We start from the raw sequence: 120,982 nt of genomic DNA, 5'->3' as shown, positions 1-120,982 counted from the left end.
GCTCCGGCTGGCGCTGTAGGCTCGGGGCTGGTCCGGGGATCCCCCCGTGCTGGGTGACGCGCCCTTTGGTCATCCCGCTCCACGCCCTTGACGAGTGGCTTGAGTAGGAGCCGCCAGGCAGAGACTTCGTTCCCCGCGTGCCCCGCTCTAGTCTTCAGCGCCTCGCGACGAACGCTCCCTCCAGGAAACAGCACAACACAGGTCGGCGGTGATCTGGGCTCCCATAAAGCTTCCCCCTCCAGGAAGAGATCCGGGAACAATCCCCTATGTTCTAAACACAAGGGCTTCATGTAGGAGGAGACGCCTCAAACCCGCCTCCTCATCTGGGAAGGGGGGGCAGAACAGCCACTTCCTCACAGTATTGTAAAGATTAAATGAAGCGTTCAGACCCGCGTATGGGACGCGGAGAACTATCAGATTCCGTCAAGGTCGCGTTGCTCAGGGCAGCCACCGCGAGCCCCCATTTCACAGACGGGCAAACTGAGGCTCACGGGGTCGCGACCTACCCAGGCCTTCCGGAGTTCGGCAGCGGCGGCAGGGAGGGTGGTCCAGGCCCAGGACAGCACCGTCCGGTTCGCCGGGGGCTAGAACACTAGTCGCCCAGGTAAGTCCCTGACGCCGCGGAGGCGGGACTCCAGGCGGAGCGGCTCCCTGTACCTGCCATGGCGACGCTTCCGGACCAACCGGAAGCATACCGCCCGGAACTACAACTCCCAGGAGCCCGCGCGGCACGTCCTGGTCGACGCCGGGGGAGCGGCCGCCATTGTCCGCCGCCGAGGTGAGGCGGTTGCCGAGGCGGTGAGGCCGTCGCTGCCGCCGACGCCGCGGACGGGGAGGGTCGGGAGAGCGAGCGGCAGGACGCGTCGCCTGCCATCGGGGCCAGCGCGGCGCCAGGGCGGGTCCCGCACCCGCCCTTTCCGCCCTGGCTTCGCGCCCCCGTTTCCCTTGGTTCTGCCACCCTCCCGCCTGCCGCCTCCGGGCTCGCGGCAGCGCTGGGCCGGCTGGGCGGGCCCGGGGGAAACCCTGCACGTCCGGCCTGGCGCCGGGTCGCGGCCGCTGGCCCGGCACGCCTTTGTCTCCCCCGCCGCGCGCGAGGATCCCAGGTGCACCGCCGGGCCGAACCTTGGAGCGGAACAAAAGCCGGACGCCCCCGGCCGAGCGGTCCCGAGTTTGCTAAGTCGCTTGCCGAGAGCGGCGGGGACCGGCTCGCAGGGGTGGGAGGCCGGGAGCCGCGGACCAGGTAAGGCGGGCCGCTCGCCGGCCCGGGCCCCTGAGCGTCGCATGCGCCCCGGGGGTAGTAGAGGAGGTCGGGCGGGAGGCCAGGCAGCAGGTGATGAGGACGCCTCTGAGGCCCTTACGGGGAATGAACACCTTTCTTTCCCCAGCGGGCGTTTCTCGTCCCCGCGGGTTCACCGGAGGCGCTGAAGGACGACGTCGAACGTGGGAGGGGAACAGGCCTCGGTTCCTTTAAGCTTGCGGTGGCCGCGGACTTCGTTAAGTTGCAAACAACGGTGCAGAATAGTTTGCCTACTTTGAATTTTGGCACAGGTCCCGGTGTTCCCGGGGCCCAGTAGGCGTCCTGGTGCTTTAAACACACTCTCAGGAATCCGCAGGGCTCTGCCAGTTGGCCTTGAAACCCTCAGAGAGGTCTCGGGACTTGCACAAAGACTTGGAACCTAGGCAGTTGGTGGTCTGGGCGCCACACCAGGAAACAGACAGGCTTGGGCCTGGTAGGTTTTGCAGGTTGATTTCTTGCTTGTCTCCCCTCCTTCCTTCTAGGTAAAATTTGCATAACATAAAATTAACCATTGTAGACTACAAGTCAGTGGTTTTTGCTGTATATTTAGAGAGTTGTGAAATAAAAAACTATCTAATTCCGGAACATTTTCATCACCTCCCAAAAGAAACCCCTGCACCCATTAAGCGGTCAGTCCGCATTCCTCCCTCCCCGCCAGCTCTAGGCAGCCACTGATTTTTTGGGCGGTGCAGGTAGATTTTACAGTAATTTTTGTAAGTCACCGAAAAGTTACCTGGAAGTTGTCACTGGCTGTCTCTTGGGAGCCATTGACAAATTTCCACCCTCTCATCCTGGATTGTGCTCTTTTTTTCAGCTTATTCAACTCACTCTTCATTCTGTTGTTTTTGACATGTAAATTGTTTTTTCATTTTTTTTTTTTTTTAAGATTTTATTTGTCAGAGAGAGAGAGCGCACATAAGCAGGGGGGAACAGCAGGCAGGAGAAGCAGGCTCCCCACTGAGCAAGGAGCCCCACGTGGGACTCAGTCCCAGGACGCTGGGATCATGACCTGAGCCGAAGGCAGATGCTTAACTGACTGAGCCATCCTAGCATCCCTAAATTCTGTTTTCTTATAATGCTCCCCAGAAGTCTTCTGTTGCTTCTGTGGATGGGCTGTCTTTGTTCCCTCTGGATCTTCTCCAGAGAAAGGACCACTTTTGTGTTTTCCATTTGTCATTAGGTTGGTACTGCATTTGCATTCCGTGAATCACCCGAATCCTGTGCACCTGGGCAGGCACCTGGTCACTTGATCTTGTGAGATGGCAGCCATCAACCCGTGGGCCTCGTGGGGTGAGTCCAAATTCTGTTTCTTCTGGGCCGCCTCAGCAGCAACCTGCTGCAGCCAGGGGTCAACCTGGGCAGGAGCTGAGGGTTTTGGGAGATGGAGGGGGTCTCTTGGTCTTGGTATAGAATTAGAACTGAGTGACATTTAAAAAAGAAAAAACGGGCACCTGGGTGGCTCAGTCGTTAAGCGTCTGCCTTCGGCTCAGGTCATGATCCCAGGGTCCTGAGGTCAGGCTCCAAATCGGGCTCCGTGCTCAGCGGAGAGCCTGCTTCTCCCTCTCCCTCTCCCGCTCCCCCTTCTTGGGTTCCCTTTCTCGCTGTGTCAAATAAATAAATAAAATCTTAAAGATTAAAAAGAAAAACAACTTGGTTGTTGGTGAAAAGGGAAACTTGTTGGTGTAAAACACCATGTGATTTTTGTATATTTTATAGTCCTAAGATGTCTTATTAGTTCTAAGAGATTTTCTAGTGATTTGTGGGATTTCTTAGACAGTCATACATCCAATCAGAATTTCTCTATCACTGCTATATTTTACCTTTATTTTTGTTTTTCGTTTTTATAGCATTGGCATATAATTTAAGAATAGTGTTAAATAGTGTGATGTCAGTGGTATACTATCTTTAAGTTAGGTTTCATATATCTGTCAGTGAGGACATCGAGGGGGAGTGTCTTACTACTTAGATTTTCTTTAAAAATTAGGTAATGTTAAACATTTTATTAGATATCTCCTTAGCTGTTTAAGGGATTCTGTTCTTAATTGTTCTGTGGCTACATCACATCAGATTTTCTAGTAGTGACTTACCTATGCATTTCTGGTATAAATCTAGCTTATTATGTTGGATTTTGTCACATGCCCTTGGGTTCTGTTTATGGAACTTTGTTACACCCGTTAGTGAGGCAGATCTCCTTTTCCATTTTGTTGCCTTTAGTCACTAGGATTGTTGTCACAGTGCCTTTCCTTTACTTGTCCTTACCTGATCTGGTGCAGGTGTCCTTACAGACCAGTCCTGGGGAATGGCGGCTGTTGACCCATGGGCCTCCTGGGGTGAGTTAAGAGCCTGTGTCCCCATTGGCCATGTTGGCTGCTTGTCCTGGCTTCTCCCAGAACTGACCTTCCTTGGCCAGGAATCAGAGCTGGGGGATTTAGGGCTTGGGAGAGTGGGGGCCTCTGGTCCAGATCTGTCTCTGTGCAGAGCTGGAACAGGAAAGGATCAGAACATGGCACTGGGAGATAAAGTGATGGTGACACCTCCAGGACAGGGTGCATGAGAATAAATGTGTGGCCATTTGTGGCTCAGGCCCAGAAAGGATGTGAATGGCACTGCTCCTCCTAGACAGTGCCTCAGAGCAAAGGGGGGCAGTGCAGGGTTCATGTTTAGGCACATCCCTTATCTTCTCTGAGCCCCATTTCCTTCATCTATAAAATGAGGAGATGAGTCTTTTCCTTTGCCCAGCAGAGAGGGCCAGGAACTGGCTCTCCCTGAGCCCTCTCCCCAGGATAAAGGACTTATGTGGGCATAGTTCTGGCAGGGAGAGCTGCCTCTGTGACTTTGTTTTCCTCCCCAGCTCTATGTCCTCAGGACTCCACCTGGCATGTGGAAGAGAACCCCGAGGAGGAGAGGAGGGCCACTGGGCTTCCAACAGCCCAGATCCAGGTGAGGGGGCTTCTACTTTTTCCTGAAGGGCTGTCCTGTTCCCTAAGGTGTCCAGGTGGTCCCCCGCCACCCTAGTCTATGTGTTCCTCACTGTATAACAGCTAGAGTTTGGGTAGAGAAGGAGTTGGCCAGAAGTTTATTGCTTTCTGAGCATTCAGGAAGAATTTAAACATTTTTCTATGACTTGGAGCCACATTATCAACCAGCCTCTTCACATTCCTGAGCCCTAGCTGTGCTGTGTGTTATTTTGGGGGATCAGGGGCAACCCTTTTAGCTGGCAGCCCCCCTTTCCTCCTCCCACCTTACCTCATGTATTCAGTGCCTGATTCAGTTTGATGCTGTCCTGTGAGCTCTGTGCTTGCTGAGAGGGGAACATGGACGAGTTCAAGCCCTGGTTCTGAGGAATTCTCAGTCCCTTTTCCAAGATGGTTCACTCAGCTACCGAGACCTCATGGCCTGCTGGTGGTGTATATGTGGTTCAGGACATGAGCTTGAGACGCTTAGGGAGGCCCCAAGCCTTGGAGGAGCCGAGCCCAACTAATGTCTTGGGAAGTGGGTCAGTCTGCATAGAGTCATCGGGGCGCAGAGCAGCCGGAATCCCTCCACTGTGGGGAGAGAGACTGCCGGGAGACATGACACACTTGCACCAAGACGTGAAAGGGATTCAGCAGCCTGGTGAGCAGAGGCCTGGCCTTGTATAGCGCCACTGGTGTGTGTTGGGTGCGGGGGCAGGGATACCGCATGACCAGCATCTGGGTGAAGGCTGACCCCAATTAGAATTTAGGATGGAGAGGCTAGGACGAATGCTGCCAGGCCCCGAATGCCTGCTGCAGAGCCAGGGCTCCATCCTGGTGGTAATAAAGAGCCTCATAAGTATTGGGAGCAGGAGGCGCCCGTGTCTAAGATGTGGCTGGAAGGGTGTCCCTGGCAGGAGCGTGGGGAGAAGGGGGCTGTGGGAAGCAGGCTTGCGTTTCAGGCGTCAGTGTGACCAGGGCCTAGGAGAAGACCTGAGAGGTGTAAGGGAGTCAAAGCAGGGGAACTTTGTGACTGTAAGGGCATAAGGGCGGCTCCTGAGAGAAATAGGGCAGCAGAGTTGATGCGGGAAAGGTGGCAGGAAATAGGGTAGCGCGGGGTAGGTGGTATTGGAAAGGTGTCATCTCCCTTTTCTCCTGCCCAGCCTCTTCATGAGAGGCAGCCACTTACAAACAAAAATTTTTTATAACAACTGTATTAAAATATTATTCACATACCATAGGTTCACCCTTTTAAAGTGTATAGTTCTGTGATTTTTCATATATTCACAGAATTGGACAACCATTACCATCCAATATCTACTTCTAGATCATTTTCATCACCCCAAAAAGAAATCGTGAACCCATTAGTAGTCACTCCCTGTTCCCACCGCCCTCAACCCCTGGCAACTACTAATTTATTTATTTGTCTATTCTGGACATTTCACATAAAGGGAATCATACAATATATGGCCTTTCGTGTCTGGTTTCTGTTTTTAAGGATCATTTATGTTGTAGTGCATATCAACATTTTATTTCTTCTTATGATTCAGAGGCAGCCATTTTTAACTTACTGTTTTTGGTTCCTTAGGGTTATCTCCATATTTCTAAATGAGAGATTTTCATCCTGATTCATGAAATTTACATTTACCTTTTTGACTCCCTACTATGAAAGATGAAGAAAAATAGTTTCATTACTATATTTAGGTTTTTCTTTTTTAAGTTAAAATAATGGATAAAGCAAATATGAGATATTGAGATATATAAATATTAATAAAATTTCAACTTTATGCCTCCCCCAAATTAAAAAAAAAATGTAATGGAATCTCCCAGTTTCAAAGCTGACTGGCGAAGTGCATCGCAAGCTCGCTGCTCCCACATGGCAGCACTGCTGTCCTAGGAAGGCAGCCGGGCCCGAACCACGGGACGCAGAGTGGTGGTGGTTTGGCATCAGAACTTGGGTGACTGTGGTGTTCGCTGCTGCTATGATACATAGTCCTTTTTAGATTCTGTAACAGAATCAGCAGTGAGGCTAGGCTGAAAGATGGGCCCCGAATCAGTCGCTTGGGAACAGAAGTTAGCTGTAATAAAATGCTGTGAAGAAACCTTAATAACCACTGGCCTGCACTCTGCTGTTAATTTATGTGAGGGTTTCTGAGAATTACTAGGGTTAATGCTGAGAAAATAAAATGGAGAATTAAAATGACAACACCCTCCAATGTCTGAAGAGTTGTGATTTCTGAGTACATGGTCCTCGCCCCCTCCCCACACTCACTTCGGATTTTTCCCTGTGGAAAACTCAAGACTTGAATCATGGGAGTTTTATATTAAGCGAGGTCTTCAGGAACACTAACAAGAGCTCTGTATGTCCTTCTATTGTTCCCTCCAAATTAAATACTGAAATAAAGCATTCACCTGGTGAAAACTTCAAGTGCTGTCATCCCTTGTTATCTGAGTAGTCCATTTTGGGGAACATTAATGTTAGATAGTGAAGTTTCAACTAGTGGGAGCCCAGATCCAATTATTTTGAAGAATAGGGAAAATAATAATATCCCATCTAAAAAATACTCCAGCCAGCATCCTCAAATGTGGAAACTCTCAAACCCCGGTATAACAATCCACCAATGCTTTCTGCATGATAAACATGCACATAAACAACAGTTATACTCCGCACTCATCTCTTGTTGTCTTGAGGATGTGCACATAGTTAGTTGTTTTCCTTCTCTGCAAAGAACTTGCACTAAAATACTAATGAAATTGTGAAGATGCCAAAGAAGTACATCTGAATTTCCCCAGATTCCATGAATGGGCCAACTGTCCATGATTTCAGATAATGCAGGAGCTGAAACCCATCTCAGCACCCTCTGCATCTTCCCTCAAATCTTCCCAAGGCGGCTGGTTAGCAGATTCCATAAAGTGCTGTAGAGAGCCCTGGTAAGTGCTCATACATATGTACAAGGTGAAATGTCTAAGAATGATTGTAGGAAATTTGGGTGAGACATTTTCCAGTCATCCTGGCAAATGTTTGTAAAGTACAAGTTTAAGTAAGGGTTACCTGGGAATGGAACGGCTCACTCCTTCCTGTCCTAGCTTCTAGGGTCCCTCTTGTACCCACAGCTGGTAAGACTGGTCCCTGACTTCCCCCATCTCTTCTTTCTGTTTAACATCCAGTCTTGGTTTTGCATTTTCTGCATCTTCAAGGCCTCCAATGAACTCTGGGCCCCAACATAGAGCTATTCAGCGGGGGGTGTTTTTTTTCTTCCTGTTTGGCAGTCCACGATTCCTTCCACTTTGATAACATCTACTGGAAATCTGGAAATACTTTTTTGTTTTTAAGATAGTATTTATTTATTTGACAGAACACAAGCCAGGGGGAGTGGGAGAGGGAGAAGCAGGCTTCCCCCTGAGCAGGGAGCCCGATGCGGGGCTCAATCCCAGGACTGGGATCATGACCTGAGCCAAAGGCAGACGCTTAACAACTGAGCCACCTGGATGCCCCTGGAAATACTTACTTGTTTAAAGTTTTGTTTGGACAAATCCCATAATTACAGAAAAGTATGAAAAGTAATCAAACACGGGCTCCATTACTCTAAATGAACAGTTAATGTTTTGTCATATTTGCTTAGTTTTCCTTTTACACAGTGTCCAGTCACATTCTTTTCCCATGCTTACGCAGAATGACTGCTTATGGTGTGTACATGGCTAATTTATTTTCACACTCATACATCATCTATTTCTATACGTATCACTTAGTAATATTCTATTTTTAAAGATTTTTTTTTTTTTAAGTCATCTCTATACCCAAAGTGGGGCTCGAACTCACAACCCTGAGATCAGGAGTCTCATGATCTATTGACTTGAGTCAGCCAGGTGCCCCTATTCTATTTTTTTTAAAGCAGTGCTTTTCCTATCTAGCTTTTCTATGCCTTTCTTTGCTTATTCAAGGCCGACTTTAAGGTCCATCCATGTGATAAGTTCATTCCTTTTGCCCTCTGTTCATCCTTTTCATGGATGGGCTTAGAAGTTCCCTGCCCCCACCATTTTTGCTATTCCAGGAAAAGCTGTGTGAACATTCTTGTAATTTCACTTTGTGCACACATATATATGTTAATGTAGACATACCCCTAGAAGCAGAATTATGCTTAGTTTTAGGGTGCATGTGTGTTTTCAATATGACCAGTGCTGCCATGTGGCCCTTTGAAGGTACAAAGCCTCTTGTCACCACTCTGGAATAGTGCCTGTTTCCCTGCATCTTTGCTGCCACTTGGCAGTGTCAGGTCTTTTAATTTTTGCTTATCTCAAGACCAAAAAGGTTTATTGTATTACTTTGCACTTCCTTGATTGCTAGTGAGATTGAGTCTGTTTTCATATCATTACTAATCGGTGTTTCTCTCTCATTAGATTTGTGTACTGTCTGACCTGTTGAGATGTAGGCATTCTGGATCCTGATTCTTTGCCTTATACGCATTGTCTTTTCCCAGTCTGTAGCTTGTCTTAACTTTGTGGTGTCTTACCAGTCAGATGTTTTCCAGGATATTTTTGTCAAACACACCTGGCTTTATTTAGGGCTAGTGTTTTTGTGTCTTGTTTTAAGAACCCTTGTATTAAAAAAAAAAAAAAATCTGTCCTGTTCCTTTATATTTGTTATGTTTCTGAGGCCTTCTGTTACGTTGGTGGGCCTCCTGAAGCAAGTGCTGTGTCTTCGTGTTCAAGGAATTCTTATTCTTTCAGAGCCCATCTGGTATGGCCCTGTCTTGTTTTATACTGAAATCTCCAATCGGGGAAATGGAATTGCAGTTCACCGAAAGTTGGATGTATCTGCTGCCCATATTCTATTTTCCTTTTGGCCCCTGATTTTGGTGGTCGCCGCCTGTGCTGCACATGTTCCTCGTGTGTCCAGGGCTCCTCCGGTCTGTGTTTGCCAGGAAAGAGCAGTGAGGCTGTCTTTGAGCATCCTGCTTTGCTGTGGCTGAACCAGTCTGGTTCCTGATTGGCCTCCCTTTGTATTTATGTGTCTGTGTATCTGCCTCCCAACAAGTCTCACTCTAAGCTCCGTGGACCTGGTTGGGCCAGGACCATCAAGTTGGTTGTGCTTCCGGTTTCCCGGGTATGCAGTTGACTGTCAGGCCACAGACCTCCCAACCCCGTGTCCTGTGGAAGAGGTTTCAACTCCAGGGTTGCTGGTCACCTGAGCAGCCTTAGAACCTCACACATTCTTGTGTGTGAGAAGGGTCTGGGCAGTGTTGCCCAAGTGTAAGTGCAGGGCAGTTGGTGGTCATGCTGCCCACAAGGTGGAGTGGCCAGTTGGGAGGTGGGACAACCGGCAAGGCTCTCCTGAGTACAGACTCACCTGTTTTCAGCCTGGTTCTCACTCCTGCCTTCACTGTATCATTTAAGATCAGGGCCCAGAGTCTCCCCTGGGAACTTCTTGCACTGTAGCCCCTTCTAACCTGTGGGGCTGGGATCTCCTCTGCTGTTTCCTTGGTCTGGCACACTTTCTCTGTTCCCCATCTTGCAACAGTGTGTGGGACACCACCTGCCAATGGCCTCTTCTGGGTATTTCCCATTCTTACAAAACTTTGGGGGATTTTTAAACCATAAGGTGGAATCTGAACCTTGTGTTAGTTCCTATTACCATTGTAACAAATCACTGCAAACCTAACGGCTTAGAACAATATAAATTTACTCTCTTGTTCTAGAGCTCAGGAGTCTAAAATGGGTCTGTAGGCTCTTGGCAATCGGCCAGCTCTATCTTCCCATTGATGCCTCTTGTTTGGCATATATTGTTATGTCTTCTCCCCCTCAGAAGTCAATAAATGATAATATTTCTCAAAGACAAAAGAAAGGGGGGGGCTCTCTGTAGGGCTGTGTTCCCTTTGGAAGCTCCAGGGGAGAATCTGTTTCTTTGCTTTTTCCAGCTTCTGGAGGTTACCTGTATTTCTTGGCTCACAGTCCCCACCTCCATCTTCAACGTGCATCACTCCAACCTCTGCTTCCAATGTCCCATCTCCTGCTTTGACTCAGACCCTCCTCCTCCACTTAAAGGGACCTTTGTGATTATACTGAGCCCACCTGGATGATACAAGATAATCTTCCCAAATCAATATCCTTAACGTAATCACACCTGTGCAAAGTCCCTTTGTCATATTAAGATAACAGTCATAGGTTCTGGGGTTTAGGATGTGAACGTCTCAGTGGGGGGCATTATTACAAACACCCGTGTTCAGTAACAACAACCATCAGCTATCAGCTTTCTGCCTTTCTTTTCATCTATCCTGGCACTTTTTGAAAACTGGAATATCTTAAAGCAGATCTCAGCTGTTCTGTCATTTTGCTTATAAACACTTAAGTGTGTATTTCTAAAAGGTACATAATTTTTAGGAAATACCTTTATCACTACCTTTATCACATCCAATAAAATTAACAGTAATTCCTTATTAGCTAATACCCAGGCAATGTTCAGCTTTTTCCACTTGTCCCCAAAATACCTTTTATGGTTGGTTTGTTCAAATGAGGATCCAAAAAAGGACCACACGTTATGTGTGCTTCATATACTGAAGAAATTAGGTCACTTGTCTTGTTGATTTGCCTGATTTTGCTCTCTTGATGTCATTGGGTGAGTTCCTCTTCCCTTTGTCTCCTGTAAACTGATCATTGGACTGGAGGGCTGAGTAGATTCAGGTCCCATATTTTGGGCAAGATTACATCATTGGTGGTGGTGCTGAGTCCTTCCTACTGTGTTGCATTAGTGGGCACAGGATGTCTGGTGATCCCATTTTCGGATGATGTGATGTATTAGGCTAACAATAGCTGCCTCTCCATTAGTCTTCATGTTATTTAGACATGTTCGTTCCCTGTCTGCCTTTCATGTGTGATTCAGCAGTTGATGATCATTGCCAATGTCCACTATTTGATTAAAGGTTGCAGAATCACTTTCAGTCCTTCAGTGTCTACTAGATGTAGTTCTTCTATACCTTTTTAAATTTGTGCACGGGGATTCCATTATGGTCTTGGGAGGGGTGGTTAGCCTGGTGGTTGACTTGTGGCTCAGTTCACCAGGTTGATAGCTGCCAGGGTGTGGGTTTGAACCCTGTTAAGTATAGGTGAGCTTGTAAGCCATCAAGTAGATACCACCTTCTGGGGAAATTAGGTGGTATGAAGTGAGCACAGCAGGAGAATCCTGGTTAGAAAATATGGCCTCCCACCTGTTCCCCCTGGTGTGATGGCTCCGTGAAAGGACACTGAGCTTATGATTTCAGCTCATTTAGGCTTTGTGCACTTCTCTGTCCAAATGTTCATTTAAATTAAAAAGTTTATGTTATGTAAAACATAGAAGCATCACCCATTAAGGAAACTGAGGCCTAGGCAGGTCTAAAAAAGAAAACCAAGGTATTGGCCTTGATGAGTCCAAGGTTAGGCATAGTTTCACTGAGAGGTTGTGCTGAGCAGTTTTAAGTGCGTTTTGGAGTAATGGAATCACTGCAGCAGAATCAGTTCTGTGTTTTAAGCCAAGCATGTGTGAAGGTGGAAGGGGAGCAATTGAGACTGACAGAGTAAAAGTTGGCACACAAGACCCAGTCATGACAGTTGACCCTGATCAGAGATTACAAGCTCAGTTTGCCTTGACTAGCAGGGGCAGAAAGGATGGCCATGGGAAAGGCAGTGACATAGCAGGCTGTGAAGGCATATGGGTAGAGGCTCACAGGACTCTTAGAGTGGAAATTCACGGACACAGACAGAGGTAAACCAGAAAGCCAGTTTCCCAATGGAGGGGAGAACCTAGAAGCTGTCAGGGCCTGTGGGGATTCTAACATACTACCCATGTGACAGCTCACTCCCACTGCCACCACAAGGGAGGGCATACTCCACTCCACCCTGGACTTGCTGAGATAACTGAGTGCTTAAGAGCACTGTGAGAGGGGCGCCTGGGTGGCTCACTCGGTAAGCATCTGCCTTCAGTTCAGGTCATGATCCCGGGGTCCTGGGATCAAGTCCTGTGTCGGGCTCCCCACTCAGTGGGGAGTCTGCTTCTCCCTTTCCCCCTCCTCCCCCCCTCGTGCTCCCTCACTTGCACGTGTGCGTGCTCTCTCTTTCTCAAATAAGTAAATCTTGAAAAGAGAGAGCACGGTGAGGGATGCATTTGTTGCCAAAGTCAGACTTATGTTATAATTCATCTTCCTCTCTAGTTTTCTAGTGAGCATTCCTGCTTCTGTTTTTCCTAAAAAGCTCAGTTGGAACATTTTAAAACTTCTTTTTAAGTGCTTTTTTTTAAGTTTTGTTTTGTTTTTTTTATTTGACAGAGAACACAACCAGGGGGAGGGGCAGAGGAAGAGGGAGAAGCAGACTCCCTGCTGAGTGGGGAGCCTGACGTGGGGCTTGATGTGTGGCTGGATCCTAGGACCCTGGGATCATGACCAGAGCCGAAGGCAGAGGCTTAACCCACGGAACCACCCAGGCGCCCCAAAACTCAAGTGCTTTTTGACAACAACTGTAGCTGATTCTCTTTGGCCTGGGCTGCTCTCCTCAAACCTGTCTCACTCTGAGCTCCAGTCCTTGGGACAGAAAAGATCTGGAAATGGAAACCTCCCTATAGTGGCCAGGAAGACAGCCTGTGGATATTTAGATCATCCATCCAGGTGCTAGATCCACATGTTGAGCAGACTCCAACCCAGTGCTTGTAGTCTTAAGTATCTTCATTTCCAGAGAAGAAGGCGGGCATTGCCCTGGTGGGAGTCCCATTCTTACTAGCCAGTATTACTAGAATTGGATAAGAGCCTTAGGAGAGACCTGCTCATCTTCATTGTGGTTATTATGGGGCCACATACCCAATTCCCTAAGAGTACATCCCAAATACAGGGCCCTTGGGTTGCTCCCAGTGGGACCTGACCCAGATCAGTTAGAGAACTGAACGTATCCAGGACAGTTCCTCTATACCCTGTCTCTTTCCCAGTGCAGTCAGCCTCACTCTATCCCCAGAGAATATGGGAGGGTGTGGCAGCAGGCTGAGGAGGAACATCTGTGCTCTTTTAGGAACCAGTGACCTTCAAGGATGTGGCGGTGGACTTCACCCAAGAGGAGTGGGGGCGGCTGGACCCTGTTCAGAGGACCCTGTACCGCGATGTGATGCTGGAGACCTATCGGCATCTGCTCTCTGTGGGTAAGGTGGAGCTGCCTGAGTAAATGAAGCGATTTCCATTGCAATACTTTCTGCTACTCTGTTTAAAAGCTCACAGGCTATAACTGTGGTAATGAATATTAACTAGATTTTTATTACCATTTCACAATGTATACAAATATTGAATCATGTATACCTGAAACTGATATTATCTCAATTTAAAAAGTTACCAATCGGGCGCCTGGGTGGCTCAGTTGGTTGAGCGACTGCCTTCGGCTCAGGTCATGATCCTGGAGTCCCGGGATCGAGTCCCGCATCGGGCTCCCTGCTCGGCGGGGAGTCTGCTTCTCCCTCTGACCCTCTTCCCTCTCGTGCTCTCTATCTCTCATTCTCTCTCTCTCAAATAAATAAATAAAATCTTTAAAAAAAAAAAAGTTACCAATCCTTGGGGCGCCTGAGTGGCTCAGTTGTTAAGCATCTGCCTTCAGCTCAGGTCACTGCTTCTCCCTCTCCCACTCCCCCTGCCTGTGTTCCCTCTCTCGCTGTGTCTCTCTCTGTCAAATAAATAAACTCTTTAAAAAAAAAAGTTATCAATCCTTAACACCACCAACAACAACCAATAACACTCTTTGGTAAATCAAAAAAAGACCTCATGGGCATCTCAGAAGGATTGAGATGATCTTGAGCCCTGATGTTCAAGGACTAATTCCTAATGCTTATAAAGCATGAAGTGGGAGAGACTGTGCTTATTCTGCCTGAGTGAGAACTCAGGGAAGAATAGGCAAAGGCAGTTTACAAAGCTGTGTTTTTCCTCCACACACAGGGAATCAGATTGCCAAGCCGGAGGTCATCTCTCTGTTGGAGCAAGGAGAGGAGCCATGGTCAGTGGAACAAGCATATCCTCAAAGCACTTGTCCAGGTGAGGGCAGGCCCCAGGTGGGAGCAAGGAACTTTCCTCTAAGCCCTCTTTGTTTGAGAACTGGGCTGAGGCCGTGAGGAGTTACCTTCCTCAGACATTCACAATTCCCTCCAAGGAGCTTTATCCCATGTATTGACTTTTTTGCAGCTGTTGATACAGAGCAAAGATGGCCACCTTGTTAACAAGGTAACAGTTTTTGTGAGCTGCAGTTTCCCTTCCTTGCCATCCACTCTCCTGATACCACCTCTCATATTCTCTGCTGCCCCTCTCTCGATGATTTCTCGCTCACTTACCCGCTTTTAATTTGTTCTTATTTCCTTTATTGCCAGACTTGTAGCGAGGGGCCACAGACCCCTCTTCTTCTTCTTCTTCTTTTCTTTTTTAAAGGTTTTTATATAGGTAATGTATTTACATGGCTCAAAAAACCCAGAGCTACATAAAAGGAGTAAGCTGAAAAATCTCATTTACTTTTGCTGCTGTTGTTTACATTATTCTTCCCATACCCCTCCACACACAGGGCACACACAAAGGTAACCACTTTTTTACTATAAAATTTTGAGCTATTTTCTTAGCTCCAGGGTGCCCTGGGGATTATAATTAACATTTGATTTTATGACTCTCTAGTTTGGGGATTATAATTAACATCTGATTTTGTGACTCTCTAGTTTGGATTAATACCACTAATTTTATAGTGTACAAAAATTTTCCTTCTGTATATTTCTGTTCTCCCCCATTTATGCTGTTATTGTCACAAATTACATGTATATATCATATGTCCATCAACATAGACTTACAATTATTGCTTTGTTTTTGTCTTTTAAATAAGATAGGGAAAAAAGTTACAAACAAAAAATGCATTTGTAACATCTTGTTATATTTACCTATGTAGTTATCTTTATTGGTGCCCTATATTTTGACTTACTGTCTAGCGTCCTTACATTGCAACGTAAAGGACTTCATTTCTTTTAGGGCAGATTTACTAGCAGACTCTCAGGTGATGCTTATCTGGGAGTGCTTTCCTTTCCTCTTCAATTTGGAAGGAAGGTTTTGTCAGGTACAGAATTCTTGGTTGACAGTATTTTTCTTTCTAGCCCCCATGGTTTCTGAAGAGGAATAAACTGTTAATCATATGAGGATCCCTTGTATGTGATGAATTTCTTCTCTCTTGCTGCTTTCAGGATCCTCTCTTTGGCTTGTAATAGTTTAATTATGATGGGTGTTCTAGATTCCCAGGAATATACTCTAACTTTTCAAAGCCCTGTGGCCATCTCATCCCTCAGCTTTTTAAAAATCTTTTTGGTTTTGTGTCTTGTTTCCTCAGCTATTTTCCATCATCTCAGGCAGTACGACTTTTTTAATACATTGCCTGTAAATGTTTAACAAATACCTGCTCCGTAGAGGCTTCTAGCCCTTTACAACCTTTCAAGGGAGGTCTTCCAGGGAACCACCAAATAGGTCAAATAATGACTGTTCTTTGGGAATGAGGCTTTGGGAAACCTCCAGCTGTAGTACCTCTAGGACCAGAAATAAGGGCTGTAATTTTCCAAGGCTGCTGCTGAGCTGGGGAGCCAGAGATGGGACTGTTAATTTACAGTGCCACAAAGCTCACTGTTATAAAAATTCAGCTGTTTTACTTGAATAAACTCTTCCCTTGGCTGCTTCAAGACTGATTAATTTATAAAATTCTGAAGAAATTGATTCTGACAGTTTTTGCCAGTGTTATGGTTGCTCTTAGGGAATGGTGAAATTTCCCTTATTTTGCCCCTTTTTTGCCCTTTTTACTGACATCTTGCCGCAGATAATCAGTTTTAATAATTTCTGTTGTATTTTTCCAGTTTCTTTATACAACTACAAACATATAGGGATATGATTATTTTCATCTAAAAGTAGATTATGATATACACTGTTCTGTATCTTGCTGTTTTCAATTTAACAGTGTGCCATAGCCTGCTCTTAAGTCCTGAAGGTGGAGGTCTTCTCATCCATTCTAATGAACTGCTGTTTTTTGGAGTCTCATCAGTTGCCCCCGTTCAGATCTGAAAGCTTCCATTAAGGGCTCATGAATTCCAGTAGCTTTCACTCTGCTACTTGGTGCTGACCATCCTGAGTTACCACCCTGGGCCAGGTGGTTCCACCAGCTCCATCCTCCCGTGTCTGCCATCTTGTAAACCACCTCAGATATCTCCTTGATCTCGATAAATCAGGAATCTCATTGCTTCCTTCTAGATGATGTTCCCCCTCTTCTTGGTGCACATCCCTGGCACCAGCCTTCTGTGAGTCCCCTAAGCTGGAAATTGAGAAGTCATCCTGACCTCCCACTCTTTCCTCTCCAAGAAGCAATCTGTCTTCTACCTCCTGAGATTTTCGGCCTCTGAAATGTCAGCTGTGTCATTCAGCTTCCACCAACATCATTCTCAGTTTCCTTACAAAATTCTAGCTCAAGTTAATGCGTAAATTCTTATTATTAGTTACCTCAAGTGTTATATCTAGATTTATCTTCCTGAAGTCGTCCATTATGAGGTCTCTGTCAGTAAACCTATAGTGGTTAGAGTAGCCTGTTAAATAACTCTGACTAGATTTCAAGACCTTCCAATTTTTTCTGTTATTTTTCTCATTTTCTGACTAGGTCATGCCGTATAAGAGCAGTCTATCTGTACTCAAGCAAGGCTTGAAGGCCGAGCTTATGTCATTTCTCTGTGTGAAACCTTCCTGGGTTGTTTCTGTCAGTGCTGATCTCCTTTTCCAGCCTCCCACCCACCCAGCATCTACATCTCTGCAGTCTCTCAGTGATACACTGTGTGTATTGTCCATAACTGTTTAGTATGTCCTCTCATCACATAGATTCTAACCTCCTGGTTAGCCTGTACTTTGTTGTCTTGTGTCTGGTGCTGGATACTCAGGCCACAAGTATCGAATATAAAGTTGGGCAAGAATGATTCATTTGGTCAGCTCTATTTCCTAAAGTTTCTTTTGGAAGGATTCCAAGCTTTATGGTCATCATTCCCTAACTTCTAGGAGCTAAGCTTGAAATTGGTAATAAATGCCAGTTGTTGAGCGGAGTAGAGCCCCTTTTTTAATGGACTTGGATAGTAAAAGCAAGGAAATGGTGTAGAGGGAATAGAGAAGAAAACCGAGAGGAAGAGGACAAGGGTCTAGGTCCGGTCAGGTGTCTGTGGCTTTACACCCTGGGGTAGGGTGAGCAATGACAGCCCCCACCCCTACCCCCCAAAGATGTCTACGTCTTAAACTGATGAATATGGTACTTCATATGGCAAAGGGGCTTCTCAGATGTGACTACATTTGGAGCTGGAGAGATTATCTCGTATTATCTGAGTGGGCAGTCATAACGTCCTTATAAGAGTGAGGCAGTAGTGTCAGAGACAGAGAAAGGAGATGTGATGATGGAGACGGGATGGAACGATAGGCTTTGAAGATGGAAGAAGGAGCTGTAAGCCAAAGAATGCAGGCAGCTTCTAAAAGCAGGAAAAGGCAAGGATGTGGATTCTCCCCTAGAGCTTCTAGAGGGAGGCTACCCTGATTTTAGCCTAGGAAAAGCCGTTTTGGACTTCTGACTTCCAAAGCTGTAAAGTAATAAGGTTTGTTATCTGAGGCTGCAACACGTGCGGTAATTTGTTACTTCAGAAATAGGAAACTAATACAGACCCTTCAGTTGTTGGAGGACTGACACCTCAGCAATGATGATGGGTGGCTTCCTTATATTGAATTTGCCAAACATTTCACTGGATTCACGATCTTTTTTTTTTTTTTAAAGACTTTATTTATTAGAGAGAGAGAGAATGAGAGAGAGAGAGCACATGAGGGGGGGAGGGTCAAGGGAGAAGCAGACTCCCTGTCGAGCAGGGAGCCCGATGCGGGACTCGATCCAGGGACTCCAGGATCATGACCTGAGCTGAAGGCAGTCGCTTAACCAACTGAGCCACCCAGGCGCCCCTGGATTCACGATCTTATGGAATGATTGGAAACATCCTGTAAGGATAGTGCAGAGTCAGCCTTTAAATACAGATTATATCAGTCTATCCCTCCCTTGTCTTCATCATAATATGTTGCCTTTCAAGTCTGTCTCTGTGTCATTACCCTACAAATGATTCCGTAGTTATTAGAAGAATTGTAACTGTACAAGTATCCTTAAAGTGTGGTGATTTTTGAGCTCTTGAATTTTGTCACTGACTGAACAAATAGGAAATGATGTGATAGTTTATTATCATAGATAACATCCTTGCTTAAAACTTTTGTTGGTGATACTTTCTCTTAACCCCACCCCCTCCTTTTGGCGGGGCAGGTGTCAGAATAGGGGAGGAGTCAGGATATTGTAACACAGAAATGATTTAGAACACTTTAATCATTAGAACATTAGTTAAAGGCCTGGTTACTTATTTACTTTTGTAAGCAAGTTATTTCTTACTTTTTTACCTTAATAGTATTCACTGTGTCCTTTGTCAGGGATCTCCCAGACCACCCTTAGGTTCAGTGATTCACTAGAAGGACTCAGAGGACTCAAAAGTCATTATATTCAGAGTAATGGTTTATGACAGTGAAAGGATACAAAGCAACGTCAGCAAAGGGAAAAGGCACATGAAGCAAGTCCGGAGGAAACCCAAGTGCAAGCTTTTCAGTAGTCATTTTCCAGTGGAGTTGCAAAAGACACGTTTAATTCCTTCAGCAGTGAGTTGTGACAACACGTATGAAGTGTCATCTACTAGGGAAGCTTGCCTGAGCCTGGGAGTCCAACGTGTTTATTGGGGATTGGACATTTGGGTGCACAGTGCCTGCATAACTGACTGCAATCACTGAAGCTCCAGATCCCCAGAAGGAAAGCAGGTGTTCACCATAAATGATATTTGTACGAACTATTTACAGATATCGAGACAGTGTGCTTCAAGACCTCAAGCATGCAAAACACTCTTGTACCATTCTAAGACCTCAATTCCTGGTAGTTGGCCAAAGTCTAGTCATGAAACAGGCCTTTGTGGGAATGTGCAAAGTTTGAACAACTCAGGCATGCAGTTAACTTTTTTTTTTTTTTAAGATTTTATTTATTTGAGAGAGAGAGAGAGAGAGATAACGAGAGAGAGCAGGAGCGGGGATGAGAGGGAGAAGCAGGCTCCCCACTGACCAGGGAGCCTGACGTGGGACTCGATCCCAGGACCCTGAGATCATGACCTGAGCTGAAGGCAGACGCTTAACCAGCCTAGTCGCCCAGGCGCCCCATGCAGTTAACTCTTTACCACACACCCTTATTCTGGTCTTCCTTTCCATGGGAAAATACCCCTAAATGGTTTTTGCTGGTATCCATTACACACTTATTCTGGTTAACATTCTTTTTTTTGTTCACTTTTCACTATTCTCCTTTTCCCTACTACAATCTTTCTCTGTGTTACAGTTTTATTTAAAAATAAGTCCACATTTGCCTTTTCAATAATATGGACAGTAAATCTCACTTTTCCCACTCTGTTCTTAGAAGTTTTTTTCTCTGTGCTCTCATGGCTTTTTTTCCGATTATTTCAGAGTGGATGAGAAATCTTGAAAGCAAAGCATTGATCCCAACACAAAGCATTTTTGAGGAAGAACAATCCCATAGCATGAAGTTGGAAAGATACATATGGGATGATCCTTGGTTCTCCAGGTTAGAAGTCTTGGGATGTAAAGACCAATTAGAAATGTATCACATGAACCAGAGTACAGCTATGAGGCAAATGGTCTTCATGCAAAAGCAAGTGCTGTCTCAAAGAGGTTCTGAATTCTGTGAACTTGGAGCGGAGTATAGCCAGAACTTAAACTTAGTTCCGTCTCAGAGAGTTTCTCAAATAGAACATTTCTATAAGCCTGATACAAATGCTGAAAGCTGGCGGTGTAACTCAGCCATAATGTATGCAGATAAGATTACCTGTGGAAATCATGATTATGACAAAGCCTTGCACCAGTCTGTACAACCTATTCAGCATGAAAGGGTGCAAACTGGAGAGAATCTTCTCAAATGTACTGATGCTGTTAAATCTTTCAATCATATACTACATTTTGGTGATCATAAGGGAATGCATACAGGAGAAAAACTCTATGAATATAAGGAATGCCATCAAATCTTTAACCAGAACCCATCATTTAATGAACATCCACGACTTCATATTGGAGAAAACCAGTATGATTACAAAGAATATGAGAATATCTTTTATTTCTCATCATTTATGGAGCATCAAAAAATTGGTACTGTAGAGAAAGCGTGTAAATACAATGAATGGGAGAAAGTCTTCGGGTATGACTCATTCCTTACTCAACATACAAGCACTTACACCTCAGAGAAACCCTATGAATATAATGAATGTGGGACATCTTTCATTTGGAGTTCTTACCTTATCCAGCATAAGAAAACTCATACTGGAGAGAAACCCTATGAATGTGATAAATGTGGAAAAGTGTTTAGGAATCGTTCAGCCCTTACTAAACATGAACGGACTCACACTGGAATAAAGCCCTACGAATGTAATAAATGTGGAAAAGCCTTCAGCTGGAATTCTCATCTAATTGTACATAAAAGAATTCATACAGGAGAGAAACCTTATGTATGTAACGAATGTGGGAAATCTTTCAACTGGAACTCACATCTTATTGGACATCAGAGAACTCATACTGGAGAGAAACCTTTTGAATGTACTGAATGTGGGAAATCTTTCAGCTGGAGCTCCCATCTTATTGCGCATATGAGAATGCATACTGGAGAGAAGCCCTTTAAATGTGATGAATGTGAAAAAGCTTTCAGGGATTACTCAGCGCTTAGTAAACATGAAAGAACTCACTCTGGAGCAAAACCATATAAATGTACAGAATGTGGAAAATCCTTCAGCTGGAGCTCACATCTCATTGCCCATCAGAGAACTCACACAGGAGAGAAACCGTATAACTGTCAGGAATGTGGCAAAGCATTCAGAGAACGCTCAGCCCTCACTAAACATGAAATAATTCATTCTGGAATCAAGCCTTATGAATGTAATAAATGTGGAAAATCCTGCAGTCAGATGGCTCACCTTGTTAGACATCAAAGGACTCATACTGGAGAAAAGCCCTATGAGTGTAATAAATGTGGAAAATCCTTCAGCCAGAGCTGTCACCTTGTTGCTCATCGGAGAATTCACACTGGTGAAAAACCTTATAAATGTAATCAATGTGAAAGATCCTTTAACTGTAGCTCTCACCTTATTGCACACCGGAGAACTCATACTGGAGAGAAACCATATAGATGTAATGAATGTGGGAAAGCATTTAATGAGAGTTCTTCCCTCATTGTACATCTAAGAAACCATACTGGAGAAAAACCCTACAAATGTAATCATTGTGAGAAAGCTTTCTGTAAGAATTCTTCTCTTATTATTCATCAGAGAATGCACAGTGGAGAGAAACGCTTTATATGCAATGACTGTGGAAAAGCCTTTAGTGGTCACTCAGCCCTACTTCAACATCAGAGAAATCATAGTGAAGAGAAACTGTGAATTGAATTGATAGATTTTTCTTTTATTGTACATTTGGCAACACATTGAAAAAGAAAAAAAAGTATAAATCAAGAGGGGAAATTCTTTAGTAAGAATTCAGGAAGACTTATTATTCAATAGAAAATATCTTCTTAGAAGAAACCTATGAATGAAAAGACTGGAAAAAGCTTTCAGCAGTTATGTAGCCTTTATTTAACATCAGATAATTACAGTGATGAAAACTCCAAAGTCCTCTAATGGTCCACCAGGAATCCTACTTAAGGAACATGAATGGAGGGAATGAGACTTCTTTTCTAGGGAGATCTCAACTATTTGTGGATCAAAGTGCATTGTTAAGGGGAAAACCTTATTCTGGGAAGTTTTTCAACTGAAAATACACTTTTGCATCAGGCTGGAATGCTAGATGGGAAGCTTTATAGTAACATCTTGTTCATAATTGTGGAAATGCAGATTTTGCTGTTATAAAGGGAGGATGTGGGTGCCCTTTAAGGAACAGAATATGAAATACTAAATCTGAATTTAAGAAAAAAATAGTATTGAATGGGATATTTACTGTTGGTCAAGATTAACCTTAGAAAAGATTAGTAAATGAGATTACTAATGGTGGAAAGATTGTTACCTAGAAGTATGAGACTGATCAAGAGGTGACAGTTTATGACCCAGTGTGTCAGTGTCCATGGTTACTCATGATTGCATCGTTGGACAATTCATTTGTAATTTGTTTTAGGCAATCACTGTAAGTTATAATTGTGGACACCGCATCAATATACAAAATGTTACGGAATAAAAAGGACACAAAATTGTACATACATATCTATTATAACATCTAAAAAATGTATACAGATAAAGACTGGAAGGACCCATGGAGAAATTAACCTGGTTAATTTAAGATTTTTTAAAAATTTTACAAACATACAGCACTTATCATGTGCTAGACTTTGTTTTAAATGCTTTTCAAATATTGTTCAGTCTCCTTAATTCTATGAGATAGGTGTCTTTATTATTCCAGTTTTGTAAATGGAGAAACTGGGGCAGAGATGTTGAGAAACCTACCTAAGGACACACAGCTATTAAGAAATGGAACTGAGATTGTTTGGCTCCAGAGTCATGTTTTTAACTACTATGTTATGCTGCCTCTCCAGTGATTTTTTTTCCCTAATTTTTTTCTTTTGTTCAGTTTTCTATAGTAGATATTTAATAATAAAAATCCAGAAAGCCCAAAACAATGAGAAATAAAGTTACCTGGCTCTCTGTCCTGAATGATTTCTGGTAACATGAGAGCTAAATTCCCTTTGGAATATGAAATCTGGATTGGACATTCAGAATCACTGCATTTTCTGGGACCTGGGTTCCCTAGGATTTCACTACCCATAACCTTGAGGATTACAGCACAACAAATGGCTGGAAGACTCACCGGAGGTTTGGGCAATGCTGAGGAAGGCCCCTTGATGGGTTTAGAATGGCCCTCATGGGACAGACAGCAAGAGACACCACTGCACATGGGAGCAATATTTCTCAAGGTCTCCCTCAAATTCAGTGTTTATGTTTTCTTCTCTAGCTGAGAAGATTGCTTGATAGTAGGGGGGCTTCAAAGGGAAGGGAGCTCACCACTTCATCAGAGTGAAGAAGTCTCTCTTTTCCTAGTGGAAAGGAGCGAAGATGGATGAGAGGATTTAGGTGACTTCTCTCCAGTTCACAAATATTTCCTGTATTTCCCTAAAGTAGGGCTATAATTAGAGGCCGACAATTCTTGGATAGGTTTCAAGGGTATGGGTTAGAAATCTAGGATACAAAAGGTTCATCTAGTTCTTGCAGGGCCCATGACTTCCCATTGTCTGAGAAAGCGGCCGACTGGTGTGGGGCGGCTGTGTTCACCATATCCTGTAGCTGGAACTCACGTAGGTATGTGACATCTGATTCCCTACCTTTCAGGGCTTAATGCATAGTGGTCACCCAATAAATGTTGCAGGAGTAAATTACTGAATGGATTTCTCATGTGATTTGTGCAAAGACCTTTAGAGAGAATAGAATTAGCAACATCTCTGTAAGAGAAAGCAGTATGTATCAAGTCATAGTGTCACTATATGGGTATAGTATTCTAATACCCGATGTAATACACTGAGCAAATTCAATTTCTCTGATTTAGGGACCCCAAAGGATCTCATAATTCATATACAATATTATATAAGCATACTGACAAATTATTCTATATTACCCAGCTCAATATCCTTTAAAAAAAATTTCTAAAAGTGCCTCTTGTGGCCCAGCTGACATCACAAGTCAAGAGAAAGTCCCAGACTTCTGCTTCCTCCCGGAAGGATCCCCACATTCCTACTACCTGTCACACAGCCCTTATGTGCCCAGTGTGCCTTGGATGTTCAGGACTCCCGGGCCCCCTCACTTCCCTTATTCTAACCCGTGTATGGCTCAGTTCATTGCCCTTTTGACCCTATCTTCAACTCCTCACCAACTCTGGAACCTTCTGTTGGGCCCAGCTGGAACTCTTATTTGGCCATGAGCTCTCCCTTTTCACCTTCCTGCTGTGATTGAAGCTTGGGTCTCCCCTACACACAGTTTCTCTTACGATGGCTCCAGGGGTGGTTCCTTTCCCTCCCACTTTTCTTATTTGCTGCTTCTAGATTGTTCCTCCCTTCTCTCTAAAACTACCTCTGATTCTTGGGACATGAGACCATCACTCCAGCTTCCCTTCGTTGCAGTCATCTAATGCGCCACTCACCCACATATCAACGATTTCAGCACCTGCCTTACTGCATCTAGAACCGCCTCCATCATAATACTTCTTGGTCCCATCATCCATCTAGATGATCTTCCCATGCGCTGACCTCAGTTCTTTGTCCCCTCTGCTCATGGTTTTGTCAACCACTAGGACTATTCCATTACTAGTGACTGGGACACCTCCACATTCTGTTTCCTAAGCTGGTTGACTATTTAGTATCAAGCTTCCAACAATCCCTTGACCTACCCTTGACTTAACCTTCCCTCGTGCTCACTGCCGGCAGACGACTTTGCTTCCTATTTCCCTGGGAGAACAGAAGCAATCAGCAGAAGCCTGCCGTAACATCTACCTTCCTTCCACAGTGTCCATGCTTTCCCACAGGTACCTATGTATGAACTGACTCGGTTGGCTCCAGAGCCAGTCTCCTCCATACTACTCAAGGTCATTGCTCCAGCAAAGTTTCCCTATCTCATGTATCATCAGGTTTTCCCTGTGTACTGGATTATTCCCACCAACATGCAAACTTGCTTCAAAAAACAAAAACAAAAACAAAAACCTTTCAATACCACATTCCCTTCTAGCTCCTGCATAATCTCTGCTTTGTTGTAGGAAGCAAATTTTTCAAGAGTTGTCTTTTTTTTTAAGATTTTATTCATTTATTTGACAAAGAGAGACAGCAAGAGAGGGAACACAAGCAGGGGGAGTGGGAGAGGGAGAAGCAGGCTCCCTACTGAGCAGGGAGCATGACTTGAGCCGGAGGCAGACGCTTATGGACTGAGCCACCCAGGCGCCCGAATAGTTGTCTTCACTTATCCCTACTTCCATTCTTTCTTGAACCCTCTCCAAAGCTGCCTCACTGCCAGATGTCTTCCACATTGTTAAACCTAGTGGTCAATTCTGTTTTTTCATTCCTTGAAATAGCATTATAGATAATGGATCATTTCCTCCTTAAAACATATTTTTCAGCTGGCTTTCTGGACTTCCCTCCTGAGTCTGGCCTTCATTTCAGACCCCCTTGACTGTTTCCTTCCCACTTCCCTTCATATTGTGAGGATGTGCTGTTTTCTACCTGTTTACACCTCTGATGGTCTTATCCAGTCTTGAGGCTTCAAACACCACTGGTATGCTGAGGACTTTACTTTTAGGGCTACAGTTTGATAAATGTTGAAAATGTGTACACCCTTGTAACCACTACTACAATCAAAACAGAGTATTTTCACTTTTCCAGAAAGTTTCTTCATGTCTCTACAGTTCATCTCCACCCACCTCACTCCCCCAAGCCCTGGGCAACCACCTATCTACTCTGTCACTACATGTTAAACTTTTAGACTTTTGTACAAATGGAATTACACAGTATTCTATTCATACACTTGCCTTTGTGTCTGGATTTTTTTTTGCTCAACATAATAGGGTTTTTTGGAGCCTCAATCATGTTGTAGCATGTTATCAGTAGTTTACTCTTTTTTGCCGAGTAGCATTCCATTATGTGGGTGTGCTACCATTACTTATTCTATTCACCTGTTGATAAACATTAAGTTGTTTCCAGTTCTTGGTTGTTGTAAATATAGCTGCTATAGACATTCTTCTACAAGGCTTTTGTATATTCAAGTTTTCATTTATCTTGGGTAAAAACCTAGGAGTGGAGTAGAGTTTTGTGTTATGTTTAAGTTAATAAGACACTGTCTGTGGGACTTTTATTTTTTTTTAAATATTTTATTTATTTGACAGAGACACAGCGAGAGAGGGAACACAAGCAGGGGGAGTGGGAGAGGGAGAAGCAGGCTTCCCGCCGAGCAGGAAGCCCGATGCGGGGCTTGATCCCAGGACCCTGGATCATGACCTGAGCCGAAGGCAGACGCTTAACAACTGAGCCACCCAGGTGCCCCTGTCTATGGGACTTTTAATCTGATGTCTTTAATGTTTAACATTCTGGGAAATTTATGTCTTTTTTATGATATCCTTTTTTTTTAAAAATAACAAGAACAACAAAACATTTTTGCACGAGGATATAAACATAGGGAGAAGAAAATAGGGATTTCGAAGAGCATCACAAGAGATGAGAGGTCAGTTTTTAAAAGCCTGTGAATGCTTAAATCTGAGACCAATGAATAAAGCCTTACTTTTGTTTCAGTGACAAATGGTAACAGAAATGAAAGAAGCAGAATGATGATAGTGAGGCTTGCACAAGGATTAGTAAATAGAGAAAACAACAAGGAATGAGCTAGGCCAGTCTACAGTATCCAGGCTCTTTCTGCCTGGATTTCTTTTAAACCTCCCTGATTAAGACCCTTCTGGGGCACCTGGGTGGCTCATTTGGTTAAGCATCTGTGTTTGGTTCAGGTCATGATCTCAGGGTCCTGGGATTGAGCCCCATGTCGGGCTCCCCACTCAGCAGGCAGTCTGCTTCTCCCTCTCCCCACTTGTGCTCTCTCTCTCAAATAAATCAAATTTAAAAAGAATCTTATGGGGCGCCTGGGTGGCTGTGTTGGTTAAGCAACTGCCTTCAGCTCAGGTCATGATCCCGGAGTTCTTGGATGGAGCTCCGCATCGGACTCCCTGCTCAACTGAGAGTCTGCTTCTCCCTCTGCCTCTCACCCTGCTCCTATTCTCTCTCTCAAATAAAAAATCTTTTTAAAAAATCTTATAAAAAAAGACTCATACCCCAGAGCACCTAGCGGGCTTTGTTTTTCTGAACTCCCCCTATTCTTTTTTTACGTCTTTTATACATCCTTGACGGTTATATACAGGCACAGTCATTTATACCCACTCATGTCGCTAATCCACCAAGGTGCTCTGCTCTCCAGTTCTAGCCCACTTCTTTGGGAAGCAATCAAGTATTCCAGACAAATCCATCTTCTGATTCTATGCCTCTGTGTTTCCTTTCTAAGCTTTGAACATTTATTTTTCTCTTTTTAATTTTCTTTGTTTACCAGGGAGTAACTGCCTCCCTTCTCATTTTGACTAAAAGAAGAAGAAAGAACTAGGAGGCAGTAAATCATCCCACAGATAGTCAAATTTGACAAATGTTTTAGTTCTTTCCAAAGTCAAATTCCTATGTTTCTGATTTTATCTTGAGTAACCTTGCAGTATAAATGGTGTTATTTCTGTAGTAAAAACAAGGTAAACCATGATTGTAACTATGTAGTTATTATGTAGTTATGATAATAACCATGTAGTTATTATTAGCATAGACCAATATACAAATATTATAAAATTTTATAGTATGTAATAGTATACTAAAAGAATTTTGAGTGACATATTCTGGGATATGTGTTAAACACTTTATGGAAATTTATGTATTTTTTAATATATCATCCTTTTGATTTAAAATGTTTCTCTTTTAGGACTCCTGTTATTCAAATGTTAGCATGCTTATGTCTGTTGTCCAAATTTCTTAACCTTTCTTTTATGTTCTCTAATTCCTTTTCCTTCCTTTTTTCTGGACATTTCCTCAATTTGCTCTTCCAGTTTGCTAATTTCTTTATCAGTTGTCCATTTTGCTATTTATTTCCTCTACTGTGTCTTCAACAATTGTTTTACCTGCCTAATATTTATATTTGGTTCTTTTTTATGTGTTAATATTTTCATTTTCTGTTGCTAATACCATGCCTTATCTCTTTAAATGTATTTAATAGACTAATTTAAAATATTGGCCCATCTGTTTTAATATATCTGCTTCTGATGGAATCTGTAATGCAGTGTGTTTTCTCTTGAAATTGTTATGCTCAGAAAATTGCTTATTACTTTGGCCAGTAAGTGTATTTCCTTTGGGGTCATAGGTTATTCCATCAGTTGTTATGCATACATGTGATGGGATCAGATTCTGGTCCCTATAAATAGTTCAGGCGTGGGGAGAATGGATCCTGGGTGGGGAAGTCGAAATATCAGAAAGCTAGTCAATGACTCCTCACCTCATGAGATAACTCCTTGGAATGTGATTCGCCATCCCCAAGCTTTGAGGAGGCAGGGTGGAGAAGCACTTGCCTGAGGTAATGTGGTCTTTGCCTGTTTCTCAGCTACTCATAAGCACAGGCTACTGCCTTGCCTTGATTCCATTCCTCAGGAAGCCTGGACCAGAAGTTGGGTTACTGCAGCTGTGGGCACAGACACTGTTCCAAGGCAAAAACAGGGAAGAAGCAAGAGCAAACTCCAGAAGTTCCTTTTGTTTATTCTCACAGCTCAGCTGTCTCCTGTTGTAGCCACCCAGCCCAGCATACTAGTTCAAATCAGGATCAATCCAGGTCTTTCTAGCAATTTCTGATATTCCTCATCTTTTGCCTCCTTAAGTCATACCGGGTTTATCTCAGATAGGTGCCTGTAGGGCATATAGGGACCAGAATTGGAATCTCAGTTGTGAATCTTTGAATAGATTGTCTCAACATGAGGTCTGTGGAAAGATACTGGAGACCATGTCCCATTATACCTTCCCTTATTCTCTCAACTTCTCTGTAGGAGCAGCACAGGCAAGTCCAAGGCCAAGACATTCTATTTAAAATGGCAGAGCCCCCCGCTTCTTGATTCCCTTACCCTGCTCTATTCTTCTAGTCTAAATATTTGTAACATCTATCAACTTCAAGCACGCTATATAACCAACTTGTTATGTTTCTTTTTATTGCCTGTATCACTTTTACAAGATACAAGATCCAATAGGGCATGGTTTTTCACTTGTTCAGTGTTCTGTCACCAGGACCTGGAACAGTGTCTGGCAAGTTCTCAACAAATGTCTGTTGAATGAAAGGCCAAACCAGCATTAGGATTATTCCCAAACTCAGTCTCTAACCCCCCTCCCATGTTATTATGACAATAGAAGGGTCCTAAGAGAGTCCAGGGAAGACAACCCAGGCCAAAGGGAAGAACTTGGGGGTGTGGATTTATTAGAGCATATAGAGGAAATAATGGGTGAGATTGATCTGGATTTTGAATAACTGGAAAAACAAACCTCAATGCTTAAGAACTTCCTGGGCGCTATACTTGCCCTCGTCTATTTACTGGATGTTATAATTGTCCAGTGAGTAAACCAGCTGGGTTGGGGGGCTCTGAGCTCATTCTTTTGGAAGTTGGTATAAACTGGGCAGGGACTGCCATATGACTCAATGGATCTTCCAGTGCCTTAACACTGACAGGGGGTGCAGAGACCCCAAACAGAGGGCAGGGAGGAGATCTTTCACATGCATCATGTGTAAATGCATGTAAGCAAGTCTTTTAAGGTCGTGATATAAATAGCCCAGTTACAAACACCCTAACTCTGGACATCTTCATTTCCAATACATTGATACCCAAAACCATGTGTGAAAGCCGTGTTTCTGTATTGGAATGACATTCTAGGGGCTTTGGGAACCCCCAAGCAGCTTTAACCGGTAAGGACAGAATGATTTTGTGTTTACAAAGCCCCCTCTGGCTACTGTATGGGGGTAACAGACTAATGGAGACAATAGTATGAGAGGAAGGCAAGCGTAGGGGCTGCCGGTGGCTCCGACCAACGTGGTGCAGATGTTGTGGAGAGAAGCGATGAAAATACTTCCCCCTGCATAGTCAGACAAGGACCTCAAAGCGAGGGGCGCCTGGGCGGCTCAGTGGTTAAGCGTCTGCCTTCGGCTCAGGTCATGATCGCGGGGTCCTGGGATCGAGCCCCGCATTGGGCTCCCCGCTCTGCGGGAAGCCTGCTTCTCCCTCTGACCCTCCCCCTGCTCATTCTCTCTCTCTCTCTAATAAACAAATAAAATCTTTTTTTTAAAAAAAAAAAAAAAAAGGACCTCAAAGCCAGATAAACACAAAGCAGCCACATCGTAGCGAAAGTACTGAAGGCCGAGAGAAGCTCAAAAGCAGCAAAAGATCGCGGCCACGGCCGAGAAGCTTGGACCCGATTTACATTTTACTGGAATAATAATTTGGAACTTTCAACCTTGAGCAAACCGCCAAGGCAACCAGACGACAACGGGAGCGGGGAGAAGCCGCGGGGGCCCTGCCCTTGCAAGAAGGGCCCTGGTGAGCTTCGCGCGTGCCGGCTGTTTCTCCCCGGCCAGTTAGCCTCCCGGCATATGGCACCAGGCAGGCGGGTGGTGCCGCTGAGCACCGAGGGAGCCGCAGAGGAGACGGTGGGCACGCGCGTTCCCCTCACACCCGGCGCCCGCAAAGCTGAACAGCCCGGCGGGGCCGCTCGGCCGCTGGAGCGGACCCTCGCGGCCTGACCCGCAGCAGCCGCGTCCCGCCCCGGTCGCTGCAGACCCTGCTCCAGCCTCCTCACGGCTCCTGGAACCGCCCCTGCCTTTCCCGCTCCACGGTGCCCTGGCTCGTCCCGCTCTGCCGCGGGAGGGATTCGGGCGCCGATCCCCGACCCGCGTTCACCTCGGGACGGGCCGCCCGGCAACGGGGGTGCGCGGAGGCGTCTCGGGGGCCGCGGTCGACCCGCCTGGCCGCAGAGTGCGCGTGTTATTCGGGCACCTAGGAGACACGGCAGGGCCGCGCGGCCTCCCGGGGCGCGTCCACCAGCTCCGGGGAAGTGCGCGGTGAGGGTGCTCTCTCGTCGCCTTATAGCTGGTGGCCTCGCCCGGCTCCCTCCGCAGGTCGTCCCATTGGCTGGTGGCCTCGCCCGGCTCCCTCCGCAGGTCGTTCGCTCCCAGGGCTGTCGGACTGATCACGGCGGCGGGAAAGGTCTGTGGGTGGTGGCCGCGCTCAAATCCCCCAGATGGACCCCTCGAGGCCCTGCGAGGACTATAGCCTGGGAGCAGTTTGCAAATACTGGAACAACAGGCGGCTTATACGCCAGCCGCAGGTGGGGTAGATAAAGGGGGGGTTCCGTTTTGCAAACACACGGACGTTTTAATGTTGAGGGGAAATTGAGAAGAACTGAAACCTGTGGTGATAAATTTACATACATTTTCACGAGGCATAAATGAAAATGTGAATGATTAAGAGATACAAGTGCTTCTTGCATGAGTAGACCCAGTAATGTAGAAATGTGAGTTTTCACTAAATTAATCTGCAAACTTAAGAACATCCAAACTACTTATCCAAAATAATAGCTTTTAAAAAGAAATGAGCTATCAAGCCATGAAAAGACGTGGAAGAACCTCAAATACATAGTACTAACTGAAAGAAGCCAATCTGAAAAAGCTTCATACTCTATGATTCCAACTATATGAAATTTTGGAAAAGGCAAAATTATGGAAACAGTAAAAAGATTGGTGATTGCCAGGGAGGGGGTGAAGGGAGAGATGAAGAGGTGGAGTACAAAGGATTTTTAGAGTGCAGCTATGCTGTATAATACTAAAAGTTTGGATAAATGTCATGCGTGATACATTTGTCAAAACCCATAGAATTAAAACACCAGGAGTCAACTGTACCCCATGAGGAGCCGCTCAGCGTGGGCACCTAGAGAGTGAGCTCAACCAAGCAGGTGGGGAGCAGAAGGTGAGTATCCGTGGGAAAGTAGTTTTATTGGGGGCCGGGATGGAGTATGCAAGAATACATGAGAGAGGGTGTCATTGATACATTTGAATGGTGATAGGTCACATTCAGGGGAGGGCAAAGGGGAAAACTTGTGGCAGGGACCAGTCTTCTCACTTAGGTAACCTGGTCATTGGGGTGGGGTGCTCACAGCCTATTTGTGTGGCTGTTGAGGCAGCAGAAAAATAGAAAGTTTTAAAATTTACAATACAGCGAAATGGGTGAAGGGGGTAAAAAGGTACAAACTTCCAGTTACAAAATAAGTAAGTCATGGGGATGTAACGTACAGCATAGTGACTAAAGTTAATAATATTATATTGCATATTTAATGCTATAGTTGCTAAGAAAGTGGATCTTAAAAGTTCCCATCACAAGAAAAAAGTTTTGTTAACTGTGTGGTGATAGATGTTAACTAGACTTATTGGGGTGATCATTTAGCAATATCTACAAGTATCAAATCATTGTACACCTGAAACTAATACAATGTTATGTCAATTAGAATTTAAAAAATTACAACACAATCTACTTCATGGTGTCTCAACATCATTAACAATACTAATTGTGATGGGTAACGCTTGGGATTGGCAAACTTTGATATAGGAAGAGTCCTATTAGTCATATGACAAGGGTCTGGGACCCACTTCTCAACCAGGTACCCCACTTTGTGGGAGAAAGCCAAGAGAACAGGTTGGGCACTCTGGATTTAAGGGAATCTGTTGGAAGATTTTGGTAATGTCATGAAAGACTTTTATCTCTTGGCCTAATCTTCACAACTTGACCTGACCTACACGTCCGTCAGTACCATTAAACCATAGTGGTAAACCCTAGTGGTATTCTGATGGATTAGTACAAGTCATCCAGTGGGGCTGGGTGCATGGAATGTATGAGCCAATTCAAGAACCAGTCTTGAAGAGCCAGGTGCCCAGAGACCTAAGGGAAAGGACTGGGTAAAGCAGTAGTAACCATTGGGAAGTTGATATCCTAATACTAACTCCAGAGAAAGCAGTGTCCGTGGGGATCCTGACAGTCCAAAATCAAGTCTAACAGTAGCAGTGCCCATAGGGAAATTGGTAGTCCAAAAACAAGTCCAAAGGGGCACCTGGGTGGCTCAGTCAAGTTAAGCATCCAACTCTTGATCTTGGCCTGGGTCCTGATCTCAGGGTCATGAGTTCAGACCCCGTGTTAGGCTCCACGCTGGGCTTGGAACCTGTTTAACAACAACAACAACAAAAACTCCAAAGAGACACAGCAGATGAACTTGTTCAGATGCGTCTGAATGGCAATTCTGAGATTGCAGGACTTACAGAAAGAGAGTGGGAACCACGTTCTTATATGGATCATCCCCCAGGCAAAGCTGGATGGAAGGAAGACAGGAGTGGGAATTAGGGTGTTGTAAGACTAAAGCAAGAAGGGGCGCCTGGGTGGCTCAGTCATTAAGCATCTGCCTTCGGCTCGCATCATGATCCCAGGGTCCTGGGATCGAGCCCCGCAATCGGGCTCCCTGCTCAGTGGGAAGCCTGCTTCTCCCTCTCACTCCCCCTGCTTGTGTTCCCTTTATCACTGTCTGTCCCTGTCTGTCAAATAAATAAATAAATAAAAATCTTAAAAAAAAAATAAAGCAAGAAGCTGGCAATATCTAGAGGGTCTTAGCTTCATCATCTCACAAACATTCAGAAAGGATAGCTGAGGAGGCATCTGGGTGGCACAGTCAGTTAAGCATCCGATTTGGTTTCCGTTCAGGTTATGATTTCAGAGTCATGAGACTGAGCCCAAGTCGGGCTACGTGCTCAGCATAGTGTCTGCTTAAGGCTCTCTCTCCCTCTTCCTCTGCCCCTCCCCCTCCTCTCTAAAATAAGTAAATAAATATAAAGAAAGAGAAAGAAAAAGAAAGAAAGAAAGAAAGAGAAAAAGAAAAAAAGAAAAGAATGAATGAATAGCTGGCCTTTGGGTGGGTACAGTGCAAGTGGAACCAGTTTCTTTTTTTTTCTTTTTTTATTGTTATGTTAATCACCATACATTACATCATTAGTTTTTGATGCAGTGTTCCATGATTCATTGTTTGTGCATAGCACCCAGTGCTCCATGCAGAACGTGCCCTCTTTAATACCCATCACCAGGCTAACCCATCCCCCCACCCCTCTCCCCTCTAGAACCCTCAGTTTGTTTTTCAGAGTCCATCGTCTCTCATGGTTCGTCTCCCCCTCCGATTTCCCCCCCTTCATTCTTCCCCTCCTGCTATCTTCTTCTTTTTTTTTCCTTAACATATATTGCATTATTTGTTTCAGAAGTACAGATCTGTGATTCAACAGTCTTGCACAATTCACAGCGCTCACCATACCGCATACCCTGTGGAACCAGTTTCTAATCCCAGGGGACTTCACAAGCATCAGGAGATCTGGTCTGCTATTGTTTTTTGTTTTTTTTTTTTTTAAGATTTTATTTATTTGACAGAGACACAGAAGAGGGAACACAAGCAGGGGGAGTGGGAGAGGGAGAAGCAGGCTTCCTGCTGAGCAGGGAGCCCGATGGCAGGGCTCGATCCCAGGACCCTGGGACCATGACCTGAGCCGAAGGCAGACGCTTAACGATTGAGCCACCCAGGCGCCCCTATTGTTACTGGTAGAGGTGAATCAAAACCTGCCTTGAGTATTTTGAGAACTACCGGATGGACAAAGGACAAGTACAAGGAACAACCTTCTATGCTATTTTCAATTCCATTTCCACATTTTGAGATGATTCAACTAATCTTCTTTAAAGAAACTTCTGGAGGCAGCCAAAGGGGTCTAGGGTTCTGAACAGTACCCAGAGGGTGGAGGTGTACTGAATTGCTTTTTTGCAAATACTCTCCCATATTACAACAAGAACTAACGTTCAGTGCCAACACTATTTTTGAGCTTTGTATAGATTACATTATAGACATTGCTATAACCCTGTGAGGTAGGTGCTTTCTTTCTCCTGTTTTTACAGATGAGGAAACTGAAACCCAAAGGGCTTAAGTAACCTGATCAAGCAGAAATGTCTAGGAAGCCAGAGACTGGGACTAGCATTCAGGCTTCTGACTACAGAGCCCTACTGTGTTCTCTGTTTGCCTCTTAGGTGTCCCATTGAATTATAATTGATCTTTGCTGCCTACTCACTGGTCTGTACACTCCCTGAGGGCAGGGCCCTGGTTTTATTATCTGTACCCACAGATGAACCTCCTTCTCCCATGCCCCATCCAGTTAGTATCCCCATTGGTTGACTTGGTTCCGTAGAGGAAGTCCATGTGGTAACATGAGCTGACCTCACATTGGTGGCTCCAAGTCAGAACCCAAACATTCTATAGGGAGCAGAGTTTCTTAGTTCCTCATAAATATAGGGCAGATACTACACTATAGCTAAATATATCCTTTCATCCATATGATAAAAGACTAACAGTTTTGGAGTGATGGACAAGGTTCAAAGTTCTTTCACCTTTCTAGTTTTGTTTTTAATGGAATGCCCACTTCTTTTATGCTTGCCTTATGGAGGTGAGTTCCAACCAGTTGAACTAGCAAGAGACTTAATGGGTAGCTTCAACCATTGTTTTAACTTGTTTCAGGGGAAATAAAAAGGGGTAATTACATTTCACTGCTACAAGTTTTCTTTCAAAGGCTACAGATAGTCACAAACATCCACAAATGTCACTAAGCAGGAAGGTGTTTTCTCGGGACTCAAGTCATTGTGTTACTCATTGGGTGAAATGAGAACCATAGTCTGGGGTCCTCCTATTTACTATATGAATGTGTCTTTTCTTGTGTATTTGTTAGTAGCATGCTCCATACAATAATATAATTAGATAAGCATTGCTTGGAAATTAGTTTGATATTATTCTCTCTCCATAAGCTGGGCTTTCTTTTTAAGGATTACTGTGCTTCTTTTTCATTTCACTTAGCACACAGAGAAACTTTGACTGCCTCAGGATCTTTTGAATGTGTCTGTATGACTTTAATTGTAATTTGGGGGATGTTATGGTGGTAGACCGTGGGAATCCAGATACAGATGCTTTGCAAGTGTAAAATGTTCTTTATAATCATCTGTCTTCTATGCTTTGCATTTTGAGTCCAAAAACTCAAAGTTTATCTCAAAACAGAGAAACTGACCCTGACAATTGGGGAAGTCAGGCAGTAACTCCTCATGAAGATATATGGTACTTATAAACAATCTCTATTCTGTACAAGGGAAATGCTATCTGCACAATATAATAGCATCTCATTTCTGTAGGAGGAAAGGATATTGCCATGGGGCCCTCCCTGACCCTGGCTCTCTGACTTCTGATGAGAGCACAGACCCCTTCAAATCTGTCAGGTCCTCAACCAGCTCATGTGACTGCAAAAACAGACCAGAAGCCAAATGCATTATGTTCTTAACTCTCCATATTCATGAAAGGAAACGCTGGGTGCAAACAGAACAAATTGCCAATTAAACCACCTATTTCTATGAGGCATTGTAATAAATTTATTAACAGCATTTACTGTCTTAGCTATTAGGTCCCCTTGTCTAATACCAAGTTATTTATTTTCCTAAATTTGTCTTAAACTTGTGTCTTCTCTCTGATCCCTTTGTACGGCCTTCTAGCTCTGAGACCTACTATGCCCAAGCAATTCCCAGGGCATAATGGTAAGTCAAGGGATCTGGGAGGGGGCTGGGATTCAGGGACATTTCCCAAAGCTGTTGTGGTGTATGGCTCCAGAGGGCGCCCCACAGTGGTCATCACTAATCTGTACAGCCCTTTCTGCAAATTAGAAAAAGGAATGCCCTCTGGATGGTTGGTTTTGTCGTGATGACACTCAGAGCAGATTAGAAAATAGCACAGATGTCAAAGCATCAGGAAATACAGAAAATCTTAAAAACACAATTAATACATGCAGCCATCCCAAACACATTATTAGTTTTTCTAAACTCAGCTATGAATATATCACTTGCCTGTTCACCCCCCTACCGCCAAAGCCCAGAGATTGAATTCTTGCCAGGGTATCAGGAGACCTGCATTCTAATCTTTACTTTGAAACTAACTTGTGTTATGAGCTTGCTTGCACCAGAGGTTTGCTGAGACCTCTGCTGTGCCTGAGCTTTGGGTCCCAAGTTCAGGTTCCAATATGTAGTTAGAGGACAGAATTGTTTCAGATCATTGGAAGACTCCAATTTTCTCTGTAACCCTTAGCTCTTGGTTATATGGAAAGATGCCTAATTTATAATAAGGGAAATACGCATCCCAGTTTTCAGCTATCATGTTGAAAGTGAACAAAACGTTTCATTAAAAAAACTCGCAAAGGAATTGGGAAATATAATCTCTCGCTTTTTTTTTTTTTAAGTAGGCTCCACACCCAGTGTGGAACCCAACACAGGGCTTCAACTCACAACCCTGAGATGAAGACCTGAGCCGAAATCGAGTCAGACGCTTAACCGACTGAGCCACCCAGGCGCTGCTAATCTCACATTTTTTTAATTGAAGTATGATTAACATATAATATCCTATTAGTTTCAAGTGTATATAATCTCATATCTTGTGTGTAGGCAAGGAATGAGTGCAACTTCTGTAGAGGGCAATTGCCAATCCTTATAAATATAAAAAGAACATATTTACTTTTTGGCCCAGAGTATTGAAATATACCTGGGATTTATTTTAATCAGGTATGATAAGACATACAGACACAGAAATGATTGTTCATGAAGGAAGAACATTATACTCACAGATTCCTAGAAGCAGGAAGCAAAAGGGAACAAGAGGGAAGAGCATGGCCCATTGTCTTTATTGGTATTTTCATGGGAAGGAATGGGTGAGGTGGGGTAGGTACACAGAGTAGTGGATAGTTGGAATGATTTTGGTGGCCTCTGGGCTATAGGGATGCTTCCTAGTTGTCCAGCACCTGGCCCTGGGATAATTTAGGGCAGGGGGAACATTGGCTTGGTGTGTGAGAGGTAGCTGGGGCTGTGGACTCTGGATTGGTTGGTTTATATCAAAGGCATGCTCTCGGGGGAGTTGTCCGTGAACTGTAGGAAATAGCTAACCCTGGGAGGGACAGTCTGTCCAGGATCAAAACCTCAAATGTGAGAGCATCAAAAATACAAAAAATAGGAAAGCCTGGCTGGCGCAGGCAGTGGAGCATGCAACGCTTGGTCTCAGGGTTGTGAGTTCGAGCCCCACATTGGGTGCAGAGATTACTTAAAAATAAAATACCTTTTAAAAATACAGAAAATAAGAAAATATAGTCAATATACCCAGAAATTTCATTTCTAGGAAATTTGATTTCTAGGAAACTTTATTAAAAAAATATGTTTCTCAGAGGAGTGCCTGGGTGGCTCAGTCGGTTAAGCGTCCGCGTTCAGCTCAGGTCATGATCCCAGGGTCCTGGGATCGAGTCCCACCTCGGGCTCCCTGCTCTGCAGGGGGGGTGGCTGCTTCTCCCTTTCCCTCTGCCTGTTGCTCTCCCTGCTTGTGCTCGCTCTCTGTCAAATAAATAAATAAGATATTTTTTAAAAAATAGGTTTCTCGGGGCACCTGGGTGGTGCAGTGGGATAAGCATCCGACTCTCGGTTCAGCTCAGGTTGTGATCGCAAGGTCTTGAGATCTGAGCCCTGCTTTGGGCTCTGCACTCAGCAAGGAATCTGCTGGAGATTCTCTCTTTCCCTCTGCCCCTCCCCCTCACGCTCTCTCTTTCTTTTTCTAAAATAAATAAATAAATCTTTAAAAAAATATATGTTTCTCATTTCCCTAACCCACCTACTCTCCTGTTCTGCTTGGTGACTTTCACATCTATTTTTCTTGCTGTGCAAAACCCCCAACTCACCCTCAGGGGATGACCTTGTTTCCTCCATCACTGGCAAAATACAAGCAGTCAAAAGAGAGTATCTGCATCCGCCTCCCCATCTACCTGCAACTGCACCTTCCTTCTCTTTCTTCCTTCCTTTCCAGGTGAAGGATGGCCCCAGCCAGTGCGCCAGCATCCATCTCCACCAACTGGCATAGGCACAGTTGGCAATTCTTTCCTCATTTCCTGTAGTATCACAATTTAAAGTATCACTCCCATTCTCCTGTGAATGTGCTGCCAGTTCTCCCATCTTAGAAAGCAAAACCCATCTCTTGATCCCTTATCCCTTCTGTAAGCTGCCCTCACTTCTCTCCCCTCCAACACCAACGTTCCTCAAAAGAGTTTCTGAAACTCACTATCTCCAATTCCTTCCCTCCTGTTCTCTCTCAAACTATGTCAGTCACTAGCATCCCCACCACATCACTAGCCCTGCCTTCATCGATTTCTCCAGTGACCTTCCCGTGGCCAAATCCAGCGGCCAGTTTTTAGTACTCACTATACTGAAACCATCTGTAAACCATTTTTCCTCCCTGCCCCAGTATTTCATTGGGAAAACCTGAAAGCATACAGAAGGGCAGAGAAAATCGTAGAGTGAACACCCATATTCACCATGCCTGCTGTCTACAATTAAGTATTTTACACCGCTAGCCTTTTCGTAGTCCAAGTTCTTTTCGTCACGTTTGGCTGAGCTTTCATTGATGGGTGAACCTCAGGGCATTTTTAGTTCAGTTGCTGAAATCTTTCTGCGTCAGGGAAGGGACAGAGAGTGAGGGAAGGCCACGTGCAGGATGAAGAGTAATCACCTCAATTTGTCAGATTTTACAAGTGGCTGAATAATGTACTTGCTTTGCCAGTTGCTCTTTTGTTCGATTTGTATGAACAATAACTCTCTGGTTATAATTTTTTAAATTTCAGGTAGTAGGAAAGGTGATACACGTAACCGTATAAAGAACAACCAGAGTTTTATTGCACACTCAACACCCACGAACACCGACACCTGGAATGCAGGTTCGTGGAATGGCATTCTCAATTTCTCTGTAACATCCTTTCGGCACAGCCCTGCACACCCTAAGACCATCGGTGCAACCCCTGAGCCATCAAACTAAAGCCACTTTCCTTTTAGCTACAGAGATGGCAGGTGCTGCTAGGCTGAGTCAGGGATCCTGTATTTCTACAGAGTAAAAGAGGACTTTGACAAAGGACAAGAGGCAGAGGAAGCAAATGGAGTTAGGGATTACTTTATGTGGGAGTTCAAAGTATATTTGTTCACATAGGCTGTGCGATCTAGCCTCCGTAGTTTTAAAAATTAAGGATACTATTTTTTATGGTACTTCTGATTTTGTCTCCCAACCGCCTTTGAAATAACAGTATGATTAACAAATATATTAACTGATAGACACAAGTGAAATGAAATTTTATGAGAACTTTTCTTTCCATTTTTAGCACTGATTTCGCACAGACCTGCTCTTGTTCAAGTAATTATAATTGCGTGTGTAGCCTTTACCATTGCCCTGATATGTGGAATCGCTATTTCCTATGTGATATAGTAAGTATGTCCTAAGTAACATGTACCGTCCTCAACTAAGACACAACAAACTAACTAGGTTATTGTTTAGTAACGTTAATGATGGTGATGGTAATTCTTATAATCACTACATTATTATAGTCATGCCATATCTGCACACTAGCGTTTTTCAGAATATGGACTGTACTCATGGTGGGTCACAATAGAAATGAAAAAAAAAAGGATAGGACAGAATACAATTTAATAGGATAAAAATATTAAACATTACATTTTGTAAATGATGATTTTTTTAATTTTTAAAATTTTTAATTTATTTCTTTATTATGTTACGTTAGTCACCATACAGTATGTCATTAGTTTTTGATGTAGTGCTCCATGATTCATTGTTTGCATGTAACACCCAGTGCTCATCCCAACATGTGCCCTCCTTCAAACCCATCACGGGGCTACCCCCTCCCCCACCCCCTCCCCTCTGAGACCCTCAGGTTGTTTCCCGGAGTCCAGAGTCTCTCGTGGATCGTCTCCCCCTCTGATTCCCCCCCTTCATTTTCCCTTCCTTCTCCTAATGTCCTCTGTGCTGTTCCTTATGTTCCACAAATAAATGAAACCATATGATAATTGACTTTCCCTGCTTGACTTATTTCACGTAGCATCATCTCCTCCAGTCCCATCCATGTCGATGTAAAAGTGGGGTATTCATCCTTTCTGATGGCTGAGTAATATTCCGTTGTATACATGGACCACATCTTCTTTATCCATTCATCTGTTGAAGGGCATCTCGGCTCCTTCCACACTTTGGCTATTGCGGACATTGCTGCTATGAACATTGGGGTGCATAGGGCCCTTCTTTTCACTACATCTGTGTCTTTGGGGTCAATACCCAGGAGTGCAATTGCTGGGTCATAGGGTAGCTCTATTTTCAACTTTTTGAGGAACCTCCATAGTGTAAATGCTGATTTTTAACTTTTCAGAAAACAAACACACAGTTATGAGATAAAATGTATTTCCTATTGTGGATCATGGTCAAAATGCTTGAAAGCCACTGAGATGCTGGCATCCTCCCGAAATGTGGTGTTCTAAAGGGAACTTGAGGCATCTGAATAAGCAAAGAGGAAGTCAAACTCTCACTCTTTGCAGATGACATGATACTCTATCTGGAAAACCCAAAAGACTCCACCCCAAAATTGCTAGAACTCATACAGGAATTCAGTAAAGTGGCAGGATATAAAATCAATGTGCAAAAATCAGTTGCATTTCTATACACCAACAATGAGACAGAATAAAGAGAAATAAGGATTCAATCCCATTGACAGTTGCACCCCAAACCATAAGATACCTAGGAAGAAACCTAACCAAAAAGGCAAGGGATCTGTACTCAGGAAACTATAGAATACTCATGAAAGAAATTGAGGAAGACATAGAGAAATGGAAAAACGTCCCATGCTCATGGATTGGAAGAACAAATATTGTTAAAATGTCTATCCTACTTAGAGCAATCTACACATTCAATGCAATCCCTATCAAAATACCATTAACTTTTTTCACAGAACTGGAACAAATAATCCTAAAATTTGTATGGAACCAGTAGAGACCCCAAATAGCCAGAGTAATGTTGAAAAAGAAAACCAAAGCTGGTGGCATCACAATTCCAGACTTCAAGCTCTATTACAAAACTGTCATCATCAAGACAGTATGGTACTGGCACAAAAACAGACACATAGATCAATGGAACAGAATCGAGAGCCCAGAAATGGACCCTCAACTCTATGGTCAACTAATCTTCAACAAAGCAGGAAAGAATGGCCAATGGAAAAAAGACAGTCTCTTCAATAAATGGTGTTGGGAAAACTGGACAGCCACATGCAGAAGAATGAAACTGGACCATTTCTTTACACCATACACAAAAATAGACTCAAAATGGATGGAAGATCTAAATGTGAGACAGGAATCTATCAAAATCCTTAAGTAGAACACAAACAGCAACCTCTTCAACCTTGGCTGCAGCAACTTCTTGCAAGACATGTCTCCAAAGGCATGGGAAACAAAGGCAAAAATGAACTATTGGGACTTCATCAAGATAAAAAGCTCTTGCACAGCAAAGGAAACAATCAACAAAATCAAAAGACAACTGACTGAATGGGGGGAGAAGATATTTGCCAATGACATATCAGATAAAGGGCTAGTATCCAAAATCTATAAAGAACTTATCAAACTCAACACGCAAAGAACAAATAACCCAATCAAGAAATGGGCAGAAGACACGAACAGACATTTCTCCAAAGACATACAGATGGCCAACAGACACGTGAAAACATGCTCAACATCACTCAGCATCAGGGAAATACAAATCAAAACTACAATGAGATACCACCTCACACCAGTCGGAATGGCTAAAAGTAACATGTCAGGAAACAACAGATGTTGGCGAGGATTTGGAGAAAGGGGAACCCTCCCACACTGTTGGTGGGAATGCAAGCTGGTGCAGCCCCTCTGGGAAACAGTATGGAGGTTCCTCAAAAAGTTGAAAATAGAGCTACCCTATGACCCAGCAATTGCACTACTGGATATTTACCCCAAAGATACAAATGTAGTGATCTGAAGGGGCACGTGCACCCCAATGTTTATAGCAGCAATGTCCACAATAGCCAAGCTATGGGAAAGAGCCCAGATGACCATTGACAGATGAATGGATAAAGAAGATGTACTATATATACACAATGGAATATCATGCAGCCATCAAAAAAGGAAATCTTGTCATTCACAACGGGGATGTGGATGGAACTAGAGGGTATTATGCTAAGAGAGAGAAGTCAATCAGAGAAAGACAATTATCATATGATCTCACTGATGTGTGGAATTTAAGAAACAAGGCAGAGGATCATACGGGAAGAGAGTAAAAAACGAAACAAGATGAAATCAGAGAGGGAGACAAACCATAAGAGACTCTTACTCTTAGGAAACAAACTGAGGATTGCTGGAGGGGAGGGGGGTGAGGGGATGGGGTAACTGGGTGATGGACACTGGGGAGAGTATGTGTTGCAATGAGCCCGGGGTATTATATAAGACTGATGAATCACAGACCTGTACACCTGAAACAAATAATACATTATATGTTAATTGAATTTAATTTTTTTTTAAAAAGTGAACTTGATACTTTGGCAGGAATCTTAGTGCAAAGCAGAAAATTGTGACTGCTCTCTTTTTACTAAACACTTGTTATTATCTGGGAAAACAGCAGCATTTGGAGAAGATACATCTTGTTTGCACAAATAAAGTTTGTGGCCAAGCTCTTTCAAGTGATATGATCATTTTGATTGAGTATTAGACAAAAGAGCAGACTGTGACATCATGCTACTCTGACCAGAATGATATACTGATTCCTTCTCCAGGATTCAGTGCTGGGATTCTGTTGTATCCCATCAGAAACAGCTTGAGGAAGTAATAAATTATTTGCTGTATTGGAATTGAGTATGAACACAAGGAATATGTTGCCATGTATGGGATATTTAAGGTAGCCATTTTAGGATCACCTTCAAATATGTCCAATGAAGGCAAATAAGATTAAAGGTAAAAACTGAAGACATTTTACTAATGAGAGAGTATAATCAGCATGTTTAGTTCTGCAATATCTAACAAGGTGGTCTTGCACTGAATTTATATAACTGCAATTTCAGTTTATTTTCATTAGTATAGATAGATAAATAAATAAATATATACATACACATATATATATATATATATATATATATATATAGAGAGAGAGAGAGAGAGAGAGAGAGAGAGTTTTCTAAGATAATTCACTAAAACATCCTCTGGGACTTGTAGTGCCCAATTAAGTTGCTGAACTAATATCAACTCTTATAGCTTTTACATTTGTGTTACTCATAGGGCTGCACCAAGCTATTTCAGAGCATGAGGCAAAAGGAAAATTACATGCCCCAAGGTACATGTTTTAATGTAATTTTTAGTGGTTAACTTTTTCCAGAAGTAGGTTTTGAAAATACTATTTGTAAGTTTGCTTTCATTTAAACCAGAAAGTAAAATTACAATAAGCTCTGTTTCTGGTATAGAAAATATATAAACTTAAGGTGAGTTTTGATATACTACTTTTCAAATTGGTAATACATTATCAACTTCTTTAATGTTCTGGGAAAGAATAACCACTTAAAAATACATACAAACATGGGGCATCTGAATGGCACATTTGGTTGGGCCTTTGACTCTTCGTTTTGGTTGGGTCATAATCTTGGGGTAGTGGGATCAAGCCCTGCCTGGAGCTCCACACTCAGCACGGAGTCTGCTTGGGGCTCTCCCTCTGTCTTCCTCTGCCCCTCTCCACTCCACCCCTTCTCTGAAATAAATAAATAAATCCTAAAAAATTTTTTTAAAGATTTATTTATCTGAGAGATTACAAGAGAGAGCACAAGCAGGCGGGGGGTGGGCAGAAGGAGAGGAAGAAGCAGACTCCCCACTGAGCAGGGAGCCCGACAGGGGGTCAATTCCCAGGACCCATGAGATCATGACCTGAGCTGAAGGCAGACACTTAACCAACTGAGCCACCTAGGCGCCCCTAAATAAATAAATCTTTTTAAAAAAATACTTAAAAACATGTATATAGGGACTCACCTTTTTCTTTTGACTCAGGTTCCCATATGGTTCATCACAGCACTGTTGGATCCTACGTTTATTTGAAATTTTGATATTTGGTTTATCATGGATTTTTTCCCCATTCATTTCAATTTGTTAAAATACTGAGCTAAAACATTTATCATCATTACTGAATTTTTTTGGCATGCCCTTAAATTTTGCAACTGTAATCAAGACATTGGAGACCAGGATTTGGGTGATTACTGTTTTTTTTTTAAGATTTTATTTATTTATTTGACAGACAGAAAGAGGGAACACAAGCAGAGGGGAGTGGGAGAGGGAGAAGCAGGCTTCCCACTGAGCAGGGAGCCCAATGTGGGGCTTGATCCCAGGACCCTGGGATCATGACCTGAGCCGAAGGCAGACGCTTAACGACTGAGCCACCCAGGTGCCCTGGGTCATTACTGTTAACAATGTTTAGGATCAGGCCGGTTCTTCCTAATTACATACATCAAACAATTAGGAAGGTATATATGTTAGGAAAAAGGAAAGCATTCTATTTACCCCTTTTCACATCAAACAGAGATAGCTGCATAAAAATCCACTTCCAGCGCTGGATCTGGGGTGGGGTGAGCAAGGCACTCACCTCAGGTGCAAAATTTAAGAGGGTGCCAAAAAATTCAGTCATCAAGATGAGTAATATTTTAACGCAATATTTTATAAAATCAATATATTTCAAAAAATATCCATGATGTACAAAACACCAACATTTTAAATACAGGATCAGTAACATTGTTGGGCCAAGCCATATCAGAGAGTGGAGCAAAAGGAAAAATCAGTAATACCTATATGGACTTCATTTAAAATGTTGATATTTTGTTCATCATGGATTTCTTGGCACTCATTTTTCTTTTGTAAAATGTTGCATTAAGATATTCAGCTTAGGGGCGCCTGGGTGGCTCAGTCGTTGGGCATCTGCCGGCGTCCTGGGATCGAGCCCTGCATCGGGCTCCCTGCTCTGCGGGAAGCCTGCTTCTCCCTCTCCCACTCCCCCTGCTTGTGTTCCCTCTCTCACTGGGTCTCTCTCTGTCAAATAAATAAATAAAATCTTTTTTTAAAAAAACATTTTATTTATTTATTTGACAGATAGATAGAGAGCACAGGTAGGCAGAATGGCAGGCAGAGGGAGAGGGAGAAGCAGGCTTTCCGCCGAGCAGGGAGCCGGATGTGGGACTTGATCCCAGGACCCTCCTGGGATCATGACCCAAGCCGAAGGCAGCCGCCCAACCAACTGAGCCACTCAGGCGCCCCTAAATAAATAAAATCTTTAAAAAAAAGATATTATAGCTTAAAAAGAAGATATTATATTATCTTGCACCCCACAGGAGTTCCTTATTCATCTCACCTAGTCCTGGCCCTGAACCACATTTGGCACTGTGACTCCCCCTCCGCCTGTCAGCACACACTAGAGATCAATCTGTTTCTGCCTCCCTCCCCTGCCCACCACCATGTACTAGTGACTCCTTTTCAGTCAAAAGTCACAGGATGAAGATGTAATGATCTCCCTTGACAATTGTGCTCTTAAATTCATCTACGTTATTCTCCAGTCGGCTGGTCCAGGCTGAGGAAAGACAGCAGCTGGTGTGGCTTTATAACAATGTCAGGATACCATTCCTGGGAGATGGTGATGATGGTGTCAATGATGACAAAGAGGCCTCGGAGGATGGGAGCCTGGATGAGTCCACCTCCCTACTTCCAGAGAATGAGGAGGAGCTGGAAAAGTTCATTCACTCAGGTAAATGACTGACCATTTTATCTCGTCAGATGCGAAGTTGCATGAAAGCTGAGCTGTCCATGACGGTTTGGTTTCCAAAGGCAAAGCTAGGAGGGATTTAATGGAGTTTGAGGTAATAAAGGTGAATATTTACAGCCACATCTACAGAAATGAACTGTTCTCATCAAATTATACAGAGGGGCAAACAGCCACGGGTTGCTTGGTTCCTTTTGTGGGGCAATTCCAAGGACCAAAAGCAGAGTTCAGGAGACAAAACTTTCCCCAGACTAAACTCTTCCTTTAAGCACACTCATCAGTGTAGCATTATTCCCGAGTCTAGAACACAGACAGACAGATGTCTCTCTTGCACAGTCTGCCTCCGTCTGATGTGAACAGGATCCAGCCCACGGAACAGACCCTTGTATGAGAGATGCTCACCATGCCTGCAAATCTTTGTGAAGAGAAGGCAGCATATGTGCTCATATAAACCTGATTTTGTAAAAGTTCTGAGATACCCGCTTAAAAAAATTCGAGAGCAAAAATATGTAGAGTGCAGTGTCTGATTCAACCATGTCAGTCTTCCCTTGTATGGACCTCCTCTCTAACAACCGCAGACGCAGGTAGTCAGAGACAGGCTGGAAGGCCAGGAGTAGGTGATCAGTGATGTTTACTGACATTAATGCCCTTGTTTACCCTTGGGAAATATTTTTTTCAATGTCTTTTCCTTACTTTGAAGTATAGCTTTTCTTCATTCTTTTAAGGTTTTATTTAAATTCCAGTCAATTAACATACAGTGTAGTATTAGTTTCAAATGTACACTATAGTGATTCAGCACTTCCATATGACACCCAGTGCTCATCACAACAGGGGCAATTCTTAATCCCCGTCACCCGTTTCTCCCCACCCTCCCACTCACCTCCCTTCTGGTAGCCATCAGTTTGTTCTCTATGGTTAAGGGTCTGTTTCTTGGATTGCCACCCTCTTTTTTCCCCCTTTGCTCATTTGTTTCTTTTTTTTTTTAAGATTTTATTTATTTATTCATGAAAGACAGAGAGAGAGAGGCCGAGGGAGAAGCAGGCTCCCAAGGAGCAGGGAGCCTGATGCGGGACTCGATCCCAGAACCCCGGGATCACGACCTGAGCCGAAGGCAGACGCTTAACCATCTGAGCCACCCAGGCGCCCCTGCTCATTTGTTTCTTAAATCACTCATATGAGTGAAATCATATGGTATTTGTCTTTCTCTGACTTGATTCACTTAGCATAATATTCTCTGGCTCCATCCTTGTCATTGCAAATGGCAAGATTTCATTCTTTTTTATGGCTGAGTAATATTCTATTATGTATATATACCACATCTTCTTTATCCATTCATCAACTGACATTTTTTTTAATTGAGCATTTATAAAGCTTGTATATTAGATGTGGGAAAATAACTTTATTTTGGGGGGGAGTAAATAACTTTAAAATTCAATCTTCACCATCCTTTTCAGACAAATCACATTCATTATATCTTGAAAATTCTACTTTTTACACCTTTATTTTTCCATACCTTTTCTGTCACCTCTTTTATCTCTATTCCTCATTATTAGTATTTCAGTAACATTATGTCTATGTTTTAGTTATTAGATCCAAAAGAAGAGAGTATATGGTAAACAAGAGATTGAAGAAAGAACAAGATTTATTAATGGAAACAAAAATAGGGAATTCTATGCACAGTATATTCTCAGAGGATCTATGAGAGCAAACGGAAGAGATGCAGGATGTGCTAGCCAGTGTGGAGCCAACAGTTGCAAGGACAACCCACGACTGGGGACCTGAGCATGACTTACTCCTGGAGAGCTCTGTTCAGAGCGCTCTAAAGAAGAAAACTAGAAGTATATAACAGAAAATAAATCCATATGTGCAATGATTCTTGATTCTTAGCTCTCATAGTCCATTAATAATTATAACTTAATTGGAAAAGAGAAAAATCTAACTTCATGAATACAAAAAGAGACTGTCAGGATTTTTTTTCTAAATTTTTTATTTATTTATGTTTTTTAGGATTTTCTTTCCTTGGTCCTAACCAAAAGCACAAATGATTTCTTTGGGCAGTCTCTCAGACCAAGCTAAGGAATTGCTTTCATCATACAAAATTTTTCCAGGGCTATTATCTATCAATTCCAGTACCTTGCCTCTATTTTCCTCACAAAGAAGCTGAGAATATCAAAATAGATATGACACTGGATTAAGATGCAATCATCCCTGTTTTTAAGGAGCTGGGACCTGGTGAGGAAAAAGGGTCTGTAGGCAAGGAGCTGTAAAGCATGGCCAGTTGTGGGATGCTATAAGCCGGGAGCTGCTGAGAGCTGTGGAAATATAGGAGTCAAGACTGGATCCAAATGGGTCAGTGCTTTGGAAAACGGTCTGATGGTTCCTCGGAAAGTTAAACAGACAGTCACTACATGGCCTAGCAATTCCACTCTTCAGGTTAGGTCCGAGGAACCTGAAAACACACATACACAGAAAAACCTGGACACAAATGTCCACAGCAGCATTACTCATAAGAGCAAAAAGGTGGAAACAACCCAGCTGTCCATCAACTGACAAAAAGATAAATAAAATGGGGGTCTATCTATACAATGGAATATTCTTCAGCCATAAGAAAGACAGAAATACCGATACATCTACAACATAGAGAAACCTTGAAAACGTTATGCTAAATGAAATAAGTTAGACACAAAGGTCACACGTTTTCTGATTTCATTTATCCAAAATGCCCAAAATAATCAAATCCATAGAGGCAGAGAGTAGTTAAGTGTTTCCAGGAACTGGGTGAGAAGAGAAAAGGGAAGGACTGCTGATGGGTGTGGGGTTTCTTTTTGGGGTAAGGAAAATGTTTAAAAACTAGGTAGTTGTGATGGTTATACAACGTGGTGAATATACTAAAAAATGAAAAAAACAAAAACAAAACACCACGGGATTGTACTCTTTAAAAGAGCAAATGTTGTGGTATGTGAAAGAGATCCCAAACAAACTGTTGAAAAAAAGATTTTGTCTAATTTGAGGGTGAACTGAAGCCAGACCTAGGCTTCCTGACTCTTCCTTCCAGTTTCCATCCTTCCTAAAATAAAAAAATTATAACAACAACAACAAAAATTATAATAGACAACGTGACAAAGGAATAGTGGGGTTATATATGAGAAATTGGGACAGTCCAAAGAATCTTTCAGCCAACAGTTTGCACCTGCCTTGGTGGTGCAGCCAGGAAGGAGTTACGTGTGGGATGGGTGGCCCAGGGGACAGCAGGGCAGTGCTGGCCGGTGTCCTGCACCGATCCACAGCCCCCAGACCCTGGGTGGGCCTTCAGTGCCCTTCAGTGCAACCTCATATCCTTGGGGAAGACACACACCCAGCCCCTATGAGATAAAATCCTAAGTTAGGAAGCAAGACTGCTATCTTAGTTGGCTCAGGCTGCCCTAAAAAAAATGCTGTTGATGAGGTGGCTTAAACAACAAATATTTATTTCTCACTGTCCTAGAGGCTAGAAGTCCAAGACCAAGGTGCTAGCATGGTTGAGTTCTCGGGCAAGCCCTATTCCTGATTTCCTCACATGGTGGAGAGAGGGAGAGAAGCAGCAAACTCTCTCGTTTCTGATTATAAGGGCACTGATCCCATTCATGAGGGCTCCACCCTCATGGCCTGATTACCTCCCCAAGGCCTCACCTCCAAATGACATCACGCAGGGGATGGGGGAGTCACAAACAGTCTATAGCAATTGCTTTTATTTTTTTTAAGACCTTATTTATTTCAGGGCACCTGGGTGGCTCAGTTGGTTAAGCGACTGCCTTCGGCTCAGGTCATGATCCTGGAGTCCCAGGATCAAGTCCCGCATCGGGCTCCCTGCTCAGCAGGGAGTCTGCTTCTCCCTCTGACCCTCCCCCCTCTCATGCTCTAGCTCATTCTTTCTCTCAAATAAATAAATAAAATATTAAAAAAAAGACCTTGTTTATTTCAGAGAGAGAGAATGCGTATGCAGGCATGAGCAGGGAAGGGCTAGAGGGAGAAGCAGACTTCCCACCAAGCAGGGAGCCCGATGCGGGGCTCGATCCCGCAACCCTGAGATCATGATCTGAGCTGAAGGCAGACGCTTAAACGCCACCCAGGCACCTCCCCCCCATCCCAGCTACTTAAAATTTACTGGGAGCTAGCTGGTACTAGAGGAAGCAGGATGGAAATCCATTACATCATTGGTAACTCTCAGAGCAATTATATCCCAGCGTTCCAAATCAGGTGAGGGCCCAGAAAGTGGGGAATCCAGGGTTCAGTGTACCTCTGTGCCTCTGGAATCCATCAAGGTTTATGGCTAGGCTCTCTGGTCATTGGCCCCCAGCCTGGTACATATTCCAGTGTTGGTTTTGCGGGCAGCTCACTACATATCATATATAGACACCAGCATGGAGAGGCTGGACTGCTTTTTATCACCTTGAATAAACCAAGGAAGGGAAGAACATGAGTCTTCATGGGCAGATGTCTCTTAGCAGAAACCACTGTGGTAGGTGGAATTCTAAGATGGCCCCCAAGATTCTTGCCCCTGGTGTACATAGCTGTATCATTTCTTCCCCTTGAGTGTGGCTCTGTGAATATGGAAATGTCATGTATGGCCCTCCCATGATTAGGTTGAGGAGATAGAATAGTTGCTCTTTTAATTGTTACATTATATAAGACTCTGACTTAGCCAACTGGAGAGCCACCTCTCTGAGTCTTTAGGGACTGGCTCCATGCAGGGAAAGACTTCCACTAATCAACCTAGCATGAAAGCTTGAGGCCTTCTCCTATCTTTTCCGGGCATCATGCATCTCCCCTGGTGTGTGTCTGTGTGTGTGTGTTCCCCAATTCTACACATGTCTTAATTTTCTTAATGGTCTCACACCCAATTCTTCTGGTGTATTCCTCTGCCTAAACTGTCCCCAGCCACCTACCAGACTGCTGTCTTCCCGCAGCTATCCCAAGGTTTGTAATCTGCCAGTGTCCTTACTGCCTCCAACCTGATTTCCAAACGATTGCCACCATTCCCATCATCACCGAGGCAGGCGATGCAGAAACTGGACCCTGGGTCAGCTTTCAGACAAGCCAGAACACGGCAATCAAGCCCCACTGTTTTCCTTCCTTCCTGGACTTCTGTAGACCTCTAACTGATGCGTAAGTACTCGTAAAGCTATTTTGATCAGCATGTTTTGTTTATTCAGTGTTTTTAAGGATAGTAAGGGCCTGTAGATTCCGAGTCTGCCATTTATTGATGTCACTCTGGTTTAAGATTAAACTTTCAAAATTGTTTTTCTTATTGGCATGGTTGGCTTTTTGGAATTCTTGTCATCTATACAAAAGGTTTTCACTTTTGAGTGAGATGATTTCTATCTCACTAATTTGTAGGACTTCTTTATTAAATGATTTAATTATTTATATAGCTGCTTTTTAACAATTATGAGTGATTCACATATCTTCTAAACTGGGTGGCTCATCATTTCTGTTTTTGTGGTATTCTGTAATCATAGACTCTTTCCTTTTAATGTAATTGGTTATATTTTTTGTAGTTGGTTATATTTAAATACATACTTACTGTCATATTTTTGTGTCTGTTTTGAGAAATCCTCTATGTACATTGTACATGCATTCTCTTCAGTCAACTTGTAAAACAGTCGTTCCTGTCATTCCAAGTAAGCTCTCTCCACCTGCAACTAATATTTCTGTATACTTTGAAGAAGAGGTCTAAATTCGTATTTTACCATTAAAAAAATTTTTTTTAAGATTTTATCTATTTATTTGAGAGAGAGCAAGAGCCAGAGAGCACAAGCGGGGTGAGAGCACCAGCAGGGTGAAGGGCAGAGGGAGAAGCAGACTCCCTGCAGAGCAGGGACCCCGATGCAGGGCCTGATCCCAGGACTCCAGGATCATGACCTGAACCGAAGACAGGCACTCAACCAACTGAGCTGCCCACGCACCCCATATTTTACCATTTGTATACTTCATTGCTTCAGAATATATTTAAAAGCTTACATTCCTATTGCTATCTCATGCCACTTCCCCCATAATTGAGGATCAAAATATACACATGACCCTTTAAATGAGCTATATATTCTGTTACATTTTTTACCTAAATTCTATGCCCCTGTATCAATATCACAGTGCTTTTTACTGCTCTTTCAGAGAAATTACTGCAGACTTATTTAGATTATCTTTATATATGATCATTTGCCATAGGATTTTTTAAAAGATTTTATATACTTACCTATTTTAGGGAGAGAGAGAGAGTGCGTGAGCGAGCGAGCATGGGGGGAGGAGCAGAGGGAGAAGGAGAGAGAGAATCTCAAGCCAACGCTGAGCTGAGCGCAGAAGCAGAGCCCAACAGGGAGGCCCAATCCTGTGACCCGGAGATCACAACCCCAGCCAAAACCAAGAGTCAGACACTCAACAGACTGAGCCACCCAGGTGCCCCCCATATGATTTTTAAAGATATTTTCTCGAGGGCTGCCTACCTGGCTTGGTCGGCAGAGCATGTGACCCTTTTTTTTTTTTTTAAGATTTTATTTATTTATTTGGCAGAGAGAGACAGTGAGAGAGGGAACACAAGCAGGAGGGGGAGTGGGAGAGGGAGAAGCAGGCTTCCCGCTGAGCAGGGAGCCGGATGCGGGGCTCGATCCCAGGACCCTGGGATCATGACCTGAGCCGGAGGCAGACGCTTAATGACTGAGCCACCCAGGCGCCCCAGCATGTGACTCTTGATCTCAGGGTTGTAAGTTTGAGCCCCATGTTGTGTGTAGAGATTACTTAAAAAAAAAATCTTTAGGGGCACCTGGGTGGCTCAGTCAGTTAAGCATCTGCCTTTTGGCTTAGGTCATGATCCCAGAGTCCTGGGATCCTGCCCCATGTTGAGCTCCCTGCTCAGTGGGCAGTCTGCTTTTCCTTCTCCCTTTGCCCCTACCCCTGCTCATGCTCTCTCTCACGCACGTGCTTTCTCTCAAATAAATAAAATCTTTAAAAATAAAATAAAATCGTTAGTGCTCGCTTCGGCAGCACCTATACTAAAATTGGAATGATACAGGTTAGATTAAGATGGTCCCTGCACAAGGATGACACACAAATTCATGAAGTATTCCATATTTTTTATAATTTCTAGAATTATATAGATGAATTGTCTCTCTGTTTGATTTTGTGTAGGCACCACTTTTGTTTTATGTTTGTCTTAGCTGCATGAAATAAAATTCTTAAGTTTTGAAAAAAATAAAATCTTTAAGAAAATATTTCTCAAATTCCTAAACATGATTGATTATAATTCTGACGATTTTTTCTACGCCCTCACTAAAATCAAGCTGTTTAGCACAATTCATAGTCATTTTGTGTTGCAACAGAACTAATGACACCAAATTACTAATTGATATGTCCAGGTTGGATTCTTCAGTCAGTGTTTGAAATTTTCTTTTTCTTTTTTTTTTTTAAGATTTTATTTATTTATTTGACAGAGAGAGCACAAGCACAAGCAGGGGGAGTGGCAGGCAGAAGGAGAAGCAAGCTCCCCACTGTGCAAGAAACCCAACTTGGGGCTCCATCCCAGGACCCTGGGATCACGACCTGAGCCGAAGGCCGACACTTAACTGACTGAGCCACCCAGCTGCCCCGAAATTTACTTTTTCTGTTTTAGATAACAATGAAATTGATATTTTGTGACTTTTATATTCCTTGTTTATTGCAAAATTCTACTGGCTTGATTTTTATTTTTGAGTATTCCCTCCAAGATTTTCATCTAGATAGGCTTTATTTAGGAAACAAAATTAAGAAATTTACCAATATATTTAATTTATTTTAGTCCTCTTTTCTTTACTTGGCTATAATCTAGCATCAACTTTATGTTGAGAAATGAGTTATTTTAGTTTTTTTTATTTTGTTATTGACATGATATTCTGACTCTAGTGTATTTATTTGACTTGATTAAACCCCCACAAACCCATCATCTTTCCTTCAAAAAATCCTGATAGTTTTGTTTGTTTAGGCACCTTCCATACTTGCCAGAACCATTGCCCTTTTTCCTGCTTCTTTTCTTACCTCTTTCCCCTGATCATACAGCATATTGCAATCATGACATTGCTTATGATAAAAGTGCTAAGTATTCAACTGAAATAACTTTATTTCGTTAGTTTACACCTTAGTGCTTTTGATATTAGTTTTAATGGAAAGGTTTTTTGTTTTAATTAGTGCTTAAAAGTAATGCAATACAGGGGCGCCTGCATGGCTCAGTCTGTTGGGTGTCTGCCTTTGGCTCGGGTCATGATCCCAGGGTTGTGGGATTAATCCCCGCATCAGGCTCCCTGCTGCTCCCCCTGCGTGTTCTCTCTCTCTGTCTGTCTCTCTGTCAAATAAATAACAAATTAGTGGGTGGCTCAGTCGTTAAGCGTCTGCCTTTGGCTCAGGTCATGATCCCAGAGTCCTGGGATCGAGCCCCGCATCGGGTTCCCTGCTCAGTGGGAGGCCTGCTTCTCCCTCTCCCACTCCCTCGGCTTGTGTTCCCTCTCTCGCTGTGTCTCTCTCTGTCAAATAAATAAATAAAATCTTTAAAAAAAATTAGTTTAAAAAGTAATGCAACACAGTATTGAGTAGGCAGCTTTTGTAAATTATCCTCCATAAAATGAAATCCATTTTCAGAACTTATTGTCAGCTATTGGCACTTTGAAGAATTGAATGCACTTATCCTCTTTACCTCTCAAATTTATTATATCATTTGCTATTTATTACCACTAATTTCAATAGCATATTACTTTCCAGGTAAGAAAAGTCTATCACTTCATACAAAGTCCTTCCTTTAATGATGACTGATTTAAAAAAAATTAAATTGTGTGAAAATTAGTAACAGGAAACTTCACTAAAATGTAATGGTGAAGTTTCAGCAGGGGGAGCTCTCACACCCTACCACTTGTAGTCAGTTGCAGACCCAACAGGAAGAAAGATTTGACTCTACCCCGACTTGACCTTGCAGTGGATACTATTTTATGCTACAAGCCTGAGAATGAAAAGGTTTCCTTATCCCTACCCCATCCCACAACAGCTCAGAGGATTAGAATCTACTCTACTTCGAACTTCCAGTTTATTCCAAAGGACTTTTAATTTATAACAGCCTTCCCAACTTACCTCTTTTCTTCTTAAAAAAAAAAAAAAGTATATATATTCTTTGTTCTCCGGACTTGCCTATGGCTTTGTTGCAGCTTATTTGTCCTGGATTGCAATTCTCTCTTTTAGTCCCAAATAAAACCATCTTTTGCTGGAAAAATAACTGGCAGTTGTTATTTTTAAGGTTAACAGTTTGAAAATTACTTTTTATTTTTTAATTTTGAAAATGCAGTGTAAAATAGTCAAATATATTTAAACATAAAACATGTTATGGAATTATCTAACATTTTATTTATTTATTTATTTATTTATTTATTTATTTATTTATTTATTTGAAGTGGGGAGGAGCAGAGGGAGAGGGACAAGTCAACTTAGTGCTGAGCACGGAGCCCCCACACAGGGCTCTATCCAAGGGCCCTGAGATCATGACCTGAGCCAAAATTAAGAGATGCTTAACTGACTGAGCCACCCAGGTGCCCCTGAATAGCATTTTAAAACGATATATTAGGTGTCATGGATGCTATGAACAACATGTCTAAAATTTCTTACCTTTAATAAACTCAATGACAATGCTATTCCTACATGAAAGAGCTATTTCTTCTCAGGGAGAGTCTTATGCTTAATGCTTAACCTTAACTAGGATTTGCTGGTTTTTTTTAAGTCTTTCAATTAGATGTGTTAATGTTCTTCACAGGCTCAAAGTTTTCGTGAAGAAATTGTCTCCATTGAATGGTACTCTATTACTCAGGAACATGGAATCTTTTAATGGAAAAACAGAATGATCAGCTCTAAAAACTTTCCAATTCAAGAATCCCCAAATTACCCATTGTGCACCAACATCATCACTACTGGAATTTCTCCAAGATCTTCACTTCTTTCACCATCCAAGGTACTTCTCCAGAGACATTTCTGCCACCATCTCTGTATCACTACATAGTCATAATTAATAACCGTCTTTAAAACTTTTTAAATTGAGGTGTAACTGGGGACACCTGGGTGGCTCAGTTGGGTAAGCGTCTGCCTTCGGCTCAGGTCATGATCCCAGGGTCCTGGGATCAAGTCCTGCATCGAGTTCCTTGCTCAGTGGGGAGCCTGCTTCTCCCCTCTGCCTGCCACTCCCTCTGCTTGTATTCTTTCTCTCTCTCTCTGACAAATAAATAAATAAAATATTTTTAAAAGTTGAGGTATAATTGACATATAACATTATATTAGTTTCAGGTGTACAGCATAATGATTCCATATTTGTATACACTGTGAAACGACTACAATAACTCTAGTTAATATCCATCACCTTACACAGTTACAAAAATTAATAGCTTTCTATAATTTGCATTTTACAACTGTTTTTCTGAGATATCAATTCTTCATGCAGAATACTCCCTGTAATCACAGGAAATGATAACCGCTTTTCAGTCATGAGATGAGATCATGGATTTAAGCTACTCCTACATTTTGGGATTCAGAGCACCCTTTGCATGCATGCTCCAGCTGTGAACACTGCAGACATTGTCCTGTATCAAAATAGTATTTCTTCCATTTTTCTATTTTTGAGATCAAGGTCAGATCTTAAAGGAAGGGAATATAAGGACAATGAATAAGAGGTGAATGGGGGGCGCCTGGGTGGCTCAGTCGTTAGGCGACTGCCTTCGGCTCAGGTCATGGTCCCAGGGTCCTGGGATGGAGCCCCGCATCAGGCTCCCTGCTCTGCGGGAAGCCTGCTTCTCCCTCCCCCCCTCCCCCCTGCTTGTGTTCTCTCTGTGTAAAAAAAAAAAAAAAAACCAAAAAAAAAAAAAAAAGATGTGAATGGATAAAAGCTCATCAAATTGGACATCACAGGTTATACAGACCCATATCTGTACTCTTGCTTCAGGGGAGCACATCCTCCTCCATCTTTCTTGTCAGGTCCCTATCTGGAGTATTTTCCCTCTTGTCTCTGAACATACACAGTTCAGTTCCTAAAACTGGCTCTAATTCTTCAGAGCGCATGCATTTGAATTACTATACGGTAATTTTTAATCGTTTCCTCTACCAGTGGACACATTTTGTGACTCACTGGAAAATTTTGTGCATTTGGATCTGTAGCCTTTGGGAGCATCCGAAAGGATATGTTTAGCTTCTGAGAGCATGTTGAGCTTCATGGACTCTAAAATAACATATCTCCAAAGAGGTGCTCAGTTGCACCCAGACTCCCTAGACATCTACGTACGGCCTCTTTAAGAAGGAGCTAAGTCCTTCCCCCCTACGGCAACCTAAAGGCGCCATTTCCCAGAGGTCCTCGCGGCGCAGTTCGGCCTTTTGGGTTGGAGGTGAGGCGCGAGCGCTCTTACGCGCGCCTGTGGCTCTGTGAGAACTCCGTTGTCCGGAAAGCTGTGCGACGAGGGGCCTTGGCCTTGGTCACCGGGCACAGCAGGAGCAGAAGCCAAATCGGCGTTTCCGGCTGAGCCCCAAGCCGTCAGGGCGGGACTTCCGGCATCGCTCTGGTAGGCGACCGTTTTGCCTGTGCCCTGAAGTCCTGTCAGTCGGCTCTGGGATTCGGAGCGCCGGGCGGGCGCCGCGGTGACGGGACGGACAGGGCGCGAGGGGAGACGCTGTCCCCGCCGCACAGATTCGGGCCTTGGCTGGCGGGGCCGGGGCCCTGACCGCCGGCCCGGGTGTCCGCTCCGCCCGGAGTCCGACGGCGGCGGCCGCGCCCAGGGGCCCGCCGCAGGGAAGCGCTCGTCCCCCGACCAGACCCCGGAGGCCCGAGCGGCTCGCGGCCCTGCGGCCCAGGCCCCGGCGTCGGACGGGGCGGCGGCGCTGGGCGGGGGCCGGCGTGAGGAGCGGGCTCCGGGCCGGGGGCCGTTGGTGGGGGCGGTGGTGGCGCTGAGGTGAGCAGCCAGCGCCTGCCTCCGTATCAGGGCCGGGCAGGGGTACGGGGCGACCCGAGTCCGTCGAGCCCGCCGTGGACTCATTCCTCCAAGGCTGGCCTTTCCGCGCGTCGTGGCCTCGGAGGCGGCCGTGCGACCACGGGAAGGTGCTCCGTCCCTCACCCTGAGCCACGTGTTCCGTGGACCGTGGTGCCTGCGGACTCCGTGCCGCTCGCTCGGTCCTTGGGCCGAGGGCCCCCAAGCGTGCGGTCCTGAGTCCACGCCGCGGGTTATCGGGAAGTGCGCCTGTCTCTGGCGGTCACTGCAGACGGCCGTGAGGAGCCTACGCCTGGACGTGGTCCCGGGCTGTGTCGGGTCCTGGAGGTAATAGCGGAATGTTCGGAATGTTCAGGAAACCACGAGTCTGTCTCTCAGGTGGGAACCGGGAGCCGGGGGGCAGGAGTCGGGACTGCAGTGGCCGCCTGAAAACCTGGGTGTGCGCTCTAGAGGTGATGGGAAGCTGCTTCAGAAGACGGGGGCGAGCTCCCCACGGTCTTACCGGCCCCGTCTGCGTGCGGAGTGGCCACTGGCTGCGCTTGAGGCGGAGGAAGGAAGATCAGGGTGGCGGCCATCGCCAAAGTCCCGCCGAACGTTGGTGGCCGGAACCACCGCCGGGACGCCGCTGGACTGCGGACCTGTGTTTTGAAAGCGGCGACCAGATTTTCTGATGGAATATGCTGAGGCTGTGGAACAAGACTCAGAGGCGGTATTGAGAAGTAGGGATGGCGGCTCCGTCATCGTTCCTGACGACGTGGTTATAGGACTGGTAGTCACTGCGGATGGCAGGGGCTCTGCTTTGACCCACCAAGAGCCTGAAATGTTTCGGAGACCACTGAGTGGAGGCGTTTAAGCGGGCCGCTAAATAAATAGGTCTGAAGTCTGGGGTGTGGTTCAGGGTGAAAACAGCCCAACTGTGGTGGCTACTGTGTGGACCCGAGCGGGTGAATGTGGGTCACACTTAGGAGGGGTGATCTTCAAGTTGTGGTGGTAAAGCTGTTAAGGGACCATGAGGGGGAGGGCGGAGGTAGAGGCCTGGGGCCCTGGCCTGGATACCTGGCTGATGGTGTCAAGCTTTACAGACACGCTGGAGGGAGGCGAGTGGTTATCAGTGGGGATGGGGGAGGGGAAAGGGGTGGAGGGGCCTCAGAGATAGTGTTATCTGGCAGGTGGCCAAGGCCTCCAGGAGAAGAGTGGACGCGAGCTGGATGCAGAGGCAGAGAGTAATGAGGCAAGATCTCAGGTTAGAGCAGGGGCTTATTCACCACTTTTATGAGAACTTTGGTGGGGCTTGTGGTGTTTCATTCATCTTGAACAGTAAGGTCGGGAGCATATGTGGTCATCTGTAAGGGTCACTAGACCAGTGGGCTGAGCTTTGGATGAGGGTTAGGTGGACAAAGAAAGGCTATGACTATTGAGGGGACAGCAAGTGTGGCACAGAAGTGGAGGAGGGCCATGGGTATCTGAGAGCCACATGTCATTCTGAGGCAAGGAATGGAACAAGGCAGGGAGGTCGTCTTAGGTTTTGGTGCTGTGGCCACTAGTGGAAACCATGGTATGTAAGAGATAATAGTGGATCCTGTTTGAATATGTCAAGCATAATCTGGATGCCATTTGCCAAGTTGTAGCATAGGCCTAAATTTAAGACCCATTATGGGTGCCCTTAACGTGTGGTGAAAATGGGATGGTGAAGTTGGCTTGAGTGCAAATTCCCCTCCCCACTCCGCTCCTGCAGGTAAGCTCTCCCAACCAAACACCTCCTTTTTATCAACGAGACCAGAGCAGTTCCAGTTCATCCCTTTGTAGAGGGTTTCAGTTCCCTATCAATCTATGGAGTTATGTAACAAGCCAATCACATCTTTTCACGGGAACCAAGTTAAACTTCTTGATGATACAAAGCTTACATCCCAGAGTTCCTGGTGATTCATTTTTTTTTTTTTTTTTTTTTGGAGTACAACCTCCATGTTGCCCTGTGTGGTGTAGCATGTCCTCCTTTCACATGCCGTGAGTATGTACTTAATGAATTGCTGTCAATCTCATCTGGCCGGTGTCAGATATCGTATGTTTGGCCATCTCCATAACTGTAGGGTAGGAATTCCACCCTCACCAGTGGGATGAAGAGATGCTGAATAAAACACAAGATGTGGAGAGTCCAGGGACATGCCAGGTCACATGGAGTGGGCCGGTGAGGTGGTGGTGGCTATGGGATCCAGAGATGTGAGAGATGTGCCCTCTAAAGAATGATGTTCACTGGGAGAGAGATTGTACCTGATGGTTCCAGGACCTGGTATTGAGACCTTGGCCATAGCAGGGTAATACGGGCAGCTGGATCCCTCTATGCCAAGCCCACAGCTCAGATATATATTTGTCCACCTGCCTCTTGTTGCTGGTGTCTGGATCCCATGATTAATGGGTTCATGAAGACACAATGGTACCAGTGGTGCCATGGCCTAGTTTCTCCTCTGAGTTGGGGAGCTTGGAAGGAGGGTGGGCATGGGGTAGATGTTGTGGGGGAAGGGATTGGGCTCCTCCGAAGTGGACTGTTGTGGTTCATCTGTCACCATCCTAGCAGGGCACTGTGACCTTTGAGGACGTGGCTGTGTACTTTTCCTGGAGGAATGGGGTCTCCTTGATGAGACTCAGAGATGGCCTGTAGCACGATATGATGCTGGAGAACTTGGCACTGATAACCTCCCTGGGTAAGGCCCTCAAACCTACTCCTGTGTCCTGAGATACCTTTTGTCCTTCTTCTTTCCTGAGGGACAGCTGTGTTTTTCTCACATCAGGACCATGGGCTTTGCTTGCTTCCTTAGTTTCCTGGGTAGGTGCTGTGGTTGGTTGGGTGGAGGTGTGTGCACTGCCCTCTTCTGTCCTTGAGTAGCCCCAGCGCCTGCTTCCCTGCAGACTCCCAGGGAAGGATGCAGGGTCAGGCATCTTACAGTCATCCTAATGACTCCTACCTTGCTTGCTTGCCCTCCCACTGGCCAGGTGACTGTCCAGATCCCAGGCACCTGTGTGCCCCAGGTCTACTTCCTTTTTCTAGCTGACATTTCCTCATGCCAACCTGTGCTGGGTATTGCCATTACTGACATAGTCACTACTTATATGGATCAGAATCTGTTCTTTCAAGATCCTCCTCTGAAGCTTTGTAGTAGTTTTTTTTCCTGCAGGATATCATGTGTTGAGTTGTGCTAGGCCAATCCTGGGTGCCCTTCTGTCTTGTCTTTCCCTGAATACTTGTATCGCCCAGGTCCCAGGTAGTTGCTTATGTTGGGGGTGGGGTAGAGAACTCCTGGTGCTTCACAGGATGGAAATGAATTGTCTTAGTTCATGCTGCTATAACAAACCAACATGGTTGGGTGGTTACACATATTTTTATTTCTCACACTTGTGGAGGCTGGGAAGTCCAGATCAAGGCACCAGCATGGTGTAGTTCTGGTGGCGGCCCTGTTCCTGGTTCATAGCTGCTGCGTTCTTTCTGTGTCCTTACATAGTGAAAGGGGCTAGGGAGCCCTCATTTATAAGGGCGCTGATCTCATTCATGAGGGCTCTACCTTCATGACCTAATCCACTCCCAGAGTCCCTACCTCCTAATGCCATCACATTGAGGATTAGAATTTCACCAAGCATTTTGAGGGGGACACAGACTTTCAATCCATAGCATTCCACCCCTGGCTCCTAAAATTCATGTCCTTCTCACATGCAAAATACATTCATCCTATTCCAGCAGCTCCCAAATCTTTTTTTTTTTTTTTAAGATTTTATTTATTTGACAGATAGCGAGAAAGCACAAGCAGTGGGGTACAGCAGAGAGAGAGGGAGAAGCAGGCTCCCTGCTCAGCAGGGATGCGGGGCTCGATCTCAGGACCCCGGGATCATGACCTGAGCTGAAGGCAGACACTTAGCCGACCAAGCCACCTAGGTGCCCCAAGAAGTCTATCTAAATATCATCTAAATCAGATGTGGGTAAAACTTAAGGTACGATTTATCCTGCAACAAATTCCTTTCCAGTTGTGAACACATATAGCCAAATAAGTTTTATGCTTCTAAAATACAGTGGTGGGACAGGAGTAGAGTAGACGTTTTCATGCCAAAAGGAAGAAATGGGAGGGAAGAAAGAAGTGACAGGTACCAAGTCTAAAACACCCAGGCAAATTTCATTAAACCTTAAGCCTCAAGAATAAACCTCTATGGTTCAATGGTATGCCAGGCCACTAAGCAGCAGTCCCACCTCCAAGGCTCTCCTAGGCAGCAGTCTTGCCTCTGGTGCTCTCCTGCATTGGGGTCTCATGACTACAGCTTTTCCCAAACTGGAATCATGAGCTGGTGACTCTAACTGGTATTGGGTCCAGGTCCTACTGCTTTGAGTATTGCCCCCCTGACTCTGCTGAGCACACTACAGCTCTCAGCAGGGTCCCCCTCCCTGAGGCCCTGGTAGGGACATCCTGGCCTGCCTGAACCAGAGAAGTGGACCCACCCTTTGAAATCACTGTGCCCCACTGGCCCATGCTCTCTGGTCTGGTGTGGGAATGGCAGCCCTGAGGATCCGATCACTTTGAGGTGTGGGGTGGGTAGGGATTGTCATTCTTCCCTCGTCTTGAAGAATAGCACCTGGCTTCTATGGAGATGGCTGATAAAGTCTGTGGTACATCTGCATACTAATATCCTTATCAGTCACTTGGCCATACCCGGAGTGTTTCCTTATGAACACTGCTTTTTCTTTTTTATTCAATGTGGATAGGCTGAGAATTTTCCAAATCTTTAAGTTCTGCCTCTTTTTTGCTTAACCATCTTATCTTCAAATCATTTCTCTCTAACTGCATTTTATTATAAGCAGTCAGGGAGAACCAAGCCACTCCTTCAACACTTTGTTTAGAAATTTTCCCAACTAAATATCCAGTTTAATTGCTTTTATGTTTTACTTCTACAAAACACTAGAAGATGAACAGAATTCATCCTTTTGTATCCATTGTCCGTAACATGTTCCTCATTTCTTCCTGAGACTTCACCAGAATGGTCTTTACCATTCATATTTCTACCAACATTCTGTTCACCATTACTTAAGTATCATCTAAGAAGATAGAAGCTTTCGGTACAATTCACCTCTTCCTAAAGTCTCACCAGAATTGCTCTTAGCACTGCCTTCATGACAGTATCGGCCTTTGCTAGTACACACTGCAAAGGTCTTCCAGCCTACCCATCTCCTAGTGTCAAAGCTCCTTCCGCTTTTTTAGATATTTGTTCCAACAGTACCCTACTTCTCATACTAATTTCTGTTTCGGGCCATTCCGACTGCTATAACAAACAAACATAGGCTGGGTGCTTAAAACAAGAAATACGTATTTCACAAGCCTGGTGGCTGGGCAGTCCTCAGTTGAGGTACTGCCAGATTCAGTGTCTGGTAAGGGCCCCTTCCTGGTTCATAAACAGCCATCTTGTACCTGTGTCCTCACATGGCAGAAAATGAGAGAGCTCTCTGGGGTCACTTCTACAGGGACACTAATCCCATTCATGAGGACTTCACCTTCATGATCTATTCACCTGCCAAAGGCCCCCCACCTCCTATACCATCACCTTGAGGGCTTTTCAACATAAGAATTTTGCAGGGACACAAATATTGAGTCCATAGCATGAATCCCGCCAAAGCAGGAGGAGCTCAGTGGGAACCTGGCCCGGGGGGACACACAATGTCAGAGCTCTGTTCAAATCATAACAGAAACCTATTCCATTTGGTATTGGTGGTAGTAATGACAACGGTGGCCAAACCTCATTAGTGCCTTTCCCATTCTTGACACTGCCAACTGGTCATCTCTGCTGCTTGTCACTTTTCCAACTCAGGGTTATTCCCCATGTTGGTGAACTCCACATCCCACCCATTATTGCTCTGCCTGCTGGGCTCTCCAACATCGGTTTCCAGATGTTGTGTCATGATGTGTGCACATATTCTTAGACAGCCATTGAATACCAGCTGCTCTGTTGCAGTCATGTTTTCATGGGCCCGAACACACTCTTCTACATAACACACCATGGCAGCAGAAGACAAGATGTGCTGAATGTTATTTGTAGGGGAACAAGTAGTAGACTGCCTTTCCCTCCTATATTGTACCCCATGGTGTATCTTTCACCTTGTGGGGCCTTCCACATCCTGTGATCTTTAGAGGCCCAGTTCTGCTAAGCAGCCCATCTGCAATCTGTACCCAACTGTCTTGTCTTCAAAACAGTCCTACTGATTCCTTGCTGGGTTTGTCAGGTACTTTTCTAGAGGTTTCCCCTTCTCACCAGTCAATATGTACTTTACCAGTGTTTCTTTTCTTCAGGTTGTTGGTGTGGAGTGGAGGATAAGGCTGCATTTTTGAGCAGTGCATTTCTGCAAGAGTATTGTCACTGGACAGGACTCCCAAAGCAGGTATGTCTCCCCAGAAGGCACACCTCTGTGAGATGTGTGGAACCATCTTGAGAGACATTTACCTTTGGTTGAACACCAGGAAACACATCCTAAGCAGAAACTGTACATGTGTGGGGCATGTGGAAAACGATTTCATGTCACTGCAAACCTTCATCAGCACCATAAGCAGCAAATTGAAGAGAAACACTTCAGAAGCAACATGGGCAGAGCCTCGCTTTTGGAGAAATGTAAATCCATGTGTCAGCGAAGCCCTTTACCTATGAAGAAGTTAGGAAGGACTTCCTGGCCAACCCGGGCTTTCTCCAGCAACAGGTCACTCACATCAGGAAGTCCAAACAGTTGAACTGAGTGTGCGGTGGCCTTCCACAGTGTAAGATGTCATTATAACAGGGAAGACTGCATGAAAGCTTTCAACCCCAAACACACATTTGTTCAGCACCAGCAAGTCCTCATGAGGGATAGATGTTACAGGTGTGGTGAATGTGGAAAATCCTTTAGCAAAAGCTGTAGCCTCGGGCGCCTGGGTGGCTCAGTTGGTTAAGCGACTGCCTTCGGCTCAGGTCATGATCCTGGAGTCCCGGTATCGAGTCCCGCATCGGGCTCCTTCTCCCTCTGACCCTCTTCCCTCTCGTGCTCTCTCTCTCTCTCATTCTCTCTCTCTCAAATAAATAAAATCTTAAAAAAAAAAAAAAGCTGTAGCCTCCATGACCATTTGAGAGTTCACACTAGAGAAAAGCCTATAAGTGTGGGGAATGTGGGAAATCCTTTAGGCAAAGTTTTGGCCTCATTCAACACCAGAGAGTTCACAATGGACTATGACCTCATGAATGTGATGAATGCAGAAAATTATTTAGCAAGAAGTACAACCTCATTATGCATCAGAAAGTTCACACTGGTGAAAAGCCATATGACTGCAGTGAATGTGGGAAATTTTTTAGCTACAAATCTAACCTCATTACTCACCAGAGAATTCATACTGGAACAAGGTCTTACGAGTGCAGTGAATGTGGGAAATCCTTAAGCCACAGCTCTAGTCTCATTAAACACCAGAGAATTCACACTGGAGAAAGGCCTTATGAGTGTGAGAAATGTGGGAAATCCTTTAGCCAGAGCTCTCACCTTATTAAAAACTGGAGAGTTCATGCTGGAGAAAGATCTTATGAGTGCAGTGAATGTGGTAAGTTCTTTATCTCTAGCTACCGTTTCTTTCAGCATCAGAGAGTTCACACTTGTTTAAGACCTCACGAATGTGATGATTGTGGAAAGTTCTTACCAACCTGTCCAACCTCATTAAACGCCAGAGAGTTCACTCTGGAGAGAGGCCATTTGAGTGTAGCGAATGTGGAAAGTCCTTTAGCTGCAAATCCTGCCTCATTACACACTGGAGAATTCACACTGGAGCAAGGCCTTATGATTATGGGGAATGTGGGAAATTATTTAGCCATAGCTCCACGCTCCTTCAACACCAGAGAGTTCACGCTAGGGAAAGGCCTTATGAATGCACTGAATGTGGGAAATCATTTTGCCACAGCTCTAGCCTCATTAGATACCAGAGAAGTCACACTGGAGAAAGGCCTTATGAATGTAGTGTCAGAAATCCTTTAGTGACAGCTCTAGCCTCATTAAGCACCGAAGAGTTCATACTGGAGAAAGGCTTTATGAATGCAGTGTATGTGGGAAATCCTTTAACCAGAGCTCTGACCTCATTAATCATCAGAGAGCACAGTAGAGAAAGACCTTATGGGTGTAGTGAATGTGGGAAATTGTTTACCTTCAACTCTAATCTCCTAAAACATCAGAATGTCCACAAGGAATAAAACCCTTCCCATAATACAGGTAAGTCTGTTATAGACTGCATTGTGCCCCCTCAGAACTCATTTGTTCAAGTCCTGCTCCCCAGTGTAACTATATTTAGGTGTGGCTTTTACTAAGATAATTGAGGATAAGTGAGGTAATAAAGATGGGGGCCTAATGCAGTGTGACTGGCGTCCTTAGAAGAAAAGATACTAGAAGGTATGCTCTCGCATGCTGTGTCTGTCTCTCTCCCCATGAACAGAAGACAGACTATGTAATAAGACAGCTGTCTGGAAGAGTGGCCTCACCACATACCAGTCCTGATGGTACCTTGGTCTTGGAGTTCTAACCTCGAGAAGTATGAGAAAATAAATTTCTGTTCTTTAAGCCAACTAGTCTGGTATTTTGTTATGGCAGCCTGAGAGGGGACAAAGATACAAAGAAAGTACCTCTGCTTCTCCCTCTGCCTGCTGCTTCTGCTTGTACTCTCTCTCAAATAAATAAAATCTTTAAAAAAATTAAGTGAATAATGAAGACTTTCCACCATTCCATTCAATAGGAATACTGGCTGGGTCATAAAGTTCCCATAATTGGAAGGAGTTATCCCTTCTCTATGTCCTTATTTTTTTCTCTGCACAGAAATGGCCTTGAGGACAGCCAAGAGAGGCTACAAGAATCCACAAAACTTTTAGGTTATTTTACCTCGTGCCTAATGCTGTATGATTATAGTTCAGGTCTAAGAATTTTTGTAATACTTGACAGCCACAGTGATTGGAACATTGTGGATACTCGTTTAAAAGAGGCACATTCTAAGCACTTTGTTAGTCTCCTGCTGCTGTTAATCTAGCGTTTTGGGGTGCCTGAGTGACTCAGTTCCTGAAGCGACTGCCTTCGGCTCAGGTCATGATCCTGGAGTCCCTGGATAGAGTCCCGCTTCGGGCTCCCTGCTCAGCGGGGAGTCTGCTTCTCCCTCTGACCCTCCCCCCCTCATGTGTGCTCTCTCTCTCTCTTTCATTCTCTCTGTCTCAAATAAATAAATAAAATCTTTAAAAAAAATCTAGCGTTTTGTTGTTGTTGTTTCTTTAGTAATCTCTACACCCAAGGTGGGGTTCAAACCCCAGACCCTGAGATCAAGAGTCACATGCTTTTGTGACTGAGCCAGCTAGGTGCCCCTAATCTAGTGTTTCTGTGGCAATTATAATTTCCCCTACAGTCTTACAACCAGTGACACTACCCTACAGAATTATGGACATCAGGGCCCATAGCCCTACTGTAGGACCTGGGAGGTTTTCCTCACCGGTGCTGACCACAAGGCAACATGCCCTGTGAGTAAGAATTTCATGGTGCTCTCAGAAGCACCAAAATGTCATGAGAATTCCTCCCTTCTTAGGTTGACCTTGGAACCTAGAAAATATTACAGCATTTAAACTACAAATTAGAAAAGAAAAAAAAAAAAACCCAAACTACAAATTAGGTCCAGAATGCCTGCAGTCTTTCACTGGAGGCCTTGGGCAGCAATGCAAACAAGGGCAAAACTGGAGAACTACTCTCTGCCGTCATACTGTCACCTCTGAGGCACACAAAGCTTGGTATCCCAACAAAAGGACCATCCCTTTGTTTGTAAAACTCAACTGTTTTTCAGATCATTACATATAGTGAACGGAACCCCTAGATTAAAGGTGGCGTAACAACTAAGGCCTCTATCATCATACAAACCAGAGCATAGGAAGGCAAGTTTCTCCTGGACTGGTGACTTGATGGCTGGGAAATTCCATCATAGGAATCACTTGAAACCAATACCCCTGCAAAAAGTTCATGTTGTCAAGTCAAGAGCATAGCCCACTGACTGAACCAAAAAATGGGACAGGTACAAGGCATAGCACATCAAAGAGAAAAAATAAAGGAGTACTCACTAGGACTTCTCAGTAATCTCTGCTGTGAATGGAAAACACCAAGGTTCCCTTCCCTGAACTCACTGGATTGGATGAATGATGTATACTACAGACACCTGCCAGGTGGTAGAGGTGAAATGGCTTCTTCTGCAGAAACTACCAGTGGCATAAATCTGGAAGGGCCATGGGCAAGTTAAAAAGTTGCAGTGCAGCTCCAAAATACTTGGAATTTTTGTATATGTTTGGATGAGGTTCAATTCAGACAGCGCTCTCATTAGGGATCGCCCCAAGTTTTGATATATGGAAAAAGTAAATTGTACATCCCTGCACATGAAAGATATTTTTACCCATGTTAAATCTGTGGTATCCAAAGAGTGAAGGCTTTGGGCTTCTGGCTTTCTCACATTCATTTTATTCATAAGACCTTGATGCAGTGTGAACTCTGTTTCATGAGGCTGGTGTTTTTAGTAGGGGATTTCAACATACAGTGCATTCTTTTCTTCCGAGTAAGCATTTTGGTATTTTAAGGGCCTGAAGCTGTCATTCTAGGATTGCACACATTCCTCAAATTATAAGGTCATTTTTCAGTGTGAATTTTCTGACGTGTGGTGAGGGTAGAGCTTTGGCTAAAGAATTTCTCACATTCACTGCACTGATAAGGCTTTTCTCCAGTGTGAATCCTCTGATGTTGAAGGAGCACAAATTTTGACGAAATGATTTCCCACATTCACTGCATTTGTAAGGCCTTTTTCCAGTGTGTACTCTCCGATGGTAAACGAGTGAACAGCTTTTCTCAAAGGATTTCCCACATTCACTGCATTCATAAGGCCTTTCTCCAGTGTGAACTTTCTGATGTGCAATGAGGCTGGATATATGTCTAAATGATTTCTCACATTCATTGCAGTGATAAGGTTCTTCTCCAGTGTGAACCCTCTGATGTTGACGGAGCACCACATTTTGGCGAAATGATTTCCCACATTCGCTGCATTCGTAAGGCCTTTTCCCAGTGTGAACTCTCCAATGTTGAAGGAGTGCAGAGCTTTTCCTAAAGGATTTCCCACACTGACTGCATTCGTAAGGCCTTTTTCTGGTGTGAACTCTCTGATATGTAATGAGGTTGGACATATATCTAAAGGATCTCTCACATTCACTACATTCATAAAGCCTTTCTGTAGTGTGAACTCTCCTATTGCAGTGCAGCTCCAAAATACTTGGAATTTTTGTATATGTTTGGATGAGCAGAGCTTTGGCAAAAAGATTTCCTACATTGACTGCCCTCATAAGGCCTTACTTCAGTGTGAATTCTCTGATGTTGAATAAGATTAGAGTTTTGGCTAAAAGATTTCCCACATTCACTGCACTCATAAGGCCTTTCTCCAGTGTGAACTCACTGATGTCTAATGAGGTGGGAATTTTGGCTAAAGGATTTCCCACATTCACTGTCCATATAACATCTTTCTCCAGGGCAGATTGTCTGGCACTGAACAAATGGATATTTGCAGCTGAAGGTTTCTGTGCAGTCTCCCCTGTTGTAATGAGTATTTTCCCTTGGAAAAGCATACCCACACTTGGTTCCACTATTTGACTTCTCCTTGGTGTGTGTGGCCTGTTGATGATGAAATCCTGAGTTGTCCAGGAAGTCCTTCCCAACCTCCCCCCTGACACACAGAATTTGCAGTTATTCACAAATAAGGCTCTCCTTACATTGCTCCTCAATAGTTTCTCTCCAGTGCCCTGCTTTTGGTGCTGATGAACATTTGCTCTGAAATAAAATAGTTTCTTACATGCCCCATACATGCATAATTTCTGCCTGTGATGTGTCCTCTGGTACGCCCAGATGAAAAATGTCACTCAAGATCAAGCCACGCTCCTCACAGGGGTTGGCCTTCTGGGAAGATAGACCTGCATTGACAGTCCTGATCTGTGAACCCCCTTGAACTGAAATATGCTGCTCAGAAAGTGCTTCTTCATCCTCTGCTCCATGCTAACAACCTATAAGCAGAGAAATGCTGGTGAAGTACATGTTGACTTTGTGTAGGGAGACAGCACTACTACAAATGTATGTCTGACAAACCCAAGAATGAGTCCATGGGATTATCTGTAGGACAGGGCGGTTGGGTTCATGTTGAGGATGAGGCTGCTTAGCAGTATTGGCTGATTGAAGATGACATCTTGTGAGATGAAGGGCAAAATCATGAGATGTGACACAAAGAGAACAGGCAGGATCTACACCTCATTCCTCTGCAAACAACTTTCAGCAGCAATTGGTGACACATGAGTGCTATGTCAAATCTTATGTCCAGGTCCTTGAAAATCCAACTGCAACAGAGTTGCTGTTGTTCAGAGATTAAGAATGTGCCTACCTCATGACACAAATGTATATGCCAATGTCTAAACATTGCAGATGGACCAGTATGAAAAAGCACTGAGATGTGGAGTCTAGAGAGATGAGGATTATCCCCGAGCTAAAAGAGTAAAGAGACAAGTAGTAGAGCTGACGAGGTGGGTAAGTGTGAAGAATGGGTAAAGACAGGCAAAAATGAGGTGTGGGTGCCACTGTGATTGGCACCAAAAGACAAGCAAATAGGTCTCTGGTATGATTTGTACACAGCCCTGGTGTCATGCCCCTCCCCCAGGTGACACTTCTTAGGACCAGGCTATGTTTGAATTTGTCTTGCTTCACTTGGATTCCTTTCCATTCTGTGAACCTCTCCACACCTCCTGAATGACCAACTACACAGAACCTGGATGATTCAAATACTAAGGTAAAGACAGGACCGAAAAGCAGCTCTCACTGAACAAAATTAACTCAGCACATGACAGACCACAAGAAGGGAAACTAAATATTACAAAGAGAACCTGAAGAATAGCCCATGGTCAACATAAATCATGAACCCAAGTCAGCAATGGCAATTTCTGGCACAGGAAGAATGAGGAAATGTTAGCTAGAGGAACGAAGTAGAACCTAGGGTAGCTTGGACCTGGAAAATTCACCTGGAGATGGATTACCTTCTCCAGAGAAGGCAAGCAAGATGGAATCCATGACTGCAAGTCTTCTGATTCTGGATCCATACCTTCCAGGCTAGGAGTAACAGGTGTCAGGCCTACTCAAGGAAGGAGAGGGCAGTGTTCACACCCCAGCCCTACCAACCGTAGCACCTATTCAGGGAGCCGGGAAGGAAGTAGTGCCCAGGGTCCTGATGTGAAAAGGGCTGACATGCCAATGGATAAAGGGGAAGAGCAGAGACTAGCTCATGGTACAGGGGTACATTTGAGGGCCTTACCCAGTGAGACCACAAGTGCCAAGTTCTCCAGCATCACATCATGGTACAGGTATCTCTGAGCCTCAGCAAGGAGACCCCATTTTTCCCAGGAGAAGCAGTACACAGCCACATCCTCAAAGGTCACACTGACCTGCCATGATTGGGAGAAATGAAACCACAAATAGCCACTTTCCCAAAGATCTATAGTCCATTCTCACATATGCCTATCCCATGCCCATCCTCCCAATTCCCCAACTCAGAGTAGAAACTATGGGCTTGGTGCTACAGGTGCTGTTGTCTCCTTATGGGGCCATTAATTACTAGGCCCAGCCATCAGCAATAAGAAGCAGGCAGGCAAACAGGTATCTAAACTGTGAACCTGGCATACAGGCATTCAACACCCCTGCCAGGCAATTTCCCTGGTATGGACAACGTCATGTAAGCCCCAACACCAGGACCCTGGGACCCTCAGACATACTGTCTCTCCATGTCTACATGGAGACTGCACATCTCTCACATCTTCCATACCACAGCTCTGCCCATGTCCACCACCACCTCATCATCCCTCTACTTAAGAATCTGCCTGGCCTCCACACATGTTCAAGTATTTTGAGCACCTCCTTTTCACTCTACTGTTGAGGGTGGGATTCCTACTTAAGAGTTATGGGAATGGCCAGACACACAAGAATACTGGACAGAGGTGACTAGCAGCATCTTATTAACCATACATATTCACAGTCTGGGATAGGAGGCCACCACACACCACATAGGGCTACATGGGGTTACACTCTGGAAAACACTGAACAACCAGCAGCTGTGGGATTCAATTATTTAGTATCAAGAGGGTAGGTGCCCCCTGGTTCCTACAAAAGGATACAATTCTCTTTTCTGAATAACCAGAAAGAGCAGACAAGGAAGTGAAACCCACTACAGAGATAAGCAGGAACTATTCCTAATCCCTTTTATAAAAAGGGTTCAGTTAGAAGACCATATCTGTGGGGCACCTGGGTGATTCAGTTAAGCATCCGACTCTTCATCTGAGCTCATGTCTTGGTATCAGGGTCATGAGTTGAAGCCCTGCCATCGAGCTCCATGCTGGGTGTGGAGCCCACTTTAAAAAAATTTTAAATTGGGGCGCCTGGGTGGCTCAGTCGTTGGGCGTCTGCCTTCAGCTCAGGTCGTGATCCCTGCGTCCTAGGATCGAGCCCCACATCGGGCTCTCTGCTCAGGGGGAAGCCTGCTTCTCCCGTTCCCACTCCCCCTGCTTGTGTTACCTCTCTCGCTCTCTCTCTGTCAAATAAATAAATAAAATCTTTAATAAAAAAAACTTAAAAAATTTTTTTTAATTAAAGAAAAAAAAAAGACCTTATCTGCAGGAGCAGAGTGAAGTGGGGACCTGGTGCTCAGGCCATTTGAGGTTGTCCTGGTTTCACCGTATGTTAAGGTAGCATATAATATTGGGACTTAATTTCAGGCCTTATACCACATTTAGCAAACGGCATCCAGAGGATGCTTGTCAAATTCATACAGGAATCAATAGTGACCTAGACTTCCCATGGCTCTCGTTAGTGGTGCTAATGCCAAAGTCTTCATTGAAGCCCTCCCTGCTTGGCTCCAGTCCTTGCCTCAGTGTTGGCAACAAGAATCATGTGTTGAATTCAGATACCTACAGCCCTCTTCCACTTCTTTTTTTTTTTTTAAGATTTTATTTATTTGACAGAGAGAGACACAACGGGAGAGGGAACACAAGCGGGGGAGTGGGAGAGGGAGAAGCAGGCTTCCCGCGGAGCAGGCAGCCCGATGCGGGGCTCGATCCCAGGACGCTGGGACCATGACCTGAGCCGAAGGCAGACGCTTAACGAATGAGCCACGCAGGCGCCCCATCCCTCTTCCACTTCTATACTGTACTTGCTGTTGGCTTAGCAGTTGACCTTCCTCTTCCTCTGTCCACTTGACCTCCATTCAAGGCTCAGGCCACTGGTGGCCCACCCAAGGCCTACTGACCGTAACAGATGACATTTGTCCCTGATCTCATCTTCTAGGTTGAATGAAACATCCAGAGCACACCAAAGTCACCAAAAAATCCTGGAGGAGGCCACAGAGCAGTGAATGAGCACCAACTCCAACCTGACGGTCCCCTTGCTTCAATTACCCCTAGGCCTCCCATGCCCATTTTTCCCTTGGAAACCTTGGTCACCTGCCATATCCTGTCCCCAGGACATCCTCCTTCTGCGGCCAGAATCCAACCACTTTTCCTAAGCCACTGCTCTCATCCATTAACCATCCCTTGGACTATGGCAATAGCCTCTACTCTTCCCTTCCTCCTCCCCCAACTCCAGTCTGTCCTCCACTCTACAACCTGTTAAGACCTTGGTAAGATGGCCTCTCCCTCCTCTGATCCAAACCTCCCACCACCTCAAGACAAACACCTTTTCAGGCAACCATTCTTATCCTGACTTATTGTCCTCTGCTTTTTTATCTCCTCTAAAAGAAAGGAGAGGGCTCCCTGCTCATGGGGAGCCTGCTTCTCTCTCTCCCTCTGCCCCTCCCCCTGCTTGTACTCTCTCTCTCTCAAATAAATAAATAAAATCTTAAAAAAGGGGGGGTGCCTGGGTGGTTCAGTCAGTTGAGTGTCTGCTTTCAGCTCAGGTCATGATCCCAGGGTCCTGGAATCAAGTCCTACATCAGGGAGTCTGCTTCTCCTCCTACCTCCCTCTGCTCATGCTCTCTCTCTCTCACTTTCTCTCTCAAATAAATAAATGAAATCCTTAAAAAATAATAATAAAATAAATGAAAGGAGGAGCACCTGGGTGGCTCAATTGGTTAAGGGTCTGCCTTCGGCTCAGGTCATGATCCCAGGGTCCTGGCATCGGGCCCCATGGCAGGCTCCTTGCTCAGTGGGGAGCCTGCTTCTCCCTCTCCCTCTGCTGCTCCCCCTGCTTGTGCTCTCTCTCTGTCAAATGATAAATAAAATCTAAAATAAATAAATAAATGAAAGAAAGAAAGGAGACCTGTGGTTTCCTGACCACCACCAGCTCACTTTTACCTGTAAGCATTTGGAAATCTTGGAACCAGTTCCTGGAAGAACCCTCCACACCTGTTTATACTGGTTGCCAGTAATGGGATTACCTCTACATAGAGTGGACACAGACATACCCCAGGGCTCGGGGTTTCAACAACATACTGACTTAAGGTCTGGAGGAGGAATAGAAGCACTAAGTCCTCCGACATCACAATCCAGAGAAAATGGGGGTAGAGGTTGGGCCCTCCGATGATCTGTGTGGGTTTCATAAGAGCTTCTGCAGTCATGGGAACATGTGCAAAGAGACAGGCATTAGAGAAATAGGTTCATGGTGGAGTTCAATGGGTTCATTCTTCCCTGTATTCGTCCCTAACCCTGGAGCTAGGTGACCTAAGGGTAGCTGTCTCACTCCTGGGCCTCAGTGTCGCCTCTGACCAGCAGTGACCTCAATGAACTCATCACCCTCCTCCAATCTGCTCTTTCTTTGAAGTCCTTGGGGGAGTTTTAGTTTTTAAAAATTTATGTATTTAGGGCGCCTGGGTGGCTCAGTTGGTTAAGCGACTGCCTTCGGCTCAGGTCATGATCCTGGAGTCCCGGGATCGAGTCCCACATCGGGCTCCCCACTCAGCGGGGCATCTGCTTCTCCCTCTGACCCTCTTCCCTCTCGTGCTCTCTGTCTCTCATTCTCTCTCTCGAATAAATATATAAAATCTTTAAAAATAAATAAATAAAAATAAAAATTTATGTATTTATTTGAGAGAGACAGAGAATGGGTGGGAGGGGCAGAGGGAAAAGAAGAGAGAATCTGAAGCAGACTCCCTGCTAAGCGGGGAGCCCCACACAGGGCTCCATCTCACGACCCCGAGATCAGGGCCTGAGCCAAAACCAAGAGTTGAAGGCTTAACTAACTGCACAACCAGGTGCCCCTCCTTGGGGAAGTTTTAAAAACCTAACGGAGAAGGTGTCCCTCCTTTGGCCAAAATTCTCCTTGGGCATCTGGAGTCCTCACACGAAGGAACACACCTCTGCCGGCTACTCCAGGCATGACTCTGTTTCATGCTCTCTGTTCCCCGAGGGCAGAATCCTCCTGCCTCAGGGCCGCCCCCCCAGCCTCCGCACCAGCCGGCTCACACACGGCCCCCTACCCCCCCATCGGCACCTCCCTGTTGTGTGGGAAACAAAGGCAGAAGTAAAATTAATAATTTCCCCACTACCTACAGCCCATTGACAAGTCCTTGAAATGGGCAGAGTACAATTCCTCTAGGGACTCAACGGCCTCAATGTTAATACCTTGCTAAGGGCAACAGGTAACAGCGCAACCCCAGGATCCTGTAACTCTACCTTACCATAAAAATTCCCTTGTAAGCTTCATCTCTCCCCCCGCACAAGATACACTTTGGCGATCATCCCCCAAGTATATGACCCACTGAGGTACATCTGAAGGGTCTCATGACTCCGGTTTATTAGACAGTAAAATGACCCTTTCCCAACAACAGCTAGCCCCTTCAAGATCCTGGAAACCTTGATTCCAAAATTCCTTAGAGACTTACACTACCCCAACCCCCTCCCAATTGAAAAGGATATACATGACCCCAGTGCAGCTCTTTCTGCCTCCAGGTCCTATCCCTGTGCTTTCATAAAACCACCTTTTTGCACCAAAGACATCTCAAGAATTCTTTCTTGGCCCTGGGCTTTAAATCCCAATGTCTTTCCTACATCACCTGTCCTGACACCGGGGCCTGGGCGGCAGGGACTCAAGCAGGCGCCCCCTGGTCCGGTCTTTAGGATCTGTAGGGGGGAGGGCGGGGAGACCTGCGAAGGGCGGACGACGGTTTTTACCTGAGCGGGTCCCCGGGCGCGGCAGCCGCCGTCGGACTCTGTGGACCGAGCGGACACCCAGGCCGGGGCCCCCGCTGTCCCCCGGCCTGCGTGGACCGCACTGAAACAGACCCAGGAGCAACCAAAAGGAGCACCACGCTGAGGACACCGGAGGTCACGCCCTGACCCTTGGTGCTCAAAAGGAAACGCCTACTAGCTAAGCCTTCATTGGATTCCGGAAAATGTAGTTTGCCCAGGGCACCACGGAGGTTGCGAATTCCGCAGCTGACTCCAGGAGAGAAGGCCTAGATCCGTCCTGTGGGGCACTAGGCAATGGCGTGCTCCTGTCCAACGGACATTATGAAAACGGCTAGAGAAAGAAAAGCTATCCAGCACTTCCCTCCCTTTGGTGTACAGACTGCATTTCAGGGTAAAAAAGTAGAAAATTAGGAAAATTTTCTTTATATATGATTTCTAGGTAATAAATGCATAAGTCTTGTTAAAATGACGTAGAATACAGACATATCTCAACAGCTTATGAAATAATGGATCTAACCAAAGATCATCAGGCAATTACTTTAACCAAAAAACTTATAACAACAGCTGGCACAATAGATAATAGTCCAGTTGATGAAGTTTTAGAATATAGGTGAGGTTTAGGGGCGGCTGGGTGGCTCAGTCGTTGAGCATCTGCCTTCGGCTCGGGTCATGATCCCAGGGTCCTGGGATCAAGCCCCACATCGAGCTCCCTGCTCCACGGGAAGCCTGCTTCTCCCTCTCCCACTCCCCCTGCTTGTGTTCCCTCTCTCGCTGTGTCTCTCTCTGTCAAATAAATAAATAAAATCTTAAAAAAAAAATAGAGTATAGGTGAGGTTCAGAGCCAAGGACCAAGAAAGAATTCTGGTGCAAAATGGTGGTTCATTAAAGCCCTGGGCTGTGAGGGCTGGCTGATTATATACTATGGGGTTGGGGAAGGTAAGGAAAAGGGAGGTTTCAAAAGGATTTTTGTATGTTAAGACTCACAGGATACCAGAGGCCTTGCCATTGTCAAGTTAAGGTTGTTTTTCCTTCTAGTAAGGCATTAACATTAAGAGAGTTGGGAACTTTCTGGAGAGACATTACACTCTCCCTGCTTCAAGTATCTGTCAATGGGCTGCAGATAATAAGGACATTTAATTGTATCTACATTCCCTTCTGGAAGCTAGGCCATTGATAGAAATGCTTTGTTCTTGTAGATTGCAAAGACATTTGTAAAACTGAGGGAGACTCCTGTCTTGTAGGATTGTGATCTCTATAAATTAACCATTTGTTTTTCCTTTAGGGCAGCCAGGAGTGCCTGAGGAAAAGTCACATAAATCCCATGGGGGGCAGGGGATTGTGGGGTGTCAGCTTCCGTTTTGTCCTCAGCTTGCCTTCTGTTCCCTCATCACAGTTGGCAAACCTTATAGTGGATAAAGAAACCTAATAACAGTTGACCCATTGTGCAAAGTTAACATCAGGAAACAGACACTCAGACTTAAGAGCATTTCTTTGTGATACAATCAAAAGTCTCATCCCTGCCTGTGGAGGACTGTGGTTAATCTGAATTTGACTGATGCCTGTGATTCTAATTATACATAAATTGGAAGCAATTTGATCATGAGATAAGGAAACTGAAGGGATCTGATAAAGAACTGCTTTTGCTCCTTTTCCTGCTTCTATTCTTGCTAGGACGAGCACCCCTACTCTACACATGCCTTATAGTACCTATAATGTATGTCCTCCTTGTAAAGATCAAGAAGTTAATGATTCCTTTGAGTCTTCCAGCGCAATAGATAACATCTAAGGAGTGACTGGTCGGGGTCATCATGTGTTTTCCAAAACCACTGACTCCACACGTTGACACCGAGACCCCTGGTTCCAGGGTATAACTGACTGATGGAGGACACCTGAGCACTTGTCCTTGTTTTGACCAGCTCCCCGATCCGTAATACTACATGATAAATCATTGTAGAGTATTCAAATATCTCCTGAATTGTGCATTTCATTTCAATTTTTATAATATTTTATAATTAACAGAAGGCCTTCAATTTAATGTAATTGAATTTATTTTGATGTATTTTATGATGATGCTTTTTATATCTGCTTTGACAAAATCTGCTCTGTATATTTAACAAAGGGAATTTCTTCCATGTCCTTTGTTTTTCTTTTTCTTTTTTTCTTTTAGACAGGGAGAGAGAGAGAGAGAATGTGCAAGAGGTAGAGAGACAGAGAGGGACTTTTTTTTAAAGATTTTATTTATTTATTTGACAGAGAGAGACAGCGAGAGAGGAAACACAAGCAGGGGGAGTGGGAGAGGGAGAAACAGGCTTCCCGTGGAGCAGGGAGCTCGATGTGGGGCTTGATCCCAGGACCCTGGGATCATGACCCGAGCTGAAGGCAGCTGCTTAACCGACTGAGCCACCCAGGGCCCCCAGAGAGAGACTCTTAAGCAGGCTCCACACCCGATGTGGAGCTCTATCTCACAACCCAGAGATCATGACCTGAGCCAAAATCAAGAGTCAGACGCTTAACTTCTGAGCCACCCAGGCATCCTGCTTCCATGACCTTTTAAGAGCTGTAATTCGTGTTGTACCTTAAAGCCTAACCATGTGAAATTAATATTTTTGTGTGTTTTGAAGTGGAAGTCTAAATATTTTACCAATTGGGTATCCCATTGCACAGACAATATCTTTAACAGCTACTATTAGGACAACTATAGCCATAAGCATAAACAGAAGTTGAACCTTTGGAAGTTTTACACAATTTCAACAAATAGTGACTTTAACTTGATATCTGTGGTAGGTTGAATAAGGCTCCCAGATAGTATATAGAAATTTTGCAGGGCGCCTGGGTGGCTCAGTTGGTTAAGTGACTGCCTTTGGCTCAGGTCGTGGTCCTGGAGTCCCGGGATCGAGTCCCGCATTGGGCTCCGTGGTCCTGGAGTCCCGGGATCGAGTCCCGCATCGGGCTCCCTGCTCGGCGGGGAGTCTGCTTCTCCCTCTGACCCTCCCCCCTCTCATGCTCTCTCTCTCTCTCTCATTCTCTTTCTCAAATAAATAAATAAAATCTTTAAAAAAAAAAGAAATTTTGCAGACGTGATTTTTTTTCTTTTTTTATAAAGATTTTATTTATTTATTTGAGAGGGAGAGAGAATGAGAGATAGAGAGCATGAGAGGGAAGAGGGTCAGAGGGAGAAGCAGACTCCCTGCTGAGCAGAGAGCCCGATGTGGGACTCGATCCAGGGACTCCAGGATCATGACCTGAGCCGAAGGCAGTCGCTTAACCAACTGAGCCACCCAGGTGCCCGATTTTTTTTTTTCATATGTGATTAATATGAGAGTTTTTCAATGGGATGATTATCTGGGGTGGATAAATCTGGGTGAGCTCTAAATGTAATCACAAAGTTGGGGACAGGGGTGCCTGGGTGGCTTAAATGGTTAAGCATCTGCCTTCAGCTCGGGTCATGATCCGAGGATCCTGGGATCGAGCCCTGCATCGGGTTCTCTGCTCCCCAGGAAGCCTGCTTCTCCCTCTCCCACTCCCCCTGCTTGTGTTCCCTCTCTTGCTGTGTCTCTCTCTGTGAAATAAATAAATAAAATCTTTAAAAAAAAAAAAGTTGGGGACAGAGGGAGATTTGAATATAGAAAAGGAGAAGGCAATGTGATAAGGAAGGCAGTTTATTCTGCTGCAAGGAATATGGACAGCCACCAGAGGCTGGAAAAGGCAAAGAAAAGAATCTCCCCTGGAACCACTCTGCCCACACCTTGATTTTAGCCTCATAAGATTCATTTCAGACTCCTGGCTTCCAGAACTGTAAGAGAATAAATTTCTGTTGTTTTTAAGCCAGTAAATTTGTTACAGCAGCAATCGGAAATATCTAATGTAAAAAAGGGTAAACTTCTTATTTGCCTGCAACAGGAAGCTGTATTTATAAGACACGGTCTCAAAAAAAAAAAAAAGACGTGGTCTCCACAAATAAAGATGGAGCTTTTTTTTTTTTTTTTTAAGATTTTCTTTATTTGTTTGAGAGAGACGGAGAGTGCATGAGCCAGGAGGTGGGGGTAGGGGTGGGGTGGGTTGGCAGAGGGAGATGGACAAGCCGACTTTGTGCTGAGCAGGGAGCCTGACAAAGGGCTCAACCCCATACCCCTGAGATCATGACCTGAGCTAAAGTCAGAAGCTCAACTGACTGAGCCACCCGGGAGTCCCATGATGGAGCTAGTCTTTTTTTAAATATTTTTATTTGACAGAGAGAGACACAGCGAGAGAGGGAACACAAGCAGGGAGAGTAGGAGAGGGAGAAGCAGGCTTCCCGCAGAGCAGGGAGCCTGATGCAAGGCTCCAAACCAGGACCCTGGGATCATGACCTGAGCGGAAGGCAGTCGCTTAACGACTGAGCCACCCAGGCGCCCCTGGAGCTAGTCTTATATAGAATATTAGGAAGTTTGGTATTTATTTTTTTTTAGATTTTAAAAAATTTTTATTTTATTATTTGAGAGAGAGAATGAGAGAGAGAGAGAGCACGAGGTGGGGAGGATCAGAGGGAGAAGTAGACTCTCCGCTGAGCAGGGAGCCCCATGCAGGACTCGATCCTGTGACTCCAGGATCCTGACTTGAGCCAAAGGCAGTCGCTTAACCAACTGAGCCACCCAGGCGCCCAGGAAGTTTGGTATTTAGTGAATGCTGGACTTTCAGAAATGGGAGTGTTAAGGGTTGGACAGAGTTTTGGTTCTGTTATCACAGGCACTGGAGTACCTTTACTGTTCAGAAGCTGTCAGAAACATGGCCATTGGAGTGAGGCAGTTGGCTGATTGGCTGATTGGCTGTTGGCTAGGAGCTTCGGATTGTCCCTGATTGGCTGTCTTTCTGGACTGGGATTTCTAACTGATTGATTGATTTTCAGAGGTTTAGTAATGATACTGATTGTCTAGCTTTCAGAAGTGTAGTACTGGAACAAGGCTGACTCCACTGGGCTGATTTTCAGAGGCATGTATATTGATGCACAAGTATCTCAAATGAACTGTGAGTAGTTGTTAAAACTAGTTTTGTTAAAAGGATAGGCTTTTCCTTTTTTTTTAAATAGAGATTTTATTTATTTATTAGGGAGAGAGAGAGAGAGAACATGTGTGAGAAAGCACAAACGGTGGGAGGGGCAGAGGGAGTGGGAGAAACAGACTCCCCACTGAGCAGGGAGCCCAACACCAGGCTCAAACCCAGGGCCCATGAGATCATGACCTGAGCCAAAGGCAGATGCTTCACTGACTGAGCCACCCAGGTGCCCCACTCTTTTCCTTTCTTGAATTTGAAAATTAAGAATTTCAAATTCTAAGTGCCATCTATTGATCTTCCCTTAGCCTACCTTGCAGGACAAATCATAAGGAACTGTCTCTTTGTTTTTTATAAGCTCTACACCCAACGTGGGCTTGAAATCATGATCCTGAGATCAAGAATCACATGCTCTACAGACTGAGCCAGCCATGCCCTCCAGGAATTGTCATGATCTTTATTTGTAGAGATATGATTTTCAACTAGTGTTGTCATTTAACTGAGTTTAGTATCAATTACTGTGGCGGCAAAATAGATCTAACTGCTGAATTTTGGTAGTTTATTGAGAAAAGCTGAATATAAAACACTTTAGGCATCCTGACAGTGTCAATGAAGAATGCAGAACAAAAATCATTGAAGGTAGGATATGTCCTATATTATAGAGAACTCCTGGAAACCCCACTCATGATGTGCCTCATGCAATCAAGACAGTGCCTAAAACCTAGTAGTTGCTCACTGAACATATATATGAGTTACACTGACAACATAATTTTGCTATTGGTATTTACCATTCTGACCTTTTCTAAATACCCTCTTTATTTCTCCCTCCAATTGCTCCATGTTCCAGGAATAAAAAAGAAAGAAAGAAAGAAAGAAGAAAGAAATAAAAGAAAGAAAGAAAGAAAGAAAGAAAGAAAGAAAGAAAGAAAGAAAGAAAGAAAGAAAAAGAAGAAAGAAAGAAAGAAAGAACAAACCTGTAGACAAAGCTTTGACTGTGGTCAAGATTCCAATACAGCTATGTACTCAGCTTCATTTTTTCATTTCTCATACTTCAGTACTCAGAAATTTTTTCAATGATAATCTCAACTCCCTCTGCTGAAACCTACCTAAAATAACACGTGAAGGGAAAACATCTGCCTTCGGCTCAGGTCATGGTCTCTGGGTCCTGGGATGGAGCCCTGCACTCAGCATGGAGTCGGCTTGTCCCTCTCCCTCTGTTCCTCCTCCCACTCTCTCACTCTCTCATATATATAAATAAATCTTTGTTTTTTCCTTTGGTAAGTCAGGAACTCACTTTGTGTTCAAACACAAATCTTTTTTTTTTTAAGATTTATTTATTTATTTATTTGGGAGAGCGCTAGAGAGAAAGCAGGAGTAGGGGCAGAGGGAGAGGGAGAAGCAGGCTCCCCGGTAAAAGCAGGGAGCCCGATGCAGGGCTACATCCCAGGACCCTGGGATCAGGGCCCCAACAGAAAGCAGACGCCTAACCGACTGAGCCACCCAGGAACCCCAAATAAAATCTTTAATAAGTAAAATAAAATAACACGTGAAACGGTAATTACTTCACAAGGAGGACATGACCTCATGGTGTCCCAAACATGTGACAATGACAGACACTGTCCAGTAAGGAAATGACATTCAAATGGTTGTGATCCTTTTCGGACCCGTCTCAGATCTTAAAAGCAATTCTGTATATCTTAGGATATGGAGTAAGAAATATTATCTGGAAAAAAAAAAGTGTCCCTCGCTGGGTTGATACAATCACTGATTATACAAGCTAGAGAAGTTTTCTGAGGAAATTTGTCCACTGACTTCATGGGTACTCAACATCCCTTTTTTTTCTTCCACTCCGTAGTCCTGTCTGGAGTCTTTTCTCTCTTGTCCCTAACCAGAACTTAAATTCGCAAAACTGATCTTAAACCTTCGTTCTATATGTATTTAAAAACCAGCGAGGTAATAGTTATTAGCTCCCAGATATGAGTAGACGGAGAGAGACTTAGTGGTGGTGTGTGTCCATTTGATTTTGTGGTTTTGGGGAACATAAGAAATAATATGTCTATAAACATATCTGTGATTGGTCCAGAGTACACTTCATGAAATCTGGATGCGGGTGCCTGATGAGGAGAGAAGTCCCACCCCATCCTCGAGGAGTACCGGGAAGCATTGACCACGCCCTTCGCGGTGGTCCTTTGCTTTTCCCAGGAACCTCCGCCCAGAGCCACTTACCTGGACCTATGGCTCATAGAGAACTACATTACCCAGAAGCCTAAGCGCCGCAGTCCAATGAAGGCCCGAGAGAGGGGCGTTTCCAGGAGTGCGAAAGGCGGCTGGGCGGGACTTCCGGTGTCTTCTTAGCATTGGACATTTTGTCGCTTTTTGCTAGGATCTACCGAAGCCGGGGCTTTCGATTGCTCTGTTAGGCCGGAGGTGGAGGGGTCGCCCCCGTTTCACAGAGACTAGTCGGAGGCTCGGCGTTAGCGACGCCCACCGTGGCCCCGCAGCCGCGGCGAGACTTGGGAAGGCCGTGTATGCGTCCCCGTCCTAGACCCGGGCCGCTCCGGGCCCCGCTGCGCACACCGAGTCCGATGGCTGCGGCCGCGCCCGGGGACCGGGCTCAGGTAAACGCTCGTCCCCCGGACCCTCCCCCCACCCAGACCCTAAAGGCTCGAGCCACGGCCGGGTGTCGGACGGGGAGGCGGCGGTGGGCGGGGCCCCCGTGTGCGAGCGCCGGCGTGCTGGCTTGAGGAGCGGGCTCCGGGCCGGGGGGCCTGAGGCGGGAGGAGGCTGGAGGGAGGCCGGAGGGGGCCTGAGGCGGGAGGAGGCTGGAGGGAGGCCGGAGGGGGCCTGAGGCGGGAGGAGGCTGCCCGCAGGGGACAGCGCGTGAGGCGGGGTCGCGCCTTTCCTGAGAAGAAGTACTCATTGTGAGGACTCTGGGAGCTATAGGGGTTTTGAATAGAAGCAGGACTTAATGTGAGTGGGGACTAAAACAGTAGCCACATTTTTCCGCAGAGCAAAACAGATTAGGCTGGGCGTGGACTGTGAATGTGGGTTCTTGGAGACCGGTAAGTCGGCTAGTGCGGCGGACTGCCGAGGGTGTTGATGCTGGGTGAACCAGAGTGGTGCCGGAAGAGAGGGAAGTGGTCAGATTCTGGGTGGATAGAACCAGCGTAGTTACTGCTGCATCAGATGTGGGTGTGATTGAAAGTAAGGAGTGAAAAACCACGTCTTTAATTTTTGCTGTTCTCTTGTTTTTCATGGACGTCTTGAAAGTGGAAATCGTGAAGTCAGTGTAGGGAGGTTTCGGAGGGATCCTAAGTTGAATTTTGGACATGGTTGATTCTGAGATGTCTGGGCTTAGAGGTGTCATATGGGATCTGGGATGGAAGGTGTAGGGTCCTGGGAGAACCGGCTGGGTTGGAGATATCCACAGGGTGAGAATAGTGGTCTGGACAAGGTCAGGGCCTGGAGATGAGATTTAGGGGTAGCAGTCTTAGGTATGTTGTTTTATTTTATTTATTTTTATTTTGAAAGATTTTTAAGTAATCTCTACACCCAACATAGGGCTGGAGCTTACAACCCCAAGATTAAGAGTCGTGTCCGCCACTGACGGAGCCAGCTAGGTGCCCCTTAAGTATGTTATTTTATTTTATTTTTTTATTTTTATTTTTAAAGATTTTATTTATTGATTTGAGAGAGAGAGAATGAGAGATAGCACGAGAGGGAAGAGGGTCAGAGGGAGAAGCAGACTCCCCGCTGAGCGGGGAGCCCGATGCGGGACTCGATCCCAGGACTCCAGGATCATGACCTGAGCCGAAGGCAGTTGCTTAACCAGCTGAGCCACCCAGGCGCCCTAAGTATGTTATTTTAAATGGTCCCTGGTGTGAAAGGGGAGGACTGTCGCTGGAGGGCAAGACGGAGTAGGGGAAAAAGCGTGGGCATTCCTGACACTCTGCACCAGAAGGAAGGAGCCCTGTCATTTGAAAGGGTTCTGGCCAGTGTCTGCATGAAGAGAAGGCTGTAGGGCATGAGGATCCTGGCATGGCATGGTGACCCACCAAGGTTGGGGTTCTGTAGAATGGCTACAGTCTGATGACCTCACCCTCACTTTTGAACAGCCTGTCCTAAAAGAAACACACATTGAAAAGCGCCTCCAGTGCTTGGAGTGATTTCACGTCACTCAGTCTTGCCAGAGACTTAAAATACCTCAATACCATATGATAGATTGTCTCAGCCTCTTTATGTCTTTGACTAAAGTTTTCCATGGACAGACTCACTGGGGTCATCTTGCCTCACAGGAAGTTCCTACCAAAGCATTCCCCTAATACAAGTTGTTCCAACACAAGAGATGTTTCTGCTCACATGCCCTAGATGTGATTTTTATGAGTATAGTGGAGGCAGAACTCCACCTGTAACCATCTTAGCTTGGACTCTTTTTTTTTTAAGATTTTATTTATTTGACAGAGACACAGCAAGAGAGGGAACACAAGCAGGGGGAGTGTGAGAGGGAGAAGCAGGCTTCCCGCTGAGCAGGGAGCCGGATGCGGGGCTCGATGCCAGGACCTTGGTATCATGACCTGAGCCGAAAGCAGCCGCTTAACCAACTGAGCCACCCAGCCGCCCCTCTTTTTTTTCTTTTTTAATTGAAGTATATTGACACACAAAATTACATTAGTTTCAGTGTACAAGACAGGTTTATACATTATTGGCTGGGACTCAAGAAATAGATTAACAAGCGAAAAATAGTTTATTGATGTGTGCAGCACAGGTGGGAGAAACCTAAATCAAAAGTAACTCAAAATGGTGGTTCAGGGTTCCAGTTGATATAGCGTTTCAACAAAGAACAATAAATTCGCAGAGAAATGACAGGAGTGTTAGACTTCCAAGGGCAGCAGACTGTGGGAAGGTAAACACATTGGAGGAAACTAATGTATGATTTGTTTGCAGATTCCTTTGGTGCCAGACTCTGGGCTGGTAAGGATCTAGATCCAGTAAATGGAGAATTTATATCCTGCTTTTGGGCAGAAAAGGGAGATTTTTCTCTGCTGTTTCTTAATTGCCTTCAGCTCAAAATAATTTTTGATAATATAATTTGATAATTATTTTGAAAATAATATATTCTGGGGCGCCTGGGTGGTTCAGTCATTAAGCGTCTGCCTTCGGCTCAGGTCATGATCCCAGGGTCCTGGGATCGAGCCCCACATCGGGCTCCCTGCTCCGCGGGAAGCCTGCTTCTCCCTCTCCCACTCCCCCAGCTTGTGTTCTCTCTCTGGCTGTCTCTCTCTGTCAAATAAATAAATAAAATAAAATAAAATAAAAAAGAAAATAATATATTCTGGTTTCCTTCTTGAACTGCAAAACAGCCAGGGAAAAAAGTTTGCATTATCTAAATTTCTAGATTATTCTCACTTTGTATCCTCTGTCTGATTTTATAAGAGAATTAAACATTAATGTCCTGAAGAATCCATTGTAGATAATGAATTGATTTTTCTTCCATGCATTTAGACTGGTCCTAGGCATGTACCTTCCATGGTTTTTGTTTTGTTTTGTTTTGAAGATTTATTTACTTATTTGTCAGAAAGAGAGAGAGCACACATAAGCAGGGGGAGCAGCAGGCAGAGAGAGAAGCATGCTCCCCACTGAGCAAGGAGGCCAATGTGGGACTCCATCCCAGGACCCTGGGATCATGACCTGAGCCCAGGGCAGACGCTTAACTGATTGAGCCACCCAGGCATCCCCTTCCATGAGGTTTTTAAGACAATATTCACTGAAATTATTTTATGTAGGAACCAGTTCTCTTATGGAACCCTATTTGTGAAGGTCTGTTTAAGATTATGACCACACCAGGGTTGCGTGGGTGCCTCAGTTGGTTAAGCATTTGCCTTGGGTTCAGGTCATGGGATCAAGCCCCACATGGACTCCCTGCTCAGCGGAGAGCCTGCTTCTCCCTTTTCCTCTGCTGCTCCCCTTGTTTGTGTGCATGCGCTCTCTCTCCCTCTCTCTGCCAAATAAATAAAATCTTAAAAAAAAAAAAAAAAGATTATGACCACACCAATTCCAGTGTGAAGGGGTGGGTTTAACCACACCAAGTTGCAATTCTCTGACCCACCTGGGTATCCTACAGTTCAATTCAAATCTGACACTATTTGGCAGGAAATACTGTGAGATCTCACAGGTTAAGGGTTTAGTCCTGTAAGACTGTCTGCCCTTCCCCTGTCAGACACCAGTCACACATCCATGCTATCACCTGTGTTTCTGACCCAACTGGCTATAAATTGGAGGTTCCAATGACCCCCCCCTTGGGTTTGATTAATATACTAGAGTGGCTCACAGAACTCAGGGAAACATTTTACTTAATAGATTAATGATTTATTATAAAAGGATATAATTCAGAAACAGCCATATGAAGAGATGCATAGGGCAAGGCGTGGGGAAGGGGCACAGAGCTTCCGTACCCTCTCCTGATACACTGCTCTCCCTGAATCTCCACTTGTTCACCAACCCAGAAGCTCTCTGAACCCTGTCCTTTTGGGGTTTTGTGGAGGCTTCATTATATGGGCATGATTGATTAAATCCTCAGCAATTAGTGATTGATTAAACTCAGTCTCCAACCATCAGCTCTCTCCAGAGGTCTGGGGGTAGGACTAAAAGTTCCAACCCTCCAATCATGTGGTTGGTTCTCCTGGCAACCAGCCCTCATCCTTAGATGCCTTCCCAAAGTCACTTCATTAAGAAATCTTTTCTCTCATCACTTAGGAAATACCAACGGTTTTAGGAGCTCTGTGCCAGAAACAGGGACAAAGATCAAATACATACTTCTTGTGAATCACAGTATCACATTGACCTAATAAATAACTATATCTATGTTCATAGAGAATTCAGAAAACTTAATCTGTATTGTGACTTTATTTTTGCCTTAGTGAATGTAAGTGTTTAAAAGTTCAGTGATATAAAACCAAGATGAATATCTTGTAAATTTTACATTCTTTTTTTGAATATTATATTCTTTTTTTTTTTTTTTAAAGATTCCACCTATTTATTTGACAGAGAGAGACAGCAAGAGCAGGAACACAAGCAGGGAGAGTGGGAGGGGGAGAAGCAGGCCTCCCGCTGAGCAGGGAGCCCACTGTGGGACTTGATCCCAGGACCCTGGGATCATGACCCGAGCCGAAGGCAGACGCTTAATGACTGAGCCACCCAGGCGCCCTATCATCTTAATATCACCTATATGCTTAATCTTGTTTGATTTATCCCTTTCTGAGAGAATAGGCAAGAGCAAGTAATTTATACATTTGGTACCCACAATTCTTTTCAGTTTTTTACTTTAAATATTTTATATATTTGAATTATAAAAAAAGATTGTCAGACTATTAAATGTATACGCAAACTTTATACAGTCTAATAAATGATCCTTCATTACAAAAATAGAGAAAAACTAAAAAGAAGAATGGAATGAAGTAAGACAAAAATACTAATAAGAGGGTTGGAGTGATAATATTAATATGAGAAATTGTCAGCTTCAGAAAGTAATATTACCAAAGATAACATAGGGACATTTAAAATATTAGATAAGTAATTTAATCAAGAAAATGTAAGAATGCTAAATATTTGTACATAAGAATAAGCCTTCAAAAGTTCTTTTAAAATATTTTTTCTATTTTAACTTTTTTTCTAAAGATTTATTTGAGGGGCGCCTGGGTGGCTCAGTCGTTAAGCGTCCACCTTCGGCTCAGGTCACGATCGAGCTCCACATTGGGCTCCCTGCTCCGCAGAAGCCTGCTTCTCCCTCTTCCACTCCCCCTGCTTGTGTTCCCTCTCTTGCTGTCTCTCTCTCTCTCTCTGTCAAATAAATAAATAATCTTTAAAAAAAAAAAAGATTTATTTGGGGGGTAGAGAGAGAAAGCACACACAAGTGGGAGAGATAGAGGGAGAGAGAATCTCAAGCAAACTGTGCTGAGTATGGAGCCTGACTTGGGGCTTGATCCCTTGACCCCGAGTTCACGACCTGAATGGAAACCAAGAGTCAGAGGCTTAACTGACTGTGTCACCCAGGTGCCCCTTAATTTTATTATTCTTTTAAGTAATCTCCACATCCAAAGTGGGCTTGAACTCAAAACCCTGAGATCAAGGGTCGTGTGGTCTACCAACTGAGCCAGCCAGCAGCCCCCCCAAATGATTTTAATAATTAATAGAATAGACACAAAAACAGTAAGGATATAGAAGACACCACCAATATCATCAGCTAACTTGATTCAATAAATATGCCTAAAACATTGCTCCATATTACAGCAGAATGCACATTCTTTTCAACTACACATGGAATATTCACCAAGATAAACTATATGCTGGGACATAAAATAAATTTCAGTAAGTTTTAAAATCAAATTAATATAGAATGTATTCTCTAAAACATAAAAACCACAGACATTTAAATTTTACAGAACACTTATCAAAAAGTAAAAGAAGACATAAGGGAAACCAATAGAAGATAAACTGGGAGCATAATTTTGTAAAATAGGCAAGGATGATTTAAATATAGCATTAAAAAATAAAATATATGGAAAATGGATAAAGATTGCTATTAGAATTCAAGACTTCTATTTCATAAAGCTCATGGCAGCCAAAATTTAGAGTTAAGAAAGATTGAGAGAGGTTTTTCTTTTGGGGAAGATGGCAGAGTAGGAGGGCGCCTGGGTGGCTCAGTTGGTTAAGCAACTGCCTTCGGCTCAGGTCATGATCCTGGAGTCCCGGGATCGAGTCCCACATCGGGCTCCCTGCTCAGCAGGGGGTCTGCTTCTCCCTCTGACCCTCTTCCCTCTCATGCTCTCTGTCTCTCATTCTCTCTCTCAAATAAATAAATAAAATCTTTAAAAAAAAAAAGATGGCAGAGTAGGAGGATCGTAAGGTCACCTTGTCCCATGGATACTCCTAGGTAATGTACACTTCAGTGTAAATAAACCAGAAAATGACCCAGAGACTGGTAGAACAGACTCTGCGCAGGTAAATGTGGAGAAGAGGCCACATCCTCTCCCACAAGGCAGAGACATGATAGGGAACCAAACTGACCTACAAGACTATCTGTGGAAGGGAAGGACACTGTTGGCACAGAGAAGGGAGAGGAGCAGACCCGATACCAGGCACCCAGGGCACCAGGAACCCACACTGGGAAAACTAATACCCATAATATTTGGCTTTGAAAACCAGAAGGGCTTAACTTCTTGAGTTCTTAAAATCAGGGTTGCCTAACACCTGGAACTTTAAAAATCGGTGGCTTGGAGGGTGATAGGAAACTGAGTCCCTGACCTTAAAGAGACAGCATAAAAACAGCCCCACTGAGATACAGCATAGATGCAGCAGTTTTGGGAAAAATGCCTGATATATACTGAAAGGAGATTTATTTGCTGGTTTCAAAACATGTGCTGGATCTAAAAAAAAAAAATGTCAGATGCCATTTCCTTCCCCTGTACCCCTAGGCTAGATACATGGACACCTGCAGGAACCATTGCAGAATGAACTCTCTTCACCTAGCTTGCCATTGGCACGCCCCACCCTCTCTAATCCAGCCTCACGAGTCCATCCAAAGTGGCTGTAGGTCCCCTGCCACAGCAGACCAGTGAAAACGCAGCTAATACCATATGTGTCATGCTCTCCTGGACGCTACTCTGCAGGAGTTCTCTAAAGTGACTTCAGTTCCTCTCCCACAAGCAGAACAGCAGAGACCTTGCTAGCATGCTCACGTTCTACAGCAGACCCACCCCTCCAACACCCCTTCTACAGGACTCTTATCAAAAGAGGTGCCACAAGCGTAGCAGTGTGCAGGCAGTCTGGACAGGGGCTAGCACCACTGCAAAGTGACTTCTGTCCTGGGGAGAAGGGAAGGTAAGCATACACAACAGTTTGCGGCCCCAGCGCTGGGTTGGGGGCAGACATTTGGGCTGATTGCAGGCTACGCCAACCAATGAAAGCCTCTCAGGACAACACAGAGTGTCCTGCTGTTCAGTGTGACTACAGCTCTGGCAAATGCCTGATTTGACTCAACTCAAGCCCAGGGTGGCCCCAGACTGCCCCATTAACAACACAGGGACCAAACCTTGCCCACAACAGGCAGAGAGCCACTGCAGATTACTGAACTGAAGGCAAAAGTGGCTCAGCCACAATGGTAGAGTGCCCATACACACATAGGGGACACCGCTAAAGCACCAGGTTCTGGTGAAAAGGTAACATTGCACTGCAGGGAACTACAGAACCTTTTCCTCATAAGGAATTATTCACGACCAATAAATCAGCCCTAGAAGAAATGTTAAAGGGGACTCTTTAAGCGGAAAGGAAAGACTATAAACAGGAGTAAGAAAATTAGGAAGATCAAAAGCAGTAAAATTAAATATATCTATAAAAATCAGTAGAGGGATTCACAAAAGGATATAAAGTACAACACCATAGACTTAAAATGTGGGGTGGAGGAAGAGGATTAAAGAATGGGTTCAAACTTGTGAGTATCAGCTTAATATAGACTGTTATATGCATAAGATATTATATACAAATCTAATGGAAACCACAAATCAAAAACCAGTAATAGGTATGCAAAAAAGGGACGGGGGAGAAATCTGAGTGTATCGCTAAAGAAAAGCCAGAAAACAGAGCAGAAGGCAAAGGAAGAAAGGAACAGAGAAGAACTACAAAAATAATCACAAAACAAGAAACAAAATGGCAATAAGTACATACATATCAACAATTACTTTGAATGTAAATGGACCATATGCTTCAATCAAAAGACATAGGGTGATGGATTGGGTAAAAAAGCAAGACCCATCTATATACTGCCTACAAGAGACTCATTTATGACCCCCAAATCCATGCAGATTGAAAGGGAAGGGATGGAAAAGCATTCATTGTATAAATGGAAATGAAAAGAAAGCCAGGGTACCAATACTTACGTTGGACAAAATAGGCTTTAAAACAAAGTCTGTGGGCGCCTGGGTGGCTCAGTTGGTTGAGCGACTGCCTTCGGCTCAGGTCATGATCCTGGAGTCCCGGGATCGAGGCCCACATCGGGCTCCCTGTTCAGCAGGGAGTCTGCTTCTCCCTCTGACCCTCTTCCCTCTCGTGCTCTCTATCTCTCATTCTCTCTCTCTCAAATAAATAAATAAAATCTTAAAAAAATAAAACAAAGTCTGTAATGAGAGAAAGAAGGGCACTGTGTAATTATAAAGAGAACAATCCAACAAGAAGATATAATTATTTTAATTAATTATGAACCCAACATGTGAACACTCATATACATAAAGCAGCTAATTACCAAGGGAGTAATTGATAGTAATATAATAATAGTAGGGGACATTAACACCCTAATTACATCGATGGACAGATCATCCAAACAAAGTCAACAAGGAAACAGTGACATTGAATGACACGTTGGACCAGATACATCTAACATATATTCAGAACATTCCATTCGGAAACAACAGAATATACATTCTGCTCAATTGCATGTGGAACGTTATCCGGAATAGATCATGCTAGGCTACAAAACAAGTCTCAACGAATTCAAAAAGATTAAAGTCATACCATGCATCTTTTCTGACCACAGTGCTATGAAACTAGAAATAAATCACAAGAAAAAACTTGTAAAGAAGACAAATACAAGAACACAAATTCAGAAAAAATCTGTAAAGCCACAAATGGTGGCTCAGATTGTTGAGCGTCTGCCTTCGACTCAGGTCATGATCTCCACATCCTGGGACTGAGCCCCACATCAGGCTCCCAGCTTAGCAAGGAGTCTGCTTCTCCCTCTCCCTCTGCCTCTCCCCCCTGCTTGTGCTCTCTCTGTTTCTCTCTCTCAGATGAATAAATGAAATCTTTAAAAAAAAAAAAAACATATACATGGAGGTTAAATAACACCCTACTAAACAATGTTATTCAACCAAGAAATCAAAGAAATAACAAAATACATGAAGACAAATGAAAATGAAAACAACAGTCTGGGGCGCCTGGGTGGCTCAGTTGGTTAAGTGACTGCCTTCGGCTCAGGTCATGATCCTGGAGTCCCAGGATCGAGTCCCACATCAGGCTCCCTGCTCAGCGGGGAGTCTGCTTCTCCTCTGACCTTCCCCCATCTCATGATCTCTCTCTTTCTATCTCATTCTCTCTCTCAAATAAATAAATAAATCTTTAAAAAAAAAAAAGAAAATGAAAACACAACAGTCCAAAATCTTTGAGATGCAGCAAAAGCCGTCCTAACTGGGAATTTTATAGCAATACAGGCCTACCTCAGGCAGCAAGAAAAATCTCAAACAACCTAACCTTACACCTAAAGGAGCTAGAAAAAGAACAAATGGAACCCCAAACCAGTAGAAGAAAAGAAATGATAAAAATTAGAGCAGGAATACAATAGAAATTAAAAATAGAACAGATCAATGAAATCAGGAGCTGCTGCTTTGAAAAGACGAACAGAACTGATAAACCTTTAGCTACACTGATCAAAAATCAAATTAAAAATTAAAAAGAGGACTTAGAATCAAAAATGAAAGAGGAGAAATAACAACCAACACCACAGAAATACAAAAGATTATAGGAATGTGATATTATATGCTAACAAATTGGATAATCTAGAGGAAATGGATAAATTACTAAAATCATACAACCTCCCAAAACTGAATCAGGAAGAAAGAAAATTTGAACCCTCTGATTACCAGCAATAAAACTGAGTCAGTAATCAAAAATCTCCCAACAGGGCACCTGGGTGGCTCAGATGGTTAAGCGTCTGCCTTCGGCTCAAGTCATGATCCCAGGGTCCTGGGATCGAGTCCCGCATCGGGCTCCCTGCTCCTTGGGAGCCTGCTTCTCCCTCTGCTTCTCTCTCTCTCCCCCTCTCTCTCTCCCTCTGTCTGTCATGAATAAATAAATAAAATTAAAAAAAAAAATCTCCCAGCAGGTGTGCCTGGGTGGCTCTGGTCGTGATCCCAGGATTCCAGGATCAGGCCCCATGTTGGGCTCCTTGCTCAGTGGGGAAGCCTGCTTCTCCCTCTCCCTCTGCCTGCCACTCCCCCTGCTTGTGCTCTTTCTCTCTCTGTCTCTCTTTGTCAAATAAATAAATAAAATCTTTTTTAAAAAAATCTCCCAACAAACAAAAGTCTAGGGTCAGAGATGGCTTCTCTGGTGAATTCTACCAAACACTGAAAGAAAAGTTAATACTTACTCTTCTCAAACTATTCAAAAAAGAAAAAGAAAAAAAAAAAAAGAGGAAGGAAAGCTTCCAGATTTATTTTACAAGGCTAGTATTACTCTGGTACCCAAACCAGATAAAGACATTCCAAAACAAAAAACAAAAAACTACAATATTTCTGAACATAGGTGCAAAAATTCTTAAGAAAATGCTAGCAAACTGAATCCAACGAAACATTCAAAAAATCATTGACCATGATCAAATGGGATTTATTCCTGGGATGCAAGGTGGTTCAATATTTGCAAATCAATCTGATACATCATATCAGCAAGAGATAGGATAAAAACCACACGATCCTTTGAATAGATGTAGAAAAAGCATTTGACAAAATACAACATCCACTCAAAAACCCTCAACAAAGTAGATTTAGAAGAAATACACTTCAACATGATAAAGGCCATATATGGAAAACCCACAGCTAACATACTCAATGGTGAAAAACTGGGAGCTTTACCCCTAAGATCATGAGCAAGACAAGGATGTCCACTGTCACCACTTTTATTCATCATAGTATTGGAAGCCCTAACCAAAGCAGTCAGACAACAACAAGAAATAAAAGGCAGCCAAATTGGTAAGGAAGAAGTAAAACTTTCACTATTCGCAGAGGATATGATACTTTATATAGAAAACCCAAAAGATTCCTCCAAAAAACTACTAAACTGATAAATGAATTCAGTAAGTTCACAGGATACAAATCCATTACATTTTCATACACTAATAATGAAGTAACATAAAGAGAAAACAATCACATTTATAATTGCACTAAAAATAACAAAATGCCTAGGGATATACTTAAGGAGGTGAAAGACCTGTACTATGAAAACTATAAAACACTGATGAAAGAAAGTAAAGATGACTAAAACAAAGAGAAAGATTCCATACTCATGGAATGGGAGAATAAATATTGTTAAAATGTCCCTTTTACCTAAAGCAGTCTATACATTTAATGCAGTCCCTATTAAAATACCAACAACAGGGCGCCTGGCTTAGTCATTAAGTGTCTGCCTTCGGCTCAGGTCATGATCCCAGGGTCCTGGGATCGAGCGCCACATCGGGCTCCCTGCTCTGCGGGGAGCCTGCTTCTCCCTCTCCCACTCCACCTGCTTGTGTTCCCTCTCTCACTGTGTCTTTCTCTGTCGAATAAATAACTAAAATCTTTAAAAAAATAAAATACATTTTTCACAGAACTAGAACAAATAATCCTAAAATTTGTATGGAACTATAAAAGACCCCAAGTAGCCAAAGCAATCTTGAAAAAGAAGAAAAAAACTGGAGGTATCACAATCCCAGATTTCAAGATATACTACAAAGCTCTAGTAATCAAAACATGGTACTGGCAGAAAAATAGACACATAGGTCAATAGAACGGAACAGAGAGCTCAGAAATAAGCCCACCACTATATGGTCAATTAATCTTCAAGAAAGGAAGCAAAAAACAAACAGTGAATCATGGAACACTACATCAAAAACAAATGATGTAATATATGGTGATTAACATAACAATAAAAAATTTAAAAAAAAAAGGAAGCAAAAATATCCAAAGAGAAAGTCTCTTCAATAAATGGTGTTGGGAAAACTGGACAGCTATATGCAAAACAATGAAACTGGATCACTTTCTTAACACCATACACAAAAATAAACTCAAAATGGATGAAAGACCTAAGTGGAAGACCTGAAACCATAAAAATCCTAGAAGAGAGCACAGGTAGTAATTTCTCTGACCGGCCATGGCAACATTTTCTAAATATCTCTCCTAATCCAAGGGAAACAAAATATAAACAAAAATAAAATATTGGGACTACATCCAAATAAAAAGGTTTTGCAGAGGGGCGCCTGTGTGGCTCGGTTGAGCGGCTGCCTTCGGCTCAGGTCATGATCTCAGGGTCCTGGGATCGAGCCCCGCATCGGGCTCCCTGCTCGGTGGGAAGCCTGCTTCTCCCTCTCCCACTCCCCCTGCTTGTGTTCCCTCTCTGGCTCTCTCTCTGTCAAATAAATAAATAAAATCTTAAAAAAAAGTTTTTGGAGAGTGAAGAAAACAATCAACCAAACAAAAAGACCACCTAGTGAATGGGAGAAAATCTTTAAAAATGATATATCCTATAAAGGGTTAGTATCTAAAATATATAAAGAACTTACACAACTCAGCACCAAAAACCAAACAATTTAGTTAAAAAATGGGCAGAAGACATGAACAGATATTTCTCCAAAGAAGACATCCAAATGGCCAACAGACCCATCAAAAGATGCTCAAGATCACTCATCATTAGGGAAATGAAAATCAAAACCACATTGAGCTATCACACCTGTCAGAATGGCTAAATTCAAAAACACAAGAAACAAGTGTTGGAAAGGATCCCTTGTGCACTGTTGGTGGTAATGCAAGCTGGCAAGGTGATATATATAATTCATCTCCAAAGGACTGTTACTCAGCCATAAAAAAGAATGAAACTTCGCCACATGGGATAATGTGGTTGGATCTAGAGGGTATAATGCTAAGTGATCATTGGTCAGAGAAACACAAATACCATATGATTTCAATTGTATGTGGAATTTAAGAAAGAAAACAGACAAATGAGGAAAAAGTGAAACAGAAAACAAGACTCTTAAATATAGAGAACAAATGTGGTTACCAGATGGGAGGTGGGTGGGGGATGGGTGGAAAAGCTGAAGGGGATTAAGAGTACATTTATGATGAGCTCTGAGTAGTGTGTAGAATTGTTGAATCATTACATTGTCCACATGAAACTAACATAACACTTTGTTAATTATACTGAAATTTAGGAAAAATGTTGAGAGAGGATATCTCCAATGTCTAAAATGAGGAAGGGATCAACACATAGTCCATACAAAGAAATAGTATGAATCAGAGCAAGAAATAAGACTCTAGTCTAAATGGACAAAATATGAGTGGTCAATGGAAGGGGGGACCCAAGTGGCTATCAGACCTATGAAAATATATACAAACACATTTAAATTTAGGAATTCATACCAAGTACAACTGTCTTTACCAAACACATAATAGAATGTAAAGACAATTCTAAGTCATCTGAAAATTTTACTAGAACTAACCTTATGAATATAGACACAGATAGTACTAAGACTATGTTGTTAACGTTCAGCAGTATATAAAATGTACTATACACCAAAACCAAAAGAGATGTATTCCAGTGATGCCAGGTTGCTTTAATATTAGAAAAACAAAGAATGTTATCTAACATAGTAAGAGCTTAAAGAAGAAAAATATCAATTTGTGCAGAAAAATCACTAGCATAAGTGAATGTAACAGCGCTATGTATAGGTTCTCTCCTTTTACATAAATGTATAAATACACATATAGGAGGTAGATAAAGTTGTGAGTGAACTGTAGTCTATATGTCAACAATGTGTAGAACACAACAATTGATAACGTTTTTACAGATCAGTTCTATAGCATCAGTAAAAGTCTTAGGAATGAATATAATGAAGTATGTTTAAGTTCTTTTATTAACATTCATTTCCATATATTGAAAACTACAAAGTTGTTGTCTGAATATTACTGAAACTTCATTGTTGAAACCTACAAACACTTCTGCTGAGAGAAATTAAAGGTGTCCTAAATAAATGGTATGATATTTTCCATAGAATTCAGTGGCTTCATTTTTTCTCCCTAGAAGTGTACAGTACCCCCTTTGGTCTTCAGTATTAAAGGATATTGTCCTTTCGGACATGGAACCTGGTGAGTGCGAGTCAGGAATTCAGTCTGAGCTTCCATTGAATAGAGAGATCTACCTGAGGCCCAGTTTGCCTCAGGACAGTTGGAGAGGTTTGGGGGGTGAGTTTCTGGTTCCCACAGGAGATGAACACCTGGGACCCTCTGCATCAAGAGTGCAGGTTAAGAGGGTGTGGGTGGTCCGGGGTCACTTTCTTCCATTGTGAAGGGTTTGAAGTGCTGGGAGAATGACCAGAGAATAGCATGTAGTTCCCCAGGCAATAATCCCAACCACCCTGTGTTTTAGATACTGTTATTTCCCCCATGTCAACGATGAAGAAATGGAGGCTTAGAGAGGTGAGGCTTCCTGTCCAAGGAACCATAATCACTAATGGGATTACTTGCTGCAAACCCAGGTAGCTTCCCTCTAGAGCTCAGGCTCTGAAGTCAGATGCCATCTGCCAGATTCCATTGCCAAATTGAACCCAAAACGCTATGTGATTGGTTATAATTCAAGTTCAGCGTTTGTGAATTTGAACATAAGATCTAGAAGAAATGTGCTACAAAATTTGAAATGATGTCCACCTTTAGCTACCATTTAGTCCGAAGGAAAAAATATTTCTTAAATTGTAAATCTTAATCATCTTGCTTAGAAAAACATATCCTTTGTGCAATGGGCTACCCGAAATGTACAAAAGCATTCTGTATGTTTGATAACTTTTTTCTTGGAATAATTTTGAATGTCACAGATTGTACACACTATGCCATCCTGTAAAATTTTTAATCATTCTTGCTAAGGCTACTTGTTGGTCTGGGGTATGTGTATTTGAATTTTCATAGATACTGTCTTTAATTCTGCAAATAGGCAATCTGGACTCACCTTCTACCACGTGGGTACGTGAGAGCCCTGTTTTGTGGTGATGAGGTTCGTATCCAGCGCTAACTGTGTGCCTTATTTTTAGTGCTTTATATATAACATCACCAAGATGTAGGTACTGTTTTTTCTTGCCATTTTAATAAATGGAGCGTTATGTGTGAGGAACATTTAAATATCATCAGAGAGGTCTGCCAGGGAGGTTTTGTCTTCATTTTTCATTTTATATCACGGAGGTGAAACTGTTCTCCTCGTGTCCCGAATTAGGAGGGGTGAGGCACACTTGGGTGGCTCAGTGGATTAAGCGTCTGACTCTTGGTTTTGGCTTAGGTCGTGATCTCAGGGTCCTGGGATTGAGCTCTAGGTTTGGCTCCCCACTCAGCCGGGAGTCTGCTTGTGGATTCTCTCTCTCCCTTTGCCCTTCCACCTGCTCATGCTCTCTCTCTCTCTCTCTCTTTTCGCTCTCTCGGATAAGTAAATAAACCTTTAAAACAATTAGGAAAGGTGAGGCTGAGATATACAAATCCTGAACCTCCAAAATACCCAGGGACAGTTCATTCATGCTTAGGGCATGGGCCACCTGCTGGAGACTTGAAGAGGAGGCATGAAGCGCAAAATGTGGCTTGGGAGCAACTGGCAAGCTCAGCATACCTTAGGCTTTCAATAAATGATTCCTTTGCCTTCCACCTTCTGACCACCCTGGCTTCCTTTCTGAGCCCTGTGGAATTGTGGTTACTACAATACCCAGAAGGCTCTGCAACGTGAGGTGGCAGCTCCCGGCCAGTGATGGCCCAGGAGAGGGAGTCTTCCTGCCAGTGCTTCAGTCACAGCAGGTTTTCCAGAGTCTCTTCTTTGTGGTGGCTATATTGTTTTGTTTTGTTTGTTTGTTTTCAGAGAGGACTGTGTATTGGAAGGCAGGTGGGCCATCCTGGGAGACTTGCTCAAAGAGTTAAGGCAGGATTCCCACAGGCAGAGGGGATAGCTGACTGCTGGAAACTACGGTTATTCAGAGATAATGGAACCCCCCCCCCAAAAGGGCAGGGTTCAAATTAAGTCAAATGGTATGAAAACCTGTGTGCAAGAAATCAGGGGAATTCTAAATTCTGTCTCCCTAACATGACCAAAGCTGTAGCAGGGAAATGTGCACAGAGACTTTTTGAGCTGTGGAAGAGTCATGGGCACTGACTGCTTATGCCTAGCTGCAAGAATGATCCACTTTGGGCGACCCCAGTGGACTCCAGGGACTCTGCGGCCTCTATGCCAACACACAGTCAATGAAGCAGGTGTGAACTGCACTTAGCTGTGCAGCCAGCCTGGGCACCAGTTACCCAAGCTGCTTCCAAATCTATTCCCATCCTGGGAAGAAGGATTCAAGGAAAGGGTTTTAAAATGTGTTACTTCTTCTAAAATCAACATCCTAATAACTTGGTTAAGCCTGTGCAGCTGGTGGAACAGAGGCACCCTTCTGGCCCCTGGCCCTACATGTCAGCAGCAAAGGCCACTGGGCTGATTGTGGCCCACCACACAAAGGTTACTGGTTAAGAGGCAGCAGTGTCAAGGGCATTGTCCCACCCCTACCCCCACCAGAGCTCACATGCTGGAAAAGTCCCATCTTGACCCACACTTTCTTATAGAACCTGCTGTCCTCAGGTTTAGGAGGGGGTCCTGAAATTTCTTTGGTTGGCTCTAGGGATGGGCGATGCTCTTGATGTGAAGGCCACTGATGGCATTCAGAAAGACGAGGAAGGAGGTGGTGAACTTGCACCAAAATGTCAGGGTGAAGCCAGTGAGTGTGACCTGGTTCCAGAGGAGGATCACAACACTCAGGAGCCCCACCCCCACCCCAGACGAGAGGATGAAAGAGGAGGACAGAGCCCACGGTCCACTTGCACCACGAGTGGAGGTCTTCACAGACCGGGGACACCGTGACAAGGTCCAGGCCCAAAATGGCAGCCATTGTGGTGGCTCTTTTGGCTGCTGCTTTTCTTGTGCCTGTGCTGTAAGATTAATATACCTCTATGTGGTATGTTGGTTTCTAGGGGTGTAGAGTGACCAAGGGGAGCACTAGCATCTCCATCTCCAGCCGTCGTGCTGCTACTCTTGTTTTATCTACAGGCTTCAGTGAGGACTGCTAAGCTTATGGCTGTGCGCTCACCTTCCCCCAAATGGAATATTTGTTCCTTTATTCCATCCCCGAAATTGTGTCTCTGCGCCCTGAGGACATGGACTCAGTCCAAGCAAGCAGTTATGTGGAGAGATTCCCCAGTAGGACCCAGAGAGATAAACCCATCCTAGGCAGGTAGAGATGCTTGGAGGTGAGGCTGAGCTGTGTTCAACACACCATGGGTCTCATTCCTTTCTGGTGGAGGCAGCAGAGGGCGAGAATTCTAGCCTAAAATGGTAAGCTCAACCTCTGTCCTGAGGGTGGCGGGAGCCATAGGGAATTTGGAGCGCTCTCAGCAGGCTCCCTCACTGCAGAGTGGAGAAGATTGTGAAGGGCTGGGGTGCTGGTGGAGGCGGGTGTGTGGAAATAAAATAAGCCACCCAAATGAGAACAAGCAAAGGCTATTTATTCAGAGCTTGCTGGTACCATCACTTGCATTTGGCTGAGGCTTAAAGGCAGGCAAGGGAGTGGGAAAGCTGATTGGCCCCAAATTGGAAGCAGGTGCAAAAGTTAGGAACGATGGAAGTTTTTACTGAGTCTTGACCCTCCTGGTCCAGTTGCTGCAGTGGTTGTGGTTTGGCTTCTGCTGGTTGTTGCAAAGGTGGTGGGTCAGAAAACTTATGTATGTTTGTATTCATTCATTTATTTTTTTAACACAATTTTATTTATTTTAATATTTTTAGTTGAAGTCCAGTTGACATATTAGTTTCAGGTGTACAGTATAGTGTCAACCATAAAAATAAAACTGCCAATTATTTTGCCAGCAAGAGATGGGTTTATTTAGGAATCGCAAGAGAACTGCAATCCTGGTCAAGCAAGTTATGGCAAAACCATAGGCAAGTTTCCCAAACAAAGGAGAGGAATATGCTTATTAGGGGAAGGTGGAAGTTGGGAAGGCTCTTAAAAACAAAAAGTCCATTGAAGAAAACTGGGAGTTTGAAGTATAGTTGCTTCTTATGGGCTGGGCTGAGAGCTGTGATCCTCTCTCATTGGCTGGGCTGTTGGGGAATGTGCGAGGAAAGCCTTTCCTCCTTCTGGGATGGGATAGTAGTTTCCATGCGCAAGGTCTGTCTCATATTTGTAGAGGACTGTGAGCGGTAGGGCATATGACAGGTCCCCTTCCCGTACCTCCCAAGTCCATTTTAGTGAGGTTTCCTTGTATTAATTTTCACAATAGTGATTTGACAGTTAAATACATTATGAAATGCTCAGCAAGATGAGTCTAGTCACTATACCAAATTATTACAGTATTATTGACTATATTTCTTACGTTATACTTTTCACCCCCATGACTTATTTGTTTTATAACTGGAAGAATTTTACGTTTATATGTGGTCACACCACAGGAGAACCAAGGGGGAGGCTATGACTATAGTCCCAGGGAGTATTGATGAGCTGTGTCAGAGTGATTGCTGTAAAGGGGGCAGAACAGGTTGTGTTTTCCTTACTTTACTTGGGCCTGTTTTGTGGGCTGCAGTGCATTGCGAGAGGGGAGGTGGGGAGGCAGAGATGACTCAGAGGTGTGAACATGCTGCGGCCACCACCTGAGCCCGGAAGGTCTGTTGTCAAGTGGGTGTTCAGAGGGTTAGGTGGGGTGAGAGGGTCGGACTGTGAGGGCACAGCATGTGTCTAAGAGAGAAAATAATGGCTTCCCAAAGCCATGCATGTTCTAATCCCTTGAGCCTCTGGATATGTTACCTCGTGTGGCAAAAGGGACTTTATGTGTGTGATTAAATTAAGTATATTAACAACATGGAGAGATTATCCGGTGGGCCCAGTGTGGTCGCAGGAGGATGGAGTCCAAGATTTCAGGAAGTAACCAGAGGTCAGAGTGATAGTAATTGCTGGCTCTGAGACGGAGGAAAGGGCAGAGAGTCAAGGAATGCAGGAGGTCTTCAGAAACTGGGAAAGGGAAGGAAACAGATTCTTTTGTAGAACTGCCAGAAGGAACACAATCCTGATCACTTCTTGTTTTTATCCTGGTGAAGCCCATTTTGGATTTATAATCTTTACAACTGTAAGAAGAAAAATTTGTGTTGACTTAAGCCGCAGAGCTGGTAACGATTTGTTAGAGCAGCTATAGGAAACTAATACAGTGTGCAGCGGAGAACCGGAAGAAGGCTGAGGGTACCTGAAATATGCCTGTAGTCCTGGGTGCCTGAGATTGAAGAAAAGGTGCAGATTGGGAGGCCTCCAAGCAGGAATGGGGGCTTTCCTTTGGCACTTGGGGCCACTGGAGGTTTGGGGCAGGATGGGATCCTGGTGGTTTTGCCAAGCGCTCTCTCCATGCTGTGTGCAGAGCGACATGTGAGGAGTCTGGTGTGCTGTCTGTGGTGTGGGTGAGAAGAGTTGTGATGGGTAGCTGAAGCTGTGAGGGAGGGCTGGTCTGAGAAGTGATGTGCACAAGAGGAGTCAGTGGGAACTGATGGTCCTGCAGCCCCGTTACTCGGGGCTTCTGTGAGAACAGGGAGCCCAGGCGTATGTCTAGGAGGCATGGTTTAGGGCACCCCCGGGGGGATTGGCTGGCAAGTGGGGAAGTGGGTGACCATGACATTGTTGTGGGTAGACAGAGTGAGGATACTCAGTCAAGAGACTTCCTGGACCTTGTTGGCCATGTCATTGCAGGTCTGTGTGATCTCAGAGGATGTGTTTGTGTCCTTCTCCCGGGAAGAATGGATGCTCCTTGATGATTCTCAGAGACTTTTATATCAGGATGTGATGCTGGAAAACTTTGCACTTTTAGCCTCACTGGGTAAGGTCTGCATGCCAATCCCATCTGCTTTCTCTTTTTCTCCAGGGACTGCTCTGTCCTGCCCATGGTCAGATCATAGGTACTGCTTTCTTTCCCGGTTTTCTGGAGTTCGTGCTGTGAGTGCTGGGTTTGTGCTGTATGGAGTGTTCTCATCTCTTAGTGAGCCAGTCCTGAAGCCATGCAGCAAAGGGCTTGGGAGTCACAAGGTGTCGTTTGCCCAGTGGATCCCGTAGTCTTGGTCATTTTGGGGGCTGGTGAATGTCCAGAATTATGGCACCTCTGTGCCTAAAGATCAGCTCCCTTTCGCTAGGGGACATTTTCTGGGGCTTAATTGTACTAGGAGTTACAGGCACTCACATAGTCACTACTTATGGGGACCTTTGTGCAGTTCCTCTAAAACCTTCCTTCAAGGTTTTTTTTTTAATTTTTAAAAGATTTTATTTATTCATTAGAGAGAGAGAGAGCGAGAAAGAGAGCATGAGTGGGGGGAGGGGCAGGAGAGGGAGAGAATCCCAAGCAGACCCCGTGCTGAGCATGGAGCCCAACACGGGGCTCAATCCCATGACCCTGGGATCATGACCTGAGCTGAAACCAAGAGTCAGACGCTCAACCAACTGAGCCACCCAGGCACCCCCGCCACGAGGTTTTTTTTTGGTAATAATTTTTTTTTTTTAACTTACGGAGTGTCATAGGATGTCTTGCTCTGGCCAGTAGTGGTTGCTCACCTGTCCTGTGCCTCTCTTAGGCATTGTATCCTCCAGATCACACTCAGTCGCCCAACTGGAGCAAAAGGAAGACCCCCAGATGGCTGCCCAGGTGGATATGACCCCAGTCTCAGAAAGAGAGGCTCAGAAGGGACCTGGACTTGGTGAGTGGATATGAGGGAAGGGCATCAAACCTAGCGGTACTCACTTTTCACACCAGTGTTCGGCTTCAAGGCTGGTGGCCATCCTTGACACCCGTCCTTCCCCATTCTTGACATTGCAGCTTATCTCCTGTATGCCTTCTAGCCCCTTGCCATCTTCCATCTGCCCGGCACCCAGGCTGCCCCCCCCGCCGCCGCCCCGCTGGGTCTGCATTGTTCTGCAGCTTTGGCGTACACTTAACATGTCATGAGATGCGCACATATCCTTAAATAACCCTTGAGCCCCAGCTACACACTTGTAAGTGGGTCTTCCTGGGCCTGCACGTGCCCTGTCTCGACAGCCAGATACCTACTGGAAGCCATTTGCTGTTCTCTGTTCTCTGTCCACATATACTTGTCCTCAGGAGGCTCCCTTCATTCAGTGACCTTCAGAGACCTGGTCCGCATTGAACCCCTTCCTCAGCCTGTCCCTACCTCTCTTGTCCTGTAAACAGTCCCACTGAGGTATTCCCAGGTGTGTCGTACACACATTAGTGATGGGGTTGCCCCTACCTGGAAGTCTCACATGCATGTCAACGGTACTTCTCTGCTTTCAGGTGGTTGGTGTGCAGTGGAGGATGAGGCTACATCCCCTGAGCAGAGTGTTTCTTTAGAAGGAGGGTCACAAGTCAGGACTCCGGTGGCAGGTCTGAAGCCCCAGCCATGTGACATATCTGGCTCAATATTGAAAGAAATCTTACACCTGACTGAATACCAGGGGGGAGAAGCCAGGTTGGAACCACACACGGGCGGGGCCTGTTGGAAGCACTTCTGGCTCAGTGCAAACGTCCATCAGCACCACACTGCAGAGAAATCCTTCAGAAGAGATGAGGGCAGGGACTCGGTGAACAGCTGCAGATTCTATGTGCCAGAGAAGACCTATACACACAGTGAGGGTAGAAGGGACTTTACAGCCACCTCTGACCTTCATCAGCACCAGGTCCCCCACATTAGGATGAAGTCCCACAAGAACACCAGGCTTGGGGGAGCCCTTCACCCTGGACAGCGGCATCACAAGTGCATCGAATGTGGGAAATTGTTCACCCGCAAAGACACACTTACTCGGCACCGGAGAATCCACACTGGAGAAAGGCCTTATGAGTGCAGCAAATGTGGGAAATTCTTTAGTCAAAGCTGTGACCTTTTTAAACATGAGACCATACACACTGGAGAAAGGCCTTATGAGTGCAGTGAATGTGGGAAATTCTTTAGACAAATCTCTGGCCTGATTGAACACAGGCGAGTTCACACGGGTGAAAGACTCTATCAGTGCAGTAATTGTGGAAAATTCTTTAGTAGTAAGTCTAACCTCATTAGACACCAAGAAGTTCACACAGGAGCAAGGCCTTATGTATGTAGCACATGTGGGAAAGAGTTCAGCCGCAAACACACACTTGTTCTGCACCAGAGGACTCACACTGGAGAAAGGCCTTATGAGTGCAGTGAGTGTGGGAAGGCCTTTAGCCAAAGTTCCCACCTTAATGTACACTGGAGAATTCATAGCAGTGATTATGAGTGCAGCCGATGTGGGAAAGCCTTTAGCTGCATCTCTAAACTCATTCAGCACCAGAAAGTTCACTCTGGAGAAAATCCTTACGAGTGCAGCAGATGTGGGAAAGCCTTTACCCAAAGGCCAAATCTTATTCGGCACTGGAAAGTTCATACTGGAGAACGGCCTTACGTGTGCAGCAAATGTGGGAAAGAGTTTAACCGCAAACACACACTTGTTCTCCATCAGAAGATTCATACTGGAGAAAAGCCTTAATACCACAGCAGATGTGGGGAATCCTTTAGCCAAGGCCCCCAACTTATTGTCCATTTGAGAATTCCTAGCAGTGATTAGGAGTGCAGCAGACATAGGACAGTCTTTCCCCAAGCACCAAACTTTATTCAGCACTGGAAAATCCACACTGGACAAAGGCCTCAGCAGTACAGGGAATGTGCCATCTCCTTGTTGAGCCTAACAGCTCTCTCCAGAGTGAAGCTCTGAGAGTAGGCTTTGTGAGGGAGCCATCATTCCAAAGTGGTACCTCAGACATAGGAACTTCTGCACTGGGGAGGTTCCTTGTGAGTGCCTGGTATGTCAGGTGCTATCAGGAGCTGTGTTGCACATTGTAAACTGCCAAGTCCCTTTGCCAGTGGCAAAAGCCGTCCCACTATGACCATCTGTCAGTCCCACAGTGTGTCAGTCACTCCAGCATGCTTAGGCAGGTAGACCTGTGCTGTCTCCACAGTCCCTAGAAGGAGTCATGATTGGCCTCCATGGCCCATGGGGGGCCTCATTTCCTCCCTTTTGTCTGGGTTAAGCATGGAAAAAATCACACAAGATGGGTTTTCCAGGTAGCTTGCAAAGGTTTATCTTCATGGACTTTTTCATCTTGTGTGATGCTCATTGTGGATGTGTATTGTCTCACGGCCTCCAGCCCTGGAAGCACATGCCTCACCTCACTCATGTTTGTACAATAATAAAGGGGTTATTCTTTGAGCTACTTTTATTTTTTTAAGATTTTATTTATTTATTAGAGAGCCCGAGCGGGGGTGGGGGGCTGCACAGAGGGAGAGGGAGAAGCAGGCTCCCTGCTCGATCTCAGGGTCCTGGGAATCATGACCCGAGTTGAAGGCAGATGCTTAACTGAATGAGCCAAGCAGGTGCCCCTCTTTGAACTACTTTTAATCTGGAAGGTTCTGCTCATTGTGTGTTGAGGACACAGTTGTGTTCTACCAACATGAAAGGATAAAGTTTGTGGGAGTCCCCAGTTTTTCATGTCTCAGAGGGGACACGATGATGGCAGAGAAAAGCTCTCACTCCAGGTTTGGCCTACTTTGCATTGCTACCCAAGGTCTTATGGGAAAGACTTAGGAACTTTGTGAGACCTGTCATGCAGCCTGGGTGCTAGTTTAATTTGTGGGTCCATAAGTAACTATGTGGGGAGGTTTTTGTGACAACCTCCAGTGCATCTGGAAGCAGAATGAGTTTAGTCCCTTGTCCCCATGGAATGTTTCATATCCCCAAGCACTATTAAGAGGAGACTGGCCTCCAGTACCTGGCAAGGACCCTGAATTCAGAATTCAGTAGGTAGACGTCACTGGCTGGAAGACCACAGGAGCCAGGTGGGAACTATGATGGACACAGACACAAAGTGTGATTAATACGGAGTTAGAGAGATTGCAGCACACTAGACAGATGCCCCACGAAAGGCACCTGCTCATAGTATTCCCGTATTATGGCTGAGTAGGATGAGAAGAGTACAGAAATGTTCAGGAGTTCCAGAGCCGTTTCCTGTGGCCAAGATCACTTCCAGGACAAATAACCTAAATATTTGTGGGTTCCCTTAGACTCTAGATGCCTCAGTCAGAACTGTTGCTGCGCTGGCAGGAAAATGGATTGAGAGAAGGGAGATCTGGGATTCCAGGGATGTGGCTTTTGTGACTTACCCAATATTTTTTTTTTAAGATTTTATTTATTTGTCAGAGAGAGAGAGAGAGCACAAGCAGGGGGAGTGGCAGGCAGAGGAAGAAGCAGGTTCCCTACTGAGCAAGGAGCCCAAAGAGGGACTCGATCCCAGGACCCTGGGATCCTGACCTGAGCTGAAGGCAGACGCTCAACTTACTGAGTCACCCAGGCGCCCTGACTTACTCAGTGTTCTTGGTGACTCATATAGAAACAGCTTTCCTGAGTTGCCAATTTATGCTGCCACTGAGGCAGGACCACTCCCAAGGCACGAGGAGAGAGAGATGACGGAGTAAATAGGGTTGCCTATAGGATTTAGTTTGTCTTTTTCCTACTTTCTTAAGGTGGACTGTTATTTGTTTGAAAACTCCCTTCTAATTTAGTCATTTTATAAGTTTCCCTGTAATTACTATGTTAGCAGCATTCCCCACATTTTGATATATTGTGCATTTGTTTCATCTTAAGATAGAATTAGCTTAAAATTGGACTGAAAGAGTTCTAGCTTTATTTCTAGGAGCTTCTGAGTATCTGTCTTTGACACTCTGCTGAGATAAGGGCCATGGGATTTATTATGTGTTGTTTAATATCCAGAAATTTCCTGACCACACCTAGTCCCAGTTTGGTTGCTGATGGTTTCCAACTGGCATAATGGTTAGACAGTCTGGCTTGACTGTGTCACCAGAAAGGCATAAAAACTCCTACTGTAATCTTCTGACTCTCTGGAAGCCAGGGTTCATCACTCACATATTTGTGGCTTAATCTGGGACTGAATCACAGGAGTGTGTGAATAAGAATCTGGGAAGCTGCGTGGATGTTTGACCCCCAATATGGCCCCGCAGTTCTTTCTCTTGCTATGTTACGTCCTTTGCTTTTAAGAAAACCTCACATGAGTATGTTCTGTGAAGTCTTGCAAGTATTTTGAATTACAATATTTGTGAAATGTTTGCAGTTGGTGATAAGGATGGGATATTTAATATAACCCCTGATTTTAATTCAAATAATAATGACTAAGAGGGGAGCGCCTGGCTGGCTCAGTTTGTAGAGCATGTGATTCTTGATCTCAGGATCATGAATTCAAGCCCCACATTGAGTGTGGAGTCTACTTAAAAAAAAATGACTTAGTGCACAGGAAAAAAAGAAGACAAGAGGCTGGTGAGGAAGGATTTTTGGTAATGGGATCCCTGCGTTGCTTATGTACAAGTGCTGCACTCAGAAACAGGAGGAAAACATAAGTGAGAACTGGAGTCTGTAGGTCCATATGCTGAATGGATTGCAAATCAGATACAAGCTGAGGGGATGTCAGCCAAGAATGTGGTTCCTTGGCTGCCCCCGCCCCCCCGCTTCTAGTAAAAATAAAGGCATTGGAGAAGCAGCTAGAGGCTCTTAAAGGTGTAGATTACAGCGTGTGATTCAGTATGAAACCATACCTTCTATCGCCATCCCTCTGAGCCAGCTGATTGACATGGTAAAAGGGGAGACAGTATGATTGAGGCATGATGTTAGGCATCTCTGTTCAGCTCTCTTGAGTGGGTTTTTATTTATTTATTTATTTTTTATTTTTTTTAAGATTTTATTTATTTATTTGAGAGAGAGAATGAGAGAAAGAGAGAGAGCATGAGAGGAGGTTGGGTCAGAGGGAGAAGCAGACTCCCTGCTGAGCAGAGAGCCCGATGCGGGACTCGATCCCGGGACTCCAGGATCATGACCTGAGCCGAAGGCAGTCGCTTAACCAACTGAGCCACCCAGGCGCCCTCTTGAGTGGGTTTTTATACTGGGGGAAAGATAAGGATTGAGCGCCTGGGTGGCTCAGTTGGTTGAGCGACTGCCTTCGGCTCAGGTCATGATCCTGGAGTCCCGGGATCGAGTCCCGCATTGGGCTCCCTGCTCAGCAGGGAGTCTGCTTCTCCCTCTGACCCTCTTCCCTCTCATGCTCTCTATCTCTCATTCTCTCTCTCTCAAATAAATAAATAAAATCTTTAAAAAAAAAAGAGATAAGGATTATTCAGAAGAAAGATAACTATAAATAAAAGATGGAGGAATTCTCAGAATAACTAAATCAGATAAAGATGTTCAGGTGGTTGATTAAAAGTAACATCTTTAAAAAGGAGAAGGTAGATGGAATAGTTAATAAAATTTTGGTGGATCACTAAGAAATTGGCAATCTGTTCAAAGAACTGGGACAAATTCAATTTATCCTAGTCAAAATAAACTTTTAAAATATTAAGATAATAAAAAAGAGGGCTCTATAATCTTCTCAGAACCTGTTTTGATTATAACCAGGCAAGGAAATGCAGAGGATTATGACTGAGTGATGGGGTCTCATGACCTTCCAGCAGGGACCCCAAGTCTGCTTTCATTGGTATTGGTGACATGGCCTTAGGGCAGTAAAAAATACACAGTTGCTAGGCTTGATGATCTGTGTATTGTTACGACTTAAAAGTCAAATGAAAATTGAGAGGGAAATATTACAGGAATGTGATGTTACTCTAGAAGGCTTACAGGTGAAAGCATAGTCCACAAAGGAATTTCTGGACAGAAACCATGTATGGTTGTTGCCTCCCCCTGACCATAGTGCATTATTGGAATGGATATGATGTTATATAAATCTACTGAGTCCTTTTTTTTTTTTTAAGTAAGTTCTAGGCCCAGCGTGGGGCTTGAACTCAGGACCCCAAAGATCAAGAGTCACATGCTCTGCTGACTGAGCCACATGCCCCTAGCTAAGATCTTTGATTTTTTTTAACTTAAAAAATTGTTTAAGCTTTTCTTTATTTAAGTAATCTCTACACCCAACAGGGGGGCTCGAACTCACTACCCCGAGATCAAGAGTTGCATGCTCTTCCAACTGAGCTAGCCAGACACCCCCAGGATCTTTTTTTTTTTTAATTTTTAATTTTTTTATTTATTTGACAGAGAGAGAGGGAACACAAGCAGGGGGAGTGGGAGAGGGAGAAGCAGGCTCCCCGCTGAGCAGGGAGCCCGATGCGGGGCGCGATCCCAGGACCCTGGGATCATGACCTGAGCCGAAGGCAGACGCTTAACGACTGAGCCACCCAGGCGTGCCCCCCCACCAGGATCTTTTAGATGCAGGTTTGTTAGTATTTACAAATTCCCATTTAAAGGTCTCATGGTATGTAAGGAAAACTGATGGAAAGGAGAGGTTAACTATAGATTTTGGAGGACTTGGTAGTTGTAACCCCCACCCTGGCCCCCAAATCATCAGCTGTATCTAATATGCTATCTACAATTAAAGTTATGCTACATGCTCAGAGACATGAGTATTTTGTTCTGGATTTGGCTAATGCCTTCTTTTATATTAGGAAGCCAAAGCATTCCTTAGAGATGGACCCCAGTATGCAGATACTGTGTCTTCAAAAGATTTCAATAATCTGGCTGACACTTGGGCCTTGATTTAAACTCCATTCCATGACAGTATCTAGTGTATGGGCAAAGGCCGCTTTTGGAGGGGAAGGCCAAGAAAATACCACTCTAAATCTGACATATTTTGTAATGATCTTTGTCTAATCCATAATATAATTGTTATTTGGTGTAATACTGGTATAACCGGTAAGATTAATGGATTCTAATGAGACCTGTGGTAATACTGATACAGATTATAAAGCATATTGGGAAACTGAATTAAAACCTCTACAGGATGCTTTCTCAATGGAATATGTTTGGCCAGAAGGGGCACTAGAATTAGTTAAAAATAACATAATTTCAAATCTAATGAATTTACTGACACCTTTAATTAATTTATTAAAATTTAAAAAATTGAAATTCCAGTGTAATCAATGTACAGCGTTACATTAGTTTTAGGTGTACAATATAGTGAACAATTCTATACATTACTCAGTGCTCATCATAAGTATACTCCTAATCCCCCTCACCTTTTTCACCCAACCCCCCACTTCCCCTCTGGTAACTATCAGTGGGTTCACTATACTTAAGAGTCTGTTTTTTCATTTGTCTCATTTTTCTTTGTTTTGCTTCTTAAATGCCACATATGAGTGAAATCAAATGGTATTTGTCTTTCTCTGACTGAATTATTTCGCTTAGCTTAACACCCTCTAGGTCCATCTGTGTTGTTGCAAATGGCAAGATTGCATTCTTTTTATGGCTGAGGAATATTTCATTGTGTACATGTATATACCACATCTTCTTTATGCATTCATCTATCAGTGGACAGATGTTGCTTCCATAATTTGGCTATTGTAAATAATGCTGCAATAAACATAGGGTGCTTATATCTTTTTGAATTAGGGTTTTCCTATTCTCTGGGTAAATACCCAGTGGTGGAATTACTGGATCATATGGTAATTCTATTTTTGTACTGATACCTTTCTTAAAGTTCAAATCTTGGTGGTGGAGAGGTAAGCTGGTTACCAATCTTGTACATGATTACAAACACCTTTGTTGCTGGAATAATTTGTTTTTGAAATTTTCTTTAAACCAATAGCCACACCTGGGGCACCTAGGTGGCTCAGTCCGTTAAGCGTCTGCCTTCAGCTGAGGTCACGATCCCAGGGTCCTGGGATCAAGCTCCGGGTCCGGCTCCCTGCTCAGTGGGGAGTCTGTTTCTCCCTCTCCTCCCCTCTCTTGCTATCTCTGTCACTGTCTCTGTCTGTCTGTCTCAAATAAATAAAATCTTAAAAAAAAAGCCACACCTCATATGATGCACACATACTTAATATTTTGGCAGCTATCTTTTTGCAGTGATGCAGGCAAAAGATTAAGAATGTGTGATTTATGGGCGCCTGGGTGGCTCAGTTGGTTAAGCGACTGCCTTCGGCTCAGGTCATGATCCTGGAGTCCCGGGATCGAGTCCCGCATCGGGCTCCCTGCTCAGCGGGGAGTCTGCTTCTCCCTCTGACCCTCCCCCCTCTCATGTGCTCTCTATCTCTCATTCTCTCTCTCAAATAAATAAATAAAATCTTAAAAAAAAAGTGTGTGATTTATAATTAAAAACACTTAACCAACAGGAGGATACTGTAGAGGATGGAGATCGTTTTATAGTTATCTCTGGGGACATCTGGATATCTAGTTTGATTCTTTGCCGAGATAAAAGCAGTGGGAATACAACATGCTCCTTAATGTCTTAAGCTCTCCCAAGGTTGGTTTCTTTCCTGATGGCTTTCACTTGGCTCAGGTCATGGAACCAGAGGGGCCTTAAAGTTCCTGCTGGGAACTTATGCTTTCAGCTCTCCTAAAGTCAAGCTCCATCATCACACAGATCTTAGTGGTTCAATCCAGACATGAAGCATGTCCAGTTGTAAATAAGGATCCTGAGGGTCTCTGTGCAGATGTGTCTTTAAGCCTCAGTGCTGGACTGTTCTTTGTCTAGCTGTATCCTATGCCCTGTATTTAAAAAAAAATGCCCTAAGGGAGAGTGCTCTCAGAACCTCACAATTCCAAAGACAGGTGTCATATCCCTGTAGGTATAATCATAGTTAAAGAAATCAATGTATATAGAAATGTATACATGTGTACATAGCCTAGCCCCCCAACTCTGACAGTCAATGACTTACCAGTCTAAGAGAGCGCATCTGGTACTCAATTGTTTATTTACAAATACCATTTTCTGATGAGAGGAACCAGAACTCCTTGGAGAAGCTGATTCCAATCTGGGACAGAAAAGGTGCAACATGTGCCTGAAAATATTCTTGCATTTGGGAACAAGGAAATTCTCAATAATATTCACACACATACACACACACAGAGGCTGTAGCTTTAAGGTGTTCCCATCACCCAAATCTGGGACAAATTTAGCATCAAAATCTTAAAGATTTTACTTATCTATTTGACAGAGACACAGCGAGAGAGGGAACACAAACAGGGGGAGTGGGAGAGGGAGAAGCAGGCTCCCCGCGGAGCAGGGAACCCAATGCAGGGCTCAGTCCCAGGACCTTGGGATCATGACCTGAGCCGAAGGCAGACGCTTAACAACTGAGCCACCCAGGCTCCCCAGCATCAAAATAAATATTGATAGTAGTTAATTATAAACCATTGAATATATTAAGAATCAGAGCCCAATTTCTTTCTCAGGCAGTGATTCATAAAAGGTCCAAGTTTCCTTCCTGCACTCCAAAACTAGAAAATGAAGCAAAATATATGATACAGTTCAAGATATCGCCAAAACTACCCTCAGGTTCAGTATTTCACTAGAGGAATGCACAGAACTCAGCAATGCCATTATATTCACGGTTACAATGTATTACAGCAAAAGATTAAACCCAGCAATAGAAGAAGGCCCGTAGGGCAGGGTCTAGGAGAGACCAGGCACTGACCTTCCAGTTGTCCTCTCCAGTGGAGTCAGGTGGATGGCACTGATTTTCCTCAGCAACTATGTATGACAATACACATGGAGTATTGCCAACCAGGGAAGCTCACTCAAGCTTTGGTGTCCAGAATTTTCACTGAGGGTTGGTACTGCAGACAAGTCTGCCCTTGTTGCTGACCGTAGTCTCTAGTTCCTCTGGAAGTAGAGCTGATACCTGTGGGCCGAGTTACCACCCACATGGTCATGTGATCATACGATCCGGGAGGGAGCTCCGTGTGTGTTTCCAAATTTGGGCCTAGGGGAAAAGAGGTTTACCTGCTTGTGAATACAAAGAGTACCTCCTTGGATTCCCCTGGTAGCATATTCCTGCACAAATCATTTCCATTTTATTAGGGAACACTTCTGGGCACTGCCTTCCTTATTAGCATGTTTCTCTAACATCACCTGAATCATTATGGGTATTTCAGGTGTCAGAATTACTCTGTTTTTCAGTCTTATGAGCAGTTTCAAATCCCAATGGCCAGCTAGTAATTGTATCTCAAATGGAAATTTTCTGGTCCAACATCCTAGCAGTTGCCCCTGGGTAGCTTCAGAGGCTTTTGCCATTAGATAGGCCCCAACCTGGATTCCATATAAGGCTATCACAGAATCATAGAGCTAATGTATGCTATCAGCATTCCAGCTTCTAACCATGTCATTAAAGTGATAATCTCTTTGTCTACCAGCTATTTATATTAACAACCTGTGTGGACTCAGGCAATCTTACTGGTACTCATTTGGCATGTGCAATCTATATTGTTTGAAGGACAAATTTACATGCTTCCATTTTACAGTACCAAATAAGGGAAGATAGGAGTCATTGTTCCCATATGGATATTTCCTTGTCCCAGCACCAATTACTGAAAAAGAATTCTATACCTACTGCACTTCACTATAATCTTTTTCACAAGTCAAATGGCAGTATAGGGATATTATTTTATTCTATTTCTCTGTTTGTCTATCTGTGCCACAATCAAACTGTCTCAATTTGTGTAGTCTTATAATGAAATGGTGTGATCTGGTTGGGTAAAGCCTACTAATTTTTTCTTCTTTCAAACTGTCTTGACAGGTTTTGGCCTTTTGATGTCCCTATAATTTATTTTATTTTATTTTATTTTTAAGATTTTACTTATTTGACAGAGAGAGACACAGCAAGAGAGAGAACACAAGCAGGGCACGGAGCAGGGAGCCTGATGCGGGGCTTATCCCAGAACCGTGGGATCGTGACCTGAGCCGAAGGCACATGCTTAACGACTGAGCCATCCAGGCGCCCCATTGTCCCTATAATTTAAAGTCAGTTTGTCAGTTTTCTTCTCTTTCTCACACATGTGCGTGCGTACACACAGGCTCACAACTTGCTGGATTTTCCTTTGGATTGCACTGAATTTATAAAGCAATTTGGGGAGTCCTTGAAACCAACATGAAACACACGTAGATTACATTTTGAAGTGTTTGTTCAAAGTGTATTCCTCTCACTTTATTGGGTTGTGTCTTATTATTATGTCCTAAAAATTATAAATTTCCTTGTGAAATTTTTTGACAAATTTATAATGTACAAATTTTAGGTGCATATTCACTCTGACACACTTCTCACCTATTCACATCCAGCTCCCCAGCTGGAAAGAACATGATTTACAATGGAGTGTGATATTGTGATTTATAAGAAAGATGTTTCGTGATTCATTTGTGAGCTGTTCTAGCAAATTAACTGAACCCAAACTGATCCTGAGAAACTCTGATCTATAGCCAGTTGGTCTGAAGTACAGGTAACAATCTGAACTTGCAGGTGATGTCTTAATTTGGTGGGGGTGGGGCAGTATTATGGGACTGGACCCTTAACCTGTGGAATCTGACGCTATCTCCGGGGTGGATGGAGCCAGAATTGAGTTGAATTCTAAGACACCGAGCTGGTGTCCAGAGAATTGCTTGCTTGGGTGTGTGGGAAAATTCCTGCCCACATTGAAATTGATACCAGAACAATTAGTGAGTATCCTTCATTCATTTTTAAGTAACCACTAATGTTTCTTAACTCACCTCTGATCCACCTCCTCTTGAGTTAATTTCTTCTCCCCATTCCCTTGGTGGAGTTTACTAGTCAGTGACCATAGGAAGTCAATGATAAATGATAGTGGGACATGATTCCCCCATAGCCCCACAATTGGGTTATCACCAGTCCAGTAGTTTGCCGACAGTGAGGCATCTCTTCAATATTTTAATGTTAATTACTCTTTATTTCATTTACTCAATTGCAAAATGAAAGAAGGAATTACAGACTTAATTAACCCTGAGTTGAACCATCACTCTGGAAAATTTGGGAGCATAAAGTTCTCAAAAATCCTGTGTAAAATGTGGCTCATAAAACAATATTAGAAAAGATATAACATTTTACATATTTGGCATTCTGGATGGTTTTTTCACACATGTCTTTACAATTGCAGGCCACACTAACAAACTCCAAATTACAAGTCATGCTTGAATATTATTTTTATAAAAGATCATGTAAATTTTGTGTAAGGGGAAATGGACATAAAATAATATTTCAACAAAAGACTAAGTATGTACTTGAGAACTTCAATGACATTTCCAGTGTTATGCATTTTTCTAATGTTTGTGAGAAAAACATTTCATAACTTATGATCTCTTCCTCTAGGAATTTCCTGTTCAGAAACACTGCCAAGAACATGTTAAGATTACCATTCTTATTTTACATTCTATATATTTAAATATTTTATCTTTTATTTTTTATTTTATATATCTTTCATTTTCCCTTACTTTTTAATTTCAGTGGATGCAAATATTAAAAAACTGTTTTGTTCCAAAAAAAAATGTTTCGTTCCATCTGGTTTGGTTCATGTTTAGTAATATTTTACTCATAAAACTTTGAAAACATACTGCAATATTTTTTTAAAGATTTATTTATTTATTTGTTTAAAAGAGAGAGAATGAGAGAGAGAGAGAGCACATGAGAGGGGGGAAGGGTCAGAGGGAGAAGCAGACTCCCTGCTGAGCAGGGAGACCGATGTGGGACTCGATCCAGGGACTCCAGGATCATGACCTGAGCCGAAGGCAGTTGCTTAACCAACTGAGCCACCCAGGCGCCCCTGCAATATTTTTATCTAACAGATTTGCCATTCTTTATGTTTAGATCTAGTACTTATTTTTCTCTAAGATTAAAGCTAGAAATATTTGCTACGAGTTTTTAACTAAATCTCCAATATTTTATTTTTTCCAATATTTTAATATTTAGTAATTTATTTTAAATAAATTATTTCTTCCAATAAATTCATGATTTACTTTTATCAAATATAAGTGCCTATAAACTTATTCTAGTTATAAAATAGTAAATATGGGTTCTTCTTGTTTTTACCAATAAAAATATTGGTAGTGATATTTTATGTTATAATGCAATTATTTTCATCAAATGGATTTACTTATTTAAAATTTGCTATACTTCTATTTTTAAATTATTATTTTTAATTTCTTGAGACAGCAAGAGAGTACTTAAGTGGAGAGGGGAGGGGAGGAGGGAGAAGGAGAGAGAGACTCCTAAGCAGCCTCCATGCTCAGGACAAAGCCCCACGTGGGGCTTGATCTGAACTGTGTGATCATGACCTGAGCAGAAATCAAGAGATGGGTGCTTAACCAACTGAGCCACCCAGGTGCCCCTTGTGCCTTTGTTAATAGCACAGGAATATCATAAACATTTATATTTGTATTGGAATTTGATTCAATAAGGTACTTATTTTTGTGAATTTAATTATTGCAAATGGAAAAGTTTTCCTGTAAGACAGCAGTTCTCTGTTATTATTTGAAGTGGATATTATTAATTAAATGGCAATTGTTAGTTTTTCAACATTTCCTCATATTTCTTAATTTAATTTTATTTTTTTTAAAGATTTTATTTATTCATCTGTGAGATAGACAGGGAGAGCAAAAGCAGGGGGACTCCAGGAAGAGGGAGAAACAGACTCCCCGCCGAGCTGGGAGCCCTACATGGGGCTCTATCCCAGGACCCGGAGATCACCACCTTAACCTGAAGGCAGACACCCAACCGTCTGAACCACCCAGGCGCCCTATATTTCTTAATTTTAATATTGTATTGCACAATTTTGGTTGTGGGTTTTTTTTTAACCAACTGTTTTTTTTTTTAAAGATTTTATTTATTTATTTGAGAGAGAGAGAATGAGAGATAGAGAGCACGAGAGGGAAGAGGGTCAGAGGGAGAAGCAGACTCCCCGCTGAGCAGGGAGCCCGATGTGGGACTCGATCCCGGGACTCCAGGATCATGACCTGAGCTGAAGGCAGTCGCTTAACCAAATGAGCCACCCAGGCACCCGTGGGTTTTTTTTTTAATTAAAATATTTTATTAGGGCACCTGGGTGGTTCAGTTGGTTAAGTGTCTGCCATTGGTTCAGGTCATGATCTCATGGGTCCTGGGATCGAGCCCCTTTTCAGGCTCCCTGCTCAGCAGGGAGTCTGCTTTTCCCTTTCCCTCTGCCACTGCCCCTGCCCCTGCTTGTGCATACTCTCTCTTAAATAAATATATAAAATCTTAGAAAAAAATATTTTATTTTACCAAAAGATTTTGTGGGGCACCTGGGTGGCTCAGTCAGTTGAGCGTCCAACTCTTGATTTTGGCTCAGGTCAAGATCTTGGGTTGTAAGATGAAGCCCCATATAGAGCTCTGGCCTCAGTGCAGTCTGTTTGGGTTTCTCTCTCCCTCCCTCTGTCCCTCGCCCCTGTGCTCTCTCTCTCCAATAAATAAAGCTTAAAGAGATTTATTAAAGAGAGAGAGTGGCAGGTGGGGGCAGAGGGAGAGGGAGAAGCAGGCTCTTTGCTGAGCAGGGAGCCTGATGCAGGACTCAATCCCAGGACCCTGGGATCATGACCCGAGCCGAAGGCAAACACTTAACCAACTGGGCCACCCAGGCGTCCCATGTGTTTTGTTTCTTAAATTCCATGTACGAGTGAAATAATATCGTACTTGTCTTTCTCTGACTATTTCATTTAGCATAATAGTCTCTAGCTCCACGCACAGCTTTGCAAATGGCAATATGTCATTCTTTTTTATGGATGATTAATATTCCATTGTATATATATACCACATCCTCTTTATCCATTCATCATTTGATGGACCTTTGGACTCTTTCCATAATTAGGCTATTGTTGATAATGCTGCTATAAACATTGGGGTGCATGTATCCCTTTAAATAAGCATTGTTTTATCCTTTGGGTAAATACCTAGAAGTATAATTATTCTGGGATCATAGGATAGTTCTATTTTTAACTTTTTTTAAAGATTTTATTTATTTATTTGAGAGAGAGAGAGCACATGAGAGGGGAAAGGGTCAGAGGGAGAAGCAGACTCCCTGCTGAGCAGGGAGCCCGATGTGGGACTCGATCCCCGGACTCCAGGATCATGACCTGAGCCGAAGTCAGTCGCTTAACCGACTGAGCCACCCAGGCGCCCAAGATTTTATTTATTTATTTGACACAGAGAGACACAGCGAGAGAGAAAACACAAGCAGGGGGAGTGGGAGAGGGAGAGCAGGCTTCCGCGGAGCAGGGAGCCCGATGTGGGTCTCGATTCCAGGACCCTGGGACCATGACCTGAGCCGAAGGCAG

At 44.0% G+C, this 120,982-nt stretch overlaps 4 protein-coding genes, 2 long non-coding RNA genes, 1 other non-coding gene and 1 pseudogene across 9 annotated transcripts in view; 6 read left to right on the top strand and 2 right to left on the bottom strand.

The window, feature by feature from the left end:
* The window catches only part of LOC112806879 (uncharacterized), a 7,105-nt gene extending 6,492 nt beyond the window's left edge, over window positions 1-613 (bottom strand). The window contains exon 1 of the long non-coding RNA XR_003203963.2: window positions 1-613. This exon is cut by the window's left edge and continues 142 nt beyond it. This is a non-coding gene — a long non-coding RNA (uncharacterized lncRNA).
* Window positions 614-744: 131 nt separating this feature from the next.
* ZNF606 (zinc finger protein 606) lies at window positions 745-23,768 on the top strand. Of its 2 annotated transcripts, none has more exons than XM_025848893.2 (7): window positions 745-1,240; window positions 2,478-2,587; window positions 3,571-3,627; window positions 4,149-4,237; window positions 13,279-13,405; window positions 14,187-14,282; window positions 14,430-15,132. In XM_025848893.2, exons 2-7 carry the CDS (start codon window positions 2,557-2,559, stop codon window positions 14,462-14,464), a joined length of 435 nt encoding a protein of 144 aa, XP_025704678.1. In that variant the 5' UTR covers window positions 745-1,240; window positions 2,478-2,556; the 3' UTR covers window positions 14,465-15,132. The 2 variants fall into 2 exon arrangements, with proteins under 2 accessions (XP_025704678.1, XP_025704676.1); XM_025848891.2 differs by lacking the exon at window positions 14,430-15,132 and adding an exon at window positions 19,809-23,768 and having other exon boundaries at window positions 752-1,240.
* An 11,532-nt stretch (window positions 23,769-35,300) lies between these two features.
* On the top strand, window positions 35,301-52,130 carry CUNH19orf18 (chromosome unknown C19orf18 homolog). Of its 2 annotated transcripts, none has more exons than XM_073889033.1 (6): window positions 35,301-35,476; window positions 36,564-36,605; window positions 39,713-39,805; window positions 40,241-40,343; window positions 46,517-46,704; window positions 51,666-52,130. In XM_073889033.1, the coding sequence occupies exons 1-6, from the start codon at window positions 35,395-35,397 to the stop codon at window positions 51,866-51,868; spliced, it is 711 nt and encodes a 236-aa protein (XP_073745134.1). In that variant the 5' UTR covers window positions 35,301-35,394; the 3' UTR covers window positions 51,869-52,130. The 2 variants fall into 2 exon arrangements, with proteins under 2 accessions (XP_073745134.1, XP_025705162.1); XM_025849377.2 differs by lacking the exon at window positions 51,666-52,130 and adding an exon at window positions 48,303-48,581.
* Window positions 52,131-53,720: 1,590 nt separating this feature from the next.
* LOC112806652 (U6 spliceosomal RNA) lies at window positions 53,721-53,827 on the top strand. The gene has a single exon (XR_003203916.1). It is a non-coding gene; the product is annotated as a U6 spliceosomal RNA (small nuclear RNA).
* Window positions 53,828-58,695: 4,868 nt separating this feature from the next.
* On the top strand, window positions 58,696-65,787 carry LOC112806683 (uncharacterized). The gene is made up of 3 exons (XR_012377012.1): window positions 58,696-59,597; window positions 61,294-61,423; window positions 65,042-65,787. It is a non-coding gene; the product is annotated as an uncharacterized lncRNA (long non-coding RNA).
* A 72-nt stretch (window positions 65,788-65,859) lies between these two features.
* LOC112806648 (uncharacterized) lies at window positions 65,860-66,859 on the top strand (annotated as a pseudogene).
* Window positions 66,860-69,393: 2,534 nt separating this feature from the next.
* LOC112806436 (uncharacterized) lies at window positions 69,394-78,907 on the bottom strand. Its single transcript, XM_073888938.1, is given in 7 exon segments — window positions 69,394-69,515; window positions 69,518-70,010; window positions 70,045-70,202; window positions 72,101-72,230; window positions 75,236-75,378; window positions 76,941-77,040; window positions 78,797-78,907. Coding segments are annotated over 7 exon segments (1,257 nt in total).
* A 5,432-nt stretch (window positions 78,908-84,339) lies between these two features.
* Window positions 84,340-110,570, top strand: ZNF671 (zinc finger protein 671). Its single transcript, XM_025848931.2, has 4 exons — window positions 84,340-84,604; window positions 104,557-104,683; window positions 105,429-105,551; window positions 106,145-110,570. Exons 1-4 carry the CDS (start codon window positions 84,515-84,517, stop codon window positions 107,350-107,352), a joined length of 1,548 nt encoding a protein of 515 aa, XP_025704716.1. The 5' UTR covers window positions 84,340-84,514; the 3' UTR covers window positions 107,353-110,570.
* Window positions 110,571-120,982: the final 10,412 nt, after the last annotated feature.

Source organism: Callorhinus ursinus, unplaced genomic scaffold (assembly GCF_003265705.2).
Source record: "Callorhinus ursinus isolate GAN/ISIS: 27379988/994484 unplaced genomic scaffold, GSC_fseal_2.0 scaffold100, whole genome shotgun sequence".
NCBI lineage: Eukaryota > Metazoa > Chordata > Mammalia > Carnivora > Otariidae > Callorhinus > Callorhinus ursinus.
The sequence above is the reverse complement of the archived record's forward strand: the minus strand, read 5'-3'. Positions and strand labels throughout refer to the sequence as shown.

Coding starts and splice junctions, on each gene's coding strand:
- ZNF606 (XM_025848891.2), top strand. CDS start 2,557: ATGGCAGCCATCAACCCGTGGGCCTCGTGGG. Junction 2,588..3,570: donor CAACCCGTGGGCCTCGTGGG/GTGAGTCCAAAT, acceptor GATCTGGTGCAG/GTGTCCTTACAGACCAGTCC. Junction 13,406..14,186: donor TCGGCATCTGCTCTCTGTGG/GTAAGGTGGAGC, acceptor CTCCACACACAG/GGAATCAGATTGCCAAGCCG.
- CUNH19orf18 (XM_073889033.1), top strand. CDS start 35,395: ATGGACAAGGTTCAAAGTTCTTTCACCTTTCTAGTTTTGTTTTTAATG. Junction 39,806..40,240: donor CACCGACACCTGGAATGCAG/GTTCGTGGAATG, acceptor TTCCATTTTTAG/CACTGATTTCGCACAGACCT. Junction 46,705..51,665: donor GGAAAAGTTCATTCACTCAG/GTAAATGACTGA, acceptor GTCTTCCCGCAG/CTATCCCAAGGTTTGTAATC.
- ZNF671 (XM_025848931.2), top strand. CDS start 84,515: ATGCGTCCCCGTCCTAGACCCGGGCCGCTCCGGGCCCCGCTGCGCACA. Junction 104,684..105,428: donor TGCACTTTTAGCCTCACTGG/GTAAGGTCTGCA, acceptor TGCCTCTCTTAG/GCATTGTATCCTCCAGATCA. Junction 105,552..106,144: donor TCAGAAGGGACCTGGACTTG/GTGAGTGGATAT, acceptor CTCTGCTTTCAG/GTGGTTGGTGTGCAGTGGAG.